At 40.1% G+C, this 121896-nt stretch overlaps 3 protein-coding genes and 1 long non-coding RNA gene across 7 annotated transcripts; 1 reads left to right on the top strand and 3 right to left on the bottom strand.

Annotated features, from left to right (window-relative positions):
- Positions 1 to 2442: 2442 nt before the first annotated feature.
- LOC134161934 (uncharacterized) lies at positions 2443 to 5958 on the bottom strand. The gene is made up of 2 exons (XR_009964147.1): positions 5928 to 5958; positions 2443 to 3027 (listed from the first exon to the last, which is right to left on the bottom strand). It is a non-coding gene; the product is annotated as an uncharacterized LOC134161934 (long non-coding RNA).
- On the top strand, positions 4875 to 16181 carry IL17D (interleukin 17D). Of its 3 annotated transcripts, none has more exons than XR_009964139.1 (4): positions 4875 to 4931; positions 5057 to 5346; positions 14196 to 14694; positions 15669 to 16181. XR_009964139.1 is itself a non-coding variant. In XM_062615291.1 (4 exons), exons 1-4 carry the CDS (start codon positions 4917 to 4919, stop codon positions 14625 to 14627), a joined length of 597 nt encoding a protein of 198 aa, XP_062471275.1. In that variant the 5' UTR covers positions 4875 to 4916; the 3' UTR covers positions 14628 to 16181. The 3 variants fall into 3 exon arrangements, 2 of the variants coding, with proteins under 2 accessions (XP_062471275.1, XP_062471274.1); XM_062615291.1 differs by having other exon boundaries at positions 14196 to 14481; positions 14622 to 16181; XM_062615290.1 differs by having other exon boundaries at positions 14196 to 16181.
- A 3934-nt stretch (positions 16182 to 20115) lies between these two features.
- EEF1AKMT1 (EEF1A lysine methyltransferase 1) lies at positions 20116 to 29310 on the bottom strand. 2 transcript variants are annotated; one of them, XM_062615229.1, is made up of 5 exons: positions 29239 to 29310; positions 25501 to 25665; positions 24502 to 24584; positions 23575 to 23855; positions 20116 to 22136 (listed from the first exon to the last, which is right to left on the bottom strand). In XM_062615229.1, exons 2-5 carry the CDS (start codon positions 25648 to 25650, stop codon positions 22009 to 22011), a joined length of 642 nt encoding a protein of 213 aa, XP_062471213.1. In that variant the 5' UTR covers positions 25651 to 25665; positions 29239 to 29310; the 3' UTR covers positions 20116 to 22008. The 2 variants fall into 2 exon arrangements, 1 of the variants encoding a protein (XP_062471213.1); XR_009964131.1 differs by lacking the exon at positions 29239 to 29310 and adding an exon at positions 22586 to 22851 and having other exon boundaries at positions 22072 to 22136; positions 25501 to 25995.
- Positions 29311 to 41155: 11845 nt separating this feature from the next.
- XPO4 (exportin 4) lies at positions 41156 to 112401 on the bottom strand. The gene is made up of 23 exons (XM_062615228.1): positions 112231 to 112401; positions 90787 to 90892; positions 87440 to 87581; positions 87033 to 87171; positions 75390 to 75506; positions 74451 to 74604; positions 65506 to 65618; positions 62968 to 63125; positions 62526 to 62700; positions 58302 to 58478; positions 56314 to 56456; positions 56057 to 56202; positions 54584 to 54761; positions 52706 to 52865; positions 50838 to 51007; positions 49724 to 49898; positions 47666 to 47959; positions 46629 to 46809; positions 45057 to 45175; positions 43991 to 44121; positions 43100 to 43217; positions 41816 to 41908; positions 41156 to 41367 (listed from the first exon to the last, which is right to left on the bottom strand). The coding sequence occupies exons 1-23, from the start codon at positions 112306 to 112308 to the stop codon at positions 41170 to 41172; spliced, it is 3465 nt and encodes a 1154-aa protein (XP_062471212.1). The 5' UTR covers positions 112309 to 112401; the 3' UTR covers positions 41156 to 41169.
- Between the last annotated feature and the right edge of the window lie 9495 nt (positions 112402 to 121896).

Raw genomic sequence — 121896 nt, 5'->3', positions numbered from 1 at the left:
TAGTGTGCATGATTCTGGGAGCTCAGGCCTCAGAGAATTGTGGCCATGCCAGTGGGGTGCTGTGTCCAAAAAAATGACCTGGGTTACACATGATGATTGCACTATGTTGATGAGATGGCTCTGCCCCCATCCTGGGGGTAGCTTGCTTGGCATTTAGCTTTGTTACGTGCATTGTGTTCTCTCCTGCCATGTAGGATACCTGCAGTCCTGCGATGGGTCTCAGAAACCACAGGAATGGAAACACTGTGTGAGCTAAGTAATTCTACCTTCATCCCAGATATTCAAGGAGAATTGTAATTAGTTAGGTTTGGTTGTCCATCTCCAGAAGCCACACTGCAGGTATGTGTTTCCAGCACCATTTAAGCCCTGATTTTGTGTTTATCATTCTGGAATTAATATTAAAATTCCTGAATAAAGTGTTGGCAAATGCAACAGGACTGCTATTATATTAGTTTGTTTGTATTTTTATCTTGGAGGGAAGCAGTATTAAACCTAGGAAAATGCTAATGCTCTTGAGGAACTGACTCATGAGCTATTTTAGATTGTATTATGAAAAATGTATCAGTCACAATATTAAACAGTCCTCAGTTAATCTCTCAGACCTGGGATATTCTGTAAGTCTTCTCCAGCATGCACTGGATTCAGTTAGATGCAAAGGAATCTTTCTCTTCACATGTATGAAAAATGTCTCTTTGTACAGTCATGACCCTATGAGTCCCTGTCATTTTACAAAACAGAGAGAAATTCAGTTTCCTTGGATAAAGGTGGAAAGTAATCCCGGCAATTCTATCCCTTGACACAGACATTTGTCTTGATTCTCTCTAGAGTTTTCTGTGTCTATTACTGCTTCAAAAGTGGATGGGGGAATAATTCCTTTGAGAATAACCTCTTAGAGCAGCAGCTTTGGAGGCTAGTTGGTTACCCTGGTGATGACCAACTTGCCAGCATAAGTAGCCAAATTTAACTGACTACCTGGGTAGTAGTTTGTTTATTTCTAAACAAGGCTAACTCCCTAGTATCAAAGCATTCTTATTCACACATTGCATGTTTCACACTAAACATCCTTCACTACACACTGCATAACTCATTACTTCCAAAATAAAGCTATTGTAGAGTAACATGGAAATTGAAAGCTGTACAAAGAAACGGTAAGTAGTTCTGAGAGTCTTGCGACAGACTGTTTCTTTTCTTGGTTCCTTTGAAAGTGTAGTATGAGGCCATAAGAAATTTATCTAATTTCCTAAGATTTGATTGGTCTTGATTTCCAAGGCTCAGATGCTTAACTTTTCAATGGGAAGGCTGGTTTTAACCTGTTTGCTCCTCAGTTTCCTCCTTTGCAAAGTGAAGGTCATTAAGGACTCTCCACTTTGCAAGAATTCAATTTTGCAAAGCTAAATGGCCTAAAAGCTGTAAAATATGCTGAGGTCATGCTGTAAAAGATGCTATGCTGTGGAAGCTGCTATGTGCTTCCACTGCAAAAAAAAACAGTACAATGCTCACAAATGCAGGGAGAGGGAATGGGAACAGAATCAGCAGTTTGGGTGACAGGTTATCTGCAAACAGAATGTGAGGGAGAAGGACATCTTTGGGAAGTAATTTAATTCTCTGCCTGAAGATTTATACCTGCTGGTGATGCCAACTGAATGTTTGTTTCATACAACAATATGAGTTGTTCATCCTGAAGGTCTATACAATGATTTTTAAATGTTTTTCACATCATCTTTTGCAATAGAGATGGGTTCTCATTAATGTACATGCTGCTGTAGCAGGATGGGGATGAACATTTGGAATACGCCAGTTTAGGGCAATAGTATCATTGCTGTGACAAGCACATTACTGTGGCGTCATTCATAATGCTTGTCACGATAATGTGCTTTATTTATGTGTGAACCATAGTATCTGGAACTGGCTGTCATGCCAGGGCAGCTGTGGAAGACAACAACCCCAACCAAGAGAAAGTCCTGACAAGGTTGCTTGTTGGTGTCTGGGAAGGACTACATTCCTGCTGTCAGAAATGGCGACTACCTGCCGTAAACTCGCACCTGAAACAACATGGTGGTCCCTGTTGTGGGAGGGGCTTCCTGCTCTGAGGTCCCTGTAGGGCTGGCATGAAGGGATGGATGGCTGGTGTGAAGAAACGGCCATAAGCCAATCACAGAGCACATGAAAATGAGTGGGTCACATTTTACAAAATGGCACTCGGTGCCATTACAAAATAGCAAAGACTTACGTCCTTTGGTGAGCAGGATGAGGCATGACACAGTCTGTGGGCTCCATGCGGACCTCACCACCAGGTCAGCTGTTGTCAAGGGCCCAGGAGGGGTGTTCTGTGCTCTGTCACTGGGAATTTTCACATGAGGCCATCAAAGGAAAATATCTCATTGGCTTGTCTGTTTTCTCTTAGAAAGAGAAATTCCCTTTAGATTCACATAAAGGTACATATGGCTGCTATTCTGAATTTATTGATTGGAATACTATAATATATTACATCAAATCCAGGACAGACTTTTTATTATGAAATATTTTTTTCCCCAGTATTTCATTATACAGGTATTTTAAACCCCCTCTAATTCTGAGAAATTTATAAATCAAAGTCAATGACAATGATACTGGTACTTTAGTAATATCATAGTAACTTCTCAAGCCATGGAAGAACCTATGTTTTGCCAAAGTGTAAAACTGTATTTTTTATGATTCAGATGTCTTTGCCGTGAGAACTGGCATAGCTCTCTTTCAACTCCCATGTAATGGAATCTTTGCTGCCCTTCTGTGATTCTTATTGTTATTTGAATCCATGAGATAGCTAATCAGACAATATGATGCGACTAATGTATAGAATGAGAATGTTGTCTAGATGAGGCTCAAAGCCTTAAACTCACTGACAATTCGATGTCTGTGCCACTGTTTCCTTCTGATGTGATTTTTTGAGGTGGACCACTCCCAGTAATGTCCATGCATATGAAGGAAGTTCATAAAAGTCATGTTTTGCAAAGCCAAGTGTGACATCCTCACGGTACTCTGAAAGCACTAAGGAAAGATATCATAGGAAGAGTAATATAAAAAGATCTGTCATGATAAATATTAGTCATGTTGCCACATATATCACTTTAAGGTGTTGAAGTAATACATGACCAGATGTAGCGCAGAGCTCAGGGGTGAGCCTGGACTGAGCTAAATGGACAACCACCTTGCCCCAGCCTGAGAATACAACTGCAAAGGAGAGTTCCGAATTCAATTTTAAACAAAATCCTTCCTCAGAGTTGAAACCTGATTCGAATCCCATACAGTTCAAGTTTAAGATACTGCTCATGAGTGATACTGACTTGTGATGAATAAGGTACCAAACCCACTAAAAATCACAGTTAGATTCAACTTAATCACTTTTCAGAAATCATGAAATCATGTCAGTTCATCACATGGTGAATACCAGGTCATTCTGTTTTAATTCCAGCCTGGTCTGTGAAACTGATGTCCTCTATTTCTGTGGTACCAAGCTGGGGTTTCACAGTCCTTGTATGACTTATGAAGCTATTTCCCCCTTATTCCTGACTAGTATTTTCATATTTAACTATCCTTATACTAAATGCCTCAATGGACATGCAGGGCTTGTCTCTTGAGGCATTTAGTTTAGATACAAAGAAGTTCTTCCTGGTAGGGTGGTGAGGCACTGGCACACGTTGCACAGAGAAGCTGTGGCTGCCCCTGGATGGGGCTTTGAACAACCCGCTCTAGTGGAAGGTGTCCCTGCCCATGGCAGGGGGCTGGAACTGGATGAGCTTTAAGGTCCCTTCCAACCAAAACTATTCTGTGCTTCTGTAAAATATTTGATTCAAGTGATAAAGCCTGGTTGTAGTGCAAACAGTTTCAGTGAGGCACATCTTTTATGGCGCAGAGTACTACAGATGCTTATTTTTGTGGGTTGCGTCATAGACCCTGAATATATTGCATTATGTGTCTGTTAAAAGTGCCAGTAAACCAGCACAGAATGGATGGAGCAGTCATCAGAATTGAGACGTCAGTTTCATTTAGATATGTACAAGTTTCTCTTGCTCTAAAGTAGACTTTATTTTTAGGCAGCAGAGTGACACTGCAGTGGGTGCCTGTGGTAGGCCACCTCAGCAGGAATAACGAGTGCATAGGGCCTTCTACAGGCAGCTGGAAGCCACCTCATGTTCACCAGCCTGTGTCTTCCTATGGAACTTCAACCACCTCTGTGTCTACTGGAGAAACAACACAGCAGGGCTGTTTCTGGAGAACCAGACCAGAGGTGCTACCTGGTCTGTGATCCCAACCCCCTACAAGGGACAGTGCCAGTTTCTCCACAGTGATCGAAAGAGCCCGGACTGTAGCAGTTCCCTCCTCAGCTGCAGTTACACAGCCACAGTTATGCTGTTTTCAGCTGTAAATCACATCGTTTTTCCCTCATCATCCTTGACACTTTAGCTCCGACGGGGAGGCTTTGCCTCAATCCCGTGCCCTAGCCCCGTGAGTCCCACTCGACACGGCTCGTCTCCGACCCACGGATGCCGTGAAAGGGAGCGCCCGCTTCCTGACAAAGCCCCGGCAGCCGCAAACCCGCAGGGAGGGCCGGGCGGGTGGCTCCGCGGGGCAGGAGAGCGCCTGGTGTGGGACCGAGCCGTCCCGTGCCCGCGGTCCGTCCTAGCGGCGGGGGGCAGGGTGGTGGGACCGTGCGAGTGCGGGACCGGCCAGCTCAGCGCCGAGCGCTCTCCTCCTGCGTGAGCGCCTAAAATGTTCCTGGCATGCGAGGCCAGGGGAGATGCAGTGAGAAGCGGGGCACTTTTCCAACAGCTCCTCCGCCGAGAGAACCAGTGGCACGGCACGGCGCGGCTCCGCAGCCCGCTGCTCTCCTCCGCAGCCCGCTGCTCTCCTCGGCTTCCTCAGGCAACCTGACCGCCATGCAGCGAGGCAGGGTAAGGGGCTGCGGGCTGGGGCCGGGCAGGGCGGCCCGGGAAAGCGCCCTGACAGCGGGCGGGGGACTGCGGGGTACTTCTGGGGGCGCCCGGTCCCTTCCCCGCTGACGGCGGCGTCGTTGCAGGTGCTGGCGGCGCTGCTGTGCGCAGCTCTGCTCCCGCTCCGCCCGGAGGCCGTCAAGGCGCACAAGCGGCCGACGCGGACCCGGACCTGCGGCGAGCGGCCCGAAGAGCTGCTGGAGCAGCTGTATGGGCGGCTGGCGGCCGGCATGCTCAGCGCCTTCCACCACACCCTGCAGCCCGAGCCCGCGGGCCGCCCGCACAACGCCAGCTGTCCCGCCGGGACCCGGCACGCTGGCGACAAGAGGTTCCGGCTCCCCGTCAACCTGCGAAGCGCCTCGCCCTGGGCTTACAGGTGACTGCGAGACACCGGGGGAAGGAAGGAGGGAGGAGGTGCAGCCACGTCAGGGGGCGAAGCGGTGTCGGGTCCCCGCGGGCTGAGGAGAGCCGGGTGTGCTGTGCGGGGCGCCCCGTGCCGCCCTTCCCCGCGCGGTGCCCGGGAGGCGCCGGTCCTGGGGGAGACTGCCGCAGCGGGCAGCAGCCGGGGGGAAAGGCGTTACAGCGGGCGTCCTGACAGGCAGAGCTAACGTCAATGTGTAAAAACTTGTGTGGGGAATGCAGTTAAGGGGCAGAAAGAGAAGCGACCGAGGTGGAGCAAGGTGAGAGATGGGGCGCGCACACACCCGGGAGAGCACACCGCCCCTCAGAAAGTCACTTATGGCAAACTGTCGTATGTGAAGTGCACTCACAAGACCCTCAGCAAAGGACCATCACCAAGAAAGCGCTCCTGGCTCCATAGCACCCCAGAGGACTCGGTTGCTTTTCACGAGATGTGATTCCAGACACGGTGCTGGTTTCTAAAGTATATCCGAGTACAATGTGTGTGTTGTTACATACCAGCAGAACCGTGTCTTCACTTACCCGCCACAGACACACCTAAGGGCTTGCTGTTCGCTTTGCTGTGGGATAGGCAGGAATAAGCACTGCAATTCTCTACATCAGCTCTTTCAGCCTACACTTTGGAAACCTGCCTCCCCTCCCCAGGGGCTGACAGGCTGTTTTTAAGGGGGCATAAAAACAACTAAATAAGGCAGATCTGTTACTAGGCTGGTTAATACACAACAGAGCACATTATCTGTTATTAGGCTGGTTAATACACAACACAAGGGTCTGCACTTACATAGGGAACTCTGGAAAAGCTTGGAAATAATTGGTTTAGCACACTAAATGCAGGGTGTGATCACATTCTCACTATCAAGTCTGCTGGTAGTTCTGTCTGAACACCACTGGCAGAATTGGGTTTTCTGTTTTCAGCTTTCTATAAAGACTCTGCAGACAACAGGAAGCTAAAAAAATGTACAAACATAAAAGGAACTGACTTCCTTGCTGCTTTATGTGTATTATCTTTTGTATATACCTTGATGCAGTTACTGTGTATTCATCAAACTTAAATATCTCCTTGTTAGTGATCTCCAGTAAACATTTATTTTGTGGCATGGGTTTTGCCCACTTTTAGCTTAAGAAGTAATCTTACTGAGAGAAAAATGGTTTATTTGCTCAATAAGCCTTTCATAAACTAAGTATTTTTAGAAATAGTATTTTTAGTAATACATTTTTTGTAAGCAGACTGAGGGTTTCTAAGCTACCTAAGTGTACAACAAGCAAGTATGATGAATGGAACACCTACTGTTAGGCTCAGTTATTTGCTATGTTGGTCTTGCCAAATACTAGTGCTATCAGACAATTGTTCTCCTGGTCTATACCAGTGCCTGCCGTGCACACATCTTGTTGGGCAGGTACTTAATTTTCAGTGGGAGCTCCGCAGAGGCTTGCTTCTTAACTGAGAACCAGGTGCTATTTGGAGCCTGGCTCACAGAAAGTTCATTAAAAAACTTTGAATCACTGTTCTTTTCATCAGAATGTTTTCAAACAGAGCACAAACCATTCACATACACGTGTCTTGGTGACATCTCCAAGCAGAAATTTTAAAAGGTAGTGCAAAAAGTTACTACATCATTAAAGGCAAAATCTAAAATTACATTTAGGGGAAAAATTATTTCTGTAGGATGAAGAGGCCTGAGTAAACTGTCTAGTGAACAGATCTCATTTACAGCTTTTTTCTTGATTGATTTTTTACTGTATCAGTAGTGTGCAATGGGACAGCAACAGACAGGCAAGATGCATAATAACAGTGTAAAACTTTCATAAAATTGCTCATTATGAAGGGTAATGTGCATTTGCTATTACAACTTGCTGTTTCATAGATTTTGAAGCCAGGTAAAAGCAACATGAACATCTCATCTGACCTGTGGTGTTCCACCCCTTCACCCTGGAAGCAAGCTCCCAAACCCAGTGAGAGCTACTGCCTGCCTATAAAAAGGATACACAACTCTCCATTAAAGATTGCAAGTAGTGGCACGTTACATCCTGCCAGTGGATAACTGTCGGGTTAACATCCTCAAATCATGAGTTTGACTATGTGAAACCTGTGCCAAGATCTTGCCTGCCCCGTTTCAGCATCTCACAGACATCCTGCTCTCCAACTTGTTTTCTGCCCCTAAAGAGTTACAGTGCAATTGATTTCTGCTGTGTGCATAAAGGGTCTTTTTTGTTCTTGCCTTGAATTTTAATGTCTGTGATACCTCATGCTGTTTCTTTGTCTTCATTGGTGTTGCAGCAGTTCCCATTGTTACCATCTGCAGATTTCATTAACATACTATTTATACTCCCTATTCCAAGTCATTAATAATAAAGATATTAAGTCTGGCTCTACTTACCTTACCCTGTATATCTCCCTAGGCACCTGCTCCCAGCTGCTTAACACTGCTCCTTGTAATTCTTCTGCTTATATGACCGTTCAGATCAAGTTAACTGAATTTTTTTCATATCAGCATTTGTGAGAAAGAATCAAATACATTACTTAGAGATCTGTGTATAACATTCACACGTCACGTATATCCAAGTTTGTTGTTCTGTTTATTCATGGAAGAATGGATTGATTCAGACCTTGTGTGGCTACTTTCCTTGTCTTTGTTCTGTGCTTACTATTCATTTTCTATTACTTAGTCTTTAATTTGGTTATACAAAAATCAAGACTTACATCATTTTTGGCTTGCTACAACCCGGAGATACAGTAGTTGCACATGTATTGCACCACAGATCCATCTGGTCCATGATCCTGCTGTTGGCAGCAACCGACAGGTGGTATTTGAGGCAAAAGTTAAGGGAAAAATATTAGTTCATCTGTCTGATCCTGAAATTCCATCCTGATGGCCACAGGAGATCAGTATATAACTCAGGGCACAAAGTTCAATCGTATGAATTGCTCTTTACTCTGCAGAACTATAAAGAGACAGCAGAGTTCCCTGAAGTCAGTTGAGCAGAGTGGAATCTCCAGCATACTGGATTTGCTCAGCACTGCAGGAAGTTGGTCCAAGAATTACCCAGTTTTTTTTAAAAACAGGGCCAGCAGCAGAAGCTCTGCTGTGAAATCATCGGGCTGACTGTGTGCCAGTGTCTGACATCCATCCAGGAGCTGCTTGTCCTTTCTAGCATTATTACGTGAACAGCCAAACCCAGAAGGCATGGAGGCTGTGTACATGGAGGTACTGGCAAGGGCTGTGGTCCTTGGATGCCTCTGTGGTTCACAGTTTCTTCACAGGAGTTAGTGATACGGCTTGTCCTGTCACCTAAAGATCCCTGCCAACAGCACAGGGTGGGTGCTGTGTGGTAAAAATTAGAGAAGCCATAATAATGGTGAAAGTTTAACAGCTCCAGAGGTGCACACACAAGCTGCTCATGGACAGAAGCCATGATAAAAAGGATTAATTTTAAATGCGTGCCTAAGTGTTTGCAGGGTCTGATCATAAAACTCTTGAGTAATGCTTGAAAAATCTGATCCCACCAAACTCAACAGCACATTTACAGGTTGTGTGATTTGGTGTTAAAGGCCAGGTTGGACGGGGCTTTGAGCAACCCTGCTTCATGGGAGGTGTCCCTGCCCATGGCAGGGGGGTTGGACCTGGATGAGCTTTAAGGTCCATTCCAACCCAAACCATTCTGTGATTCTGTGATTGGTGATTCTACTTGTGGTGCTCCAGAACATAGGTACCATTCATTAATCAGCTGTATACACTAGCTTTATTTTTATTCTCTGTTGTTTTAAGGTTATAATAACATTCGTAGCTAGTTTGTAGGAATATTCAGACTTCTGCAAACACACTTTGCACAAATTTAGCAAAAAGTCTTCATGTGTATTCAAGAAGTCATTCTGGTTTTGAATTTCCAAATCTCATGGCTTCTGTGTTTGTCTCTGGGGCCTAATCCTGCATTTACTAAGGCTTAATTTAAAGAGATCGTGTCAGTGTTATCTGATAGTGAAATCCCATGTTAGCCAGTCCTTCTCTCAAACACTGCCCAGCTTGTTTTTTCTACTTTTCAAAACCCAGTTTCTTTGGTTTAGTGCTCATCTACATAAAATCTTAATAACAGTAATACAGGCAAGTCTTTTATTACTGATAAAAGCCAAGCTTGTCTGCAGTGCTTTTGAAAAAAGTTACTCAAGAGGGGGGCTTTCCTTTAAAAGATACTCCAGTGATTTTCAGGAACCTTACCCAACACATTTTCCAGGACTTAACATTATCATGTGGCACAGTATGCATATCCCAAATATGCAGCCAAGGGAAGGAACAAGGGGATACAGAGCTGCCATCATTTGAGTACTTTTCATTTGAGTACCTATTAATACAGCTCTTCAGAAAATGACTGTTAGCACTAGGTTATTTTATGCAAGCATTGTACTTACTACCTGTATATTAAACAAAGTAAGCAGAATGTGAACAAAAGAACACCTGCTATGGAGAAATAAATGTCTTGCCAAGAGGGAAAAGAAAGTTGTTAGCTCTTAATCCTGTAAGTATTTCAGTGTTAAGGGCTGATGCTCAACTTGTCAGACTTCTGATAACATCCAGCTGTTAGCCTAGCACTCACAATCATTTTCTGAAGGGTTGGCTGTATCTGCCTGCTCTAGCTCAGCATCTGACCCACAGGATTTAGAAGCTTGGAAACTATGGAGTGATAATAAAAAAACTACATATGAAGGTAGCGGTACAGGGCAAGACAGATTAAGTCTTTCCAAGAGTTTTACCTCTGACAGAAACTTTTCTCTTGACTTTCCAGGCTTGGTAAGTAAAAGGCAGGAAGTTTGTTTTTAACTGGGAGCTCTCAAAGCACTCGTAGGGTCATAAGAAAAAGCAGCCTAGAAGTAGTCACACTTCATAAGCAGTTCCAGTTCAGTACAAAGCTGCTGCTTGTTCCAGCAGCCCAGCACAGCTCACTTCTCCTATCATTTGTAAATCAGTGCCTTGCCAGTGCAAGGCAGAGTTAGCCCTCTATACTAGTGACCTCAGTTCTCAGGACAAGGGTAACCCTCATCAAAGTGGCTGAGCTGTCTAGTTTGCAGCAGTGGCCACAGCAAATGACACCACATGCAGGGGACACTTAGGTTCCAGTGGAAAGTTGCTCTTCTCTGGTCTTTCACCACTCTTCCCAGCTGCTTCTGTGAAACTATCTTTCACTACACATAGGAGAGAGTCAGTGAAAACTTGGAGCATGCATTTTACCCAGTTCATTAACCTGATTAAACATGTTTGCCCTGTTCTAGGAGAAGACGTAAGAACATGACATGTAGTGCTTTGGCATAATGGAGATGCACCAACCTACAGAGGCTGAGGCTGTGGTCATTATAAGCACAGAGTGATTATGTGCAATACATGCAAATAGAGGAAACGTGTCACACAGCTGCATTTACATGGCTGATATTTGTTAGTGGTTCAGATCCAAATCAGTCTGGGTTGCCCAGAAAGTTAAATATGAGACTTCAGTTATATGGCCTTTCGTAACAGGTGTAAACTGAAGAACCTTGGATACAGCTCCAAATTTCAGTGACTTTTGAGTTAAGCATTTAATTTCAGGAGGCATTACTTAAAGCCTTTAGCCTTAAATTCTGGTATGAATGCAAACCCATGCCTGTATTTTTGTCCCATCTTTGGGTTTGGATCCTCTCCAATTCCTTCCAGTCCTCACATGATAGAGTAGAGGTATCTGCATCAAACTTAGTAATATAAGGTGTTTTTCTATGGAAAGTAGAAAACCGCACCACACCATCCTTCCAAACCCCCCTCATTTATACCTGACTTTTGCCATGTGAGAATTTGGAGGGGGGAGTTTGTTGTGGACCATGATTCCAGTGACAGTGTGCTCTTGTTATTAGTGAAATCTCTTATGTTTGCATTCAGAAGTGTGTTCATGCTTTCCAGTAACATCATAAACCAGGTGCTAGAGATAATACAGTAGAGGAAATACCAGTGACTTGACATATGGTGTGTTTAACAATCCACCACTGAAATTATTCACACTTGACTTTGAAATGGGAATGTATCACGGTAGAAAAGCCTGTATTTCACATTCTTCCCTTCTGCTGGCTACCAGACGTTTTATTTCACATTGGTGTGAGATCCTGTAACATGAAGGTATTTCCTGGGGAAAGTAAGTGAGTATAAATGGGACAGAGAAGCTTTGCAAAAAAATACCTGCGACATCGCAGATGTCTGGCTGTAAGAGAACTGGTCGGATTTTTATGAGAGGAAAGCAGATTTCTTAGAAAGACAATACAGATTGAATGGTCACTGGGAGAAGAAAAGGTCTCTTTTCTTTGATGACAGGATGATCAAGTTTGTGTTTGACCAAAGCTGTGATTTCCAGGTTTGTTTTAACCTGATGAACTTGTGATACTTCTGAAAAGGGCAGCTCCTTTCTTCCCCCATCTACAGGTGCTTGTTCACACTGCTTGTTTGTCTGAGGCTCTGTGTATACGTGGCAAGACAGCTGAAGGACCAAAATGCAGCTTTTGATGAAGTTATCATTCAGCTGAATGAATTCCCTGGTCAATCATGTGAGCAGAACATCGGTATCAACCCAGGCAGGAGGGAGAGTCAGGCTGTCTCATTTGGCAAGCGCACATGTTGTTGACTCTAAGTGACTCCAATCACAGCTCGAGGCAGACTATTGCAGTCTCTCCCTCAGCTGAAACCTCTTCTCATCTCAGGGACCACCTGAAGAGATAAAAGGCTATCTACTACTTTGGTACCTAAGGGAGAGGTACAAGCCCTGGGAAACACAATGTAGGGATCACTTTTAATCTGTTGTGGTTTTCAAATGCGGTTATTTTGAAACTTCTGTGGGAAGGGGCGTTGTGTACCCTGTAGTTTGTATCATCCCGTAAATAATTATACTGATGACAGGTATTCAATTTATTCTTTCTTCACTTGATCTACTGTGTGGTGGTCCTATCCTGATCCCCAGTAGAGGATGGCTTAAAACCCAGTGCAAGAGTTTTTACTGTTTTCGCAGCACTTCACATCACAGTAAATATTACAGGCTTGAACATTCTCTGGCATTGCATATCTGTTACTCGGGTTTTTAGCCTCAGCTGCTGTAATTTCCCATCTCAACATGGGAAATGATTTAGTGTGCAAGAAAAAGGATGTTCCACTTCACTGTTAGGAAAACTTACCAAAGTAAAGAGGGGGAGAAGTGCTGCAACAGAGCCTTTGGTAGGCTGGCCATCTCCTGTGGAGGTTCTCAAGAACAGGCTGGGCAGACATGGGCAAGGACATCTGAGCTTTTGGAGGCATTTGGACTGGGTGACCTCACAAGGTACCTTCATGCTCTCTGCCTGCCAGTAACAGCCTGTAAGATACTTCTGCTGTGCACCATGTGTAGTTCTGACCATCTGCTGTGTGGAAGTAGGAGCAGGGGGAAAGGGCAGAAAAGGCTTTTGTGTTACCTGACAGGTGGGTAAGTGCTTCTGATAACATATAGGGGGATGTCAGAATCCTCCCAGGGAGGGGAAGCACCAAGAGGCAGGGGGAGGTGCTTCTGGGCTGAAAGCTTCTCCAGCCAGAGAGCTGTCATCCTGCTCTGGATGGACAGTGAAGCAGGGCTAGGTTTGTAACAAGTCTGAGAGCAGAAGGTCATCTGGATGAAGCTTAGAGGTACAAAGAGGACAGCTGGCATAGACTTGAAATCCTCTTTTTCTGGAGGTGCAAACATCATTTCTAGAAAATTGACACACAGCTGTAATAACGTACAAGTTACAGCCATGCCCAGCAATTGCTTCCAGTATATAAGCAGGGAAAGCAGGTAAAGAACAAACCAACAGATACATCCCCACCACAATAAGCAGTGTGGCTCTGTACTGCAGTACCTACACTCCTTGTGTACTTACTCTTTTATTGCCAAAAAGAAAAAAAAAAAAGCAAAATTTATCAGCTTTTACTCTCTTTGCTGAAAACAATGGCTGTAGGTCAGCCAGGATCTGTGTGACTTGAGACCATGTATCACATCTTCATTCTGCATCCAACAACATCCAGAGAGGAATGATGGAACTTGGACTTTGTTGGTCCAAGCTGTACTTATGTAACAAGACAGGCCATTGGTGAGTAAAGAGAAAGGGTAAAGCAAACTGTAAGACAACAAAAAAGAGAGGCAATACTGCTGAAGCTTTGGGGCAATGCTTTACTTCAAAATGTAGCAGGTGAAGGCAGAACGTTAACCTCAGTGTGGGCATGGAAATGTTACTATTCTCTGGTTAGAGAGAAAGACAGTGCAGATGAATTACAGAAGGAAATACTGGTTCTGCTTTCAGAAGGAAGGCACCTTTATAACCCCGAGGATACTAGGGAGCAAAAGCTATTGCAGAAATAACAGTACAATGTAATTTTAAAAACATGATGTCAGAGCTTCAACAATAATAATGTTAACAAGGATTTGTACCAATTTTTTAAGAAGTAAAGGCAGATCAAAAGTTTGGAAATGCCCAAGTGTCCTTCTTGATGCCCTGTTTACCCATTCAGTCCAAAATGCAAAACTTAACTCTGCTGCAGCCCCTGAATCACAGTGTTAGAAAGCCAGTCACTTCGTATTTCAGTGTGCGCTACAGGACCTGATCAGTTCTACAAGTCGTCTGTGGTTTTTATTTTTATTTACAAATAAGAAGACAGACAGCAACAGCTATTTTTCCTGGCAGAGAAAATGAACATTATATAAATGTTTATGGTCAAGTCACATAATAATAATGTTTTCCAGATGAATATATCTATTTTTAGGGACACTAATGAATCTTTGTTATTTGCTTCCCTATAGAATTTCTTATGATCCCACAAGATACCCTAAATACATTCCTGAAGCATACTGTCTGTGCAAGGGCTGCCTCATGGGGATCTTTGGTGAGGAGAGTTTCCACTTCCGCAGCACCCCTGTGTACATGCCGACAGTGATCCTCCGCCGCACCTCCTCCTGCGCAGGGGGCCGCTATGTCTACACAGAGGATTATGTCACTATCCCAGTGGGCTGCACCTGTGTACCTGAGCAAGAGAAAGAGGCTGAAAGCGTAAATTCCAGCATAGACAAGCAAGAAATGAAGTTGCTGGTAAGCCAGAACAAGCCGTCATCAGAATGAAGAATATATAAAGTGTCACACTGCAGTATTGGCTTCATATCATTTCACCACATCAGGAAACTGCACCACAGCAGCAAACACACTGACTTACATTCTTTTTCTACTTACAGTTATAAGATGGAAAGTTTTGTCCAGTCACATCATTAGAGATGACAATTCATGTTAAGAACGTCTTTAGTTCATGTAAGTATTTGTTGCAAATTTCAAAGTTTTTTGGTTTTTCTTAGAGCAGAACACTTTCACTTTATCCTTGCTTATTCACAGTATGTTTTAGAATATGATGCAGCAGTAAGACACGTTTGCTATTACTTTAGCAGACTACTGGTTGTACATATTTTTAAGGAGTCTCTTATACTCTACTTCTGAATACTCTTATATGAAGATCATATAGCTGCCATACACATGCCAGTTCAGGAAGTAAAAGGGATATTTCTCATGCTGGGAGAGCCTCCCTTTATGTTGCATATCTCAACTCCAAGCAGTGTTCTTGGCTGTTACATCCTTGGCTGTTTATACCCTACAGGAAGGAAACCTTTGCTGATTTTTAGCCATTCATGAAACAATATTCTATCAGTTTGCTATTTCTAAACTTGCCAAATTTCTAAGGGTACTAAAGCATTGAGAAAAAGCATGCTAGAATCTTGTAAAACTGCAGTGGACTTTTTGGATGTGGACTAAGTCTCATTACACAGAAAACATTAATTGGAAAAAACACAGTTTGGGTCCCAAAGACTCTGTATTAGATTTTATTAATCATTAACTGCCTGTTTCTTGTGACAGAACTGTATTCTGAACCCAGGACAACAGTTGAAAAGCCAAAACCTGTTTCATGTTAGGAGATTCCCTATTAAAAAAAAAAAAAACAAGTTAGAAGGATCAGGCTTCATTGCAGGTCCACTGCAGATGAGTGAACAGCCTAGGTCTGGACTTTGAATGCTACAGAAGTCATTGAGGTAACTCCCAGCCAATCCAAACTCATATCCAAGTGATTGATACAATGAGCGTTGCTCAGTTTTCTTTATGCTACACATAATAGACAATTGCCTGCAAATGATGCTAGTCCTGCAGAAAAGCAGTCGTCTATCCTTGCAGCTTGTAGGAACTTGATGGCTAGCCCTAAACAGAGCCCCTAAATACAAAAAAACTTGCATTTCCAGATCAAGAGACTGAAAGTTGGCTCAGCCTAGTGCTTGAGGATCAGGAGTAACCAGGCATACCTTGCACAAACAGAACTCCTCAGAGGGCCATATTTGTCAAAGTTGATAAATCTCAGAATACACAGCAGAGAATGTCTTTTACAGCTGAAGGATCATGACTGCAATACCATTACAAAAACCAACAAACACCATATGCAGCAATGTATCTGCTACATCAAGAATCTCAAAATCAGGCTTAATGCATTGCAGCTAAAGTCCCTACACAAACACAAACTCCTTTGGAATGTCATTGGATGAAGAATGGAAAGACTAAGAGCTAACCAGAATTAGCAAGTTATATAGAGAATGAAAATCATATGATAACTCCTTGTCTTGGTGCCTTATTATTGACTCTGCTTTTTATGACTCAGTCTAGTACAACAGTATTTTTATAGTGCAATCTGTATAGCTTCTTACAAAGCCTAAAACAACTTTAACTCCAGAATCCAATAAAAGATTCCCATCACAATGTCAGATTGAAGTTTATAACTGCGTTTCTTCTGCAAATGCTTTTCCACAATTCTCCTTGTCTTTAGATCTGTGTTTCCTCAAATTGTGATGCTTCTATCTCAAGGGTCTCCTCAAAGGAGAGTTCAAAGAAGGTCATAAAGTGTTTATACTGCTCAGAGAACAGCTAATTGCCTAGCTGCTGCCAGAAGTGGTAGGTAGTTACCTGGTCTCTGGAGAATGTAAATACTTGCAGCAATTACATCCACTTTTCCTTCCTCCTAATGTGGAAGAGCTTCTCACCCTCTGAAGAGAGGAAAATGGTAATCAAAGACAGAGGGGCTGAGAAGTGAAACAGACCCACAAACCTGGAGGAACACTGCAAGAGATGATCCTTGCTTAGGCAGTCTGACTTTAGGGGTTCATTATTGCGGGTTTTTTCTACACACACTTCAGACAGGGTAAAGTTGGACTTTCAGACTCCACAGCATAGAAAGCAAAGTCTTCACAGTAAAAAAAAAACCAAACAACAACAAAAAAAGTCAGGGCACACAGCCCTTAACCTGTAGTAAATACTCAGAAGGGCTACCAGCTACAGCTCTGGATAAACACTGTCCTCCAGCAAAATGCATCCCTCTGCCCACACACTTACCTTATACAAATTTGTCTGCAATATATGAGTTGCCAGAGCACATGGACTCATTTGCATGATATGAAGAAAAAGAATCTTTCTGTGGCAACTCCTGTCCTTCAGGCATAAATTATGGAATCATTTTCAGGTTTCCCAAGTAACAAGAGCATGTTCTGGGAATTCGTGGGAGCTGCAGGCTAAGATCAGGTAAATGGAACATAATTGGTCTTGCCAATCCAAAAAAACAGATGCTTTAGTTTACACATAACTTCAGGAATTGGATGACTGAAAGGAAAGTACTAGAGAACTACAAAACCTCAGTGGATCAATAGATTATGTTGGCGACCTCCTTCTCGTCATACTGCAACAAGTGCAGAAAGCTTCCTGTGGTTACAAGCAACCTCATGTTATCTTACTTAGAAGCCCATTTTCCTTTTTTAATCCTTGCTCTTGTCTGTGGCAGACTCTTTAGCTGAGCTAATTTGCTTCCAGCTTTCCAGTTAGGTGTCTGTTGAAGCCTGTGTTTGTGTTCTAGCCTGAGCAACTGTTTGATAATAATTTGTTGGTGAACAACTGTTTGTTAATACTTAACATCAAGAACTATTAGCTACACAAACATTTGTTAACCTTCAAAATACCCCTCCATATATAAACCCTTTCTACATTACTCATGTGGAAAACGTTGAGTATCAAATGTAGTTTGCTTTTGTTTGGATTTTTTTTTTAAAGAGATCATCACATCATGGATTTATATCAGTTTCACTTCAACTGTGGTGTGACATTTCCCAGCTTCTAGTCCTCTGGTTACAGCTGCTGCAGCCTTGCCTTTAATTTGCATGGGGGGAGGGAGGGTTCACTGGAGTTGCTTCAAGGCTTCACAAACTGTTGACAGAAGGCAGACATGAAATGCCTCATTGAACCAACTCCAGGCCCAATAAATGCAAACAATTCAAAGCTGAAACTATCTGGCAGCTGCAGCTGATTTCAGAAATTTTTTGTTGTGCCAGGAAAATCTTTTCCTTCAATGAGGTTGTCACTGGAATACATTAGGAGACACAAAATACAGAACAATATGCTTGCTATTTTCTTCTCTGTAGTATCATTTAAGATAGGTTGGAAAATTCCTGTTATTTAGGAAGGCTGAGAAAAGACTGAGATGTTAGTTTTGGTTTACCAGACAGTCATTATGTGAAGGTGTTTGTCTGAACAGGGAGACATCTACAGCTGCAAGTAAACAAGAAATCGCATGGAGGAATATTAAAACAGGGAAGAAGGGAACACGGCTGTGGTGTTCTCAGAAAGTATGAATACCCATTAATCTCACTGGGATTAGGAAACAGCCACAACTACCTGGACTAGGGCACAAGAGGGAGATCTAGTTAGTCCTATGTGTTTTGCTGAGTTGTGGCATGAGATACCACTTGGTTTTGCTGTGCTTCTGTCTGAGGGGGCTGCAGACCATAAGCAGACCCAGAGCAGCAGCAGAGCTCTGACACTGCTGAGGAGAGACTTCTGCAACCTAAACCCCAAACCCACTGGACCTGTTTCCCACCTGCCTGCATGGCACTGGGTATGCGCCATGTAGGGAACCAGTGTGGAGTGACAAGATCAACCATCAGAGATACCTCCCACTGGTACAGGGGGGTATGGACAGAGCAGTGAGGACAGTTGTGCAGTACAGAGATGGGCTAACTGTGCACTTTGGAGGTGAGAGGCTGAGAGCAACACTATTCCTGTCAGGAAACACAGATCAGATATCAGTGTAAGCAGTACCTTGGACTTCATGCAACAGCAGCTCTAGAAATGCTTCAGTTGTCATCTGGGGTGGGGTGCAGGCAGCTGCAGTACATTCTCTTCCACCATCATGCTGCTGCATGATGCCCATTACTGCAGCCATGCAACTCTGCAGTCATAAATGCCAGTGGAAAAGCAGCACGGTGGTAACACTTCCCCACAGCCTGTTCCGATAGAAGGTACATCCGTAAGACACCCACAACAAAGCGAGCCAAGCATTACTTGATACTGAAGGTTTGTTTTCATTCTTCTGTTACAGAAGAGAAGGTTCTGCTGTCACGTATTTCTTAAAAGTTACTGCAGTGGCATAAAGTACAAACTCACTATGCATTTGTGTGACTTGCAGGCTTCTCAGAAACACAGCTACTTCCTTGGAAACAAGCATGGTAAAACCACTTTACCTCCTATCACTGATGAAGGCTATGAATGGCACCACTCAAGCTGTGCTTGGGCAGCTGCCGGCACTCACAAGGCTGTTTAAGCAGGAGGCCGGTGAACAGCAGCCTGCTCTATTGAGCACATCTACAGTTTTACATGTACCCTCATTTTCAGAACTGTGAATCTTCACAGTGCCTCTTTTCAAAACTGTCTGACCTACATGTGAGAAGCAGCAGTTACTTGCTTGGTGAACTGAAATTCTTGGTCTAACTGAATGGTGTACTTTCATTTCTTTAAGAAGGGCCTCTGATGCAGTTAGCAAAGCTGTCTTGCAATTCTGATACAGGGCCTAACACACATTTACCAAAATGAAGCAATTGAAGCAATTAAAGCAGCAACATAAGCGAAGCTTGTATTTGAACAGCACATTCTAATTTAGGTGTGTGGCAGAGGAAGAGTATCGTCCCTTCTGACAGTCATACCTGTTCCACTTGAAGTCCCTGCATATAGTTAAAAATATAGTTTCAGTAGTTCCTTCATTGTCTCCATCTGCTCGGTGTGCAAGACATTGAGGTAATAAACATAAAACAGTTTATGACTGTGAAGGATAGATGTGTGCCAATAGCTATGCATTTAATTCTGGTTTGCTTTATTTTGAAGCTGCCTAAGTAAAAGTAATGGTGTAGCCTCCTGGAAAACACCTAAACCCAGCTGTACATCACCTGTGGACAGTCGTTTGGGGGGAGTGTTCTGGCTTCATCTGGCTCAGCAACAAGGCTGGCTGCTGGTCTGAAAAGTTATCAGATATGGGCTCTCAGAGACTTGTCAGCAGAGCCTGGTCTTCATTCTCCCTGAGAGCTCTCCCTCTACAGCACCTTTCCCATTTTAACAATACCTATCACTAGTCTGATAGATATGAAGGCACATGAAAGAGAAAGAAAACTGGTATCATCATGAAACTCAGGAACATTGTATGGGGGAAAGAGGGCAGGAAGCATCAGGTATAAAATGTGAGGAGGGGAAAAGCCTTAGGAAGTAAACATCTCACAGAAAATGGGGAAGAGCAGTGGTGGGTTGGATGGGTATTTATAAAACAGTGTTGTCTCCAGCTCAGAAAGCATGTTCTCTGAGCACTGACAGAGGATTATATCCCATCTATGTTATTCCTGCTCATTTATTTACTCCATCAGACAGGAAAATCTGCATTCAAACAGCAGAAAAGCACAGAAACATGAGTATATACTTCTGCCTTCTTAAAAGTCTTGTCTCACAAGCTTAATTAGGTTTATTCCCACCACAAAGTAAATTTCTTAATACTTCATTTTAGGTGATTTATTTTGTAGATGCAGCATTTCTGTAGTCTTTTACATAATCCCAACAGATACCTATGATATACAAGTACATATGTTTTATATAGTATATTTATAGCTGATAAAACTGTTGAGAGCCTTGGAATTTATGAACCAGCTTTCACCCAAAAATACATTAGAAGTGTAGTCAATAGGATGGCTTTAAAAATTCCCAGTTACCAAAAATCTCTACTGTCCCAAAGCAGGGTTTTTCCAAGTATCATCTATTTTGACTGACATACAGCCCAAACCTTGGGCAATATAAAATTTAACATTTATTAGAAAGAGTGTGAGTTTATCAATACACTGTTATACCTCAGTGGCCTTGTATGATTCAGCAATTCCCAAGATGCTCCTATACTACTGCTCTGCAGCCATCTGTGGAACAGGAGGCAAAGATAAAACTGAGCAATTGGAAAAAAGGCCTGTTCTTGTAACTACAAACTTGGCATACTTGTAAATCATCTTAGCTTGATATTGAAATCCACTAAAAAGCAGGCACTGTATTTAATCAGATTATGATTCAAGATTTAAGGGACTAGTGTGTATGGGTCACATTGCTACAGAAGTATCTCATAACCAACAGTAACTCAAAGGAAGAATCAAGGAACACACAGCCTGAAGCACTAACGCAAGGACTGGCTCATGTGTTGTATTTTTATTTAGCAATTAGTTCATATTCCAGTTGATTTGGCCTGACTAATGTATAGGATTCTTAATGCCAGTAAAGCTCTCTCTAATGGGGAAATCCTTACTGTGCTTTTTTCAAGGAGACATTTGGTTTATACCACCTCAGGAGATAAGCTTAACTAGTCAACAGAACAACCCAGTTGTATGAGGGTTTTTAAAGTTTAAAAGACTTTGTGTTGCACTAACACATAAACAACACAAAATAAATGCACTGTACTTCTGCAAGGAGATGTGTAACGACTTAGTACAGCATGCATACGTACACAAGTTTGTATGGTGTAAGTGATGACAAAATAGATCTTTTCACAAAAAGAAAGTCTGGGTTTGTGACAAAGCAAGGTGAAATAATCATCACAATATTTTAAAAAGCCAGTCTGGCAACAATAGTGAGAGAGTAATTCTTATCTTACTTGGCAACTGCTAGGTAGTTCTGATGATTATTAAAAGCAACTGGAGCGGCCTCTCCAGAAGGAGACCTATTTTCTCTTCCAGTTATCCTTTATAAAAACATCAGCCTGCTGGGTAATGAATCTGAAAACATATGACACATTCAGAACAAACATCTCTCAAGCCTTTTACTCAGGGAGCATCTCTCAAGATTGAAAGGAGACCACTGGTCATGCTTTTTCAACCATCCACTAGCTAGGAAGTCATCAGTTCTGATGCAGTGATGACTCTGGTGTCTGTGAGGCAAGCACCTGTGTGTTGTTATACACCAACCAGCTAAAATCACTTTGCAGGGGTCACTGAAGAGTCCTTGAATGGTAAAACCTGACAGTTTGAATGAACCTCTAACAGAGAAGCTTCCATTGTCTAGCACCTGCGCTGTTTGGTCCCCATTTACCAAAAATGTACAATACAAAACACATTTAAAAGAGAGAGGCTATCATGATTAGAGCTGGCCCAGAAAACAGTACTTGGAGCTGAGTATTTCAGCATTGAGAAATATGGAGTCACTGCTAAAAAACAGAAAGGAGCATGACTGAGAAATCTGTAGACCTTCTCAGGAGGCTCACTTCAGCCCAGAAGCATAATTCACGTAACACCGAAATTCATTGGCTAAATTTCGTGCGTGTTTTGGAATAAACTTGCAGATCTTCACACCAAGATTCTTTGCTGCCTGTTCCTCCATAATTGCACCTGCAGCAAAAATAATTAGCATTTGATGAGAAAAACAGTAACAGAATGTCTGGGTATTTTAATAGCTCCTCCCAAATGCATATAAAGCAAGCCTGCTTTTTTTAAGGAAGCAAGGCTTAAAGCAGCTCTACTGTCAGCCCTCTTTGACAACTGAATCTATTTCGAAATGAGAATAAATCTGAAAGAATGGAAGATGCCCCAAGGAAATGAATGTAAATGAAGTTTCATGGAAGTAGGTAGAGGGTAAGCTCTGTATAGAAAACAGAGATGAACTCCATCTTCTTGCTACATGCCAAACAAATTACATGGTAGGGAGGCATGGGAAAGGCAAACAGATTACATATACTCTTCCACTTAAATAAACGCAATGCGGTATTTACAGCTACACACTGAGAAATCACTTCCTTGAGCAGCATTTCTCAAACTCTGTAAACTTAAGGACCACCTACCCATTTCAGGGAAGAAATTTTGAGACCCATCCTTGTGCGTGACTGCCATGTGCAATTAAGCAAAGGTTTTCCGTGACCACATTCTTCTTCATTTCAGCTGCTTGGTTGACTTCCCTCACATTATATTTATAGAGGGGTTTTGTCCTTCTTTTCTTTTTTTTTTTTTTTTGCAAAAGTTTCCCAGATGTCTTGTAGTAAGATTACAGTTTAAGCTTAAACACCATGGGTAAAGCAGATACAGCAAATGAACCTCCATAAAGAAGGCCCTACAAGTACAGCTGGTAAATTACCTAGTTTCACTGCACTTATCACTGGTTTTTAATTCCTCCTGCTGTATTTCAGTGCCCAGAATCTCCTTGCTTGAATCACAGTGGCAGAATCTCCCTCACACATTCATTCACATTACAACTCCTGTGCTTACCAGTACGGACAGGTAATGTGGAGTGGGGGCAAGTTTACTTCGCTTTTCTTTTCAAGACTTTGCTAAAATCATACCACTTTACTCAGCAAAGGCCATTCCAACCTCTTTGTCATTCTTTCTACTTAGCTGACCTTAGACGCTAAGTACTACATGGCAGCTGAAGTCCTGTAGCTACTGACATGTTTAAAAACTCACAAATTCTTATTCAGTAACACATTAACAGTAAGTTGCACCTATCTTTGTCATACCCAGATTATAGAGAGTGGCCTTTTACAAGAAAAAAAATACTTCTGGAGATCTAGAGGATGATCTTACAATTCTTCAAAGATTTAGTAAAACTCAAAATGCTGTATGAAGAAAGCACTGACTTCAACTCTTAAAAAACACATACCTGCAGTTCAAACTAAGGTTGAACTAAAGTATTCCAATGAAAAGCTTAGGATACATATTCCTCTTTGAAGTAATGATAAATTAGTGTTACTGAGTTAGTATTTTTCACACCTAAGAAAGTTTCATCTTCTGAGAGAGAGGAAAAGATGCTTAATGGTGACATTTTTATTAACTATACCTGTGCAAAGTAGAATCTTTCCTTTTGTTAAATATTTGATGGTCTCTGCAGTTTTTTGAAGACATTCCTCAGACAGATAGGGTGGATCTGCTATAACAATGTCAAAACTGTGTGGCAAGAGATTTTCAGGTAAGTTCAAAGGGTGGTTGTAATCATAGAAGATAAATTCTTCTCCATATACAGAAAACCTTCTGTCGTACTCCAGTATACAGACTGAAAAATCTTTACCATCCTGTTCTTTCAGTTTCTGGTATACACTGGGTGCACTAACACATGCTATCCTGAAAAAGAGACAACAACTGAGAATATTCTTTTAAAAGGCAAACAACAGCAAAAAACCCCAAAACATCCTACAGCAGTCCTCAGGGCTGCTTTGGGAAAACATTTTAAATATTAGTCCCAGAATGTAAGCTATTCATCCTCCATTCTAACAAATAATTACTTTAATAGTAGAGTTTTAAGCATTAAAGCCATTTATTCAGCATCCATGCTGCATCACTTAAGCTTAACTACAGAGAAAATCTTGTTTCAGAACAGCAAGGAAATATACTTGAAAACTTAAACCCAACTCCTTACAGAAATAGGAAGAAAACCAAGTTTCTCCACCTGTTCTGCAGAAACATTGTATGAAAACAGAGAAAAGAATTACTAATCATTGATATGCTCTGGAGCTCTCTCAAAAAAGAAAACATTCACAGTAAACTTGTACAAGGCAGAGCCTACAACATTCGATGAAATGCTAAAAGATAAGATCAGGATGAACTATTATTTATACAAATAATAGCAAAGCATTTGTGCAATATCTCAACTGAAGAAAGATGGAGTACAATGAGTAATGAATTACACTGCATGCTCTGCCTACAGAGTGGAAACAAAGTATTTACAGAAAAGACATGTTGAATCTCTGATGTAATTATTGAAACCTACCTGCCACCCTTCCCAGCTGCCACAACTGCTTCATCAGCCAGGCGTGATGCGGTTTCATCACTGTACCAAAACTGGCTCAGTTGCTGGAACACACAATTACAAATAATATCAAATCTTTGGACTGTGCTATGTACTGTTAGGTGTGGTGAGTTGTATTTGAAGAAAAACAAAATCCACAACAACTTCTCAGTTCACCAATTGTTAAGCTAGAAAAGTGAGTATTTTCCTGACAGTCTTTTTACCTCTGTAATCCAGGGACACGCAGCAGGTAGCTTACACAGTGTGTTTCCAAAGCATTTACTGCGGTATCAGAAAAACCAAGTAATGCAAGATCACTGATTACTGGGTTAGTTCAAACCCACTTTGCAGATGCACAGTATTTATGTGTTCTTAAATTTTTAGTGGAAGAGGAAAAAGGAACTTGAAAAGTGACAGTACAGAAGGAAATAAAGGGTAAAAGTAATGAATCAGAAGAGATCAGAAAAAGGATGAGTAAAAAAAACAAACCCAAAGAAAACAGAGGCAAACCAAAAATCAGTCTGTCAGAAAAAAATCAGAAAAAATAAAAGCAGCAAAGCAACCATCCACAAAAGCAAAGGCATAAACCACAGAATGCAGTACAATGTGAAAGAAAGATCACTTGATCTTGTTACTTGGTGCTTGTCTCAGACTCTGAGACTCTGAGAAGAATCTTTTCTACCTTCACATAGCAGGCTGGAATTAAAATCTCCAGAAGGGATAGATGTTTCTGTTAGCGGCTTTATTCCCTCTCCATGTTGTACCCCTTTCCCTGCCCCCACCCCATGTAGGACAGACAAATATATCCAGATTTAACATTAAAGCAAATATCCCTAGAGTGTTGCTGTCCATGAACAGTTTGATTTTGCTACTCTAAGAACACCTTTTAGTGTTCCCTTTTTAAATTTCATTTCATTATCCAACCACAAAAAAGCTCAGTAAAGGCTACTCCTTCATGCACTGAAGTTCATAGTTTCTTACCCAGTCTTCTTCTATTGAGCCAATGGAATATTGATTAAACCCTTGGGAGGTCTTCATGCCCTCTCTCTGCTGCTGTTCCAAATAGAACTCCTGGAGGGCAGCCAATGTATGGGATGAAAGCTGGGGAATGTCATCACCATCATCATCCATTTTTCTAGACGACAACTAGAGAAAAAAAATTAATTAAATTAACCCTTTTCAGTGGTGAACACTTTAATAATGGCACAGTCCCCTGTACAACGACCTTCACTGACAATACAGACTCAGCCTAACAGCTACCGAGGAGAACCTCTGGACAAGAGAAGACACATTCGCTTTACTTATGAGATCTTAAACAAGTGAGAGGATGATTAGAAATAACAAATCTCCAGAGAGGATTCAGGAACAGCAGCAATATTGTTCCCTTTCTATACAACACAGATTTGGCTTGTATTCTTGGAGGGAAGTTGTCATTGCAGTTCTTAATTTCCTGAATCTGGACAACTTTTCTGTATGGGGGGGGGGGGGGAAGTGGGGGTGAAAAGGGGGTGGGGGCAAAAAGCTTCAGTGGATCTGGCAAATCATATAGAAACTGTTCCCTCCCATAAATAATGATAGATACTGGTCATTCCTTTCCATGCTCAAAAGTCACACAATTCTGACTCAAAATGAAGAAACCTGGCTTTAACTTCCATGCCATAAAAAGATTTGTCTGAATGCCAGAAACCTTCTTACAAGCAAAAGCAGGCAAGAAACTTAAGATGTTTTCCTTAGACAACGCTATTTGACCAAACTTGTGTATTTTGTGTGTGAGAACATGGGGATAACTCGTATCAAAAAGACACGGTATTTACTACCATGAAAGTACAGCCCCATTGCATACACAGTGCACACACAGAAGTACAGCACAGAGACCTCTTGTGCTGGGATACACCGCAAAAGGTCACTTCACCCTGCTCACCCGGACTGCTGAACAGCATCCGGGGGAAAGCTGTGGGTCCTTTCCAGAAGAGACAGTGCCACCTCGTGGAGCGAAGGTGATGAAAACAGGAAACTTGCATGGGAAAACTACTAGAGAAAACTGGAAAAGATGCTTCTCTCAAGAAACCCATTTTCTCTGCTTCTGATCTAAGAACTAGTAAGTCCACGAGCAATGACTTTAACAGAACCTGGAACCAGGCAGACGCCTGCCTTTGTGCAGAAGTCACTGGGAGAATCACATGCCATCTGAACTGTGTGCAACTTCAGAAGCCAACTATGACTTCAAGTACAGCTGCTCACAGTTTTTCTTCTCCCATTCCCTGTATAACAAGAACTCCAGACTCCACAACCTCCTCCCTTCCCACCCTTCCCTCTGTGCTGCTCACCCTAGCACAGCTTTCAAGACTTTTCCTGAAACACAGGTGTTCCCTACTTGTTGGAAAAACGGTACCATCAACCTGTTAGATAACCCACCAGAATTCACTGATTATTGTGCTGTTCCACTGACACAGTACACACCTACACGTGCTAAGAGTAAAGCTCTTGGCTTTTCCAGAGTATCATTTATCTTCCATGAAGACAGGCTTAGGGAGTTGGGCTTGTTGATCCCAGAGAAGAGAAGGCTTCCAGGGAGCCCTTAGTACCTAAAGGGGCCCACAAGAAAGCTGCAGAAGGACTTCTGCAAGGACATGCACAAATAGGACAAAGGTAATGGCTTAAAACTGAAAGAAGGTAATTTAAATTAGATATAAGGAAGAAATTCTTTACTATGAGGGTGGTGAGGCACTGGCACAGGTTTCCCAGAGAAGGTGTGGCTGCCCCATCCCTGGCAGTGTTCAAGGCCAAGCTGGATAGAGCTTTGAGCAACCTGGTCAAGTGGAAAGTGTCCCTGCCTGTAGCAGTGGGGTTGGAACTGGATGAGCTTTAAGGTCTCTTCCAACCCAAACCATTCTATGATTCTATGACTTGCTAGTCAACCTTAAAACAAGGGAGGTACTGTGCTCTGCTCAAGCTTCAGCTCCTGAATGCTTACATGGATCCAAATCCCTCATCTCCAGACGATTGGAGGGGTGACAAAACTAATCCACACAGAGGTACGGGGGAGTCCGTCCCAACCATAGTAAAAGAATAGACAGAGAAAAGATCTTTCCTGCTGGAAACAAGTTTTCAGATCTTTAAATCCTAAGGAGAGTTGATTGTCTGAGAAGATACTGGGATTATCGCCAAATGCACTTTCACAGGAATGACTGATAGGACAAGGTGTATGAAATACATTAGTCTAAAGTAATTTAGACACCTACATCTGGTTTGTAGAATCTTCCAATGCAAATCAAAACTTCTCAAACATCCAAGAGGTCATCCTCAAGTACAGGCAGCATCAGCAGCTTGTTCCCTGGCAGTCAACTGGGAAAACCTAAACAAATTCAAGTTTTGAGGCCCAGGTGCCATAAACCAGAATGGCCTCTGAGCATGACAGCCAAGCCAGGGAATGTCAGAAAAGCAGAACTGACAAAACCTGCACACTAACCTGAAGCTGTTTTCTTACGTACCCATGGTTTTATGGAGTAGGGAAACAGGGACAAGGCAGGATTTGTGGACCAGGACCAGCTTGACCACAGATCTGAGAACAGCTCCATTTCAGGATTAAGTCTGGAGAACTTTCTGTTAACATCCATGGCAAATGGTTCAAGAAGAAAGCTGTACTAGTTCAGAGAAAAGGTTGATGCTGGTCATTCTTCTACCCTGAAGCACTGATACTGCTTCCTACTCTGAATTATTTTAATTAATATCGTATCCTGAAGGAAGCCAAAAGCTGCTGTCCTGGAAGGAATAAGATTAGGCAAGTATATGTGATACCTCCCTCCTCTATCCTCTACCAGACTTTAACCATTTTCCACTATGGGAGTTGTTTCTGCACTTGAAGTGATTCTGTGAATGCAGTTCTCTTAGAGACACCTGTCCAGTATCCCTTAAATTCACATGAAGTTTTTAAACCTAGAATGTCAGCTGGTAAGAAGTTTGGGTTTATGAATAGTTACTCTTTGTTGCTGTGAAAATGGCTACTAACTTCATGCAAATACTTTGTGTATCAGAAAACAAAAGGTTGAGCTCTTAGACACTCTCTCCACACCACTCTGTCATTTCACAGACAGCTGTAGGTCTAGGTGTTGCTGAGCTACAAGGATCTCTGTCAGTGATGAGATTTCATGGTGCTTCAAAGTGACACAGAAGCGTTTGCAGACGAGAGTCTTTCAGAGGATTAATGAATGCATAGAATTGCACTGGAATAAAAAAAATAAAGTCTGGAGGCCAGTGGTTACTTGAAGGAGAAGAGGAGCATGATGTGCTCTCCTTTCCAATAAGCACGGGCAGAGGAGAGTAAGCTGGTACTCGACCGCTGTTACCTCTGGCATATGTATGAGGGAACGCTGTCGGCTTATGAAAAATGCTCCTTCTTCCTGCTCCCTCTTGTGTTTAACTGCTTTGAACACCCACTGCCGGCACCTGCCGCTCGCGCTCTCCTGCTACGCAGGCTCCGCTCCGCGCCAGGCGCACCCACCGCCCCCACCCCAGCGCTGCTGGAGGGGAGCGGAGCGGAGCGCAGCCGGTCGGCCTGAGGCCCAACGCTGCTGAGGGATCCGCTCCCGCCGCAGCTGGGCTGCCCGGCCGCAGACGCCACCCGCCCGCCCTGACAGGGCGGACAGCCGGGCGGACTTACGCGCGACCCTGCGGATCCCCCGCACTGCTGACACAGAGCCCGCCTCTCTCCCCACTCACCGGCCGCCAGCCACCTCCGCGCACGCGGGCCTCTCCCAGCCAGCCCCGGCGCCGCGCGCCTCCTGCTGGTGACACGGGGCAGGGCGGGGCCGGGGATTCCGGCGGTGGCTCCGCCTTTGCCGCAGGCGGGGCCGTGCAGGCGCGTTCCTAACCCGCGGTGCCGCTGGCCGCCGGTAGTGGGGAGCCCGGGCGGAGATGGATCCGTGCGGGCCTACCCTCGCTGCAGCAGCCCCGTCGCTCCCTTGCGGCCTATGGCGGATGTCCGCCTCCCCGGGCTTAGCCGCTGGAGCGTGTTGCCGGCGGGAACCCGCCGTTTCGCTGTGCCTTCACCACTTCGGGTGCTGTAGAGCGACCCCCAGAAGGGTTTTTCAGCGTAAATAAGAGCTTCCTAAAGCAGGCCGTCTGCGCAGAGAGCAGGCGCCGCGCTCCCTCGGCCGGGTCGTGCCCCGGGATTTGGAGTAGGTACTTCAGCAGATGCAGAAACTGTGGGTAGGGTATACCTCCAGTCAGGCTTCCATCGGTCGCCAGCTACGTTATAGACTTGGAAATCACGGATATATTTCCGGTTAGATGCCCAATGTTTAAAAGCCATGAGCTGCTGATTTCAGTGCAAGGAGGCACAAAAGTACAAAATGTAATCAGTTCTAAGTAATGTTGTTTGATGGCTTTGTAATGGAAAATAACTGCGGTGCTTGAAGGTAGTTGACATAGTTTCAGGCCCTCAGGACCTCAGTACAAAAGGTGTGAGAAAAGCAGAATAGAAGGACAGGACCTGGGGATGGGGAGTATCTGGGACTAGCAGATGTCCAGGGTGGGCACAGATAAACTAACTGATAAGTAAAAGGACAGGATGATTGCTATGTTTGGGGTGTAATAAACCCATTAAGCTGCTGTAAGCATCTACTAGGGAGTATCCCAGACTAGCAGATGTCCAGGATGAGAGCAGTTAAACTAACTGATAAGTAGAAGGCCAGGATGATCTATGTCTGTAATGTTAATTAAGCTTGTTGGGAAAAGTAAAGGACCCTTAAAGACCACCACATTTTTGTATGCATGCCGGAAACTTTTTGGAAAATGATGTAACATGCTCAGTGACCATATAAGGATGACCTGTATAGCAATTCGGGGACACACGTCAGGAGGAGCTATCCCCCCTGTCTCCGGCGCCGCAATAAAGAATACCTGCTTGTCAACTTGAAACTCTGTTGGCGAGTTTGTTCCTGGAGTTTTCTCCGAATCAGGGTGTACAACTGATCTCAGTTTCTCATACTGTGCAGACACAACACACTTGTCTGGCATTCTGTATCATCTGTTGCTCCAAAACCTCAAGAACTTCCTCACTGTTTTTGTCATTCCTCCTTTATAAAGCCTGGTAAAAAGCATTTTCATAACATCATCTTTTCATGGTTCGGTTACTCTTTTATAAACCAACTCATGAAAGGCTGCCCATTGGGTTATTTAACCCAACAGCAGACTCCCCTCTCATGTTTTCCAGTTCCCTCAGCAGCAAGTTGAACAAGAAACTACTATTTTACCTACAATCTGTTGAATCTTGATCTGTTGCAATACTTGCAAAGTCCTAGGCTCAGCACTAGGAGCCTACAGCGAGAGAGAACTATTTCCTTGGAAGGCAGAAACACAAAATTCTGGTAACACATATTTGCAGCACAGCTTCTGTAGGCAGCAGAGAATCAAATTTTCTTGCTACTGCAGGATGTGGGGATAGGCCCCTTTTTCCTTCAGATCCCCATACATTTTACCTCTCTCTCCCCTAAAGAAACAGGGGTTTGCTTGCATGACAGTGGAGAACTGTGGGCATTTCCTTCTGGTTTTAAAAGACTTCCAAGTAGTCTGAATCAGGCATTCAGCCCCCCTTTGTCTTCAAACGGTCTTGCCAAAAGTTGTCTTATGTGGAGCACACCCCTATCCATTCATGTTACCACCACTGCTGCAGGTTAAACCAACCAACCCTTTTTACCTGTGTGGCTGCAGAGTGACAGTTATCTGACACCTGCATATTAGTGAGTGCAGTAAGAAATCTGGTTTAGATTCTACAGAGTGACATTTCAGTCTGTTTCATGCCTTTTGTAAAGCTTTTTACATGAAAAAATGTTCTGCACAGGGCTGACAACATAAGGATGAAGGAGACTGGGGAGACACCGTGCAAGTCCAAACTTCCCAGAGTAACAACAGCCTCCTCACAAGAGGGTTACAGAGATCATGTAACGGCACGCGGCTGCACGGGGGCTTGGCCAACATTGCTGAGGTTATGACACCAGATACTACTTGGCAGCACACAGACAGTTCCAGGCCTCGCCTGAATCCATGTCACAAGACAGTTCTAGAAGGAAAGCCCAGGAGGAGCTCAAGTGACCCTGTAGGAAGGAAAACAAGTTATATCTTGCAGTGCAGCTGCTTTGGAATGTGAGGAGAAACAAACCACAGGTACAGGAACACCTGCAAAGTGCAAAGTGCACCCTGCAGGAAATTTATTATTAATTATTAGTTTGTTTCCTTTTTTTATTTTTTTTCTATTTTTTTTTTTACCTGGAAAGGTATTTCTAGTTAAGCTGTCTCCTCTATCCTTTGACTGACAGACCCATGTCACACAGCAGTGACACCGATGTCTCCAAGATGAACCTGACAACACAGACCACTGGCACTTTACCAATATATTTGTTAGTACTCTCTGTCCAACCAGATCAGGAACAGAGCATGGACACAAGAGTTTTAAAAAGCACAGTTCTACCCTGGAAAGCAAGAGCAACTTGTTACTTATAAGGCTTTTATGTTTTGGTGTTTTTTTATTTTACAGTCTTGTATTTTATCTTTCCTAACAAAAGTCTATACTTTTCAGTTCTCCTGCTGTTGCACAAGCCATAGCCATATGAAGTACAATACATTTTAACTAATATGAAAATAGCTTACACTATTGGAATTTAATAATCTGTTGCTATTAAGTATAAAAAAAAATCTTAATCTCGACACTTTTAGGGCTGCAAACCAACTACATGCTCATTGGGAAGACAGCCAAGCATGTCTACAACCATCCAAGGATTACTTCTAATTATTATCAACATAACCCTACTTCTGAAGATGGAAAATAATATTAGTAGAAATGATTCTACTTGCAGAACATCTTGCAAGTTGTTCTTATCTCATCTTGGTAAGAGAAGCTTACTGCACTTTCTTCTTTCAATACCGAGCTGTTCTCCTACAGATGCAGGATAAGAAGTGTATTACAGCCCCGTGGGGTAGCTCTGTGGGCCATGTGCATCACAGCTTCCCGAGACCTTGGCTCACACAGGAGGACAGACTATCAGTCAGCCTCTTACATCTTGCAGTCACTCTCTGAATTCAAATACAGTTGTACATTTGCATCCTCCAACGTATTATGGACTCCCAACTCTATTGCAGATGCGCATCCTCTTAGAAACATGACAGTGAGACATGATCAGAGTGACTTCCTTCTATTTTGCCAGGTCTTCTGGATCCTTGGAAATAATTTAGGGATCACAAAGAGGGCTGCAGTCTTCAGACTGAAAAACACTCTACTTAAGTGACCACTAGTCACTTAATACCACCTAGTGGTGCTGACATTTTAAAAACATTAAAAAATAGCAACCCTGAAACAGAATCTTCAGTATCTTACACCTTCATACATTGTAATATCCCCATTGATTTTACTATGCCCTATTGCCCCCGATTTATGCTGTTCTCTCAAAAACTGCCCTAAGATACATGCTGACATCCAAAGTTTATGGAATTTTCTGGCCAGAGCCTACTCATGGTTCGTTTTGCTCCCCCACCCCTCCAAACAGGTAATCACTCTGCCATCACAAGAAGCAGGAAGGAAAATATATAAAATATATTTAGTAAAACCAGTAAAATTAAAGTGGAACAGAAAATGCAGTCAAGTAGCAAACATTATGTACAGCAGCAGATTATACAGTTGTTCCTACACATACCTCTGCACTTATTTCACATACGCTTTTTAAGGAGAAAGAATAGAAATAAGCTAGTGTTAAGAAAGAAAACACTTTTTTTTTTCTGAACAGTAAATGGGGTTTATTACTGTTTTTGCCTTTTTTTTTTCTTTTGAAACTCCAATTCAGACTATATATACCTCTAAGAAAAATAAGAGAAGGACACCATTTTCTCAGTCCCTAGAGTAGAATTACACTGTCCTTCTTTTACAGACTATACTGGTATCTTAAATAGTTACACTCACAGGATCTAGACATCATCTGGCCATCTTAGGGGATGTAGGTAACAAACATTTTAACCAAGATACAAAACAGGTATCTGATTTTTCCAGCTTTCCTGAGACTGAGTGAATTGTTTAAATACATGTGCGTTTATCAAAAACCATGTTACAGTACATTTTTAACAGTAGTTTAAGAAATCATGAAAGTGCATTAACAGCCTAAAAGCAGGCAAAAAGTACTTCAGAAGAACAGTCTTTCCTTACAGTGGCAGAAGAATGTAAGCCTTCCCCCAAAGCAGTGTTCATCTTGTGTGAAGACATCAGTGATCTTCCTAAAGACTCCACAGTGTGGTGGTGGGGTTTTGGCTTTGGGGTTGTTTTTTCCGAGTTACAACAATCATTTGAATGGACAAAATTCCATTAGAAGTGTCGGTGAAGGTCTAAAATCAAAGCAAATGTCCTGACAACCTATTAAACCAAGTTATGAATGAGGATTTCACATCAAAATTCTGCTGGAGTCTAGCAACAACTTTCATTCAGTAAACAACAAACAGATTGGAAGCAGTCTGAATATGCCACAAACCTAAACTGCATCACCCAAAACAATAAGTTAAAGCAAATCAAACATACACACATCTTCGCCACCACAAACAGGCCAGACATAGAGAGGGGAAGAAAAAAGGAAGTACATCACACCCAAAGCTTTGCCTTACTCTAACTTGCAAAGGGAAGTTTGTCAGAAAAATCAAATCTGATCAACATCTATCTGATACTAAGGTGAAAAGAGTTTCCATAAGATTCAAATATAGGTGGGAGAAAAACTAGTAATGAGTTGTATCTGTGTCAATCAGAGCGGGTAACTTCAGTGTTCCCTTTGGAGACGTAGATTTGTCTGGAATGTTTCCCAATAAAGATTTTCTTATTTAACTAACAAAACTCACACAGATAGTATCGCATTTCACACAATTCCAAAATAGTGCCTTCTCTTTTCCCCAAAAAATGTGTTGATAAAATGGCAGGCTCTTACTAATCCTTCTCAGGATGATACGGGCTAGTAAATTACAGGATAACACTTGTATTATGGACTTTTCTTCTTACAGATTAGTCTGATTTTATTTTTTCTCCACATAAGGTTGCAAACTTTTTTCCCTCCTAACTTCCTCTCTGGTTGACCTGCCAGACAAATTCCACTTGGAATGTTGAGTTTTCCTATCTTTCTGCTTACAATACATGGCAAATCAGTGAAGGAAAAAACCCACCACCAGCTCCACCACTCATGGCTGAAGCAAATGTGAGTTTCATATAGGCAAAATGGATGGTTCTTGAGTACACTTAGACAAGTGTGAATAAAGGCTTTGTACCCCAAATCATTCAAGTTTATTCCATACCTTGTAATTAAAGGTAAAGCAGTATTTCCATTTTCTACATGAAAAGCTTTTGGATACGCTGCTGCTGTTAATCTTACCAGCTGCTTCAGGGCTTTCCTCAAAATTACCTTAAATATTTCTGTCCTTTGCCAAAATGTTCACTGAACTAAACCAGTGAATACATAACTGCAGTAATTTTACTTCTGAAACCAATAAAATTCTAGTGATACATACAGCCAAGATGTAGAGCAAGCTGTCACCACCATCGCTGTTGCGTAGTTTTACTTTCAGGATTTGTGAAGCATTCCTTTCCTTTTTTTTTTTTTTTTAAGAAAAATGTGAGTGCATGAAAGTAAGAGGGGAGCAACACAAAATAGTTGTTCTTTATCCAACTGTAGCTGTATTATAGCACATTAGTAACTCATGCCTGTAACTGAACTTTTCTGATATACATGAAGTAACAAGACTGTTAAATGGCAGTTACATTGGAACACATTACGAGCTTGAAGAACTTTTCTGTGCCAGATATCATCAGAAACTGTTCAAATTAAATCTACACAAAGAAAAATTCAAGGCTCAGAACTCAGTATTACTTTGGGGTAGATAAACACTACCAGTAACAGTGACCTGAAAAGTCATCATTAACTTTTTTTTTTGAGGATGGGTGAAAAGATTAATTTCATTATATATTCGAAGCCACTCTGGTAATTGTAGTCCAGTGAGAGATACTCCTCTCACACACCTAATCACTTTTTTCTTCTGTTGATGGATAAATTCATGCCTTGGGTGTCCATGTAAATTAAAGTTACCCCATAAATTTTAACTGAATTACTGCGCTTTTGCAGTAGTCAAAAAGCACAATGTGTGCCTGAGGTTTCATAACATTCCTACTTCTGTTTCTCCCATAAGGAGATATAACAAATGCTATTCCAGGGATAAAACACAGGTGAGATTTTAGAAAAATATCAAACAAGAATACACACAAATCACACATGGCCAAAACAAAATAAAATAAGTCTTTAGTGGAAAACAATTTTATCCTCCTCCTGCTTATGGATCTTAAAAATACACAAAGTGTTCATTTCAAAATGGAAAATTCAATTGTGTTAAGTAAGGCTTGATCACATAGCCATTGCCAAAGTCTTATTGCAACAAATAGTGAAATATTTCTATGCAACTTCATATCTCCAACTGTACAGGTAAAACAATACTTGAAATCAACTAGCACTTCAATCCCTGCATTTTTAATATATAAACTCAACATAGTACTGAATTATACATTTAAAATATTTACACACTTGACCAACAGCAGTACTAGCATTTATTGCCTTAAAACTGCATGTTCACTGCACAAAGGCTCATTATTTTGCCCAATGGGAACAAATAAAAGAGGATAATATTTTTTTCCCAATGATTAACTCTAGAATGGTTCAATGGGAGACTGACATGTGCCTGGGAATGCTATTAGGAAGGACTTTATCAATTTCAAGTATCAAGCTGTAGTACACTGAAAAATAACAAGTAGTATCTTTCCCTTGAGGTTGGAAGTCTTCCAAATCTTTTATAAGAATGGCTTAAAAGGACAGGAAAAGCAGGAAAGGGAAGAAATGGAAAAGCAGAATCTACTTTAATTCACTGACGAGAAGGGAAAGCCAGGGAAATCTTATTTCTCCATTGCTAGGGCACCAAGAAATCTCATACTTAAGAAAAAAGAGTTTTGCAAGACAGCCAAGAGCTTAAGGCTCTAAAGCAAATCGCACTTCATGATTTGCTTCCTGATTAGTGCTAGAAAGCATTAATCTCATTTACTGCAAAGAGGGCACTATCTACTCACATTAAAAGCAAACGGACAGGGGGACAGATCTGGCTTTTTACATTTTAATTGTTATCATTAGGCTTTGGTTATACTGAGTGACTGGAACTAATATGGGAAAAATGAATGGCTCCTTGCATAAAAGTGTAAAACCCCAAACCAAACTAAACAAAATCCTACGACCATAAGTGGCACGTGTCACAAGTAGAGGCACCAAAGCCTGAACAACTAACTGTTCTCTAACTATGTAGACCAGAACTGAGGCACACTGGTGGGGAATCTTATTTAAGAAGCCACTGTTTCAATCAGCTGTAATTGAAATAACTACACTTTACAGCAAGCATTACTGTACTGCAGTAGAACAGTCCTGGGCAATACTGCACCACTCCTGCCTCTACTGGGCATCTACTGGTATGGAAATCTTCTGGTTTTGTTACAGTAAATCTTACACCTCACAAAACTAAAATTAAAATATTTAATATTTACATAGTATCTGAGATCCTCAATGCATTTTATAGGCATAAGATAATCCTCACAACATCCCTGTGAGGTAGGTAGGTATTATCGCTGTTGTAACAATGACACTTCTATCAACTTGCCAAAATGGCCACAAAGGATCCAGTAGAAAAACTGATACAAAACTAGAGGAGCCTGGCTCCTACTCCTGCGCTTATATTCATCAAGCTACTTCCATAACAAACACCCCTTCGTACGTATTTAACCAAAACTGAAATAACTTGAAGTGTTTTACAAGAAAAATGCTGCTAGTTGTATTTTTTACAGATCACAAATTAGAATTTGCTTTACCTTTTGAAAAATTAGATTTTAAATGGACAACTGACTGCTCTGAGCAAGCTTATTTTCTAGAACTACATGGCTTAGATATAAAGGGATTTACCCAAGTAAACACTGGGGCTTCAGTGAGTGCTACACGCTGTCACAGGGATGACTCTGATTCAAACCCCTCTCTTTCAACTACTTGGATTTGGACATGCTGAGAAAACAAGTTTCTCATTCCTGAGGAAAATGGTGAGCCCTTTATCACTAAACAGTGAAACAAACCTCTGGGCAATACTTGGCAGATTCCAGTGGTATTCAGTGAAGATACTTAAGGCATAAATGCACACAAAAGTGGAAGTTTTGTGTAGTAGCCAACTTCATCCTGTCCATGTGTATCTGTGCTTTCAAGAAGGTCTTGAATTTCATGACCCAACCCAATGATTCATGCTTGCCAACAGCAAACATTCCTAGATTGAACAACAGAAAAGTGTTATACCAGCATCAGATCTCGCTATTACAATGGGGAAGGAGCTGGCAAAATGGGAAAGAAGCTACTTGATTTCTAGTCTCAGAATGGAAACACTGGAGAAATAATGCGTTTTAGCAAAAAAAAAAAAACAAAACAACAAACCAAAACAAAACAAAAAAACCCTAGGCAAATGTACATTAAATTGTTACAATTTGTAAGAATTTGTTACAACTGCATCATGCAGCATTTATAATTCAGTTTGAGTTGCCCTTTTTAGTTTCTCCTTCAAAACTCCAGTGAATTCTTGGAACCATTGTTCACTTTGTACAGTGAATGGAAAAAAACAATGCAGTGATGCTGTAAAAATTACAGAACCACTTCCATGGAGCCACATCACAGTATTCACTAAAAATGGTCTGTAAGTATTTCCTATATGAGCTTTTGCATCTCGAGCTACAACTGGGCATGTAGAAGTAATCTTTTTTTTTTTTTGTAAGGGATATAGAAGTCCCATAGTCCAGCAGCCACCTCTCCAGCAGAAATATTAATTAATAAAATATATTCCCAGAGTCTTCTGCAACAATTTCACGGATGTCATTAAACAGAGACATCTTAGCATTTGCTCTAGAAGAAACAAAATGGCATGCAAAGATCCTTGTTGAATATAGGAGAACAGAAGAAATATTAAGAATCAAGAAAGGAAGAATATTGTCTAACATAACATCAAGCAGGAAAATGACAAAAACAACCCTTACTAGGACAGTTTCCCTTTAACATGTAATATTATTAAAATGAAGGGCAAATAAAAATTTTTAGTAACCTTCAAAACTAGTTTTGGAAAGTCAGTGTTCATACTTCAGCACGTCTCAATAGTCAAAAGATGCCCCATGGCTCTGATCTCACCCATTGTGATAATGGGCCTAATAAGAAAAGTAATGGGCATGCACATTCCTTTGTCCTGGATGCTAACTCAACTTATGCTCTAATTCATCAATCACAATATGCAAGAGGATTTCAAATTTTTAAAGTTAATAGATATTTTTTTAACTAGTGAGCCAGCTTTAGGATTAAAAAATTTATAATGACAGAACTAGATATAAAAGAATAATATAATGGTTGAGTTTATCAGTTATTCAGTCAGATTAAAAAAAAAATCTGAAGGTATTTACTCTGATATCTTTGAAGACTTTGGTCTAGATATTTGACATTGAGCAAATCATTACAAACTAGCGGCAACTACTGCCACTTACATTCCCAGGCTTTAATGCTCTTCACCTGAAAAAAAGATTTCAGACCTGCTGCCCTATACAATGTACAAACTCAGAGAAGCCCCAGAACCAGTTTCAAAACATAGCAGAGCCAGATGTAAAAAAATATCAGTCACCAGTACAGTTTAAAACCAGAAGGATCTGCAGGATCATCACCTTCTGTGCAAGTGCACAGCCAAGAAATCTTTTAAAGAAAAGCATTAGAGTTTGAAATAAAAATTGCCCCTATTCTAAAACACTACATAAATCATCTTAGAAATAAAATACTAGCAGGAAAAGTACAAAAGTACATTATCTACCAAGTTTTATGGTCACTGTTCAATGTTTAGATCTGCCCTAGCCCAGTTTTCACATGAATTAAAAGAGAAAAGTAGAATGAGGAGATGGCATTTTTGGCCTTGTGGATCCATGCTTGAAACACGTATGGATTTGACTTTAAAAAAAAATAAAAAAATAAAAAAATGAAAAGCCTCAGATCACTTACAGCACAGTATTACAAATTTATGTCTTAAAAAAATCTGTCTGTTGTGACTAATTCTGAGATGAATAGCTGAAGAATGGCACAGAATTGCAAACATGATGCTATACATAGCCAAATAAAGGTGTATATTGTACATTTTATATAAATTTTAAAAACACATGGGAAATACTCAACAGCATAATCTAGCCAAGGTCTAAACAAAGGGGCCCACTTCTGCCTCATGTCCTCCCACAAAAATCAATTTTACTAGACACAAAGGAAACAATTTGTGTTTGCTTCAGTTTCCTCTGGCTCATGACTGGAGACAAACCAGGCCTTACTTTTGTATTTGTGTGCTGCTCTCCCCTGTTGGTCCACTATACTCAGGGCACTATATTCTGCTGTCTTAATAGCTAAAGTGCTGATATAAAAAAATTGAGAAAGAGCCGAGCAGCTGGGAGGGCTCTGCATAAGTGAAGCTAGATTCAGCAAACCCCAAAATCTCCCACAGCACTACACATCCCAATCGAATCTTTCTTGACTCAAGTCAAAAAAATATGACCCTTGAGTAGAAGGGTTTGACTTGCCTGTTCTAGCATAACTGCTTTAGCTAATGCCCCAACTTTAAAAAGTTTGCCAGTAATTTACACCTTTTGAGTTGTTATTGCTTAAGCAAACAGTTCAGTGTAGAAATACATTGCAGTTGTGTGCAACCTGGGTATGAATCAAAACAGATACTGAAAGTAAAACTACACATGAACCTTGCATTAGACACTCACTCCAAAATGACACATCAACATGAAGGGCTGCAATAGGTACACAGCAGCTTAGTGCCGACATCCTAAACCACCTCTGAAGAGTCAAATTTTGCCTTAAATTTCTCATCTAAAGTATATGAGTGTTTTTTCTTTTAAATTAAGGCAATTAAATGGCTACAGTTCCTAAAGTTCATTTTAGGGGAACAAAAATATACACCTCTTTATTGAACTTTAGGCAGCACAACATAATGTAAAAACCTGCACTGCATTAAACATGCAATGTCAGGGTGATGTAGAAAAACTTAACTAAATAGAAGTTAAAACACCATTTGTTTTTTCTTCCCCATTGGAACACAAACTCAAAGAGAGGAAAAATAAAGCTTAAAATCAGCTAAACTGTTTAGAGCTTTGTACGTATCTGCATTACACTCTAACATGATTTTGGGTAGAAATCTGTAAGTTTATCCAGCCACTCATATTTTAAACCAGTGGGGGTGAGGGGAAGGCACTGTATTTATTTTTCATTGTGCCCATATCTGTTTGCACATATATGGAAAACAAATTAAATTCAAATTTTCTATTCATTCTCTCCCACACACAAGTATGACAGATTGCAGCTAACACATAATAGCAGAAGCTGATTCAAAAGTTGACCTCTCTTATTCCACTGTGTTATGTTCAAACTTCCAGGCTCTCTAGAATCTGAGATGGCTGCAAAGAAGCCAGACAGGTACAAGATTTAGTTAGCATTCAGCATTTCTCAGTGCATTTTGCAGAAAGGGTCTACATTAGGCATAGAGTTTTGTTGTTTATTTTACACAGAGAAGTCCACCAACATTTGCCATAAATTCTTCTAAACTCTTTAAGAAGGCCATCTTCTGCTTACGGTCCAGTGTAGGAGGAGTGCTGCTTGCAGTAAGCTTGTTGAAGGCATCTGCTAACCGCTGGTAAATTACTGGATCTTGTTGAGTTGACAGCAACGTTTCAACTAGCTCTGAATATTCAGTCTGTTAAATAGACAATAATCTTATTAGCTTAAAAAAAAGGATACAATATATACAACTTCTCTCATCAGGACAAAAATCCAGAACCAGGGCTGTGATGGAAAACAATCAATACCTCTCCACCTGTTGCTCAGTTTCACTGACTAGTGTGCCAGAAGCAAGTGTGGCCCCACAGCTTTCACCTACCTCTAAATGAGCTCAAGTCCTTCAGTCAGACCAGGCTTTTTTAAAAGCTAAGGAAGCCTTCAGAGCTTTTTAAAACACAGTTGAAAAAAGTTCTGAGCAACCAGATCCAAATTCAGTATTGAGCCCACTTTGAGTAAGAGGCTGGATTACAGACCTTCTGTGAGACCCTTAAAACTTAAAGGATTCTGTGATTTCACAGATGCATGGTAACTAACCACCCTAACAAATGACTGCTTTTCAGGTTGTAAGTGACTGAATGTCATACCTGATGCAAACACACTAATGTGTAGAATGCTTCACCTGCTGCCGTTGTCATTTCTGTATTGTGCTTCTGAAGTACCAGCATATCAAAGACCATCTGAAATCACAAAAGCAAAGTAGTTACAGAAGTGTAAACTTAACTTTCTATTTTACCAACATTTGCTGCTGAACATCACCTTCACTTGAATAATGAACATGTATTTACAAGCATGCAAGGTTGACTGTTCTGTAATTGGAAAGCCAAGTTCTTTTAGAAGTCGAGTCTTGGCTTAACAGCACTAATTCATATCTCAAAGCACTGAAACCTGTTGTTGATTTATGTGTTGTTCGGAGAGAAATTACATGTCTTGTGTTTTATTCCAAAAGCTGCATTTATGCCAGAGAAATAATGAAAAAAGCCTTTGCTCTTTCAGAATAAACCAGCATACTTCCTCCTCAAGTTTTGGAGACTCCTACAGCTCACAGAAAGCCAAACACAAAACAGATTAATAAGAACGGTATGATAATTTGAAGTGGAAATTTAGAGAAAAGGGAGAAAGCCATGTTAATAGAAAGACCAATAAAGTGATGCAAGGTGTTTCTCATTCTCTCAGCTTGTCTGATGTATGCTATTAATGAGCAATCAATGTCTGTTTCGTAAGAAAAGATGTCTTAAGGGAAACTGAAGTCTTTACAAAATCAAAGACAAGCACACAAATTTCACAATTACTTTGTTCCAGTTAGCAGGAACCTGGTTGTTACCAGGTCACTCCAAAATTCAATGAGATAGAGTGGATGTCCTAAAAGGAAAATACTAAATATGAGACTGCATTAAGAAAATGCTTAATTCATTGCCTACATTGAATAAATGACAGCATTTTCTTTCTAGTTCCCAACTATCGTCTTTTTTTCTGCCATTTGTTTTAGCATTCTACCCAGCCTCCAGTTCACACAACTCTAGAAGCATTCTATTTCACAGTTTTCACAGTAAACCTAACTGCTAAAATTGTTAATCAGGTTCATTCTAGAGCTCAAGTGCAGAGCATGGATGAATGTGAATTGCATTCCGAGACACTCAGGTCTTTTGTTGATTGACAGTAGGTAATTTCCTCCCTCCATCCTTCTTTGTACTCTCATCCAATGTCTCCACTCCTTCATGCTCTCTTTCTTCTCAAACTGCCAGTTTTCTAGGTAACGCGTTTCTTACTGTGTGATCCTGATTAACCCAGTCAGATATGATCATTGTTTGGCCTCTTGACACTACCTATATACAAAAATCCCCCAAAGTAACACAAAACGGATGCCTTACCTTAAGAAAGTGCCTTGTTGCTAGAAAAAGGGTTGTATCTGTTTCTTGTGCTTTTGCACACTGTTCTGCTAATGGTGTTACAGCCTCCAGGCAGAGCTGGCAAACCTCTGAACTCATTCTGATAGTGAGTGTTAAAGAATCAAAGTCAGATTTGTGAGAAATTAAACTGTGGTTAAAATTCCCAGTTGCGTCACTAGAAAATGTTTTAACTGCTTGTATGTTCCGAGATTTTGTTTTACTATAAAGCTGTTAATAATTTAAAAAAAAAAAAAAAGGAAGAAAACCAGCAAAAAAATTCCAGCTTTGTTGCCTTCTTTCATTAGCTGCATGCACTAAAGTAACATAACCCCCTCTGACATAACATTTTCAGAAAGAGTCCCTTATGGTCAAGCTCATCTGTTTCTGACACGTGCCACAGATTAGTGAAAATGGTACTCCCATTATGAGAGGGAGAGCCCATTGGCACCCTGACAGGAAATGCTCTGGAGCCAGCCCAATAGAACAGCAGCAATGTTTTGTATTACCAGCTGAGAAACTAATTCAGGAATGGCTTTGAGATACCAGCTGAAGGCTTAGGAAGTTACACACTCTGAAATGAAGTAATGGAGGAGGAATGGCTGCCAGAAAAAACTTACATGCTAAACCACTTAAAGGCTGCATTCAAGCATCACAAGTGAGGCAATTCAGCTAATACTAGACTCTCAACAGACAGCAAAACTCTCAATCACCAGAGACTAAGAGTCAATTACTGATACATAATTATAGATACAGATATTGACAGAAAAGGGAAAAATGCAAGGAACACACACCCCCCCCCCATCCCCTGATTTCAACAGGTTGTTATAAAAGCAACTCAGATTTTTAAACACTGCCAAGCTTTATAAAGGATACGATGACATCCCTAACTCCAGTGAGTACATTAGGCTCTTAAAGAGGTCCTCTGGGAGTTGTGGAATTTTCTCAGGGAATATCTCACAGATGAAAGTGATTAATTTGTAATATTGATTACACAGGGATGGAAACTGTTACAAAAAAATGGCAATCTTAGAATCAATCACATAACTATATTCTGACATAATTTCCATCTGTACAGAGACAGAACTGATATGAAGAAGACAATTTTAGTAGACAACTTCAGAAATATTAGAAAGGCTACAACTTTATTAGCAAACACTGTCAATACAACAAAAAAAGACTGCTGTAACTAAACAGTTGATAGTGGAGGTCTGGTAGCTGTTCTATACAAATTCATGCAGTTTTACTTCAGTCATAAGCAGGTTCTAAGACCTGTGGGATAAAAGCCTCATGAGCATTTGGAGCAGGGGCTCCTTGGGTACATCCTTCGGCTCAGTTTCATGTAAAATGGATGCAGCTCTCACACTCAGCAAATGCTACCAGATGAGAAAGCATGTTAAGAGGGGACAACTGAGATACAATTCAGAAGTGTTCCCCTGATTCGAAGTAGAACATGAACACGGTGCAACCCAATGAAACACTGCCATTTCATTGTTTCACGCTTTACTGTTCTACTGATAAGCTGCTGCTGTCTATGATATGAAATCACCTGCACTGTGAAAACAAGTAAAAGAGTTTCCAGATTATTATTATTTTTTTAAACTAATGTGACTGTTTCTGCTTCCAATCCTAACTATTCTACGATTCTGACACTATCAGAAAACAGATTCCACAAGCCACATTTTAGGTTTGGCTAACTGTTGACCTGCATGGACTCACTTTTAGGAGAAAAAAGTTTTGCTTAGCTCCTTTAAATACACTTTTTCTCAGCTCACAATATTTCTTTTCAAATGGTACCTAGAACTATGGAACAGTTATTTACATTTAAAAAACCACAGAAAACTCAATTTACAGAGGTGGAATGCATATAGGAAGGAATTCTGTGAATTCATAACTATAAAGCTTTTATAATCTAGCAGCTATGTGTGAAAAATATACTTACCTTCAGCAGATCCTGGGACATTAGAGGCAGAACTAGATTAACCCCATATAAGACAACATCTGCTGCTGATACAGATCTGTTTGTACCTTGCCCAGGTTCATGTCCTCTAAATACTTCATCTGTAGAAAACATGAAAAATGTTTTATACAAAAAGAGACTTGAACATATTGAAGGAAGAATCCCATTTCTTTATTATATAGACATTTTTAAAAATAGAACTATTCCCCTCTCCCCCCCCAAAAAAACATGAGGCACTGTATTAAAATAGAAACAGTGAGCGGAGGCTGCCACATCACTCTATATTTATATTCATTAGGATTAAGCATTTCATTATCACATGTACCAGATGGCATGCTAAAACAGAACGCTTCAGATACTCTGAGGGTCCCTTCCATTACAGAACACTGCATTTGTTTCTAGTGATAGTTGCTTCATGCAGCATAAACAGAGAGTGAGCAAAACACTACTGCATTTTCATTTACATATGTGTGTATATATATATATTTTATAAACACAAGGAAAAAAATGCAGAAAATTCTGTAGTTCACACGTTGCTGAGTTTTTCCTATTACAGGCAAGACCTACATTTTCCATCAACTGTCAGTGACCTTACTTTCATAATTCTTTCACTGAGTCAGCAACAGGATGCAGGCAACTTTCAATACATTTGATCTCTGGGCATTACATTTAGGTAGTATTCACATTCCTTAGTTTTATGGGAAGTATTTTAAAGTGTTTTCCATGCAATTAACATCCAGTGTCTGACCTCAAAGAGAATATTTTACGTGGCATTGAATTGTCCATGCAAGGGACAAAGTCTAAATCTGGTTCTGTATTTATATTGTGCCTGTATGAGAAAAAAAAACTAGACAGACACACTAAGTTTTGGAATACAAGACTCTCTTCTTTCAAGAAAAAGCACTGAATAACATCAAAAGAACCTAGTCAGATTCTGTTTGTTACCAAGCAAACTGTATAGGACATGGCGAGATCTGAATAATGAAAATGTATTTCAGCTTATTCAAAAGGGTTTCAGCAGAGCTAAGCTAGAACTAGGAGATCCTACTCAGGAATATTGCAATTTTAAGTGGCAAATATATGGAAGAAAGTAATAGGCTAGGATTCAAAAAACAATCCTTAACTATAGCCACATACCATAAAGCATGTTTTGTGAATGAGGAATACAGAAAACCCTCAAATGTGATGGAATTTTAAAGTTGGATCCTGTACTAAGACAACAATCTACCTGCTCTCCTGCAGTCCCCTTCTGACCTCTCTATGGGGTTTTTTGTTATAAAACTGCTGCTACTACATGTTCAGACTTGCAACATTCAGATTTCAAGCTGTTTCATACATGCCCTATTTATTTTATGAGAGCAGTAGTAATTTCAGATGCCAGAATACTGTAAAAAGTCCTTCCTTTGCTACTGGCACATTAAATAGTAATTTCCATATCCTGATCTAACAAAGTCTAAAGTTCAGCTTTTGCTTTACGAGGACCGAATACATGCTCCACAATGGTTCTACAGTTTAAAACACATTATGGTTCAGCAGTTATTAAACCCTTCATACCTGTATCACTGAAATCTATAAATTCTTTTGATAAAAGATTAGTGAGAAGCTCCATAATAAGAAGGAGATCCTGGTACTGGTCTTCTTCTGCTGTAACATCTATCCGTTGTCGACCTAGATTATTCTTGGAATATACCTGGAGCAGAGTTAGGCAGGCCTCATACAAGTTCATGGCTTTGGCCTAAAAAACAATGTTAAATAATAAGAAAACTTCCATCGCATAACACTTGATGATACTCAAGATTTTCATTTCAGTTATATAACCACTTTTTTAACAAGTACACACAAAATCATGGCAGAAACAGCCATCTTAAACAGTAAGAATGCTTACAGCCATTTATTGATGTGCTGGTGATTAAAACAGCAGAACATCACTTTTATCAATTCCTTAGTCTTAACAAAAAGACAAGAGTGATGGGTACAGGCTGACACATCTCACTAAATTCACAAACTAGATTACTAACAAAATCCCTTGGGGACTCATTTCAGCTATTCAAGTTTGGAGCCACAATGCAATGTGCATACCCACTTCAGAACAGGCAGGAACTCTTCCAGATGCAAAAGCAAGATTAGGCGATGTACAAAGATGCAAGCACACTGCAGTGATTCACGTTACCTATTAACTTCATGGTATCTCTTAATGCCTAGTTTAGGACCAAGGCAGTGTTGCTATGGTATGCATCTGCCACATGAAACAGCACTGCAATTCCTCTAGACTAGCCTTCAGGGAAGGTTGATATGGTTAAAAGACGTACTCAACATGGTCTGCACTCTTCTGCCACCCGTGCACAGAACTGGACTAGGGGTGAAGCCTGGTTAAAAGTTTACTGGTATAAGAAAAGTCTAGATGTCCTGCTTTTAATCTTTGCATGTCTATAATTTTAAAACAAAGGAATGCCTACAGCATCTCTTTATAGAATCTAAAAATCCCCACACTATTCTGTTTAAGGGACAGCAATGTATACACATGTTCATGAACACATGCATGCATGAGCACACACACACTCTCTCACTCTTCCTCTCCTGGTTGTATTTACCTCTCCAAGATAGCAAATTTGTTTATGTGCAACTTCAACAAAAACTTCTATTATGAGATTAACAGTCTCTGGTGTGTTTTTGTATACTTCCATTAATCCAATGCAGTTATTAAGGAAGTCCATTAGGAAATTGAAGAGAATTGCTACATTATCAATCTGGGTAGCCTCAGCAATGCCACAGAGTGCTTCCAATGTAGCAGTGATTTCCTGTTTCACTTCTTCCTCCTGACATATCTGTTGGAAGTTTTCTTGGTTTATTACATTCAAGAATCTCTGCTGAAGTGGCTGAAGAACCTGAAATTTTTTAGAAAAGTCACATTAAGATAAGCATACTATTATGTGAGATGTGAGGTTTAAGTGATTGAGCAAGCTCATGGGTTGCTTTTGGCATGGCAGTACAAGAATCAATCAATTCCAGTTTCTAAAGGCTTGATTATGTTATTATCTGCCACACTAAAGTAAGCTGAAGTGGTAGTGATTAGTAATTCTCATTATCCATCATCACCTGCAGGCTGGTTTCAAATGGAACACCTCCATAAATATGTTATATTATTTTGTACTGTTTAAACAAATGACAATGTCTGGCTCACAGTATTTGACTGTCTTCTAAATTCAGTACTGGGGGAAAAAACTGCTACAGTTTATCAATTAAAGCATTAAGATTCATGTTCACAATTACTTTTGTCATATTATGATTCTTGAGAGTGCAGTCTGTTTTGTAATCAGCTGTGTTTGGATTCAATATAGAAACTTCTATAAAAATAGTTAAAAGTTTTTCCTAATTACTTCCAGTGCATTATATTCTTATTTTCCATCGCTAATTTTATAACTTTGCTAATAAAAGCAAGTTATTCTCAGAAGGCCAATGCTTTACAAGCTCATGTAGTGCTTTCTGATTACATTTCAGGTACTTTCTAACACCAACCTTTCTAGTAGTAAAATGTCATAAATGGAGTGAGGGCAGAAAAAACTGGTCAAGGTTCTTCATTATGTTCTGCATTAGCTTCTTACTGTCATTACCATTAAGTGAATAATTCGTAACACCACCAAATTAAAATATAAGCAAGAAATGACACAGATCCAATGGCAATTCATAACCTCCTATAATAGTTTCCTTCTAGCATACTGCTATACTGGCTGCTTCATGAACCTCCAGGTAATTGTTAGCTGTTTCTGTTTAGGTTGTAATGTTTTAGATAAATTTTTTGGCAGCTCATGGGTGCCATATAACTATTGACCTTCAGAGAGAATAATTTTAAAAAATTTAATTATGAGATGTTTAAAATCAAAGTTTAGAATCACCAAATCATAGACTGGTTTGGGTCAGAAAGGACCTTAAGATCATCTAGTTCCAACCCCCCTGCCATGGGCACGGATGCCTCACACTAGACCAGGTCACTCAAGGCTCTGTCCAGCCTGGCCCTGAACACTGCCAGGGGTGGAGCATTTACCACTTCTGTGGGCAAACTGCTCCAGTATCGCACAACTCTCACAGTAAAGAACTTCTTCCTTATATCTAACCTGAACTTCCCCTGTTTAAGTTTAAACCCATTACCCCACGTCCTCTTGCTACAGTTCCTAATGAAGAGCCTCTCTCCAGCATCCTTGCAGGCCCCCTTCAGATACTGCAAGGCTGCTATGAGGTCTCCATGCAGCCTTATCCTATACATATAGAAGCCTTTCCTGTTATCTCTGACATCCCTGGCCAGACTCAATTCTAACCTTGGCCTTAGCTTTCCTGACTGTTCTCAATGTCTCTGCGTTCTTCCTAGGCCACCTGTCCTCACTTCCATCTTCTATAAGCTTCTTCCCCCACCCCCACCCCCCCCAAGTTTCTCAGCAGTTCCTTATCCATCCATGGAGGCCTCCTGGCCTTCTTGCCCCATTTCCTTCTTGTTGGGACGCAATGCTCCTGAAAAGCTTCTATACAAGTTGATTTTGTGTCACCATAAAATTCTAAACAAAAAAATTCTAAAAAAATAAAATTCTAAAATTCTAAACTAACTTGTTTGTACTACTTGCTAAAATGGAGGTAACAGAAGCACCAAAATAGCTTACCTCTGTCCAGTATTGTTGCTTTGTTTCTGTATCCATATGAGCAAAACCTCCTAAAACTAAAGCTTTCATTAGTGTTCTCTGCACAGAACTGGACAAATAATGAAGAGGAGGGCTTCGCCTTGCAAATTGTTTAGCTAAATTCCACCAGTTTTCACACTGAATAACTAAGTTTGCCCTAAAAGAGGGAAAAAGTTTAATTAAAGACTTCACAAAATTATATGAACAGAACACATCAGGTTGCTTAGCAGTTGTCAGAATACTTAGGTTTTTTTTTTTTAAATACTTTTATTCTAAAGCTAGATCACTTTTCAATTTTCATCTTACTAATGCCTCACCCCTAAGATTTCTGAAGTACACACTCTGAAAACAGCTCAATTCACATGGGAGAAAAGCAGGGAAGTGCTGTAGTTTTATACACATACATAAAGTTAATGGACATAGTGTGGATTAAAAGCTTAGTCTCATTATGTCATGATAAAATAAGGAGTTTATTCCAGAACTAGCTCCAGTGGGTTTTAACTGTTTTAAAAATGTCCTAAAATATTTAAATACTCAAACTTCAGGTCACTCTTTCAGCAGACTATGAATACATGACTGCATGTCAATTCACAAAAGTAAAACATTCAAGAATTTCCTGCTTCACAGTTTGTTATACCAAAGAAAACTGAAATTTGTCTGAATCCACCAAATCCTGCATTATTTTTTTTTTTTTTTAGTCTAGTATGTTTACAAAATATTTTATACTGGCTTAGCCAGTACCTGAATTCTTAACCTGGAAGAACTTGTTCAACAAAACCAAACGCAAAAATCCTTGCAATAAGAGTGGAGACCAGAAGAGTTTTCCCTTCTCATTGCTTAAGAGTGAGGCACAAAGGTAAGGGAAGGAGAGTGCACTTCTAAACAATAATAAAAACTAGGTTATGTTTTGCCAAATATAGGTCTCACTCCTCACTTTGTCAGAGAATTTTTATTTATTTATTTTTATTCCTAGTATGTTACTAAAGTAATTTTACTTACAGAGACATGAATATGCCCTATACCTGCATTACTTTGGCTGAAAAAATTGAAAGGAAGCAAAAGAAATTTTTTGACTTCCAGAGGTATGGCAACTTACCGCTCTCTCCTTTCCACTAATGTTACTAGTAGTTGTACAGTATCATTTGCAAGGTCCTGCTCTGAACTCCACACTGCCAGGTTACTGATCACTTTTTCTAAAAGGTAACCCACAATCCACTGGGAACCCTCTGTATCAGCACCAAATGCTGTACTAAATGGCAGACTTATCTATAAGAAAAGCATTAAAATGAGTGAGTTTTACAGAAGCCAGAACCCCAAAGTGTACGGTAATCATTGTCAGCAAATTCTCTTCAGGCTGTCATTTCTTCCCTACTTTTAATATACATAAATGTTACATAGACAAAGGCAAAGAATACCTATAACAGAAAAATCTTTGCCAAATTTATCTTGCAATTTTAAGTACAACACTTAAAACAAAGAAAAATTTTATCTTCATTACAGAATCTGCTTAGAGTATGTCTAGCTTTGAAGGCCAATGAAAGTTCAAAAGCTTTAAAAATTAGAAGATCCTAAAATCATCTCCCAAAAGTGTTTCCACAAATTTACAATGAAATTCCTACGGTGATAAAAATTATTAGAAATAACCTTAGCTGTTGATCTAGATTACATCTTGTGAAAGTGTAACTGCATTGCAATTTTTCTGCATCTGCTTTCTGCAGATTGTTCCTTCAGTCTGTACAGCTTTGAGGAAAGATGTCACATTCTGGCCCTAGCACATTAAAATATGATTCCTTGACATTGCCTGTTCTCCTGTCCTTGAAAAAAAAATCTCTCAAGAGTGAAATCCAAGGCTTTTGCAACAGTTGTGCAGGGGTTTCCTGTCAGCACACATTTCTAACTTTAAAACTCATGATATATATACATGACTGAGCATAACATTTAAACAGGTTTCAATCACTTTCACACATCAACACAAACTAAACGTGTGTATTTCCTAGTTAATCTATTTTGTTTCTTTACATGGTTTCTTATGGATCTCCTTCTCTCTGCTTTCCACTTCTTCCCCAGCTGGTACTTCCACAAATTCTTGGCTCTGCTGTAAGTACAAGCTGAATAATATGATTCCAAATGTTTACAAGCCTATGGCATACATATTTTTGTTAAGAAGGGGCCTCCTGAAGCATTAGTATTCTTAGTTGCTTCTATAGTGAAAGTAAAAGGAGGAGGAGGAGGCGGCTTCTTTCTTGAAAGTTAGAGACAACAGGACCTCCTCAGGATGAGTGGCCTCCTTCAGCCAGCTGGATTACAGTTAGTTCGATAAGCAAAATCAGGATCAAGGTCTAATCATGATTAGTGTTGTTCAAATATGATAACAAGTTGCTCATTACAAGAATGCACCACTGAAATCATGATATATACAATGAGAATATATGAGAATGGGGAGAGGAAAGTAACATGACATTAGCTAATGTAATACTACCTTACTACCTTGTGATGGTGTTAAGTATCTAATTCAGAACCATGACTAGGTTACTTACTAAATCATCAATCAAAGGCAACCACTGTATTAGAAATATACTATACGATCTGATGGACAGTAAGGATAGCTTACAAAATGGCTGTGGTTAGTGAGTTTCACCCACTATGCAGCCCAAGATCACACTATGCTCTTCTGCTATGGCAATGGCTACAAAAAAAAACAAACAAAAAAACCCCTAACAACAGGGAAAAAAAATAAAAAAAATCACATTTGCAATGTGCAAGATGGATCCCCTAACAACTTCTATTTCTGATTAAAAAACTGAAGAAAACCTCAAGTTTCAAACAAATTCCAAACTAAACCACAACCCATTTAACATTAAAAATGCTTTATCATTGCACATTTAAAATAGGTACACTAACATCTGCATTCACACGATATATTGCTAATACTCACCAATTAATGCATAAAAGTCATATTCTTACCTGATCATACAGCTTTTCATCTACTAGGAGGTAAGTCTTTGCCCAACGCTTGAGGAACCATACAATATCTTTGCCCATCTGAGGGCTCAGGAGGTGTGTGAGATTTGCCCTTATTGCTCTAGATTCTACTTCTGACACTCTTAAAATAGCAGATAACAACCTGCAGATTTAAAATACAGTTAAGGATGCCAAGAGTGGTTTTTGGAAAGCCAGGCAAACACTTTCATTTTTCATAAAATATGACAGAAGGAACAGGGTAACACAAAGCAGTTCAACTTGAAGTAAGAAGCACCTGAATTTATTGTTTGTTTAAATGCAAGGAGAGATAGGATAGACTGCCAAACATCATCTAAACAGTCAGAATATACATTTAAAAAAAATACAGTGATTATCTTTGACATCAAAATTACTGCAACAAAGAATCCTCAAAAGCATTCTGACATTGAGGGAACAAAGATCAATGGACTACTACTCGGAGTGCTTGAACAGCTTCTCTGAAAAACCGATTCTCCCTTGCATGATCAAGCTTAGTGAACAAGTGGGTCCTAATTGTGCAGGTTTTGCAGTGTGATGTATACTAAAGAACAAATACAGAAATGTCCAGTTATTTCTCTTTCATTGCTATAAAGAAACAGTCCAAAATAGACCACAATCAGAATACAATCAGTCCATAAAACCACATTAAATAGTAACTTTTGTAGTATATAAATTAAGTTTGATAAGAATGTGATATTGCACAAGGAATTTAGGAGTTGATGGTAGTCTATTTCTTGAAGATGTTTCAGGGCTATTGCCAAGAAGCCTCAAATCTCTCCATATTTAGATCTGATTTTATTCCCATCACCACTGAGACTCTGCATCAAGGAATTCCATTTGATGGCCATTTCATGAAGCTTCCAATAGTATCAATGAGCAGCATTCAAACTTCTAACTATTAGATCGTCATTAGCAATGATGTGCCCATTTTTTCCTAGCCTCTTCCAGAAGAAGAAATGTTAAGTATATAACTGCTAATCTTGGGTAATCTTGTAATTTTCTGAAGTGCGAGGATTCAAATTGAGGAATCCTTTGTGGGCATCAGCTTTCTGGCAAAAAGAAGACAGAAATACCCCGTCCTATTCCTTTTATAGGCTGTGTATGTGACAACAATTCCTCCCTCACTGAGTACCAATTCTGCTGCTACTGCCAAGCTTGGGCAGTAACTCATCTTCAAAGAAGACAAGCTTACTGGTGCTCTGGAAAGCATTTACTTAAGCTGTATATATGCTGAATGAATTCCAGAGTATATTATTTAAGGATTTTGATCTACCAGCTTTATGGTAACTGAAGTAATTTTAAGGATTTTCTGTAATAAATAGATCAAAGATGGAGTTTCAGTAGAGATAGAAAAATATTTATGTTTATTTCCAAGACTTTGGCTCATGTTCTCTGTTAAGACTATTAGGTCAATCTAGTCAATTTCAGCCTTCACACATTTTGACTCAGTTTTATCTGTTTTGACGCCTTACTCTCATTTTTCTTCTCAATCCTCTCTCGGCTCACCATGACTTGAATATCATCTCTATTTACCCTTACCTTTTTTTACCCCTCCCCCCCAAAAAAATACTTCTTCTTTTCTGTCTTTTCTTAATCTCTTTTACAGCACTGCCTTAATAAATGTCTGTTATAAAGCCATTCTTATGACTTGTCTTTAATACTAAAGAGACATTTCTTTTCCAATGGTCAGTGTTTACATACTGCTTTTATTTTTTTTTTTACTTTTTTTTTTACAATTTTTACTTTTACTTTTCAAATTTACAAAAGTCCATTCACGTTTTATTTTTTTTTTTTCTCTGAAAAAGCATTTAACATACTTAATAGCATGAGAAGTAACCGTACCTAATTACAGAATCAGTTCTGTTGTACCCTGGGATGGAAGAGGCTTTTTCTCCTGGAGATCCCAGAATCTGAAGTGTTGTGTTGATGTCAACCTCAGCTGAATGTTTAATGGAGTATTCCATTACTTCTGGAGGTATTAGCGGAGTCTCTCCCTGAGTATCATTAGCCAAGAGGTAGCCTTACATTAAAAAAGAAAGAGTGATCACAACTTTCTACCCTAGGTTAATGGATGGCTTTTTAATTAAGAGAATCCATTGGCTTAACTGCAGACATCACACCAGAATCAAATGTTTGTACAAACCCTGACTAACGCTGCTTATATATGTGTAACTTTACAATACTTAAAACCATTCAGTAGAGATGACCCTAAAGCGACAAGAAACCAAGACTGGAAAAAAAAAAACAACTAAACTAAAAGAGAGAGAAAAAAAATATTTAAAAGAGAAAAGGCTTTGGTTCACCTCAAAGCACTTCAGCCAATTCAACTATTTGGGGGGGGAACAAACAAAGAAAACCCATTTTGTTGTCACTTTTTTCTTCTATTATGTGATAAAAGAGCCTTGATTTAGAGCTTTCCCCACTGAGTCCATCTCATTTGGGACTTCTGTTCCATTAACATTTCAAATCTGTTGGAGACTTTCAGACAGCAAGCACGTGTGCTGTAACAAAGTCTTCTTACCATAGCAACTACAGACCAGGTGAATCATGGGATTTTAACACTCTGGTGTCCATACAATTAATATTAATTCCAGCTTTAGTCATAGTTTTCAGTGTCTGATCTCATAAGCATCTGTGAGCTCTGTTCCACAGTTATACAAAATTGTAAACCACATTCATGTGAACATCTGAGAGCAACTAAGATGTTCAAAAAGATCCGATAAAATTTCATCAAACACACATTTTTCCTAACAAAGTACAGACACTATCTTAGTTGTTACTATGTTCTGCAAACAGATGCAAGATAATTCCATTTAAAAATCAAAACCAAACAGGTTCTAAATTCAAGTTCCGTGAAAGAAAAAAATACCAGGACACAGATCATCAGCACTGAGAGATTCTGGAACTTAGTTCTTCATCACCTCTGAGTAATACCGTTAACCTGATCTCATGTTGATTCCCTTATAAAGTCATGTGCCCCCAGACTGGTATCATGAACTGACTAATTTCTTAAACAGGTTGACACATGTTAAAAAAAGAAAAAAAAACAATCTATAAGAAAGTTAGTTGTGGGAACTTCCAAAGGACATTACCTCATGTAAAGATTTCATCAATCTTTTAAAGATAAATGTTCAGATTACTCAAGACAGATGAAAGTAAAGACTTTGTGAGTAGTATATGTAAGATGAAGGCATCATTAGGGATAAAATTTATAGTCAGTCAGTAGTTGATATACAGGGATTTTTTTTTTGGCCTGAGGTGTTCCAGCTGCAATAAGAATACCAGAATAAGTACTATTTAAAGCTGTTCACTAACCTGTGACTAAAATAAGCCAATGAATATCCTCATACAGGTCATCAAGCACTTTATTATCAATTGACCCTGATGCTGGTGAGGCAAGTAACTGCTGCTGATGCCTTTGCAACTGACCATGGAGCCTTGTCACTCGGTCTTCTAATAAACTGTGGATAAATAACAACATAACTTCACTGGTTTTAAACTATTTCAGCAAAGTCAGGCTTTTCAGATGTGATGGCTTTATTGATTTGCATTCATGACTATTTTATTTGTACCTTGTAAGAAGAGGTATACAGTGTTCCGCAGCAATTCTCCCCAGCATGCCTACACTGGCCAACTGGTCACAGAACTGGTCTCTGTCATCTTCCTGCAGCTCACTTATTTCTTCTTCTTCCCGAGAGGCCACACCATTGGCAGTCTTTGGTTATTTCAACAAAATCAGAAGCAACCAGTTAGTATTATCCTTCTTAAACTTTATCACTGCCACGATATTCTACATTATTTTCGCATTTTCTTTCCATGTTTTCCATCCATATTTTGCATGGATGAACAGACTCATACTAAATCAGACAAAGAAAAGTTAAACAGAGGACTAAATGTAGCTTCATACTGTTTTCAAATCAGCATTTCACAAACTCACTAGCAAAATACCCTATTCAGTTAATTGTATATTTGCTACCATTCCCAATAGTGCTCTCAAGTAAAAACATTATATCTGAAAACAGTCAAAAGATACGAGTTATGAAAACTGATACTTGTTATTAATAGGAAAAGCCCAAGGTGAACAGTAACAAAACCAGCTTCTTTACACCAGAGTTGTTTATAAATCAGATCTGTGGACCATCCACTGTTAGAAGTCAAAGATGTTCTCAGTTGTCTGATATCTCACATCAGTAACGTAATAAGTATTTTTTATGATGAAATGAAAATAATCACTTTCACTAAAGACTTTCCATATCCTATGGGGGGGAGGGGAAGGGGAGCTTTATAAAGTAAATGCTGTAACTTCAGGGAAGCAGAAGACTAATAATAATAATCATTGCCATCTAATTTCTTGCTGATGCAGAAGTTGCACTGTTTGATTTCTCAAAGCTTATCTCAACTACATTATAAAAAAACAATTAAATAATAATCAGACCTTAATTCTTGAAGAGATGAACCATGATATGTAGAAACTAAGTACTGATGTTAAAAATACTTTAAAAAACAGCTCTTAGAGAATCATAAAATTTACATAACTAACAAAATAAAATACATGTGACAGTGAAAGCTATCAGTCTGTTTTGTTTCTATGAATGCTCTGGAAAACTGTATCCACACACAGCTCTTTATCCAAAGTGCTTTAAACCCATCTTTTCTTCATGTAACCCAGCAAATCATTCTCTTCTGGCGACTTCAAAGTTGCAGCTGTTTACTGAGGGGTGAGCCTCTGGTCTCAAAGCAGAGACTGAAAGTTCCTGTTACTGCTTTGATATTGAACAAGAAGCATTCTAAAATGCCAGCTGTGGCTTTTAAAAGGTTACCCATGGGATAAATGACTTATCTCACAGAATGACATGAATTAACCTGTGTATACAAGTTATGTCAAGACCGCCTGATATGAGTTCGAAGTTCTGTTGTGAAATATTTCTCCCTGGTTTGGCACTGTTATCAGCATCTGTTACATATTGGGAGTGTAGAATTAAGTTTTATATGGTGCTTTCTCTAGAATTTAGGAATTCATTTTATCCAAAAGAACCACACAATATTGTGAGTTTCTTCTAGTCTGAACAGGGTCTTTCTACATTTTTTCAGGTATTTATGCATGTCAATTACACTTCAAAATTACATTTTAAAGTGTGTGAGTGCAAGGTACCAACCATATAAAAGGCTTACAATTTCATATAGGATTTTTTATAGGTCCTTCTCTAGGACCTATAGTCCAGTCTCTCTGGACCCTAGTCCAGAGAAGGACAGTCAAGAGTTTAGTCATCTTATCTGTGGAAAGAACAGTAAGACGCATGTTCATTTGAGTAAGAGGTTTACTTTTTTCAGTTTATTTTTTCAAATTATTTACAACTTTATATTGCTTTAGTTCCTCTTCAGAATGAGAGAAACAGAGTGGAAAACAGCCACTAAGGAACAAATTTGGCAAATTTTCATTTTCAAAGTCACAAATACTAATTCTACACTACTCCCTTCTGCTACATAATACAGTACACACCAAAAGACATGGGCTAGTTACTATCTATCATCATAAAAAACTACCAGAATGGGGGCTTACCAAATTCCTTGTACCATCAGGAGCGGCTAGGTGGCACTGAATGTAGGAATTAAAGACCTGAACAGCATGCTGGGTAAAGAAACCTTTGTGGAAATGTTTGTCATCTTGTACCAAAGTAAGCCAAGATTCCAGCAACTTATCATATGCTTCCATATACACCATGTCATCTTTGTCAAGCTGTAAGAGATAAAAGAAACAAAAATCTTAGTCCTAAATGACACCAGAGGAATACACTTATATTCATTATTATTTAAGCAATGTTCTTCTAATACTGAAACAATTTTAAAAAGCAGTCACAAAACCCATGTAATGATAGCCAAGAAAACAGAATGACCTGAAGCAACACATCAAAAAGGTCAGTGCAGCTTTCATGCTTGCTAGGCTTTAAAAACACAAAGTGTTTAGCTATTTCTCTTCATGTGATGTTCAAAATCAAAACAGTATTAAATTAACCCACTAATGCATGATTACCTAAACACAGAAGTACCAAGCTTTTACCCCAAAGATGCCAAGCAGCTCAGCTCTTACTAGAAACAAAGAATTGAGCCATTATTTCTTTTTTAACTAGACAAATATGAATCATGGAAATATAGATTTGTATGTATTCCACTATTTCTGAAATAAAGATAAAAGATGATAATTCTCTGTTCCTGAGGAAATCGCTGCAACATTGCATGTGTTCAAGAAACCTTACTACAGGTAACCAGTTTTGATGGTGATACACAACTTCCCATTCTATGAACAAACAAAAAACAACAACAAAAAAAAAGCAGAATTCCACAGAGTAAGCCTGCACCTCCAACTGCTTACTCAATTTACACTAATTGCTTACCACATCATGGTTTTAGTTATTCCTATATGTTTCTATGTAGTACACAAGCTGCAAAAAGAAATAACGTATCTGAAAAACAAAGTCCCAGGTTACAGGCAAACTAAAGGACCCAAATAGCAAAGAGGCCATTTCTTTCTAAAAGTATTTTTAATGTACCTGTTAACTTTTTGATTTGATGCAAAAATTTAACTTGGTACTATACATCCAACTTCAAATAACCTAAGTGTGACTGTACAGATAAACATGCTGCTAAGCTGAACATTCCTATGTTCCTATCCTCTAAGAAGTCTTCTCAAGTTTTAAACAACAGGATCACTCACAAAAGTTACTCTGAGATAGAAGAGCTCAGTAAAATGATGGCTTAATGAAATATTAAAGCCTTAATTATGCTCCAGACAGAAGAATTTCTGACTTTCAGTGAAGTTACAGGCATGGCTGGATGAACAGGCAAGGAAAACACTGGCTGGAAAACTGGTATCACGTTGGAAGCATTTCAAGAAAGCTTCACAGCATCATTTTATAACTGCAAAGTGGTCATATTTACAGAAGGAAAATGTGGGATACACTGATACAAGTATGGAAACAAAAGCTGAAGATGACAAGGAGGGAGCCAAAATCGCATTTAACAGTAACATAACTCACAAATTTAGGATGGACACCATATCTTTCTAAAACTTGCCTAAAAGACACACGAATTCAAAGACTGTCATTCAATCCCGAAGTATTTTGACATGTGTATAATATATTTACATATATAATTTACATATAAGTTTTAATAATGTATAATAATCCAGAGCATAAATCAATAGAGACATGTCTTTTTATAAACAACAAAAGAACTCAAATTTATCCAATTCATACAGAAGTTAATGCCACGGAAGAAAAGTTTTTAACACTTTATGGTATTTTCATAAGGAAGCTAGGATTAATAAGAGCCTCCATAAATACATGCCAAAGTAGTAGAAAGAGTTTATCCTTATTGAGCAAATTTGATCACAGAGAAACTACCAAAAATTCCCAATCCTTATTTCAGATGAGCTACAGCTGGGCTACCAAAGATGCCACACAGGCAAATTAAATGACACGCTGTAGACTGGCAAGCTAAATCGTTCTGATGGATCCAACAGAAGCAATTGCAGAGCCCAGTTCAGCACTCAGACGTTCAGGAGAGGCAGGATAAAAAAAAAAAAAAAAAATCAGTAAAGTCAAAGCAAAAATGTTTCATTTCTCTAGTATGGGAAACATGGGTATTTCTTCCTTTGCAGTCTGATGACTCTTAAAACTTCTAAAATTTGCCAAGCAGCAACAAGCTGGAAAGACTTGGAAGCACAGCAGAGAGGACTAAATTCAGAATGATCTCTCCCATCACACGATATGGAAAAAAAAAAAATCATGAAACATGAGCAGTGTATTAAGAATATTATGAGGCCTCTAGTGAGCCCAACACACACCAGTATTTTATCTACCAAAAGTTCTTAATTAACAGACAGTACATGAGCTCACAGAAGGTTTCACTACAGGCAGTCTAAAAAAGAAGCTCAGGAACACGTTAACCATGGCTGGGGCACTCCTAAGCCAAAAGACTGTTTTCAGGGATGCAAAGCAGTATATCTACAGGCACAGCATGCAGTATCATTATGCCTCTGTAGCATGTCTTACTGCGGACACACTGCTAAGACACAGGAGTTATTTTTTTTTGAAGGACCACCATCAACAGAATTCTGTATCTTCCTAGAAATCAGAGAAACAGCATGAAGTTGAGATGTCTGTAAGAGCTATGACAGAATGGAAGGCATGGAAGTGTAAATGTTCCTATTTGCAAAGAACGATTCAAAGATTCTAGGACACTGAGAAAATTCTCTCTTAAAAAAAAAAAAAATCTTGCATTCTCTCTGATGTTGCTGAATCTGAGAACACACTTAACACTGAAGAGACTTTCTTCAGCAAAAATTATGGGATTATGCAAGTGCAGACAGCCACAGTTTATTCAGATAAATAGCCAGCCATTTCCAAAACAAACTTAGTACCAGACAGTCGTACAAGCTACCATAAGCTTTTGCAAAGAGATGAAGTGTTTTGAATGGCCTTAAGTTAAGCACTGTTTTCATTAAATATGGTTGCATATTCTAGCTCTCAAATAACAGAGCAGAGGAAAAAACATTTATTAAAGTTATTAAAACATTAATTTAAATGATGAGTGTCTGTGGTTTTGCTGCATCTTTTCTGTAAGGGTTTCAGGAGCATTCTTAAATGTGCTAGCAAGCACCAAAACATATATTCAGTGTTACGCTAGAAAGTCTCAAAAGCGGAGCAAGTTTTGACCAATAATGTGTGGAAATTAGCTGTATTACAGAATCTAAATTTAATCACCAATTTTTTGATTAAGACATGAACACACTTGAAAGTTTCATTGAGTGCAGGGTCACATGTAACATACATTTTAACCTTGCAGCAAAGAAATGATCTAATGCTCTGCAGGAAATGCAGGAAATGCTGTGATCTCTGGTAAAGAAACACATCCACCAACTTTATAACTAAGTACTTTTATAATTGTTTTCAAATGCAGGTAATTAAGCCCAGTCAATACAGCAAAAATGGAAAAAAATCATACTTTTTAATGATAATGAGGGACATATTGGCTAGTAACTTAATAATCATACTTTTAATAGATAGCTACTGCACATAAAAATAGTTCAAGTGCAAGACTTTTGCTTTAATTCTTATGGGCTTTTTCCCTTAAACTAGGTCTCTATAGAAGTTATCTTTACATGCAGTTTTTAGAAAACTCAGACTATCCCAACTGCTCTTAAATGTTACAACTGAAGTTTGAAAAAAGTAAACAGAAAAAGTCCTCTGAATTTCTGTGCTAGATTTGTTCACAGAATTCCCATTTGAACTGCATCAGCAATGAAGGGATGATTCAAACAGCTTAAAAATACGGGGTTATCAACAGATCTTAACAGCTACATTAACTCAAAACAGAAGTTCCTGACTCAGAACTCTTGACAGCAGTTAAGTTTCAGTCTGTCCATATGTTCATGTAGTCATTTTAAGCTTTCAAGACTAACTCATTATCTACAACAGTTTTCAGAAAAGTCCTACAAGAGCAAGTCAGCAATATTTTTAAACGAATCCAATCTTTCTAAAATGAAAAACGTAACAAGTGCTTTGAATCAAAGTCTGAATGATGCACACTGTAATTATGTCGTTTAAAACAAAAAGAAAATCCTCAGATGTGATTTCAGAAATATCTAGAACAAAACCACTGAATTCACAACAGTTATTAATAAAACAGCCAAAGTCTCATGTTACTTATGCTTATCACAAATAGGAACAAAAAAAAAAAAAAAACAACAAAAAAAACTACCTGCCATTTGAGAGTAGATACTTACCACTTCTTCCAAGGCAGCACTTCTTCCAAAAGAACAGGTGAGGTGTGCAAGGCAGTTAACAAATGAAGAGAAAAGTTCATTTGGAATGGCAGTTAAAATATTGCGAGGAAATACAGTTATCAGGTTGCTGATAATACTGGAAATTCCCACTGCTTCAGAGTCTTCTATTTCAATTCTAAGGATAGAAATAGCAGTTAGTTTTTGCCACTAAGAAAAATTCTAGAAGTTAATTGATTTTGTCAATATATATTTTCAATCAACAAATCTATTTCACGTTACTTAAGCCCCACCTACTTTAAACTGCCTTCTCTTAATTTCAGTAATCCAACAGTAAACACAAATTACATCCAGAAATAAGCAAGCCAGTTCTCCACACAGATTTGCTACACTCCAAACTAAAGATTAAAGATGCCATCTAAATTTAGAGAGGAGGCATACATACCCATTGATAGTATTCAGTAATCCCTCAATGAAGTGTGCCAGGTAATCAACTTGTGAACCTTCATCGGGAAAGACTGGCCCATGCAAAGACGCCAGCTGTGCCAGACACTGTAATGAATCCTGGGCCATATCTGTATCTTCTCTGATTTTTCGATGTACCTTTCAGGAAGTGAGATAGTTAATAATACACAAAAATAGGGTGTTCTTACAACAGTCACATGGCTCTCAATCCAAAAGAGCACACACCAAAAAAAGCTTACTAGAACTTCCATTCAATCTGAAATGCAAAGGTTTCTACAGCTCTCTAAACCATAGTAAACATCAAAATCATGATTTGGCTCACAAAATCCTAGCCTCGAATTAACTCACTGAAACTAACATTTAGTTAAGTCTCACCTACATGTTGAAAATTGAACTGTCTACTAAATGTTACATCTTAAAGAGAGAAACAGATGCCAGCCAGTCAGACATACTGCTCCTTCTAAAAACAGCAATAATGACAGTCATCTCTATTATGCTAACTATGCCTAGGCTACAGAGTCTTGCTAAAGTTAGTCAACAAGTTCAATCAAGATTATATAGATGCTTCTTTAGCAGAGGTAAACACTGAAGACAGACAAAAATGAATGCATCACTTCCTTGGCAGCAACCCTTACATTATACAAGGCCAACAATAATCTTCCTGTATATCTGCAAACTGTTATGTCATTACTTCTGCTGGTGACTCTTTCTAGATTCAAATCTTAACTTTTCAGTAATCATATTATCATGTACTTATTTTAATTGTCAATTATGGATTTAAATTATTTTCTTAGGCTCATGCCTCCCATTTTTTCACATAAGATATACTGACTAAATACACATAGGGTAGCTTTTCCTCCCAGAAGCAAAGTTAGTTAAATTATTTCAGCATTATTACAGATAAAAGAACAGTTAAAACACTAACCATTTCTCTGTGGCATTACAGTTGCAACTTCACCCAACTCATAACTAGCTGGATTAGCTGCGTAATTAATCTCTGAAGATCAAGGTGCAGGAGAGACAAACCCCGCAACAGAAATACCCCTCCTAATATACGTCCCACACTAGGCTGAGATTAGACTTGAAGGCTCTCTCTAAAATGACAGTCCTGCCAACTTTTGCAAGGTTATTAAAATTTCTCAGATCAGATACATGCATATAAATTACTACCATTCACTTACATTATTTCAAATAGCAAACTAATACTACAAGCCTCAACCACTGCAAATCAGGAATCTAAAACAAAAACTGATGGCATACTGCCCTGCCTAGCATTCGTTCAAAAATAATCAAATACAGGCGAGTTTTGGTTACTATCACGTAAAATGAAAATGTATTAAAACAATTCTGCATGCTACTCAGAGTGTTATACTTAGCATGAGTAAGTAATTGTAAACCAAACCAAGAAAGAGATATCCAACTCTGACAAATTCATACTATTAAACAAGGAAGGGTTAATATATAACCCAAAAAGTTATTTGCATGTGGAGGTTCACAGCTGACAGTAGCAACTGTCTGGATAGTCTAGACAGCTGTTCAGATTAAGTGTAGCTGCTAAGAGTTCTGCCAATGATTTTTTCACCTTTTCAAAACTGCTGGAACAGAAAAACTTGCAGTCAAACCCCAAAAATATATACCTTACTGAAAAATCCCATAAAGCAAAGACATGTGTCCAAACACATATCAGACAACTCTCAAGGAGCGCTGGAGAGTGATATCGACCTTGCCTAAAAACAACTTTATCCATGTTTTGAGCACATTATTTCTCTGCTTTACAAAAAATAAAATAGCCTGAGAATGCTCAATTCTGAGGTTCTAAGAAATGTAACAAGATACAGTAACACAGAAAATGAATTTATAAGCAAATACATGTTGCTGCTGCAGTAACCCATAGCTCAGCAGTGATGTAGAAAGAACATACTGCTAATTTTATCTGGTTTAATATTTTTTTTTTAAATTACAGAAACTGAGTATTATATTACCCTTTCCCAACTCTTCCCCATCCTTCCTAACTTAATTTATCTTAACTTTTTTGGATTTACTTTGTGCTGAGGAAAGAGACACAAAACTCTATGCTGAAACTGGCTAGAAAATTGCAAATATATTACTTATTTTCAGCTGTTTCACTGAGCAAGTACTTTAAGATCAGCAAACACATAACATTCATTTGATCTTTTTGAGAGCCATTACACTGTATCTGAAAGATACTCTATTACTGCTCATCATGCTTCTTATTTGATGAGTACATGTAAAGAAGTATCAAATGTGTAAAAGTTTAGATCACTATACACCTTCTACTTTTGTTAATGATCATCAGTTTTAGGCAATTTATAGGCAAAATACATATTCTGTAACCTAAGAAAAATACAACACTTCTGTTTGCTTTCATAAGCAAGCTGAAGTTAACAGAATCAGTCCTACCTGTTGCAAAAGGAAGAGTCCAACAAAACCGTTTTAGAACAGGAAGGAGCTGCTTTCCCTGTGGTCTGGACTATGAAAGTTGAAGAAAGAAACTTACTGTAAAGAAAAGCTCCATAACTCTGCTGTCCAGGAGGGTCTCGCGCCAGGATTCTGTTGGCTTTAGCATCACATTTTGTGAGGATTCAAACATAGCTATATAATGTCTGCCCAGTTATCTGGTGTCAAGGTCAACAATAACATTCCTACTTGGCTTTAAAAAAATCCTAGATACAACAGGATCCATTCAGAAAGAATGTAATGGAAACAAACTTTAAGCCTCTTCACATACACAGCATAATTCATGCATGAGGCCAAGGAATAAAAGGTATTAAGTATTGAAAAAAAGAATGCTCCAGGAATGTTAGATAACAGTTTGATCATAATTATGAGACATACCATGGTGATACGATCACTTTGATAACCAGGGTGTCTAATGTGACACAGCGAGAAGGGAAAAAAGCAACCGCAATTAACAGGTGTTAAAATTTATGCAAAATAGGAAATCATTTTCTAAAAACTTTTCCTGGCAGCTTTTAAAAAGGCCTTATGAGATCTAATTATAGCTCATTGAAATCTATATCCTATTTTTCTAAATAGCCAAATATGCGTCACAGAATGCAGATAGGTTAGCCCTGCAGTAATCCACATTTTTTAATCACACTGTGAAGAACAAAAGCTTAAGACACCACAAGGATTGTCATACTAAGCACGTTTGTAAGAGACACACATGTAAAACATGCACACCATGAAGCCACAATTTTCCTGCACTTGTTTCAGCTCTTACCATGTGTTCTGGCAAAACTTAATTTACAAAATTCTGCAAATGCAAATCAGCAAAAACATTTAAACAAACAAGTTATATTCAGTCTTTCAGTCTGATCATGCAAAACATATTTATCAAAGATTTTTGAAAATGATTCCTTCTGTAACATCCCCAATCTGAGCAGCAGTAAAACTGCTTTAACTCGGCAACTTATGCCTTTTTTAAGCCCTTTATTATCCTCTCTGATCTCTTTCTAACACAACCATCAGAAGAAGTAACAGCATGCTCAGCTGCATGCAATTTAATTATTGGTAATGAACCACATTAACGTTTGTATTCTAAGTCAAAAGGTATTATAAAAAATTGTGTATCAAGATTTATTTATATGTCTAGAAGAAAATAAATTTCACAATGGTATCATTCTAGAAAGAAGACGCCTTAACTTCTGATTTTTTTTTTATATAAAGCAAACATCTAGCTTAATACGAATTGTTGCACAAGGCAAAAAGCACAATTTTAGTTTATTTACACTTGTCTTCTGAGTTCTGCCAAAACCCAAAATTCGTAGCAACAGTGTGCAGAATCACAGTTCAAAAGCGTGACTTTCTCCATGGCACAGTACCAGGTGGACTTTCACTGGTGGTACATGTCCAGAACTGTTGCCAGCATGTTTTAACATGTAAGAACAATCAGGGATTCTCATATTAGAGTAAAACATTTCACCATTTTCAAAGTTATCAGTGTGTATTGAATTATACCAATCACAGAACTGTCTATTTTACTTCCATCTGAAATATATATGTAATTTAAGCAACAGAAAATGCCTCAGGTCTCCCAGATTAAAAAAATAAAGGGATGAATTCCACATGCAAACATCCTTTTTCATTTGGAACATTTTAGAAAATACAGTATTTTAATTTTTTTTTATTGACATGTGTATCCTTTGCTGTAATTCTCCAATAAATGACTGGCTTCGTAATACATCGACATTAGAAGATGATATTAGATAAATTACCAATCTCTGGAAATCAATTTGCTCTTTGCTAGGTTAAGTCTGCAGAGACCAGCTATATAACAATTTTCACATGGAATCAAAGAAGGGCTCCTTTGCTGTCACTATTTTAACAAGCCTCAGTATTTAGCAGCCCTATCCTGTTATTTTTAGTACCATTTCTCATACTAATGGACTGATGACACATCTGACAATAGCAGATTTGTGGGCAAAATATCTGTTCACTGAATAATACAAATTATGCCTGCAGCTATCATGAAGATCTTACACCCATTTTCCATTATGTACTGGATGTATGCAAACATTAGCAAAGTTAGCTGTGGAGATGCTTGCTTCTGTGAAACACATCAAGTTACCCTGTGCTATAGTTCAGCCTTATTAACAGTGGTCCAGTTACACCAAACCTGAAAAAACTAAATTATGTAGTACATGGGTGTACGTGGGCCAAATTCAGTCTTCAAAAATTAATCTACCCCTCAATACATATAAAGAGACAGAAAGCACAGAACTAGCACAACACTTTTTTGTAACTTCTCAAGCTATAACACAGACTTAGGATAAACATAGATCAGTCTGTACTATGACGGCCTGAAGGGTTTTTTGGTTTTGTTGTTTTTTGTTTTTTTTTTTGTTTTTTTTTTGTTTTTTAATGAAAGACAATTGTAAACCACTCGTGGTAACAAATACCGTTTGTAACATTCTCAGTTCTGCTGAAGAATGAGTAACAGTTCACTTTAAGTGACATGAAAATTCAAGCTAGGTAACAACTACTAGAAGTACAGCAATGTTTCACACAGTTTACAAGTCTGAGGACACTGATTCTTACAAAGAAACTTCTGCTTGAATCAGAACAGATTATTCAATAACATGTACCAAGCTCTACTGAAAAGCATAAAAATGTTATTAGATGCCTGTGTGAATAAGGCTGATATGCTCACTAATTAGTGCCTAGAGAACAGGAGAAAACCATACTCTTAAAGATGGATTTTATTTTCTCTTTGCCTAAATTTATGTACATAGACATTAGTTCTATGCTTGGCTTTGTTTCATGAGTTAGAGGAATAAGAGCAATCTCTTTAAAGTTCTAAATTTGTAATTTTGGAAGAAAAGAAAGTTTTATATGCTTCTTGGAGAAACATATTTTAAAAAGAAAATCAAACATAAACAAAATTACAGTTTTCCTCATACTCTTTGCCTCTGTTAAAGGAAGGGGCTGATAGCTGAAGATGAATATCAAAATATTTTTTATCCTAAGGCAGCCATGAGACATTTCACTTCAGAACTTCACACAGATTCCAGTATCTGAGAACAGATCCCAGTCTTTATTCCTGGAAGCATCAAGGCTTGTCCTTCCACAAAGCTGTAAATTAAGAACTCAAAAAAGCAAAGCTGAGATTTCCTCTGCCAGACCCTTATTCACAAGTGTCTACAGTTGCAAAGAACTACTCAGAAATGGAGGGAAAACTCCTGGAGTGCCAAGGGCTGAATATCTTTCGTAATATTCATTTAATCACTTGACCTTTGTTGTTTGGAACATTTTCTGGAGAGCTTTGTGTCAGTCAGACTTACATTTTATAAATCAAAAAGTGCATTAGAAAGGTAACTGCCTGGAAATCTGCCATCCAGTGTTATAATGTTAACATACTGATTTTGTTCGGATTTTTAAGATCTCCTCTGGCTTGCTAGCCAGTCAGCTGAACACATGGGATAAGTCTGGGAGCAACAGCCTAAACTGATGCAGAGGCTTGCTGCCCCCTATGGAGAAACAAATCTTTATATAGCTTAATGCTCCCAGCAAATATATTCAGGATTCAGGAGAAGGAATGAATGATTAAATATTTAATTATTAAACACTATTATTCTTAACTGTCATGAGAATGAAACAGCTACTTTGTGTTGGAGACACTGGACTCAGATTGCAGCAACAGGTGTAGGAAGTGCTGGAAGACCCAGCCTAATTTTAAAACTGGTCAATTCCGAAGCTGCACGCAGTGCAACCATGCTAGTACCAAGTCTCATGTTGCCCACTCAAGTGGATTCTGCAACCCCTGCTACATTTTACTGCTATGGTTATACAGCTGGTAGTGTGAAGGATAATCACTTTAAGCCCAACTTACACTTAAAAGCACATATGCAAAGTGACTGCCATGCAGATACAGCTCAGGAGTCACACCTTTCCACTATATACTCACTGCCATTTAGGAAGGTGATGACAAATCACTGCAAAACTGGAACGTAAAACCACTGGGGCAAGAGAACAGAAGAGCAAAACACAGGTTAGATATAAGGAAGAAGCTCTTTACTGTGAGGGTGGTGAGGCACTGGAATAGGTTTTCCAAGGAAGTTGTGAATGCTCCATCCCTGACAGTGTTCAGTGCCAGCCTGGATGGAGTCTTCGGTGACATGGTTTAGTGTGTGGTGTCCCTGTCCATGGGAGGGGGGGTGGAATTAGATGATCTTAAGGTCCTTTCCAACCCTAACTATTCTATGTTTACATATATATAAACAGTTCCCCTTCATAAAGAGGGTCATTAATGGTCTGCTTTCCTCTTCTGATATTAATGCTTTTAAGATGCTCTTTCACTGCCAACTGATTTCAGGATTCATTCAGGTAAACCCAAATGTTGAAAAATCCAATATAAATACAAATACGTTTAGTGCCAATATGATCAAATTCAGGGGATGTGTCTATCTTGGTTTTGCCCAACTTTGTCTTAAAAAGTTGCTAGGAATGATTGTCAAGAAAACACACAGCACTCTCAAAATAATTTCTAAGCTTCAGGGATTTCAAAGTTAGGTCCTACCTAAGAGTAGGTAGGACCTACTACTTACTTAAGAGTGGTAAGTCTGATAAATGCAGCTCTCTTTTGCACTTTCTTAAATACAACTATTTAGTTACACTGAATTTTATTTTATATCCCAAACAATAGCCAGGATGTTACCCCAACCTTTCATCTTCCAGATAAGGACAGACTGCTATAGTAAATTCAGAATAATCCCAGGCTGCTAACAAACACAAGACCTAAGGAAAGCAGCCCTGCTGCTGAGGGAAATCTGTTGTCACTCCTTGGTACAGGTTCAATCATTTCTGCAGCCATGCAACAAATCAAACTGGGGACCCCAATCGGCTAAAATAAGTTTTCAACCAGGTGGTACCCTCCTCAGTATCATGCCCACTGGAGGTGTCAAGGCACGATGCTTTTTCAAAGGCAATGCCAACTTGAATCATTCCTCAAAACAAGCTTCAAGTTTTCTTGAGGCATTCTATGTGTTTTTCATGCATTTCCATTATGCGTAACAGATGCTACCAATATGGGTTGGACCAAGTTCAAATCTTGAAAGTCTGCAGAGCTATATGGTTCACAGGATCTCTCTGAAAGGTGTCTCATTCTTGATACACTTTCAAAAGAGAGATATGAAAAGCTTTGTTCCTTTAACTGTGTGGCCAAAGAACACACATACTTAAAAAGTGTTCAGATCAGACAAAAGTTTCAGTCAGTTTATGCAATTGCCATCTCACCATTAATTTCAATGGAACAGCAACGATGCATGTTAATGGAGTGCATCCATTGGCTTTATGTAACCTGTATTTTATGTCCAATACCCTATTCTTACATTTGCTTGAACACTTGACAGCTTGTCACCAAGCCAGTAGAGGCATCAAATCCAAAACAAGAAGCAGCTCAAGTTCCTTTTCATTCATATACTATAATCCATATGTTAATGCATAAAGGATAAGTAATTCTATGACAGCTCCTACTGACAGGAGTAGACACCCTTCTGTAGATGGAAGACAGCTGGACAAAAACCTAATGTTCTGTTTAAGAACTTTTGCATTTAAGGACATTTATCCAAAGTCCATTAGAATATGGCTGCCAAGAACAGATAAATCCCCAAGTCAAGGAGAAATATCTCTGGAGGTAAAAGAATACAAATTATAATTACATCCTGACACCACAGGACATGTACGTCCATGCCAAAATGCATTAAAGCCCAGCAACATTCAGCTCCTTAACTGGAGACTTCGGACATTTGCAGTGTACGAGAAGCAGGATCCCTGAAAGCACTCTTGTGAAGCAGAAGGCTGTACTTCTCAGTAGTGATCACTTGCACTTCCTCACTTAGTCAAAACATTGATTTAAGAAAAGATGGAGTTCGAAGTAGTTCAATCCAAGTAAACAACATTTAACAGCACTGTAACAGCCCTGAAAAAAGAAACCCTACAGAAACCAACATGCCACAACAAACTACTATGTGTTCATAGTGCAATATAGGAATCTTATGTTATTGTCACTTCCAGCAGTACTGCCAAAACCCTCTGAAGCATCTGCAAACACCGCGTGAACTAATAGCTTGGGGTAGCAGATTAAAAAAAACCCCGTGTGTTAGAAAAATGAAATGGGAGAAACTGCACATGACTGAAAAAAGGTCTCCTAGCTCATCACACCCTGCCTTTCCCACTGCGGGCACCATAAGCCAAGACACTTGAAAAACACTGAATTCCAACTCAGAAGTAGGTAGGTCCCAGCCTCTCTTCTGTTGCTCCAATGAAGTGACTATTCCAGAATGCATCTTTCATGCCAGCAATAGACAATACAGACTTACTGCAACTCTTCTGACTGGTGGCAGCACTGTCCAAGACTTTAACAATGCTGTTACATTGTAACAGCACAAAAACTCTTGAGAAGTGTTATGTTTTGACACAAATCTCACAACCTCATGATTTAAATAATGTACCTCTTGGTGACGGTCACTGTAGAGTTAATACACATTTATGCTACTTCCTTTTTTTGGAGATACAAGAATCTTGCTAAAATTACATACAAATACTGCAGGTTATTGTTATGCTGCAGGGAATATGGGAATGAATATTATCTTGACAGAGGAAATGCCAGCTAAAGGAAGAAAGATATAAGCTGTGGATGCAATGGATCATTTTACTTCATCCTTGGGGTATTAAATTTATGCCCCTGCTTCAGCAAATGTACTGTAAAGATCTGGAAAGAATACCAAGCGGATACCAACTGATCAATCAAGACAGAAGTTCTTATGTTCTTATGAAATGTGTTATCTACTTAGAAACTGCAGCAAAGTTAAGTTTCACTACCCACAAGCTATCATAGAATGATAGAACAGTCAGGATTGGAAAGGACCTTAAGATCATCTAGTTTTAACCCCCCTGCCATGGGCAGGGACACCTTACCCTAAACCATGTCATCACTTACTTTTAAATCAGTCTTCTGAAGGGAGATTTATGCCACAATACAATCAACATGGTGCTGTAAACGCCAGCAGTTCTTGAATCTTCATCAGCTAAGACGTGCATTTCTCAAGGCTGATTAAAGCCATTCCAACTTCTCTGAAAACAGGTTGCTACACAGACAAGGGAGACCCAAACTAGTGCTGTAATTCCTACAGCAAAATTAAATGTGCAGTGGTAGAAAACACAAAGATGGTATCAAGTGCAGCAGAAGTTATGAAAAGGTCTGAAATGTAGCCATGTAAGAGCAATTGTGGCTTAGACTAAAGGTCCATCTGGTCTCTAGAAGTTGCAATTGTCTAACAGCTGCAGTACTTAAAGTAGACTAAGTAGCAGAAAACACTGTTAACCTTAAGCAGCAGTATGGCTTGCTCAGCTATTTCAATTAACACTTATTTACTAGCACCTATAGACTAAATCACTTCATGTTATACAGAGGTATAAATGAAAGCTGGAACTCCCAAGGCTCCACATCTTGCTTGTATACATCTAGCTCCACCACTTACCCTTGGCCTAGGATAAAGCGTTCAGGAAGAACTAGAGCCTTCATTGTCAAATTTTAACAAGATCAGTATTTAGCACTACATCAGAGGTTTGCACAGAGCAAGACAAATTCAGAGGGAACCACCACTGTGCAACACGAGCATTTTCCTTCTATTTAAGATTACAGCTTAGGGAAACAAAGAAAGTGTTCACATATTATTTGAATTCTTACAAATCCCAAATCATCTTCCAAAAACTTTTGTAAGATGCAATAATTCGACTCCATTTTCAGTCTTGTAGGCACATGCACTTCAATCATTGACAGGAGTGAGATATTTACTTTTAATTCATGACACTTTCCATAAAGGCAACACGTATGATACCCGGCTTTACAGATGTGAGCCAAGGAACATCCAGTTTCAAACAAATTTCATTTTTCCTGCCTGCTGCATAATGAACAGAGGCAAAGACAACAGTAACACTCAGATACCATCTTCTAACCATCCAACCAGGAAAGTAAACAAATCTTTTACCATAAATTTGAAGGCAACATCAAGATTCCTGCAGTATGTATAATTTACTAGCAATTTTAAAAGGTTTTAAGAAAAAAAGTTTATAAACCAGATGAAAAATTTGGCTCTTGGAAAGTTTGCTGAGCATCCTAGTTATTAAGAGGCACTGCAATGTGTTACTGCAAGTGCTGTCTTAACCCTCTGTTACAGAATGCGACTATTTCTACAATATTTTTATAGCCCATTTTGGGGGTTGAACGTTTTTGTATCTTTTTAATTCTCCCCCTCATTAAGACCGTTTCTAATCATGGTTCATCCCCTAGTTTCCATCTCCACCTTTCTCTGGACTTTAACAATCAGCACACATCACAAAGGTGTCAAAATGGAAGCAACTGCACCTGCGTAAAAATGAGATGCCATTTCTCCTCTTAGCTAGCAAATACTTTTTCCTCATTTTGAAGTGAACCTACTGCATGTTTTACTATATGACCGTACTCTTCTACGGGGAGTCAGTAGAGCATGCACATTCCGAGATAATGGGGCATTTAGCTGCCCCTTCCTCTTCTCTGAGAGAGAAGTAGGACAGATCAGATCTCCACATAAAAATTCGACAGACCTTGGACTTCTTCACCATTTGGCTCTGCACTAAAGTACCATATTACGCTTTTCCTCTCCCCTGCACTAACCAGATAAGCCATCAACCCATAACTGGTGGCTGCTCTGCCAAACTGGTTTTGCCTTTTATATAAAATACTTTACAACTTTAACGAAGAGCAACAGCAGCTTCTGTATGTAAGCATTTACTAGTAAGCATGGGGGTTACCAAGAGCACTAATGAAAGAAAACATAAATCAAGGACTAAATAAAAGGCTTATAAGTTTTACATTTTTCTCTCCTCACAAAGACTTTACCTGTCAGCCAGTAGAAGTGACTTAAGTCAGCTGTAATAAAGGGTCTGACATGAAAAGGATATAATTTGGAGGAAGGAAGTTCCAGCTTAAGACCTGATTGGCTAGTGCAAGATAGCGATGAAACACTGAAGACATCTGAGCATTGAGGTTTTCCCGTCTGCTGAATTCCTGAAGTACCTCTACTGTGAGCATGAAGATCTGCCGCAGATCATCCTCCTATAGTGAGGACAAACACAATATATTAATAGAGTCAGTCATTAATTCAGATGTTGATTAAAAAGAAATACTTTACTAAAAAGAAAAGAATTCTGTTTTCACTCTATTTTTCATTAAAACACAGAAAAAAATCTGAAGTTGTAAGTCAGACTCCCCCCCACACACACACACATACTTTTGCCAAAATTACTAGATTGTGTTTGTAAAGAATAAGAAATAAAAACCTTCTCATAAATGCTAGTCACTAAAAGAAAAACTTAACAATATGTTTTAACAGCTGGTGGAGGAGAGGGTTGGTCTTTGGCATGAAAAAAAGTTGGTAAGTTGTTTCACAGTCAGTTTAAAGCAATGCCTTCACAAAAACATTTCTGCCTGGCCAAACAATACATCTGAGACAACCAGACTACACCATCTGCAATAATATTTTTAAATACATAGCTCTCCTTGGCTTTAAACCAAAGCTATATTTAAGACTATCATTGTTCCAGAGAGTATTCGTTTTGTTTGCAATTGGTAGCCAAGGAATTAAAGAGTCCAACCACATAAAGATCTGTAGCTCTACCATTAATAAAATGGGAAAAAAGGGATTTCACTTTTTTGATACAAGTTTTTTTAAAAATACATTATCAACTTTCCTGCAGTAGCCAACACCTGCATATATTTGTCTATTAAATGCTGTTAGGCACATACTGTACCTGAATGCACCTGGCACAAGAAAATACTTCTGCTTCCAATTGTTAAATTTTAGAAAGACAGGTAGCATATACTATACAGAACTAGTTTACCTGAAATATACGTTTACAGTTACCATGGAACTCCATGCTTAGTCCAATGTTGCTGGTTTTACTTGAACTTGAGAATTCGCTCAACAACGCCGTTAAAATGGAACAGGCCAAAGTTTGCTTTAAAAAAAAAAGGGGGGGGGGGTAACATAATTAAAATATGTCCAATAACATAATACCACCTACATCGTCCTTGAATTTTTTAATTAGCATTTTTCTACAACTAGTACTTCAGTTTCTTTTAACACAAACTAGAGTAAGTAGAACTTTCAGAAGTATAGATCCTTGGGTGAACCACCTCTGGACTCGACAAGGCTCCATCTTTACAAAAGAAATTCCAGTACTTGAGCAATACAAAAGCTAGCACCTGTGAGATCATCATTGAAAAAAATGGAAACAAACTTATTGCAATACATTTCCCAGCCTTGCTGTTCACCTTCTCTCCCTGTGCACAGGGCTTTACAGGTTGCAAGGGAGATTCAGTTTCCACTAATTTTTATTTATCAAATACTTCAGGCCACTCTGAAGTTTGCTTTAGCCCTTCTTTGCATTTGCTACACTTACCATGTTGGTATTTAATCATGGTTAAAAGTATACCACCAAAAGTGACAAAAGCTAGTCAAAAGTAACACCTACAATACACCATCGACTGCATCTTTTCCCTCTCCCCCACAAAGAAAAAGGAGAGGAATATGCAGAAGGCTTTGATGCATGAAAGCTTCTGGATACCTCCCTCCAAAGCACAACATTTAAAGGTAATTTCTGAGGCTTGTGAAGCTACTCTGCTAAAACGACATCTTTGAAGCAATATAAAAATTGGTGAGAAAAAGACACATAAATTTTAGAGAGACAGATACATGAACACTGAAGATTTAAGTATCTTCTTCATTCTCAAAATTTATGGTAAGGTAAATCAAATGCTTATCCTACAATATAACTTAAAACCTAACTTTCCTTTATGAAACACACTGCTCCAGCCTTTGTTGCTGCTTTTTGAAATTAAAAAAAGCTTTTTTTCCTGATGCCAAAGTCCAGTAACCATCATCACCAGCTTGAATATATTCTTTTTAAGTGATCACAACACACAAAGGGGAGTAGATACTGTACAGTGAAGATGCAAGTAGTACTTCTGAAGTGTGCTATACACTACTGTAATAAGCACTACTGAAAGTGTATACTGATATATATATATCTTGTTAAAGAGATGTTCTTAACAAAAACCTTCAAAATTACTGGCTATCTTCCCAGACTGTTTGGAGCCAAGGTGCCAGGGATGGACAGAGGGACAGGAATTGTTAAAGGGTCATGCATGCCAGCAAGTGTCCAGGGGTTAAACAGAAATATGCACACTACCTCTGAACACCCGAAAGATTAAAGTGGAGATGATACTATTTATGCAAGCTCATACAACAGCTGAGACCAGTGCCATCCACCCACCAACTGCAACATCTTTGTTCAGAAATGCCTCTGAAGTCAGTACCTTGACCCCCCAGACAACTAGTTATCTTAGCCAGTATACACTAAATTAACATTCTTACTTGCTAAATAAGGCCCAGACAGATCGAACATAGCGGCTTCATGATAATACATGGTTTTCTCTTCTATTGTATAATAAAGCTGTGCAATGGACTAGCATATTGCTCCTCGGTTGCTAAATCCATGCTTTCCCATTTTAAAGAAATAACTGTTTATTTCAAGTGACTATTTCTCATCTACAGTCACTATTGTCACGTATCACATGATAAAAAAAACATTTTTGCCAGTGAAAAACAGAATCACACTTTATTCACGTAAAAAGTGCAATTTTGTCAGTTCTGTACTGGACTTAGAAAGATTTCTCATTAGCTCAAACATTTCAGTATCTTATTTCCAAATTTCTGTGTAAGCTATTTACACAATAAGTATTTTTTATTTAGAGAAAATCCATTTGATACAATATAAAAAAATTAGTGTAGTCTAACGCTGAGTTTTTAATCCAACAGTAAAAGTTCCATATGAAAATAATCTGGATTAAAAAAAAACTCCAAACTAAACCTTCTCCCTCCACCATCCACCCCATCTCCCCATGTTTGGCTCTAGAACAATGCTTCAGATAAGAATACATGTTTTTGAAGGAATCATGTGAAGTTGCCAGAGAACACTGCCCAGTTTCATTATGTACCAGGAGATGCAGAAATCCAACAAGGCTGTCTAAATACTTTTAAATGCAGGCTTTTATTTGGCGCTTGAATTACTGACACACTGATACTTTTCAGCTCAGAGAAGGCATGATTTACAGACATCATTAGTTGCAATTACAAATCTGCAGTTTGATGCTCTATGACATACCATAATTACCATGTGGTATTAATGACTACAACAGTAAAACAGGCTTGCTAAAGCTAAGCTGCTTCTGATTTATCATGCTGAGATATTTGCACCAAACCACCATGAAGGACAAGCAGAGCACTGATGCAGACCACCCATCACTTGCAGTTGGTTGCCAGTCATTGGAAAATAAATCATAAATTCAAGTGACAGTTAAGGAGCAACAGGGGAAAAAAGATTTATTCCCACTGTGATTACAAATAGTTAACATAAGATGAAATAATAGATCCTTTTCTCTTTCCAATTTCTCCAGTGGGTTTATGTGGCATATAATAATTTATCCCTTTCTGTTTGGACAGTAAAGTGCATTCCAGGTTTTGTTTGTGTGCTTCTCTCCTGATTTCAAGGAGAAATTTAAAAAGAAGGTTAAATTTTATGATTGATGGTAAGGAAATCTCTTCAAAGATGTAAAGAGCAATAGATACAGCTAGGCTGATTGAATCCAAGAGTCTGATAAAGCAGCTTGAGCAGTGACCTGTTCACCTGATTTCAGTAGGAGATATTTCATGTAGTTCTGACATCGGTACCTTCTCTGAGCATGAAAGGAAAAGCATAAAATTACTACGTTTATTACTCCCTCCAGCACCCTAGCTCACAGTGAACACCAGGGAACACTGCATCCCTCTGCTCTCCCTCTTCCACGGGATTCCCAGCATCCCACCAACTCTTTCACTTTGATAATTTAATACCTGGGGTGCAAATCCTGCCCCATTCCCTCACCATCCCAAGGGTGTTGTACTCATTGCAGGCACATCCACTTCTGTCAGTATCTGCATCTGTGCTTACCCCTTGAATCCACATGGAATAGTAAGTACTCCTGTATATCCAGGTCACCAGAGCAAGAGAAGATCAAAGATTATTGGCCAATAACTTAAAATTTACTGCATCAACAGGCTGAGAGGAGATTGCTTGAGATTTATTTCCTAGAAGGTAGTGCAAACCCCCAGGAGTTGAGCTTACAGACAAGAGCAGAGGAACACATCAAGACCTGTAACCTGTCACTGCAGTGTCAAGCATTTGAAGAGAGCTGCATACAGAACCACCACTGCTTCTTCAAACTGCCGTAAGACCTACTGAATTCTTCCAAATACACAGTAATACTTCAGAAACTCTGGTATAAAGCTAAAGTAAACTTAAAGTAAAATTTTACATTATGAAAAGTAACTTTATTGAAGTTTAACTACTAATATTTTGAAATTCATTTTTTTTTAATGCACTTTTGTTTGGTATGAAGACACTAAGTACCTCAACATAAATGTAAGCTACTGGAAAGATTTCCAAAATCTGAAACACAACATAATTTCAGATAAACCAATACAGTTGTGGTACGTGAAATAAAATTACTTCCTTACACATAATAAAATTAAATGCACATAATACCTGTAAAGTTTAGAGTATAAGTTTTGGGGGGTTTTGAGTTGTTGTTTGGTTTCTTTTTAAGGTTAGAAGAGATTAAGAATCCAATTTAGTAATACCATACAGTAATAAGTAGAAAATGCACATGACTCTGGGCATCATATTAAAAGTCAGAACTGAATGTCTATTGCGCAGTAATGCCATTAACCCCATACCAGTAAGAGTACACCTCTGAACCTAGTTTGACTCACTCGCTAGCAATTTCGCTAGTTCTGCCACAAGTACATACCCAAACAATAACCCCATCTAACAAAATAAAATACTTCTCTTGTTGAGAGTGGGCTGCCTCTGAGAATAGCTTGGCACTCACCCCAGTTAGCTTTATTACCAGGAATAAACTTTATGAAAGATCGCTATACATAAAATAGACTCTCAGCTGCTCAAACAGAATATCAATGGGACTTGTGATAAGAGATTAACTTGGCAATCAGACACCCAGTAGTAACATCGTTTTAGTGGTTTTCTTTTTGAATTACTTCAGTAAAACAGAGACACTACAGAAAGACCATGCACCATTTTAACCGTAAAAAAACATTTATATATCATTAATGAAATTCAGATGCAACTAAATGTAGCTTATTCCTCCAAATGGAATGTACCCTATAACAAAAGTTAAAGCCATAATGTTTGAAGGGATTTCACACTTGTGCCTGGACTGCCCATGGAATAAGTTAACAGTTTCATTTGTGAGTAGTTAGGTTACAAAGCATTTGAAAGGAAGAAGAGTTCAAATACAGCTTAGGAAAAAATGGACATGTGGTACACCAGCTCTGAGGCAGAAAAGCCAACAGACAAAGCAGAACGAACTACTGCACTGAAAATGTTTCTTCTGTTCTGGAAGTCAGAGCAGAGATACAGCGAGGTTTGATTAAATCATTCATTTTACTACAAAGCATAAATTATCATGCAACACACTCTCACCTTCTGCAAGTGTCTATCTACAGAAAAATGAGAAAGTATATTTAAAAGAATAAGTCTCACCTGAACAGAGCAAATCATAACATCTATTCTGTTACATTAGAATATGCATTTAGAGGACTTTTTATCTCCATTCATATAATGTAAACTCTGTAACTGAAACAAAAGGGAAGCCGCAAGAAGCATTTAATGCTATCCCTAAACACACTAATTTTAAGTTGCACAAGAGCAAGAAGAATCAAAGAGTAAATCTACCAGAGGCAGACTCTGCTGTTACGCTCTTAGGTGATGCAGCTCTATAATGAGAATGTATCAAAACCAAATTTACAAAATAAATTGTCTAAAGCAAGGCTTCCTTTATAAAGGCAGTAATAGACTTCTTCCCTAACTTCCCTGAATAAGCACAGCTGTATTTGCTAACATTTTCAGAGTATCTAAATCTCCAGAATGTAAGCAGCAACTCCAAATCTAAAGGTTAACAGGATGGCCACAGGGCCAAAAGAAATACCATTATGTACAAAGAGAAACCCAGGAGCTGAAGCAGTGGTTTCCAACCAAAGAAAACCTGAGTATATTCTGAAGAAATATAAGCAAGGACCAGGAAGAACCCACTGGATTTTATGTGTTTGATCCTTCCCAAATGAGCCAACTGATGGAAAAAAGCTATAGAGCAGGGACAGGATGATAGGAATAGGACCCACAGCTGCAGTTTTGTTCTGTCAGCAGTTAAGGGACTGGCTAGACAGCGCAGCCCTTTCTTCCCATTCTTCCTCTGCCACAGCGCAAAGAAAGATGACTGGAACCGCATTAACACACCAAGCCTACAACAGCACAACAGGCGAGACCCTGCTTCCCTTCCTTGGGGGGTAACCAGGCAAACCAAGACAGGGAAACCCCCAAGGTTGAGCTGAGACAGGAAAAAAAAAAAAAAAATTAATCAATTCCTCAGTGACTCCCTGGGGGCCACAGAAAGATGATCTTGTGGCATGTGAAGCATGCAGGCTTTGGCCAAAGACAGAAGGGAAGTAGCAGCCTCTACTAATAACAGAAAGAGGTCCAGGCAGAGTTTGCTGGAACATAGGGTATAAAACATGCTTTTCTTTGTTTCTCTCGGGACAGGTAAGGTTGTGAAGCAGAAATCGGGGGGGGGGGGGGGGGGGGGGGGGAAGTGAAGGTCTGAAAACCATTTATCTAGGGGTAACATATCCTCCAGGTTCTTGTCTGATATGCACCAGCTGAATCTGCACTCCTACAGTACCTGCAATCCAAGACTTCCAATTAAATTCAAAATAAATAGGAAGACTAGCCATGCAGCTCACCATCAGTATTGCCCATCTTTAAATATTCATCATTCTGACCAATGCTCTTTGGTAGCAGGTGTTCCCTCTCTCTCTACTTTTCCCAGTACTCATTCCTAATCCTTCTTGCCCACCTCTGCCTGCCATATATGCCAAATGAGCTGTTATGTAGCTGTGCTGCACAGCAGATTTGCTTAAAGAAGGAAAAAAAAAATTAAAGAAAAAAGGGAGATTAGAAGGCAGAAAGCTGTTTTTAAGTAGAGTCCCACAGATATCCAGTTTATTACTGAACATATATATTCAGAAGGACAGTACCCCTGAGACAAATTGGTGCTAAAGATGGAGCAAAGGTCAATGAACTTCTTTAAGAGGCTTTTCCCTCAAGCCTGTTTATTTCTGTGTCACCACAGTAATAAAAGAAAGGTGCAACACATGGAAAAGACATTATTTCTTCCTTCCCTGTGAGTCTCTGAGGTCTTCAGGTGAGGGCCTCAACATGTGTACATGTGCACAAGATGGCAGAACTAGGAAATGAAGGGTCCTGGATGCCACACGTAAAACAGGGGTCACACAGCTCGCCTCTGGATCATGTCTCCTCACTTCCCAAGCTGGTCTTTGAAACTGTGCTCTACTGTTAGTGATAATACTGGGAGCTACCACTTTCGAATAGTAAGCTGTAATTTCGTTGTACTACATCTCCAGTAAGGTAGGCTCTCTTTCAAAAGAAGGATCAGAAAACTTTAAAAGGCACACTGGTTAATAAAACTACTAAAAATTACTTATGTTTTAAAGTTCTCTTACGCTTCTATTAGCGAGTTTTACCTCATATTTAGAGTAGTTTCTAGATCCCAAAGATTTCCAAACCTATCTTTAACACACTAACTTAGGCCTTTATAGAGTACTTGTCAGCATGAAGGAAACAACTTAAATATCCTGGTTTACCATATGGTTTTTATACTCAACATGTCTCAAAGGCAGTAAGGTTCATAGGACCAGGTAATATTTTTATTAGACCAGAAGACACAGCTAAGGGTATAGGGAGAAAAACGATATATGTTTTTGTCAAAATGTGAAAGTCATGACGGCCTCTCCAAATCCTACCCTACCATATGAGACAGCAATGGCTAGACAGGGGTACAGAAGTAAAATTCCTCTTAAAGAATAAAAATAACAATAAATGCTAAATAACTGTAAGTAGTTATCTATGCAGCCATTGCTGACATTTCAATGAAGATCAATGCCTAGAGTTCTGCTTATTAACATTTCCTACTGTTAGAGTAAAATCCATCCACAGCACATTCTTCAGCAGTTTCAGGTAACCTGATGCATCAGAATCTCTACTCTAGCCGAACCATGAACACTGGGAAATAGAACAACAGATTTACAGATTTTAAGATAGATGGAACTTCTAGGATCTCAGAGCAACTCCAGTAATTCCTGACAAGTCTTGCATTTACAGAAAAATTTAGGCTTCAGGTATGCAGCTTTATACTAGACTACATTTTACTATATGCACTGTAGATCTTAAAAAACACAGCTTTTGCTGCTTCCCAGTCCAGCGTCAGGACTACAACTGGACCCCTCTGCATTCGCCTACCTATAATCCAGAAGAAATAGAGGTGTGACCTGTATCCTAGCCCAGTTTCAAACAAAATACATTTGATGGTTGTTCCCGTTCCTCCTCATGGAAATCAATCACTTTGGTGGCCAGAATTCTTATCCTTCTGGCATGGATGACAGACAAATTAAATCAGCTATGCAAATGCAAAATATTCTAATAAAAAAGCAAATACCAAGAAATTAAAGGCATTTATAGTTGAGAAGAACTTGGCCTACAAAGTTCTCCAAAATTTTCAAATTGCTGATAGAAAATATGTATTTGGCATTTTAAGATTCACCTATGATACTGTGTCTACTTCCAGAAGCTCTGTCCCCCAGAGATGAAGATTTTCTTAAAGAGATCCTAAAATTGCTATTGGAAGGAGATCAGACTCTCCTTCATGAGCAGCAGGATGGCTTGTACTGATGTTACAGCAGGAGCCAGGAAAAACAAAACCAAGAACTACAAAGCTAATCCTTGTCCTCCCAGAGGCTTACCACCTAAACTCATTTATAAATGATCAGACAACTAGACTCTCTCTAGTTTGCTTTCCCTTCTCAGACAAGGGTTTTGTCCTTGAGATCCATAAAGCTCCATATGGCAGAGAAGTGGCAGCAAGATCCAGTGCTCCAGGTTCAAACCCCGGCTCTAACCACACATCCTTCTCATCCCTGTAGTATTACCTCTTCTCCTTAGTGCCCTGTTATTTCCTTAACATGTACACTGTGTTCCACTATTAAGAGACTGTTTGATACCAAAGCCATCTTTTTCATCTCCTGCCCGCTTTCTTCTCATCACTATTCCTCTCCTCCTCTTCCTTCCAATCTCCTTTTTGTTCTTTTGTTTTGGGTTTGTTTCCCCCCTCACCCCCCAATCTCCTGCGTTTTTTTCATTCTCAATAGTTCATCCATCAGTTTTGCTCCCATGTCAGTTTGCCACAGCATTATTCAACATACCTTCAAGTTCCACCCTCAAAGTACATCCATTTCTAAAGGTATTCTAAACTAATACTTGAGAAGTTAAGGTATTAAGCACATCAAATCCTGCAAAAGGACACATGCAAAAGTACCACCTACATTCTCTGCTGTCATTACACCAGTCTTCCTGACTTGACCATGAAAAGATGTTACTGAAAAGTCCTGAAGATTTCATGGAGCAGGAGTGCCTAACACACGTAAAACTAGTACAGATGTCTGACAGGAACTGGGTGGAGGGTTGCAGGGACTGGAAAAGATTAAATACCTATTTTATTCTTATAAGCTAAGGGCCAGAAAGCTTCAGAGACAGCAGAGAGCAGAAAGCAAGTGGGAAGCAGGTGAGAGACTACTTTGCTTTTTTAAAAAGGACTTTCTCTCAACTATAAACTCCTGTAGAAAGTCATTATCGACAGCTAAGAGCCATGTTCGAGAGTTTTAAATATTTTTAAATATGAAGTGATCTGCTGCTGACTCTGTATGTAACTTGGCAGCTGTCAAGTCCTCAGGCAGGAGGATACAAATGGGTAGGCAGCAGGTCAGAGGGAACATGGAGCAGACGCCTGTGAAGAATACAAAAACCAACCAAGAGACTTGACAGAGAATCAGGAGTCACAGGTAGGACAGACTTCTGAAATTTGGGTATACAAGGCTGAAGGGAAGAGTGCACATCACATCACAGGGAAGACATGTTAAGAAACTGGAAGGAGTCAGGCACAGAGGGCTGGAAAACATCTGCTGTTTTCTCCTAACACCCATACCCTAGCCTCCACCCTGACGTGGATGGAGGCCTGTTTCTATAAATAACTAATGCAAACATGCCTCCAGTGAAGTGCAGAAACACCTGTGATATGTACATGGCACTGTCCTGGTGGCATCTCGAATCTTTAGCTTCATACCATACCCTGAAGCACCCTTACCTGAGACTTCACACAACAGCAAGGCAGCCACAGCACCATGGTTCCATCTAGCCTGATGGGCATGGCTGTACATTATAGGGACACAAATACAAAACACACCCAACCATATTTGAAAAGGTAAGTGGATATTTCATTGTACTACTTATTTTATACAACCTTTCAAAGTTGTTATATATATAAAAGGCATGCCCTGAACCCCTAGTGCTCAGTTGTGGCAGACACTGTGTTAACACACAATTTTATTACCACTTATTATTGCATACGCGAAGACCTGTGTCACATGAAGCTGTGCAAGTACCCGTTTCTCTTATATTAAAGTCTCAGAAGATTACAAGAAAATTTTTATTAATAACTATTTTATAATTTAAAAACCTCATACATACATGGGAGTATGTTTATAATCTGCCTGCCAAAGACTAACAAACACTCTGTGCCTTACAGAAAAGGTGATTCAGCATCAACACGTCATTTTTTGCTACCGAGATATATTAGAGTACCACAGCAAAAAACATCTTTGTATACTCAAGACATTTTCAATACCATTCTTCAAGCTTGAGCACAAATACTCTGAAAAAACTATGGTGAAATTAAAACTTGTGAAGAAAGGAGGTAGATAAAAGAAAATTAAAAACTGAGTCTAACTTGGTCTCTGTATGGTGGCAGTCAGTGGAACTTGGAGAGTGAAATACTACTCCTTCACCCAGCCAGAGCTCGTCTGCAACACGCCCTGTTCTGCAGTAAGGCTGGGATGATACACTTACATCAACCTAAGACTGCCTGTTGTATGCTGCTCAGTGTAGTGTGCCTGTGTATTACTGCATGGACAGAATACAACTGTTGAACAGAATACAATGTAACTATGCAAGAGTTAGTTCAAAAAGGACTTCTCTGTCAACATCCAGGTTTGTATCTACTCCAGGTAGATACAGGTTTGTATCTCCATGGAAAGATCATATAAACTGGCATGCATAAAAATCTAAAACCTTAGCTGTAAACTGCATTTAACAACAAGGCTATATTTCCTGGGGAAAAAAAAAAACAAACATGAACTCAGCATTGTTCTAAACAGATACCCATTTCTATCAAGAGTTACACACAACCAAAAGGCTAAAATGTTCACCTTAAGCTAAATAACTGTGAAATTAAAGTTTACAAGTGTAACTGTAATTTCCATACCACAGAGGGGTATCACTTGTGCTCAAGAGGTGATGCACTATTTTTAGGACCGTGACATGAGCTGCATTACTGCTGGTACACTTTGATGGAATTTTCAGAGTTAAACATTTGCCACTCACATCTTGTACAACTGCTGCTCTAAACACTCAACAGTGTGATGGGTTGGTTCCCTCTATTTTTTTTTTTTGTTTGAAAAAAGCTTCAGTTAAAGTTTCAGCATGGAATCTACACACACTTCAATTTTCGTTTGGTAGGAGAAAAATCACCTCTCTTTAATCTCTAGTTACATGCCTCTATTATGACCTATTCTAAACTTATCTCCTGGCATAGCAAACGGAATTTCAGTAAATGCATATATAGATATTGGACACTTTGTTTCCACTTTGAGCTCAGTATGGAAGTTAACACTTAGCCCTAGAAGTATGACATTAAATCAACAGTAAGTTTTGTATTTCCATTCCACATTTTAGTTCCTCACGCCCCTTTCCCTCCACCTACCCGTCACCCAGAGAACAGCAGAGGCCCATGCCTCTTGCTCACAGCCTGTTCCAACAGCTGAGCTACAGGAGGGTGCAGTACTATACAGAAGGAAAGGGAACAGTGTGTGAAAAGCGGTTAGCTAATGGAAAATCCATTCTAGATCACACTATCTGATTTATTAAAGAAACCCAGAGAAACCACAAAAATCCAGTGGCACTTAAAGCAGCTACTCAGAGAAACCTATTCCCTAAGAAGATATGGTGTAATTGTGTACCAAAAAGCTACACATATTACTCCTAGTCCCAAAACATTCAAAAATGATTGCTTGAATAGCTATCAACTTCACTACTAATTTTAATTCTTAGGTAAGAGAAGCATACAAGACTTTACCATCACTAAGTATGTAACTTATGCTGCTGATACAGACTGCTTAAATTTTGAAAAAAAAACAAAAACAAAACCAAAGCCAAAACAAACCAACAAACCAAAATACTTACCACAGTGGGGTTCCCACTGCTGATCAATTGGCTGACTTCATGGAAAATACTTTTGCAGTCGATTGATTTGTCTAATGATCCCCGTTTCACTATCACTGCTACTGCTAACAGAATCTGCTCCCGAACATACTTTTGAAGGCTGCAAACACATTGCAAAAATATATTTGCAAATAATTCTGAATACAAGTGCTCAATAACATTTCCAACACAATTCTTTTTCAAACTTTTTCATGAATTGGTAAGTGAAAGCTGATATCCCTACAGAAATCAACCAAGTGTTAAGAATGGAAGATAAATTATTGTTGAAATGGTCTTCTACCACTTCCCTGGGAAACCAAAGACTACCTTGGGAAAACCCAGACTTTATGCAAATCCTTTATGTTCAGAGGTATATTTTCTATACTTACTTAGGCCTTTGTAAGACGTACGTTAGAAGGAATGTTCGCAGTGACTCAATGCTAGTTTTTTCTAAGAGAATCCATTCTCTTACAACTGCTTCCATTATTGCTGTAGCTGCTTGAAAAAGGACATAGTCCACTTTACTAGTTTCTGTGGAGAAAAACAAAGGCAACTTGGGTATGAGAAAACATACACGTATTTAGCTGGTATGTATTTCCAGCAAAAAATTAATGGCGTTTACCGTTCTTTATTATTAAATGGACTTTTGTTGCTAAGAGCACAAATAATTTACAACTCAAAAGAGGAGAAAATAATCAACCCAATTATCAAATGGTCCAACATTATGAATCAGTGACTTGGGAAGAAAAGTTGGCTGCGCAAGGAGACTAGGCCAAAGATCAGGAATAAGAACGCTAAACCAACTGTGGAACAAAATAAAAATTATGATGGATTTAGTCCTGATACATTAAAATAGGATTAATTTGACATGCATGCCAGAACTGAAGACACCTCTATCATTTGCATGCTTGCCTTTGGAACCATCAGTGCATAAAATTACGTGTATTTCACAGATGATAATGAGAAACACTTACATCCAAAGAAAACATTTACGTTTTATGATCACAGCAAAAGTTTTACAGACTGGTGCACTTAAGGTTTACTACATCATGCTCAAGCTCCTATATTTATCTTGAGGCAATGAAAATATAACTCCCAACCACAGTGTATGAATCATTAGCTCTTCTTATCTGAATATCTGATTAATTTGTATATAGATGCACTACAGAAAATAGAAAAAGATGTTACAAAAGAAGGTAACACTCTGTAGAAAAACTTAAGAATATTCAGAAAGGATGCATCCACCAGATGCCAAAAGCATAAAATATGAAATGGTGAAACAAAATTCCTGAACAAGAAGTAGAGTTTGAGCTATGATGGGCAATGTGCCAGGGCTAAAACTGGGTTTGTTTCAGAAATCCTCACTCATGAGATGATGGGCTTTAAATGACTACAAAACAAACTTTCTTTCCCCAGTTATATACACACAAGTTTGTAATACACATTTCCTTTATATAAAAGTTCTATACCCAAAATAGGAGCAAATTTGCTAAAATGTTTTTAAGTAACTTGATCAGGTTCCAAACCTAAACCCTCCACAGGTAAACATCCTTAAATCAAAATAAACCACTTTTAAATCTACTCAGCTAAATCTGGAAAACTAACTAACCACTTAATTAAGATTAATGCATATGTCCAACACATACAAAGTGAGCCAAATTATTCCTGGATAGGAATTTTAATTCTGGCAGTTGTTAGCTTCTGGCTTTTCAAACTAGACAAAGCTGACACAAAAGGAGAATGCTATTAAAAAAGAAGAGGATGAAATTCCTCCTTCAAGAACAAATCATTACCAACTGCAGTCATTAACAGTGCAGGACTCCAGCACCCAGTATAAGCTTATAATTAGTCAGAGTGCCGCTATCCTCTACATGAAGTTACTGAAGAAAGGCAGGACAAGTTTTGCCAGTACATTTAACAGCTACAAACTTACAAGAAAAAGAACGTAAAGCCTCATGCTTCCTGGGTTCTACTCCAGGTTTTCGAAGAAACTGCATGGTTGTGGCTGTTCCCCTTTTCCTTATGCTCATCCTCATCACTGCTCTCCCTGTATTGCTCATACACTCTTCTTTCCATGAACACCACCAAGATCCTTGTTATCTCCCTCTACCTACATTCTAATTCTTGTCTTGACCTTTTTTTTTTTTTCCTCTATTTCTTTATAAAGCCATCTGGTTCCTGCCCATCCTTACCTGCACACAGCCCATTAGCACACTTCAACTCTTTTATTCTTCAGCATGAGCAGCTTGTTTCTCTTCCCTGGTTCCTAATTTCATAATCCCTGCCTCTCCCTTCTCAATTCCCAAGTCTTAACTAGCTGTTCTTTTTGTCCAGGCTGTATAGACACTCAAGAAGCACAGAGTTTTGGGAACAGTCTCTCAGTTCCAGGCCTCAGTGTCACAACTGCCTGCACTGCCAGGAAAATCTTGTCCCATGCAGAAGTATACTGTTTTCTCAATGGTGGTAGCATATGAGCAGTTTAAGGATGTAATATTTCTAGACTAGACATCCAAAAGGTGTTATAAACAGGATTCCTCCAACCAGCCACATTTCAGAAATAAAACTGTCTGCAATGTAGCATTATTAATGCTACACCGAATTCCCTCTTCTGAGGCAACGATGTGGTGATTTAATGAACTTCCATTATTTCTGATTAGCGACATATCACTTACGACAGATCAAAATGGTCTGCAAACAAAGTTACTCAGTATGCTCTTTTGCCCACCTAAAAATCTCCAAAAATTAATGTGGAAATAAAAAACATTGATTTTGCTGACCCATAAAGCAAAAAGTGTGATTCCAGACTTCAAGACCAGATGAAGTAGTGCTATAATATATTAAAACCAGAAGAAACTAATTTGTAGAAAAAAATGCGTTTGGGAAGTGGGTGCAGGAAAGGAAGTATACCCTGCTCTATATATCACAGTGTAATCTAACAACACAGTCGTAGGCCTGCAATACTGACATCCTAATATTAATTAACTGTACATGTTCTCCTTTGCTTTCCCCCCAACACTCACATGTAGTGATACTGATTAAGAATCTTGGAAGCTTACTGCTCCTGCAATTTCCAGATTATTTAGCTGCCAAACTCTAATAAGTCTACCTATAAAAACATTTCTTTTAAATCTTGTAACACAACCACACTTACAGCATTTCCATTAAACCCCAAGAAATTTCTGATAAAAAATGATGCATACCTAGCTCTCTCCCTCCTCCACAGGTATAATTACACAGAACTTCAAACCAATACTCTATTGCTTCTACCAGGTGACAAAGTTAAGTTTTTCCTTTTTTTTTTTTAAACACAGCAGCTGGCTGTTAACAGCAACTTACTAGGACATTCATCTGAAATAAATTGCCACCATGGAAAATTTCAGTACCAGTGTAAAATCTGGTGTGTAAAATTGCCCTGTTGGCTGATTTAACAGGAAGCTTCAAGCCAAGCAATCACACTACAGGCAGTCCTGTGAATTCCACAGTTTAGACAGTATTACAATAATCAAGTCACAGAGGAAACCTGAATTTATGAAATCAGTTTAGGAACTTAGCTACACACCTTATAGCTTTAAAGCTACCAGAAACAAAACCAGAAAGGGCAGCAACAGGCTTCACCTTCTGTCAAAAGTACCCCTCATCAAAATCAAAACTGATGCTCATATTCCCGGCCACAGAACAGCAGCAAAATTGCAGTTATAAAAACAGGTACATGTTCAACTTCATGATGAAAACTTACCCAAAATGTGTTTGCAAACAGCAAATGGTGATTTTGATTTTCTAAATGATAAGAATATGTGCTCAGCATGTTGGCGTTGCTCATTATTGACCATGGAAGGTGGTGCCTGAGAGAAAAAAGGGGGAAAAAAAAAGTTATTTAAGCACTAAAACCCAATCCCAGTTGTAAATGTATGAGCAATGTCATGAACTTAAAAATATCTGCCTTGTTGAACATCAAGACCTAGTATATCTTAGTAAAATCACCTGCTCTCTCTCGGTCATGGCCTCTTATTACCACTGTGTACTTGTATCATGCACATAAGGGTCAATATTGAGATATAAGGCAGAGAATGAATAATTCTAAGTATTGTGCTCCTAATAACACTTCTGGAGACAGATAAAAGACCTAAATTCAATCCAAATATTTTTCTACTCAAAAGATCTCTTTACACACCACTAAATTCTGCTACACACTCCCACAGTTGTGGAAATAAAGCACTATTTTTTCTGCTGTTCTACATTTTTTTAAAATATTGAACTGTAGAATAAATTGAAGGGATTAAAAAAAAAGTCTCGACTATGGAAATGACAGTAACTGACTATGCATATGTTCTAAAATAAAGTATTGGCAGTAACATGCTACCCTCTAGCGTTTAACATTAAAGTTGACAACCTAAAGACAGCGAGGAATCTGGCTGAAGACAGGTCAGCCCATTTGGGAATGACTACAGTGGTTCCTCAGGTGCTTATGCCCATTCTTTTATATACCCATCCCCTTGCATTATGAGCAACTTGGCTGCCCAGTTAACACCTGCTGCTCCACTGCTGCTGAAAGCCAGCTCCATGGTGGTTTCTACCTGAAAATCAACCACATGTAAAGCATAAAACTATGCAGCAACGTGGATCATTGTGAGGTGGGATACTGCCTACAGAGCTCAAATGAGAGATAACTGCCTGCACTACAGCCCTGCTTCATTGGGCAACCCCAATATTCCCTCTGCTGCCCAAGGTAAAAACCCTGCAGAAAATATCAGCTGCTCACAACACCACATTGCTCTCCACTTTTGCTGCTAATATCCTCTGATTCCTGCTATTTAGGATTTATCTGAGCAAGCACACAGCACAAAATATTCTGACAGCGGACTGACACCACAAAGCTGCATAAGACAAACTGGTGTGCCTTTGAGAAAGGAACATGCAAACATAGACTCGTTGCATACAAGCTGCAGAACCAGACCAAGGTGAGAGCATAGGTTACTGAACTTCAGCTGAACTCCAAACTCCAAATTCCAGTCCTGGTTTGATTTATACCTACTGCTTTGGGAAAAAAGCACAAAGGCCTCAGCAAAAAGATCAAGAGTTTTGTAAATAAAACATATAAAATCTGATTTAATTCTCTCATCCGTGATAAAAAATAAGATAGCAGAAGATTTAAATATAAGCACATAACACCACAGATTAAAAGTCACTAATCTGAATAAATGAAGCAAGGGAAAGCAGGCTGCTGATTCCTGGATCAAGAAGGTCCTATTGAACAGCTGTGCTCCTCCTTGCACAGCAAACTTCTGATGCTCAGAACTTTTCCTGTGTAGATATGATGAATGCCTGTGAGGGGAACAAAATAAGTAGCACAGGAAAGTGGCTGCAAAGAGACCCAGAATACATGCTCTGTCCCTTCACAAATCTGCTCTTCTGCTCCACAGTTAGTTTGGGGCCAGAACTCCCCAGGACAGCCCTTAACAGCTCTGTGGGCAACATCACAGTGTTTGCCCATACACCCCTGTGGGCAGGCAGCAGCTTGTGTTAGGTTGTGCACACACACAGACAGCAGCATGCTTTCAGCTCATGCCTGTCTTTGCATGCTGGGAGCAGCATCTCAAGGCTAAGTCAGCAGGTTGCAGGCAGATGCATGCAGAGAAAAGCTTTTAGATGTTTGGGGCATTATGCACTGCTGAACAACTGAGACAGAAGTAAGCTGCGTGGCAGCACCTGAGTCCTTCCAGGACACTGAGGTTCAGTGAACTCCAACCCAATGCAGAAATCCAAACTTTAATAACTTTTTAAGCAAATTTAAACTTGTAAAGAAGCAGCTTCACCAAATCTGGGCATGCGACACTTCTGAGATAAAATCTCAGTTCTGCATGCAGCCAGCCATCAGCAGGAACTGTTCCCAACCTCCTTCTGCAGTCTGAAGGACAGTACTTCTGTGTGGACTCTAGTTACATTCACTGCAACAGAGCCAGCAGCTGTACTGAATGCCAGGAGAGTAGCTGGAGCAGGTTATCAAAAATGCAGGAATGATCTACACAGGAACACCTTCACATGCACTTCAGTCAGCACTATCACAAATAAACCAGACCAAACAAAAAAGCAGTCCCCACTTTTCCCCCATTGTATGGGCAAGCATTGGTGCAAATGCACAGAGAACAAGACTGGGGAAGCAATCACTGAAAAGCATCCCACCAAAGGCAGGTTATTTTCTTCTGGATCAGTTCCCCAGCCTGGCTCACCAGAAGCCAGCACAGAAGGCTGTGCTAGCATTATATAGGACATAGCAGCTAGTGATATGCTGCTTTTCTCAGAGCCAATTACCATTTAAAGTGCATTTAATCTACAGCCTCTCCTGCACTGCAATAACAGGGGAATACTCTGAAGTCTCTGGGACACACAGCTTTAGTCAGTGAAGTTTCATGAGAACTAAGAAGCAAATTTCTTGAGTTATTTTAGTAACTCTCTGCTGCCAAAAGGAGAGATCCCACTCTCTTCCTGCTCTCACCTGCATGGTCCTGTCACCTCCTTGCTTTATCCCATCTAATAACTAGCCCGCCCCCCCCCCAAAAAAAGGGGGGGGGGGGGGGGGAAGAGAAGACAAACGCAATGAACACTCTTTTGTTACTTTAATCTTCAAGAAGTCAGACAAGTGCCAGAGCCAGTGCAACAGTGAGAAAAGGAGTGGAGTGATGCTGCCCTCTCAGCAGCACTGACCTTGCAGCTCACAGCTCTGCAGTCTCATAAAGCCTCACTAATCACAGCCACATTAGAAGGAATCCTTTGGGTGTGACAAAGCAAAACATTTTGGAAGTCTGAGGTCATTTATAGTCACACTCCTAGAGCAAGAGCAGCAAATCATGGCTACCTCATCTTGAACTAATTTTGAATTAACAAAGAATATTTCAGTTTGTCATACAGAGATCATATCTATTTTCAGTGTTCTGTAATACTTAAGGGTACTCTCAGGGACATCAACAGCCACCCTTAAAAGAAGAAAAATAAAATTTTACAGGAAATATCCCCTTATGCTTACAATAACTAGAAGAGAACTCTAACTTTTCTACTTCTCTGAAGTCTGATTACAGGAGACCTCTGGCACCCTGGAAACACACGACACATCATATTCCTGTATTAATTTTTTAAATTACAATAATTTTTATTTTACTTATTTTAATTGTGCACAACAATACACTATGCACTTAGACCCTCAAAACTGTCCAGAGCAGGCAAGTGCAGCAGGTGAGCTTTAAACTATATAGCCACCAGAGGGAGCTTACAGCTTACAGTACACTGCCTTCACTGCATTCCAGCAGTGGTTATCTAGTACACTGGAAGTAAAGTACTACTAATATAAAGCTTTAAAGGAAAGCGCAGCATAGAATCATAGACTGGTCTGGGTTGGAAATATACATATACATATTCTGTGTACACTTTTTGCACCTAAAAAACCACCAACAAATAAATCAGCCCACTCTCAGGAGATAACCTGTCTCAGCTTACATGGGTGTAACAGCAAAGTGTATTATTTTGGAAGGACAGGAACTGTTGTGTAAAACTAATTCTAAGTCAGGTTTTGCCTTCCTTGACTATTTGACCAGATACTTTCTAAAAACAAAACAAAACAAAACAACCCCACATAACTTCCATACAAATACCTTTTCTTTCCAGTATGGAACACGATAAAAAGTGGATTCAGCTTTCCATCAGAAATAAGCCTCTCCCAATGAGTTCAAGGTCAGCATACCCTCTTAAAACCTCCTTTCCCCCTTTCTCCCCAGTATGAGAATGTTACAAGTAACCATATCACAGATGAAGCTCCATCTTCCACCCTTCCCTACTAACAAAACAGGAGGTGCACCAACATTGTAGCCACTGTTTACCAACCTTAGCTAAGTGGCAATCCACTGATCTGAAAAATGCAGAATCTTTTTGTGCCTGCAACCATCCTTTTGTACTATGGGAAAATAAAGAAGAGCACCTGAAACAGCAGCACCATTTAATTCCATAAGTTTATTTACTGCCACTTATATAAATGGTGATACTTCCTCTCCAAAATAAACCATCTTTGTTTCTTTCTGATATAACACAGTTTCCTAATTTCTAACTTTGATTGTCTTTTTCTCTGCTCCTCCCTTGATGGTACACCATCAATTATTCACTGATGCTACAAGAAAGGACAAAACAACTGGAAATGATTAAAAAGGCTAAAAATGTGGCATATGTTACCCAGGAAGAAACTGATTAACGCAAACAGATATTACAAATAATTTTAAATATAAATTCATAGTGACAGAACAGAAAAGAAGTAGATATGAGAAAGGGTTGGACCAACTGTCATTTGAAAAACACACACAGAGCTAGAAGATACCTGGTGAATGTACATATCGAAAAATAAGGGATAAAAATAAGAGGCTTGAGGGCTCAGTTTTGTCTTAAATTGAATCAGTAATTAGATGCATTTAGCGAATCTGAAGTTACACATACATATTCAGAACAACATGCTTAGTACAAGCATTTATTACCTCAGTAATATACCTTTTAAAAAATATATCTATAATTCGACTTGTCACAGTGGAGAGTGCCAAGCAATGAAGATAATAGAGCCATAAGAAAGGCAGCAAATGGGTTGCAAATAATCAGATGCTCTCCTCATAAGACTACAGCTGAAGTCACCATGCATACGCCAATAACAGGCCAAAGAACTACCACCACATCCATATTTGAAGTGGTGTCTGCTTTTTTTGCTCCTTCCCCCAACTTCTAAACACAGTTTTGGCTTTAAAAAAAACAATCAGAAGTATCAAATCCCTCCCCCAGGTGATTCTGTTTGGGCAGTTTCATGTTGATGATCACACACATACAAAATATAACATTTTTTTTATTATATACTAGAAGTGACAATATTTTCTTAATGGTTTTAGGTGCCAGAAAATATTACTTATTGGTCACTTGTAGACAGTGACAGTATCTTAAAATTAACTTCTAACATTCAAGTGACATTATTATTAAAATCAATAATGGGTTAGGTTTTTCTATATAAATAAGATTTAGTCAGCTAGTTTACACTGTTATCTCTACATCTGGTTTTATTAAGAAAAATCCTCCCCATCATGGTGTATAAACATAATGAAGGATGGGATAAACGGCATTCCCATTTGCTTGCAGAGACGTTTGCTAGAGGCAAAGTCTAATTTTTCATAGACTTTTGCTATGGCAAGACAGCACTGAACAAACAGAATCCAGCATATTCCTACAATTATACTGGAGAAAATCTGCTTATTAGCAAGTCACAAACAATAGTTATGCACTCCTCCAGACTTTGCTGGAGTCTGCACCAGAGTGTTTTCAGCTGACACCCACACTATTCCCACCTACAAAAAGAAGTCCCCTATGAACAGTACAGTCCAAACACCAGTAGGATTATGGAAAGGCAAACATGCCTGCTAAGAGAATTTTCTTGGGTTTAAAAAAAGAAGATCGAATTGCTTGTACCTGCTACTACTAAAGCCAAGAAGGAACTTTCTTGCCAAAGGCAATGTTTATGTCTACAAGTAAAGTACATTACAAACTTGACAAGGATAGAAACAAAAATCCGAGATTTCTACTGAAGTGTGACTCAAAATCCACCACAAACTCTCCAAACCAAGCCTCACCAAATATGTAGGGGACTGTTGCCTTCCCTGCAATCAAGAGGTAAAATAAAACTATTCTAGAACTCTGGTCTGTGAGCTGTTACCAGCTTATGAAAAAACAATTCAACACGTCAGTTGTTCGTCAGAATGGTGTCTAGACTGCAGAGAGCCTTGAAGCCCAACAGAGACAAGAATAAGAAACTGAATCTCTATCAATATACAAGGATGAGCACAAGCCACCACAGATGGCAATGGCACCATTGGGCCTGGACCTTGCTGACAGCCACCATCAGGCAAAACATGCTCAGAGAAGCAAGGAAGAAAGGAAGCCCAGATGGTTTGCCAACATGTCCCAGGAGGTAGGGAAGCCAAGAAACAGTGAGGCATATGCAGAGAAGAAAGATCATGAGTGAACTTGAGAAGCATGTGCAGGGGAACACCATGTGATGGTGATAACATAGCTGAGGAGTAAGGGGGGGGGGGTGAATCGGAGAAAGAGGAAAAAAAAAATGTTATCAAACACAAGCCCAAGCAATAATTTTTAACTAGGGCACATACTACATTTAGGACAGCAAAATATACTACTCTACCCACATAAGCAATTGTTTTAGCTGCAACATCCTTGAATAATCAAAAGTTATGAAATTTTAACTTACTGTGCTCTTCTACTAAGATGCATTCTACTAAGATGCAGAAGCCCTAAAACCAGATTTCTGTATCTTAAATAACAATACCTGAAGAGAATTACTCTGCAGCAAATTCTGCTATATAGGCAAGTTATACAAAAGAATCAGATTCTCAGAATAAGGAGATTCCAACTTTACCAAAGTCACATCAAGCAACACACCCAAAAACCACATTTCCCTGACTTCTGTGGAAGTCATGGGCCTCCATTGCAGTTTTAGCAGCAACACTTTTCAAGAGTTTAAGTAAGTTTTTTTCCTACAGTGTATCACAGCACATCCAATAGCTAATAAAATAAACTATCTAATCAAAGAGATCGAATACAGGGGTCAGACACAGACAGCTGAATGATTATCCACACTTTTGTTCTCAGCTATTCACTCTACTTCTCTAGCAGATGTTGATACCTAACAATGAAAGGATCCACTCATGAAGCAGATGCCAGCAGCCGACAAAATTCAGGCTACACAAAGATGCTCAGCTCTGAAGCATTCAGTAACTGCTTTACAAGTGGATCAGATGTTCCTGCCTTGGGCACCAGGCCAGAAGGCAGTTTAGACAACTGATATCGATAGAAGCTTCTGCAATCCAGATCTCTCGTTACATGACTGCCAGAGCCTACTTAGCTTGAGTAATAGCTAAGTTTCTACAGAAAACCTAGCTAGTGTAATAAACAACTTCAACTATGTGCCCATTACTTCCTTTGCACTTGTTTTTCAAATAATCATTTAAGCTAGAACAGTAACTCATCTTCCAGCTTAAAAGATACTCAAAGAGCATGTCTAAAGATCCATAAGAAAGATGCAGCAGACAGCATCTGACCAGACCTGCAGTAGAGACAACATGGTGGAGATTTAAGTCTTCCTGAACAAAAACTTCTCTTAAAAAAATATCTTTCACAAGAGTAATTATGATTTGAATTATTTAAACCCCCAGGTGCCCAGTATTTTTCAGTGTATATTTGGAACAAATGCGTGACTACTGGAGGAACTGCCTCCTACACATCTACTCACTCACATCTTGCTTTCATGCAGAGACTTAATCGGGGAAAAAAATACTTCTTTTTTTTTAATCAGTTTTTGCTTTGTATTTTGGAGCTGAAGTACTTTTTAGTCTTTTGTAAGTAAACCAGGAGATAAATTGTGGTCTAAGGTAAGATCTATTCTCAGTTCTGAAATGGTCTCATCTAAGATACTATGCATATACGTGTATATATATATATATATATATATATATATCTACACACACATTAATTGACTAGGGAGCCAGAGAAAATCATTACCATCAATACGTTTTCTGAGGTAAGACTTCCAAGACAGACAACAAAAACTATCAAGATTTTATTTCTCCACTAACAATTTAACCCTCAAATATAGACTGGTACGGCTTCTCCACTGACATGACCACTCATTTATACGTACAATACATTTTGTGTTCACTACACATGTGTATGTACACATACAGATACATCATTTGTGGCAACCAGTCTGCAGAGGAACTGCCTCCACTGCTCATGTCTGCTTCTCCATATCAAAACAGGCACCCAAGACCTGCTACTTGAAGAAAAGCAGGTAGAACTTGGAAAGCAAAAGGGAGGAAGATGGAGTCTTTTTTTAAGAAAGCAGGATCATAGAGATGCAAGAAGAAAGAATAGAGGATAATGAAGCCCTCAGGGGTACCTGTAGTACAACATTGACAAACAGATGTCCATAGCTGGTCTACGTACCTATGTAAGCTGTTCACCCACTGTCAGCTCTCACTGTTGCCTGTCTCCTCACACAATTCATTTAGGACTTTCTCTTTTAGAATCATAGAACAGTTAGGGTTGGAAAGGACCTTAAGATCATCTAGTTCCAACCGCCCTGCCATGGGCAGGGACACATCACACTAAACCTTATGACTCAAAGCCTCGCCCAACCTGGCCTTGAACCCTGCCAGGGATGGAGCATTCACAGCCTCCCTGGGCAACCCATTCCAGTGCCTCACCACACTCACAGTAAAGAGCTTCCTCTTTATATCCAAACTAAACTTCTCCTGTTTAAGTTTTAACCCGTTACCCCTTGTCCTGTCACTACAATCCCTAATGGAAAGTCCCTCCCCAGCATCCCTATAGCACCCCTTCAGATACTGGAAGGCTGCTATGAGGTCTCCACGCAGCCTTCTCTTCTCCAGGCTGAACAGCCCCAACTTTCTCAGCCGGACTTCATGCAGGAGGTGCTCCAGTCCCCTGATCGTCCTCGTGGATCTCATCAGGTCCCATGGACTTGTGCACGTTCAGATTTTTAAGATGGTCTCGAACCAGATCCTCCCCTACAGTGGGCCCAAGGTCTTCATTCCCACAGTCCCTGCGTCTGCCTTCCAAGACTTGGGTGGTTTGGTCAGAGCCCTTGCCAGTGAAGACTGAAGCAAAGAAGTCATTCAGAACCTCAGCCTTCTTCAAATCCAGGGTACCCACTTCTCCTGGTAGCTTCCAGAAAGGGCCCACGTTCTCCCTAGTCTGTCTTTTATTTGCTATGTACCTGCAGAATCCCTCCCTGTTATCTTTAGCATCCCTAGCTAAGTTTAATTCTAACTGAGCCTTAGCTTTCCTAACCTGGTCCCCAGCTTCCCGGACAACATCCCTGTACTCTTCCCAGGCCGCCTGTCCTTGCTTCCACTTATTATAAGCCTCTTTTTTCAATTGAATTTTCCTCAGCAGCTCCTTATCCATCCAAGGAGGTCTCCTGGCCCTCCTGCTGCACTTCCTTCTAGTTGAGATGCAACACTCCTGAGCTTGTAGCAGGTGATCCTTGAATATCAACCAAGATTCTTGGGTCCCCCTGCCCTCAAGGGCTATATCACATGAAACCTTACTAAGCAGTTTCCTGAAGAGGCCAAAGTCTGCCCTCTTGAAGTCCAGGGCAGTGAAACTACAGTGACTACAATGACTACAGTGCATATTGCTCAACAAGAAAATCCACAAATTCAACTAAACTAACAGGACATTGACTCATGCCATTGAAAATGCTCTTCTGGAAGAATGAGGTGATCAGGATCGGCTCAGACTCCATCCACCCTACAAAGGACTGTTCCAACAGAATTTGGAAAAATTATTTAATTCTTTGTATCCCAAGAGCACACTAACAACCAATAAATCTGAGAACTGTCCTATAACTTAGCTTATGGTAGCCTTCTGGCTGTGGACAGCCAGAGGATGAATGCTGACACAAGGTTACAGTTCAGACCCTTAACTTACATGTTATTTGTTTGCTAATCTCCACATGCACTGTTCTAATGTTTCAAAACACAAGCAAGGTCTGACCCACAGTTCTGTTGAGCAGAGTAATGTGAAACACCTGGCTGATAGCAATGGGCAAATCCATGCAGAGTCCCTTGAAGTCAGTAGGATCCTACAAAGCAACATGCCGTCAATAGGAATGACATATCATTACTCCGGTTGCACAGGAACCCTAAAAGGATTTCTATCCTATTACTAAAGGATACAGAAAGAATACAAAAAGCCATAAAGTGCCCTTACTGCAACTGCATTCACTCAAGTCCTGCTCTCCTGCTTCCTTCCCCTGTCTCCTGGAGCTGAACTTGAGCTCCTCATCCTGCAGCAAGAAAGGTTGGTGGAAATGGACCAAACTGTCCCCCCAGCTGCCACCAACTACAGGTGCTTCTCTTTTTTCCCCTGCAAGGAGGCATAGAAGAAATATGGATCCTAAGTTCAGGTCAAGAGCCTGCAGAGGCTGAGAAGGAGAATTCTGAATCTCAGCATCAACACATATCGCAGCCTCTGCTGCAGGGTGGATCATCCCCCATGACAGGTCCTGGTTCTCCAAAGACTGAACTCTAGCCCATCCACAGCCCTTGAAATCCTAATTTGCAACTTGATCATAAGATTCAGGTAGTTCATCTCTGTAACTATAAAACATAGCTTAACAAAAAATGCCAGGATTGTAACAGTGAATTTCAAGACAAAGTTTTAAGTAAAGAACCATTGTGACCCCCCCCCCCCCCCCCTTCTACTAGACAACAGATCATAATAATCCTGGTAGTGGCAATACTCATTTTCCAAAGTGCACAAGTTTGGATGGTCATGATATACAAACTATTTTCAGGCCCACTGTACATGAAATATAGTCAGCAACAGCTCTCCTCTAGCAAGAGAAACTTTAATATTATTAGTTTGTGAAGAAGTGCCTTACAGTATGTTTTTTCTTGATGTCCAATTTCAAATTATACTTGCTGAAAGAGCAACTATAACCACCCATTGCTGCAAGAGTGGAATTATTTTTACTCACATCTAGCCTTCTACAGTAAGCATGACACAGACAAAACAGGACATCACATGGGTAACCCCCTATCTGCCTCATCTACAACCCCAACAAAGAAGTCATCACTCAATGACAGATTTAAACAAATGCATTTTGTTTTCTGAGAGTTTAGGCTTTGCCTGTTATCACAGAAGGGTTTCCTCTAACCAAACTAAGAAAGGCAGGCACAAAGGACAGCCAGATTCTCTGCCAACATCCAGGTTTCAGCACCTCCTCCTCCATCAACCTTGATAAAATTTCATAACTATTTTGTCCCATCATAGTTATTTAGAAGGAGGAGATTAAAGGCAAGATAAGGGAGATCTTAGCGTTTTCGAAGTTTATCTAACTTTGATATGGAAAACTTCTTTGGCTTAGTGTGCTTTCAAAATGGCATGGCCTAAACCACATTTACTAATGGCTTTTAACTGTTGGGGCATTAATGAAAACTTACAGGAAGACGTAAGTAAACTACATGCAAAACAATACCTGAATCATGTAAGCAAACCGAAATGTAGCTCCAGAGAGATGAAATCAAAGTTTAGTAAAAACAGAGAAACCGATTAGAGGCCAGTGGAGGAAGCTCATCACCTAAGCCAGCCTGGAAGATAAGGAAGCCAAGAGAAATTGTGAAACTGAAAATTATTTTATGAAGTGAATAACTTCTTTCACTCAAAACCAGGAAAAAATCTGGCCTTTTCTAAATACACCTGGAAAAAGCACCTTTCCCTAACATTTTACCCATTACTGGAACATGGCAAAAACGTATCTAGAATTGTACATACTTGAGAAGGTAGGATGTCATTTACTTGTACCTTGTTTTACTACTTTGTTCTGTTCTTGCAGATACAGACTGAACCAGGTTACCAAAGAAGTCACATATCTCTGTGTTCATCCTTCAATATACAGAGGAGCAGACATACAATACGTATTTCGAGAAATCCTCTTCCAAAAAGCATATTTTTTTAATGAAGATTTTTTTATTCCACATACACACATTTTGGGGTTGTATTTAGAAGTGATAATTTTGAGACTCCCTTAAAGTTAAGTGCCTGAGTTCAGTCTAAGAAACCTGCATAAATTAACAAAGTCTTAAATTCTGAACAGTCACAAGGCTCTACATACTTACCGAAAAATGACTGTGAAGAAATGTGGTCACAATTATATATTTTATTGTCAGCACTGTTAGAGGGAATGTTATTGTAACATGAACAGGAGAACAGCTCCAGAAACCATACTGCCATTCTCATGATATTAGAATTTAATATTTATATATTCTCCACTAAACAATTTATTATCCTGAAGCTACCCAACATCTGTTCTTAATCCCACTTTAAACAACCTCACAAAATAAAGGCTTTGTAGCTAAGCCTCCCTAATTCTCTCAGGGCAAAGCATGTTTGGTTTTTGGGTTGGGCTTTTGCTGTTGCTGTTGATGGGTAAGGAGAGCACTATTCATGCTTTCTTCACTAGGGAGAACTGTACGTGTTTGGTAAACCTATTTGCACATTTCCTCAATAACAATGCAAGATGTACCCATACGGGAAGCTATCAAAAAATAATGGTTGAAAGAAAAGTTAAATAGCAGCATTATTAGCAGAGCAAACAGTAGAAGTCAGTGACTGAAGAGATTATAAAACTAAACTAAATGTGAACAGTTAACACCTTAATTAAAGAAATAAAAAAAAAACAAAAAACAACAACAAAACATAATTATGATCAGTGCAGAAAATACCCAAAGTTCTGGTTGCACATAAGATCAGTGAAGTTTAAAGTAATGCTTTTCAGCCACTGCTTTAACAACACACAAATTCAGCTTTAAGGCACCTCATATCAAACCAGCATCTGTAGCTGCAAAGGTGAACATACATCTCCCCTTTTTCCCTGTCAGGGCTGCAGTCCTGTTGCAACTGAGATACAGACCCGGTCTCCCATTTGGGCATCTCCAGTTCCTATATACACATCTATATAGAGAGATGTTGTGGAGGAGTCCCCATGAAATCCACCAGTCACAAACGTGCAAAATGTAGCTTTAAGATGAGGAGTGTAACTTAAGAGGAAACTTAACAGAGTTGTAAGGTGAAACAGCAGGCAGGGTCTGCCAGTGCCAACAATGTCTGGGTAACGTCACAGCAAGACAACTGAGGAACTGACTTATGGGCTCACGTGATGCCAAGACCACTGACACAAGCCCAAGCTATGGTAGATCAAGTTTTGGGAAGTTCATTCCAAAACCCTGAGTACCACCTATTTGCAGAGCCAGATAAAATCAGCAAAACCAGAAGAGTCTTCACTGTGTGGCCGAGGCAGAGAAATTACACATGTAGATCCTCGTCCAGAGAGGATGATGCTTGTCCCCACATCACCACCATGGGAACCTTCCTTCTGTCCCCAGCCACATGGCATGGAGGTATGATATCTTTTGTGCTGCCATGTGACAGAAAAGTGGCAGTTCCGCAGTAATCCATCAAAAAGTGCTTAATTGAGCCAGTGTGGTTTGTGTTTGTACAATTGTTTCTGCTGTTTGTTAGCTTTGATACTGTTTGCACATCATCACTAATGCCACAATAATTGGAATAGTTTTATAATAATAAAGGATGGTATAATTCAATTACAGTTTTCATCCAACTGCACCACTGATCTCTGTACAAACAGATGCCTATATCCAGAGCCACAGATGCCCTGTGGCACAGGCCAATGCACCAGCCTCTGCAGTACGCCCAGCTACTGGATTTTCAGACTCCTGTGTTAATGAAGCTGTAACCTTGATTTTGAATTCTACAAACTGCCTCTGCCCTCCTTCACTCCAATACAGCCTTAACATCATTCTACAGCAACACCCTTAGAACGCCAGCACTCTAAGTATTACTGTCCTCTCTTACCAAGAAAACAGAATACTTCACGGAAGTACACAGATAGACAACTATCACGTTAACTTTTCTGCAGCTCTTCCCATTAACAGGTTTCAAAACACATTTAGGAAGAATGCTGGTATTCTTTTCCTTTGTTACAACAGGACCCTAAGCCTAGTGTTGAGATAGATCCTATCACTAAGTTGATATTAGTGGCCAGGGGCTGCCTCTCCAGAGCTCCAAGACTGTGGCTCTTTGAAAGGCAATGCAGCGACGGATAGTTTCTTCCTCTCCTTCCAACCATGTTAATTCCTCTCCACTCCTAGACACACATTATTACTTCATGCTAGCTTTGGCAGCTGGCAGGTCCTTTCATTAGCTAGTCCAGCTCACTAAACTAGCAGATAATCAATGCAGTAAAAAGACAAGTAATGTTTTTCCTCAGCCACTCACTATTAGGCTTCTGCGAAAACTTAGCCTATATCCATGTCACACTTGCAAGCCTTGGAATTCAGATATGCTTCACTTTGGCCAAACCTTTTGAAATCCCAGGAACACCTGTCATAAACAGTAAAATTCCATGGCAAAATACCTTTCAATGCTTTTATTTCACAGCCACAAATTACTTCAAGAAAGCCTTCAGGAGACAATGGCATAAGGCATATTTTCAACACTACTACAGCTGTGCCTCCACCATTTCCACAGCTTGCACATAACACAGCTCTACTACATGATGGTAAATACTGACATTCATAATTTCAGCACAAACCATGATAAATCTTTATACTTTCTTCACATTCACTTTTATAGTTCTGTAAATTTTCAATCTGATAGGTATTACTAAACAAGTTTACCTATTTCTAGAGTAACAAAAGCAATAAAATGTTCATTCACCTGCTCCTATATTAATCCAAATTAAGTGTATTTTCCATTAAAAATCTAAAGAAACAAACAAAATCCCTATTAAAATCCCTATTTGAACAGCTAGTCATTCAACAGATGTTTTGGCAGACTTTAACTGGATGAAGAACTGAAGATTCCTATCAACATCTCCAACAGCTCAGATCTGGCACCCTCCTTTCTACGACACCTTTCCCAGCATGTATGTGTTTTTATGCTACCCATACACTCCACTATGCATCAAAATTACTCCAAATGTTACCCCATTCCATCTATCAGGTCACTGCCCCAACACTGGCATCAGTTCCGCTTTGGTTTGTTCTGGGGAAGCTGAGGAAAGCAGAAAAGAAGGTAAGTACAAAAAACACCATTTTCCTCTGGAAAAATGGAAAAGGACATGGTCATCCAAACCCCGAATTCCACCCCTACATCAAATCAGGACACAGAAGGGGAGATCTTATATATACCTAATCCAAACATACTTTTTATTACCAAGACAATGTCAGAAATTGATGAAAAGGAGTATTTTACTTAGCTGCTTGTGACAGCATCAGCTCAACTTAATAATCAGGAGGATTTATTCCACCTCTCCATAGCGAAAGCTGTTAACTAACTAATGAACACAGATTAGCATAACAACGATAAGACTCTTAGGAAGCAGGTTAAAGGGAAGAGAGCAGTAGGTAGTGCCAGAAGAATTATCCAGATGCAGTTACAGACTAATGAAGCTCCCCAGCAGACAAATCTAGCAGCAGACACACAGTATTTCCATTGACGACTCAGAACAAAATACAGAAATATGCCAATGAAACAGTGATATGTCAAATGAGTGTGAAACAACACCCTGATTCAAAAAGATGAATATTCCCTCTATGAAACAGCCACAGGAAACAAGCTCTAAGCATGAAGAATCCCATTTAATCAGATGCTATGTTTACTTTCCAAAGACAGCAGAATCTCTATCAAACCTCATATTCTTATTCCCAGCTCCCCACCCTTAGTCTGGGTATCCTCCATGCACATTTGTTCTCAGCTCCCAAATAAAAGTTTTATTAGCATACTGCACACTGCACATACTTATCTCCCAACCTTTAATCTGAACTATGTGCTTATAAAAAGCACCAGCCATACCAGTTCTTAAGGAAAAGGACGAAAAACTGTACATACACATGATGGACTCTAAGTTATTTGGTACCACTCCAGAAAGTGATCTGATTAACTTGGGCCTAGTCCTCTGAAAACATCACCTTGCTGCTCTGAATAAAAGAAAATCAGTGTTAAGTACTATTAGGAAAAAAATACAGAAGAATACCAAAAATTTACAACCATCTAAAATCCTCAAGTACCCACATAACAAAAGAATGCAGTTCCGATCAGCCCATTTCAAAAATGGTATCATGAAAAGCTACAGAGGAGTACAGAGATGATTAGGTATGTGGAGAATCTACCACACAGAAAAAATGACAAGAGCCTTCAGTTTAACTAACAGTTGACTGAACAATGCAGTATCATAGAAGAAAAATCAGAACAATGATCAGGCATTTCTTATAATTCAAGAAGGAATTAAATTATCAAACAGCAGGCTTCTCTCAAAGAACATAATGTGGGGTTTTTTTCCAAAATCACCTATGAAACTCGTTGCTATCAGACAAGTATAATATAAATACTAAGAAAACATAAAATATAAATGCATTACAGAAACAACTGGGCAAATTCATGGAAGAAAAGTTGACCAACAATTATTAAACACAATGATGCTACCTCAAGTTCCTGAAATTGCTAAATTCAAGTAAGGTAAAGTGTACACTAGTGAAAGGATTATTTTTCAGGCCCTTTCTCCAAATCAGCAGTTAGAGACCATCACTAGAAACAGAACTCAGCTGGGCAGACATCTGGCCTCATCCAAAACTGTAACAGCAGAGAGCTTGTTTTGCTGGGTATTGACGTGGAGGACTTCCAACAAATCTCAGCATTGGAATGATTTACTTGTCTGATTTCTTCCAACAGGTAACCTGCCATAACAAATCAGAGCTAGTCCATCTCTCCCTTTCACCCTTCATGCTTCACAGGCTGGAAAAACTGTCCCACAAGACAGGTGGCAATGAGAAACTGAAATTCCTCATGGAATGAGGATTGTCATGACCCTTAAGTCCAAGAAAGACAGGTTAAAAAAAGCCAACCATACAAATTTTTGGGGTAGATGATATAAACAATTTGGTCTTGGAAATTAGGGATACCAATGTGCTCCCTTATGCTCTTATTCTATAAACTTATTTCAACATCTGAGAGGTTTGTCTGACCATTGTTAGACTACCCTGAAACCTCCCCAGAAGTGCAGAATAAGCCACAAACTAAGTAGTACCCAGAGAACTCACCACCACTCCCCAAACAGATGAGAGTTTACAAACTTAAAAAAAAGAAAAAAAAAAAATCTGCTCAAATACTCGTGAACCTGTTAATGTACCCAGCCATATCACATAGAACAGTTTAGGATGACAGGGCCCTCTGGACCTTGCTTCATTCAACCCTGCCACCATCCAAAAGAGAACTTGCTTCAAAGTTAGATCAGGCTCTTCAGGGCCTTGTTCAGTCAAGAGTTAAACACCTCCAAAGCTGGGAGATCCCACAGCCTCTCCAGGCAGCCTGCACCATTGCATTCACCAACCACACTTACTAAGGTGTTGTTCATTTCTTTTTTGCCTTCTCTCCAGCTGGAATTTCCCTTTCTGAAACTTACAACTTCTTGCTTTTTCACTGTAAACCTCTAAGAAAATTGTACAAGTAGATTGTACAGTGAAGGTATATGATACACTTGAGCCAACCTTACAGCTCACCACTACTAACAGTAGTAGACCAGCCCTGTACATGTTCAACAATCTAATTTCAGGCCCTCCCCTCCTGGGCTAGCCCTGCAACCTAAATGGCTGCACAGACAGCCAATTTGTCTTGCTAACCTGACAGAAATCCATTCCCTTCTTTAATTCCTATGTCATTTCAGCAATATTAATATGTTCAGCACAAGGGCAAAAGTGAAGCTGTAGGTAGGAACAGAGCACTCCTTTTTGGAGGGGTGAGAACGATAACCTATAACCTGTGAATTTACATTTAGGTGTCACAGCACATCATCTGCTATAAAATTTCAACCTGCTCTAATACACTCTAATCAAAAACTGAACAGTCTTACGCTTCCTACTTCATCCTCTCACCTATGGGATGACATTTACACTTCTTTCCTTAATAATGCAACCTATGTCTTCTGTGATTCATGAAGACAGCTATTAAGACAGTGCTTAACTAATTATATTCAGCATTAATTAGCACCTGAGCTACACAGAACATAATACATAGAAACCCTATACATTTGGTTGGGGGATGCCTTGCCAGTTGGAAATGGAGGAGCAGTAAATTCATGTGACTCATACAGATGCTGGTGTATGATCTTCACCAAGCCAAAGTCACAAAGATCAAAGGTGTACATCAGCCTGTGGCACTGAAATGCCACACACCATTTTATGATTTAAGTTACAATGCACCATGGGGACCTTACTTGAAGTAAACATTATTTAGCTTTGATGGAGAGGAATTAAGAACCCAAAAAGCACATACTCTTTCATATAGGAAATGCTTTTAAACACACCAGAGAAAACTGTCACAGGACCAGCATTCAAAGTCATATTTGACAGCTAATGACAACTCAAGTTTCACCTTTTATAACAATTCAACTTACAGCAAATTTCAGTAATTTCCCAAGCTAAGGTTTTTGAACGTTTTGAACTTTTTAACAAAAAACTTTTTAAAAGGTGTTACTGGTAACAAAGGTAAGTGGTACTGGTAACTGCACTTGATGAGAGAACAGACTGATTCTTTCCAGTTTTCATACGCTGAACACCATGGTTTGTAGAGTCCATAAAGGTTAGCAATTTATGAGATCAGAGCTAGCTTATCTCTTATCTGACGTATAAAAAGCAGTTTTCCAAAGGAAAATTTAATCCAAAGCAACAGGAAAAAAACAAAACCAAACCAAAAAACACTTACCAAAGGTAAAGAGAGCTCACAGTAACCTATACTTACCCTAAAAGAACACATTCAGTTTTTTTTATTAGCATGTCTGAATTCCTCTAGTCCATTAGTCTCCTCAAGGCTCAGTATTTCAGTTTGAAATCAAGACAAGTATCACATGAACCACCACCACTCCCTGCTCCATCCTCAGATACACTGCACCACCTTTGATGCCTCCCCAGCCATCTGTATTTTGCAAGAATTGCTACTGTCTCAGCTGCCACAGATCTGCCTCGAGAAAACCTCCCTGAATCCCTGCACAACTCCCTGCCCAGTTGAAACCTGCTGCCACCTATTGTCAGACAATTCACAGCTCTGCCCTCAGCCATCACTTCAGATATGGCTCCACTGCAAGGCACCAGGCTCTACCCAGGACCCCCACTACTTGCACAACTCTCCCCCAGGTACTCATATTTTCACATAAATACCTTTCCAAGTGATCCCACCAGATCGCTTCATCAGTTCACACCTTCAAACTGCCTCATACAGCTACTTCCTACCCTCAGCCCAAAGCAGACCTTTTACCAGATTTTACCAAACAGTGTAAATTAAATTAAGATCACTACTGTTCAGGTTCTTTCATAATTGCTAGTGAGAAAGAACAGAAGCAGTGCACATAACCCTTTCAGTCTCTGTAGTCTCACATCTGCCTTTGTAAAGCACGCAGTTAGCTGCACTCCTCCTCTCCTCCATCACTCCAAAGACTTGATGATTTTTGAGAAGGAGCACAGTGCAATAACCCTAAACAGTTTTCACAGCTCTTCTACAGCCAGCCCAGTTCAAAGCCCAATTCTGGGTCTTTAGCCTCAGTGATAGCTTTACTAAATATCTGTTTCCTCCGGAAGAGCCATCTAACTAATTCTTGTCAGTTCAGTGCTGCCTATGAAATTTCCAAGAGCATTTGTGGAAAATGGAAAAGAACAAGAAAAAGCTAATGATTGCAGAAGTCAGTTTTCATTCTATCAGAGACTGGAGGGAGAGAGGAAGCTAGGAATTCAACAAGGATCCCAACAACCACATGCCTGCAGAACCAAGACATGTTTTTACCAGCAAGTTTAGTAGCTACTCTTCAACAGAAGCACAAATGTTAGTGTAAGAGGCGCGCATCTTTTCATTGTATTAGCACTCTTATTTAACTCCACATTAAGTTGCTTTTCCCTCTGTGCTAGCAAGGATATGCTAGGGAGATGATGCCAACACAAGTAATGTTAACTTTTCTAGCACAGCTACAAAACTTTGGAGGTGCCACCTCACGCGCTATCAGCTCGATAGTGAAAACTACCTAACCGCCAGCTTCCTTCCACACACATGTTGTGTCTCATAATAATACTCATTACAGATTTCCCCTACGCAGTCAAACATTGCTGGTAATTTCAGCAACTGCGTTATTTTTAAAACTGAGATACACAGACCTTACAAGAAGGTGCAATAATGTGCGCAGTTATGTTTTGCCAAGGTATGCATGAACCAAAGGCAGTTTACAGCTTAAAACTTATCACTGTTCATATACTTTTGAGAAGCTTTTTTCTAAAAGGGCTAGTGCTTGTTGCTAAGCTATCCAACTTTACTTTCCCATTTGGAAACAGTCAGTGATTTTCTGGCTTTGATTTCACAAGGAGCAACACGCATGTATTTTGATGAGAACACTCATGAGGAGAGCTAATCACCTGTCACTTCTGTGAGGCTGCTTCAGCCAGACATCAAACACAATCATCCAGGCTCTTGCCATTGATCAATTACAGATACCAGGCAAACTTTCCTACTGGTTGCCTGGTTCTTTTGAAGTTCTTTTGATGCCAACAACTTGCAAACTTTCTGCTGGAATCACAGTTTGATAAGATAAATTTTGTGGGGAAGGTTTTCAGCTGAACATTTTTAGAAGATCTAAATCTGTTAACGACTAACCTGTAAACGACATAGCTCAATATACAGCTTTTCATGCAAACAACTTTTACAAGGATGTGTGACTAGGATGTTTTAACACCAATGGTCACTACATGCATTCAGCTCCATCCCATTTCTGCTCTTTGCCGCACGGACTTTTTTCTCCACGCAGTCATGGAAAGCGGCACACAACACACTCACAGTGGCACGGACAGTTAACTGCTAATAAGCAGACCAGGACGCCAAGTGCCACTATCCGCTCCGAGGCGGCATCACCGTGAGCTCTGGTCGCCCCGCGCTGCTCTGCTGAAAGGAAAGCTGGAAGCGAGAGGCGCTGGGCGGCACGGCCGAGGTGGCCTCCGCGCTGCCGCTGGTGCCTCACTGCCCTCGTCGGGCCGGGACCGCGCAGCTGGCAGGACCCCCTCCGCCCTGCCGCCGCCGCGGGAAGCGCCCCAGGGCCCAGCTCCTGTGCCAGGAGACAGCTACCCGCAAGCAACTTCGGCAAAGGTTTCTGCGGCGAACAATGGTGGTGCAGGGGTTCGGGGCGTGAGGGGACGGGACACCCCGCCGGGGCGGGAAGCCAGCAACCTGCCCGAGACGGGGACAGCGCGGGCAGCACATGGATGACCGGCAAGGCGTGCGCTGCTGTGGCCAGCCCCGGCTGCGGGGCAACAAGGACGAGCAGGTACAGCGCAAGGGATTCCTGAAGAGGGAGAAGGCGCGGATGGGGCAGCGGCGAAGGCTCCGCGCCCCGGCGGTCTGCTCCCGAGCCCCGCGCCTGAGGGGCGAGGGCGGCGGGAGGCTCCACGGGCGGCGTGATCGGAGACGGGAAAGGGAGAGGGGAGCGGCGCGGACTGTCCGGGCGCTGCGCGCGCCGCCTCACCATGAGCACTTTGGCCGCGTTCTCCAGCTGGGCGATCACCTCGGGGGCCCCCGCCGCCGATGCGGCCGCCGCCATCATGGTCTCTCTTCAATGACGCGCCATGCGCTGCATTCTGGGACGAGGCGACCGCGCAGCCAATCCCAGGCTAGGCTCGGCTCGGCTCGGCTCGGCTCGGCTCCGCTCGGCTCGGCTCCGCTCGGCTCGGCTCGGCTCGCCCCGGCTCGCCCCGCCCCGGCCCGGGCGGGGAGGTGAAGCGGTGCCGGTGGCGGCGCCGCAGCGTGTCCGCCCGCCACCAGCCGGGGAAGCGCCGCGTCGCTGCCAGAGGCAGCCCCCACCCTGCGCACCACCGGCCTTCCTCCTCCTCTCCCCCGCGCACCCGCCCGCCCCGCCTCCGGGGCGGGCCTGGGGCACGCGGCGAGACCCGCGAAGCCCCGGGGCGGGGCCCGACACCGCCCATCGCCGGTTAGAGGCTGCCGCGCACTGCCGGGGCCTGCGGGTGTGTGTGCCGCCCGTGGAGGCTGAGGATCTGTGACCCGCGCTCGGCCAGGGCTGAGGCGGCAGCGGCGGAGGGCAGGGCGGGAGCCTTGTTCGGATGCCGCCCGGTTCGGTCGTGTTTCTGGGGGCGGGCCGGTGAACTCGGGCGTTAGCGAGACCGCGGGCGCCAGTCGTTTAGAAGTGCTGGCGAGTTTTCAGTAGGGTGAGCGGGATTAGTCTTTAAATACAGTTTAGAAAGTGATGGGGAGTGGAGAAGTTGGCCAGCGTCTTTACAAATGGAACTGCCAAGGCTTAAAACTGATCTGAAATGCATTTTTCTCCACGTAACTCCATCTTGGGGTCATGTCACGTTACTAGATGTGAGTTACAAGACAGTGTCACCTCTGAAAAATACACTGTTGTACACCTGTAGGAGCAAATGAGCTCTGTGCTTGTGCCTGTGTTTCAGTTTGGTTTAGGAGTTTGCCTTTTAATAAAATCTGATGGTTTCCACTTCAGTTTGTGCACTGGGGCAGGCTTGGAGCCTTGATACCTTCAGATGAAACTAAACCAGAAGATCTGCAAATACCAATGGGTGCTCAGTGTGTAGGGTCAGGCTGGATCTCCACAGTTAGCCCTGTACAGCACAGACCACTGAGCAGCATCAGATCCACTACACTACTCCACTAGCAATAGGTCTTTCGAGTGAGGTTTCTCATCCTGCCAATGTCAGCCTTGAGGTGACATTGATCTCTAGTACTGAACTTATGCAAAGTGTGGGACATACCAGATGACTGAGCAGCCTGATTCAAGTCTTAAACACTCACAGATTGTTCACATAAGTTGAGTGTAAATGTGCAATGTTTCCATGGAGGTGATACAATTTAATAGCCAAAGGCAGAGGAGAGGATCAAGGAAATGGAATGACAGCAAGAAATACATCTTTCATACTCAAAAGAAGAACGCAAGTATTTTTTTTCCCAAGAAATGACAGCTTTCGATGCTGAAAAGGGTATGGCAGTGCCCCCTACTAGACAAGATTACAAGTATCAACAGAACCGTGTAAAAGATTGATTTTGTGGTTTACCTAGGAGGTAATGTAATTCTTCTTAAAACATAAAATGTATTTCAGGGTAACATTCAGTTCACAGCTGAAGCAGGTGGGGAGATCAGGAAAGGAGAGCTGACTATGAAGAAAATTGAACCAACAGTCAGAGATGGAGGGGTTCAAAGGTAGTGAAAGTGTGACAACACACAAATTCTGAAGTGTGTTTATTGGGCAAACAATACAATGTACAATGAGTCTTGCTTTCAAGAACAGTAAGACGAGCTAAAGACTTAGAAGTTTGTGTACAAAGAGGTAATGTCTAAGAAACCTGAAGAGTATGAAAAACGCTGTTTTAAAGAATTCTGTGTTCTGTAAAGGACTATTTCAGTGGAAGATTTCTGTGCTTGTAGCTTGCATTCAAAATGAGATTCTTCAACAACTTCTTCCATATTCTCAGAGGTCCTTCATTCTCCTGTGGACTCGTGTGTTCAGCAGCACTCTCAAATAGCCATGCGAGTAATAAAAATAAAATAGTGCTCAGGTTGGGGGGACTCAAGAGGTCTCTAGACCAGCCTTCTGACCAAGTTGTTTAAAGGTTAGTCCAGCAGCGTCTTAAAAGCCTCCAAGAATGAAGAGTGCACAGCACAACCTGTGCCAATACTTGATTGTTGTTATGGCGAAGTTTCTTGACCCTAAATCAGAACCTCCCCATGTGAATATTGCCTCTTATCCTGCTGCCATGCACATTAGTAGGGTTTTGCTCCATTTTCTTGATGGAGAAGAAGTACCTTCAGGTACTGGAAGGAAGCTCCTGGGTTCTCCTTCAAGCCTTCTGACTGGATGCAGTTCCCTCAGCCTTTCCACCCCCTCACCACCTTCTTTGCACTCAGGGCAATTTGTCAATGTCTTTCTCATACTGGGAAGCCCAAAGTGTGATGTGTTTTTATAGATGTGATCTAACAAGTACTGAGTGAAGGTGACTAATAATTCTCTCAATCTGCTGGCTTCATGCCTGTAAAAACAACCTAGTATGTCTTTATAAAGTTAGCCTTGCTCACTGCTGTGGCATTCTGCTCATTCATGTTTAGCTTGGTATCTGTCAGGGTCAAATAAAGAGCACGTCTGGGCCTTAATTGCTGTGACACTCTGATCTGGGACTTTGTATGTGCAGAACTGTAGGTTTACCTGTGCCAAGTGCAGTCTCCTGTTGTCTTGGGTTATCAGTTAGCCTTCCTGGATGGGCCTGTATAACATATAGCCTTGTCTCCAGCACTTTCTCCCATGTGGACCTTGTCTCTGATTCTGTCTTCTGCTATTCATGGCTGGACTTTCTGGCTGGACCTCACTCATTATCTTACTTTGTCTTGGCCTCTCAAGAAGACCTATCACCAATCCAGTCCTGCTCAAATCCTATGGAACTGCACCCTGGCTGGTGAGGGCACTGCCCTGCCTGTCCTGTGGTCAGGCTTGGTTCCCAGCTTATCAGCCCTCATGGATTGGCCCTACTCTTGTTGTCCATCACACAGTAGACCAGGACCTCCAGTTTTCCTTCTCGGTCAGTCCTCGGCCTGTACAGCCATGGTGGTTGTTCCATCTCTGGTAAGGTATGACACCTTAGGATCCATCCCTCAGTTCTCTGAATAGGCATAGTGGTTTGATCAATCTGTATCTTTCCCTTCTCTCCCTGAAGTTGTCTATCTGAGCATACTTCAGAAGTAACATGTTCATTAAATCCACTCTTTTTTTCACAAATGTCTACACTATGTGGAGACAAAATCTTGCATTTTATCATATCATCATCAGGTGCATCTTGCCCTCATTTCCAGTGGAAGGACTGAGTAATCTGCAGTAAAAATGAACATGTTCAAGTAGTCACATTTTCTCTCAGCTATATATACAATTTTAATGTTCTTTTGGCTAGCCTTAGAAAAGCTGATTGTTCATTTATCTTGTCAGGGTGAATGCTGAAGCTATTTCTGCTGTTGGCTAAAAAAGATGTATCACATTCTTCTTTAGCGCTTCCCTCTTTTGTGGTGTTAATACTCTTAAAATAGTTCAAAGCTTTTGCTGCCAGAAAGAGTGTTGTAGGTAGTGGAGCCTATGCTTCCTGCTCTAGCAGTCTTTCTCTAGCTTGCTTTCTTCCACAGCTGAAAACAGCCAGCTACTGCTAATTTTGGCTAAAGATTAAAATGTTAAGGAAAATAGCTGAAGATTAAAATGTTAAGGAAAATGACCTGGTGGTAAATTAGTCATGCATTAGGGTTTGGGGTGTTGTTTGTTTGGTTTTTTTTTGTTGTGTTTTGTTTTGTTTGAAATATGTGTTAATTGGTCCTATGCACACACACAGTTACACTATATCTGTTGTAGTCAGGAGCATCTGACAAAGTCTGAGGTAAGTAAATAGAAGTGACTGAGTACTAAGTAAGTTAGACGAGCTAAGGAAATCAAAGTCAGTAGGCAACTGGATCAATAGTATGAAAGCACAATGACAATTGGGAACTTGCAAGTGGTGATCTTGAGAGAAATTTATCTTTCAGCATTGGTTAGATAGAATCTTTTGAAACCATTCTCTCCCATAAGGACATGCAGCTTGATTTATTTCCTGTTCTTAATTTCTTAGTGCTCTTAAGACTGTTTCCCAAATGGTTTCAAGAGATCTCTTCCCACATAGACTGCACTTATTATTTCAGTAGATCTCATTTCTCTGGCCAAGACATTCAGTTTGCTTCCTTTTCCAAGCACCTTTTTCCTAACATCTATCTTCACTGGCTGGATTTCTGCAACAAAACCTGCAATAAATTCTGCAAATAGATTGGAAATAAATTCCTTCAATGCTTTCTGATTAATTATTGGCTTTTTACCAGTGCCTAGAAGTCTGTTCAGAGTAGTGGCTCCAGTACTAGCTGCTCCAGTTGTGGTAGTTTGTGATGCTCACCTCCAGTGACACAGATTTCCTACCAGCATGAACTACTTGACAGGGTCACTTCAAACAATTCTGCTAAATTCCTTCAGACACCCTGTCTAGATTTCCATACAAATGGTCTCAGTCAAGTTACATACACTCATAAGTCACTGTTTCCCTCTTGAGGAAAACCTTCCACCAAAATTATTGTAAGCAAGTCTGGTAGCACTGTTCAGTGCTGTTGGTCAGTACTTCCTATTATGAAGCCAGTTTTCCGTTGCCTTGCTCCAAGTTGGACAAAGTTTAACATTTTGGGAATATAGGTTTCTGTGCAACGTAGCTATGACAAGCTTAGAGAATACTGCTCCTTGTGCTAAAATGGTAGTTGCTTCTGAGAACAAAGCTAGAGATAAATAAAGTTGAAAGATTGAATTGAGGCTTTTGCAGAAAGCCACTTTTTGTTTTTAAATAGGCTTAAAGTTTGAGAAAGAGCAAAATTTTTATTGGAAAGTGTCTCTTCCCATTCCTGATAATCAGTTTGTGTTTGGCCACGTTTAAACTGGTAAACCAAGAAGGCTTGTACGTACTTGATTTGATAAAGCAAATATAGCCTTCAATTTCCCTTCTCAGTGACAATTCATCTTAATGTTCACAGAGCATCTCCGAACAGTCCTTTCCCTCACAGCTCTCACATGTGACTGGACTGCATGTCTCATCCTCCAGAGCATGGCCTGGCCCCTCACAGCTTTTGCTTCTGGCTGAGGTCTCTGTGATCACCATTCATTTCTCCCTTGCTCCTGCTTTCCTTCAGCATGCAGCTTGTCCATAGTAGGAACCTTACCTTTCCTGTTGAGGAAGTGCAAGATGTATGAAAATGATTAAGCAGATTCTAGGAACTCTGGGAAAGTACCTGTCTGCCTGGCCATTCTTGCATTGCTCTGGTGAGGGGCTTAATCAGGCTTCATATTTTTGAAGTGTGTCCTATTTTATGGCTCTTGACTTGATTTCTGGGGTGTATATGTAGCATCACTGAAGGTCTACAGCTGCAAGTAAAGACAATGAGAGCTTCATTGGAGTAATGAAAAATACACTTATTTGGTACAATTTGAGTTTCTTCAGGTTGCTCATGCTCTTAATTAGACATTGGCTCTTCAGTTTATTTCTTACAAAGCAACAATGTGCAATGCTGCAAATCTAGATTAGTCATTGGAGTAATTCAAGTTCTCAGTTTCATTAAGAATGGAGTTCTGCTAGGAATTGAATGTGTTGTAAGTGAGGTTAACTGGGAAGAGGTAAAATATTAGGTATTAAAGTGAACAATCTGCATATTGTAAAACTGAATGTTACTGAAAGGACAGTACAAACCATATTAACCAGTGCTACACAGAGATACAGGGGCTAAGAATGAGTGTATAGAGAATCGGTGCATGTGCAGTTGTGTGTGTGCATTACCTGTGACACACAGCAGTGAACAGTGACAGTGGCCCGGAGCAGCCACGGCACACCCAGAGCAGCGGTTGAGTTGCCACAGCAGCAGCCTGAAGAAGGAGAATTCAGGAGGATGGCAGGCAGGCAGATGACTGAGTCACACTCAGTATTTATTAAACTAATATTCTGCCCAAGAATTGAAGCACGCACCTCTTGCTCTCAACCTGGCTTTTCACAAGCAAGACTTTGCATTGGCGTAAATGGGATTGTCTCCAGGGGACAAAATGTCAGTAGAAGGAAAAAAAATGTAGGCTAGGTGGATTAGAATCATAGAATCATAGAATCGTTAGGGTTGGAAAGGACCTTAAGATCATCTAGTTCCAACCACCCTGCCATGGGCAGGGACACCTCACACTAAACCGTATGACTCAAAGCCTCGTCCAGCCTGGCCTTGAACACTGCCAGGGATGGAGCATTCACAGCCTCCCTGGGCAACCTATTCCAGTGCCTCACCACCCTAACAGGAAAGAATTTCCTCCTTATATCCAATCTAAACTTCCCCTGTTTAAGTTTTAACCTGTTACCCCTTGTCCTATCACTACAGTCTCTAATGAAGAGTCCCTCTCCAGCATCCCTATAGGCCCCCTTCAGATACTGGGAGGCTGCTATGAGGTTTCCACACAGCCTTCTCTTCTCCAGGCTGAACAGCCCCAACTTCCTCAGCCTGTCTTCATATGGGAGGTGCTCCAGTCCCCTGATCATCCTTGTGGCCCTTCTCTGGACTTGTTCCAACAGTTCCATGTCCTTTTTATGTTGAGGACACCAGAACTGCACACAATACTCCACGTGAGGTTTCAGAAGAGCAGAGTAGAGGGGCAGGATCACCTCCTTCGACCTGTTGGTCACGCTCCTTTTGATTCAGCCCAGGATACGGTTGGCTTTCTGGGCTGCAAGCGCACACTGCCAGCTCATGTTCATTTTCTCATCGACCAACACCCCCAAGTCCTTCTCTGCAGGGCTGCTCTGAATCTCTTCTCTGCCCAACCTGTAGCTGTGCTCCAACCCAAGTGTAGGACCTTGCACTTGGAATGGTTCATATTCATAAGGTTGGCATCAGCCCACCTCACAAGAGTGTCAAGGTCCCTCTGGATGGCATTCCTTCCTTCCAGCCTATCAACTGAACCACACAGCTTGGTGTCATCGGCAAACTTGCTGAGGGTGCACTCAATCCCACTGTCCATGTCAGCGACAAAGATGTTGAACAAGACCGGTCCCAACACCGATCCCTGAGGGACACCACTCGTTACTGGTCTCCAGCTGGACATTGAGCCATTGACGACAACTCTTTGCGTGTGGCCATCCAGCCAGTTCTTTATCCACCGAGTGGTCCATCCATCAAATTGATGTCTCTCCAATTTAGAGACAAGGATGTTGTATGGGACAGTGTCGAATGCTTTGCACAAGTCCAGGTAGATGACATCAACTGCTCTACCCCAGTCCATCAGTTCTATAGCCCCATCATAGAAGGCCACCAATTGGCAGGCAGGATTTCCCCTTAGTGAAGCCATGCTGGCTGTCACCAAGCACCTTGTTGATTTTCATGTGCCTTAGCATGCCATCCAGGAGAATCTGCTCCAAGATTTTGCCAGGCACAGAGGTGAGACTGACTGGTCTGTAGTTCCCCTGGTCATCCATTTTCCCCTTCTTGAAAATGGGGGTTATATTTCCCTTTTTCCAGTCGTCGGGAACTTCACCTGACTGCCATGATTTTTCAAATATGATGGCCAGTGGCTTCACAACTTCATTCGCCAGCTCCTTCAGGACCCACAGATGGATTTCATCAGGACCCATGGACTTGTGCACGTTCAGATTTTTAAGATGGTCTCGAACCAGATCCTCTCCTACAGTGGGCGCAAGGTCTTCATTCCCACAGTCCCTGCGTCTGCCTTCCAAGACTTGGGTGGTTTGGTCAGAGCTCTTGCCAGTGAAGACTGAGGCAAAGAAGTCATTCAGAACCTCAGCCTTCTCCAAATCCTGTGTAGCCAGTTCTCCCGAGAGCTTCCTGAGGGGGCCTACATTCTCCCTAGTCTGTTTTTTATTTGCTATGTACCTGCAGAATCCCTCCCTGTTATCTTTAGCATCCCTAGCTAAGTTTAATTCTAACCGGGCCTTAGCTTTCCTAACCTGGTCCCTAGTTTCCCGGACAACATCCCTGTACTCTTCCCAGGCCGCCTGTCCTTGCTTCCACTTATTATAAGCCTCTTTTTTCAATTGAATTTTCCTCAGCAGCTCCTTATCCATCCAAGGAGGTCTCCTGGCCCTCCTGCTGCACTTCCTTCTAGTTGGGATGCAACACTCCTGAGCTTGCAGCAGATGATCCTTGGATATCAACCAACAGTCTTGGGCCCCCCTGCCCTCTAGGGCTATATCCCATGGAACCTTCCTAAGCAGTTTCCCAAAGAGGCCAAAGTCTGCTCTCTTGAAGTCCAGGGCACTGAGCTTGCTGCACTCTCTTCTCACTGTCCTGAGGATCTCAAATTCGACCATCTCGTGATCGCTGCATCCAAGGCTGCCCTGGAGTGTCACATGTCCAACGAGCCCTTTCCTGTTGGTGAGCACGAGGTCAAGCATGGCACCTCTCCTTGTCGGCTCCTCTATTACTTGCAGAAGGAAATTGTCTTCCACACAATTGAGGAACCTCCTGGATTGTTTGTCCTGGGCCGTACCGCCCTTCCAACAGATGTCAGGGTGGTTGAAGTCACCCATGAGAACAAGGGCCTGCGAGTGTGAGGCTTTTCCTATCTGTCTATGGATTGCTTCATCTGCAGGTTCTCCTTGATCAGGCGGATCTTGTATTACTAGATCTAGACTTTTGATACCTTGTGACACTTACTCCTTCATATTTGAAGCTGTAATAGTAAGACCTCAAGCATCATTTGAAACAAGTGAGTGAATTGTTTTACAGGAAACCTGCTGTATTTGTTTTTGTATCTGCTTATGTTCCATTTTTTCCTGGCTCTGCTTGTCTAGCAATCACCATGTTGGTTAGCACTTCAGTGTCCCAAGAAAAGGCAGGCTGAATATAACGGTCACTAAGTTTAGCTATTTTGACCTTCAGAGTTATCTTTAGGATTTATGACTGGTTTACCAGAACATGTTGCTTATGATTCACATTTGGAAGTTTATCAGCAATAACTTACACTAAGTATTAGGAAAATATGCTTTCCTTCACACAGCCTCTGTGCTACCTCTACCATGGTCTTCTGGGGTGTTTGGGAACACTTTACCATACTCCATGGTAGGATGATAGCTTAAGCTAGCCTGTTTCATTTTGTCTGTATCAAACACTTAAAAATCTTCATGCAGCAGGTATCTATGTTCAAGCACACAAAAGGCCAACTCAGATTGTCAGCTTACTGCCTCTTTCATGTCAAGACTGCTGTGAAGGCAAGTTTACCAACCCAACTGGGATCAATGCAGCATCAGTGTATTTTAGGCTACTGTCTGTAGTCACTTACGTGTTTCATGTAAGTGTCATTCACTCAAGATTAAGCCATTCTTTTGATGAGCACAGGCTACAGTCCTGATGCTTTAGTCTCTCCTCTGAAATAGTTCTGTTCTGACCCTGCTCTAAAGATGCCTGCAAAGGCCTTCCTACTTCTAATAGTTTATTCCCAAGGCCATTTGATTAGGAGGTAGCTTTTCCTTCCTCTCAGTAACTTAAGTCACAACCAAGTTCTCACTAGTCCTGCATAAAAAAAGAGGACCTAAGTGGAAGTCCTCAGCAAGACCATGAGGTAAGACTTACCGTCCT

Source organism: Pezoporus occidentalis, unplaced genomic scaffold (genome assembly GCF_034315485.1).
Source record: "Pezoporus occidentalis ecotype Australia unplaced genomic scaffold, CSIRO_AGI_Poc_V1 ctg18, whole genome shotgun sequence".
Taxonomy (NCBI): Eukaryota; Metazoa; Chordata; class Aves; order Psittaciformes; family Psittacidae; genus Pezoporus; species Pezoporus occidentalis.
The sequence above is the reverse complement of the archived record's forward strand: the minus strand, read 5'-3'. Positions and strand labels throughout refer to the sequence as shown.

What these genes read in the sequence shown, in the direction of transcription:
- IL17D (XM_062615290.1), top strand. An exon ending in GCCTCGCCCTGGGCTTACAG is followed by an intron (nt 5,347 to 14,195) that starts GTGACTGCGAGA and finishes GCTTCCCTATAG; the next exon opens with AATTTCTTATGATCCCACAA.
- EEF1AKMT1 (XM_062615229.1), bottom strand. Translation starts at nt 25,650, where the DNA reads ATGGATGATGATGGTGATGACATTCCCCAGCTTTCATCCCATACATTG. An exon ending in GCTCAATAGAAGAAGACTGG is followed by an intron (nt 24,585 to 25,500) that starts GTAAGAAACTAT and finishes TGTGTGTTCCAG; the next exon opens with CAACTGAGCCAGTTTTGGTA. An exon ending in AAAGATTCTACTTTGCACAG is followed by an intron (nt 22,137 to 23,574) that starts GTATAGTTAATA and finishes TTTTTGCTGCAG; the next exon opens with GTGCAATTATGGAGGAACAG.
- XPO4 (XM_062615228.1), bottom strand. Translation starts at nt 112,308, where the DNA reads ATGATGGCGGCGGCCGCATCGGCGGCGGGGGCCCCCGAGGTGATCGCC. An exon ending in TGTTTGCAAACACATTTTGG is followed by an intron (nt 87,582 to 90,786) that starts GTAAGTTTTCAT and finishes TTTTCTCCACAG; the next exon opens with AAACTAGTAAAGTGGACTAT. An exon ending in AAATTTGCTATCTTGGAGAG is followed by an intron (nt 46,810 to 47,665) that starts GTAAATACAACC and finishes ATTGTTTTTTAG; the next exon opens with GCCAAAGCCATGAACTTGTA.